The sequence below is a fragment of the Pholcus phalangioides genome, unplaced genomic scaffold, assembly GCF_987345545.1.
Source record: "Pholcus phalangioides strain wild (caught in Gottingen) unplaced genomic scaffold, Ppha-v1.0 ptg000003l_1, whole genome shotgun sequence".
NCBI lineage: Eukaryota > Metazoa > Arthropoda > Arachnida > Araneae > Pholcidae > Pholcus > Pholcus phalangioides.
Window position 1 is genome coordinate 12,247,423 of NW_028301596.1, and position 113,798 is coordinate 12,361,220.

General features: G+C 37.5%; 2 protein-coding genes across 2 annotated transcripts; one reads left to right on the forward strand and one right to left on the reverse strand.

Moving 5' to 3' along the window:
• Positions 1 to 5,391: 5,391 nt before the first annotated feature.
• On the reverse strand, positions 5,392 to 91,792 carry LOC149088093 (inactive tyrosine-protein kinase 7-like). The gene is made up of 13 exons (XM_089244248.1): positions 91,534 to 91,792; positions 71,635 to 71,961; positions 37,917 to 38,204; positions 37,667 to 37,814; positions 35,798 to 35,937; positions 33,573 to 33,869; positions 33,177 to 33,464; positions 31,915 to 32,184; positions 31,511 to 31,783; positions 29,242 to 29,439; positions 27,839 to 28,048; positions 27,314 to 27,546; positions 5,392 to 9,885 (listed from the first exon to the last, which is right to left on the reverse strand). Exons 1-13 carry the CDS (start codon positions 91,583 to 91,585, stop codon positions 9,307 to 9,309), a joined length of 3,303 nt encoding a protein of 1,100 aa, XP_089100374.1. The 5' UTR covers positions 91,586 to 91,792; the 3' UTR covers positions 5,392 to 9,306.
• LOC149088094 (uncharacterized) lies at positions 12,447 to 16,486 on the forward strand. The gene is made up of 2 exons (XM_089244262.1): positions 12,447 to 12,521; positions 12,904 to 16,486. The coding sequence occupies exons 1-2, from the start codon at positions 12,509 to 12,511 to the stop codon at positions 13,299 to 13,301; spliced, it is 411 nt and encodes a 136-aa protein (XP_089100388.1). The 5' UTR covers positions 12,447 to 12,508; the 3' UTR covers positions 13,302 to 16,486.
• Positions 91,793 to 113,798: the final 22,006 nt, after the last annotated feature.

Below are 113,798 nucleotides of genomic sequence, written 5' to 3' on the forward strand. Positions count from 1 at the left end.
TAATTTTTTCTTACTTTATGCAGAAATTTTTTTGATTAAGAAATAATTAATAAGCTATACGTATATATATGTAAATTTTTTACAGGGCGGGCAACGTCGCCGGGTATCAGTTAGTAACGAAATAAAACCCAACACTGAAATTATGAAAAGAAGCACAATCAATAAAAATCATTAATTATTTGGGGTTTGGACTTTTTACCCCGCTAAGATAGTGCATGTTTATCATAAGTTTGGTCCCTGCGCAAACATGAATTTTCGGGGTTCTTTATGTATAGAATTTTTTGAGGCAGGGGCATAGTGGCATGTGTGGAGGGCCCAAGCCCCTTTCCTCCTCAAGAAGATCAAAAATTAAACATATTTGTTAAAATTCTTGTAAAAAGTTGAAATATGGAAAGAAAATGCCAATTTTTTCATCCAATGGGCCCTGAAAATTTGGGGGCTCAGGGCACTTGCCCGTTCACCTTATGCGAGAAACAGGCCCTGCTACTGCAGACAATGTAAAAAGTGCAACATGATAAAGAAGCAAAGTGCACATGATTCTTCCGAAAAAAAGTTTTGTTTGTTAAAACGTTTTTCATGTGAAAATTTACCTTTGAAGGGGGGGGGGCGGCAAGGCAATCAGTTTCGCATGTTATCCATAGTCAACATGAATCATGTGTTTGTTATCAATCGTCGTTTTGATGACATTATTGGCAAAAAATAATGGCATTTTCCTAATTTTTACACTTAAGCACCGACAAAAACATTTTTGACGGGGTGTCAGTCACGGGGTCCCCTCATGTTGCTTTCCCAAGTCCATAGGCGTAAAATAATTTTAACAAATTGAAAGAGCTTGAAATATTGGGGGATGGGGCCCTCAGGCCAAATTTCAGTACATATTAAGTATTAAATATTCGGGAAATAAGAGTGCGTTTGGTGTGGCGGGGGGTCCTTCTCAAAGTCCCTCGAGATGCCCTGCATCTGAGTTACGTGGTTACGTCTTATTGTTCAAAATCATTACCTGGGGGCCTTTTAGAAATTACATCAATACTGTCGAACATTTTAATATAAATACAAGGCTACATCGGGCAAAATGCCCAGAGGTGTTTGAGATACAACTCAAAAATTCCATACAACATATACTGAATATATAAGCAGAAAGTGTTATTATTGTTCATGACCTTGAAAGGGTTATTATTACGCAAAATCAGCGTACATTTTTTGTGGGGAGCCCCCATTCGTCTCGGGGACCTGGGGCAGTGCCCTCGGTTGTCCCAGCCTAGCTACGGGCCTGTCTTGCACCCTCGCTTAAGCCGCTCCTGAAGACACCGCAGCAGAAAACGTAAAAAATACAACATGATGCACATTACTCTTCCAAAAAAATAATTTTGCACGTTAAAACATTTTTCATATACATATGAAAAGGGGAAAATTCATAAAATTTACCTTTGAGGGAGGCGCAATCAGCTTCACATGTTATTTATCCATAATCAACAAGAATCATGTGTCATCAATAGTCGTTTCGATGACGTTATTGGTTTTAATAATTTCATTATCAATGATTAAAGCCTATCTACAGAAACGTACAGGTTTTTCAAGCGAAAAATTTGCATGACATCGTTTTTTAGGACACGAATTTTCGGGCTGTTGGGGGGCTTCATCGAATAATAACCACTGTCGTCTCATGCGAGTCCTATCACGAGAGTCCTATGTGTGTTGATTCTGAGGAGGAAAAAGCTTTTCCTCATCTTTTCGAAATAACAAGAACAACGCCCCTCCATCTTTTGTAGGAAGCCGCAAATGACAAAGGAAGCTTTTTTTCTGGCCCGGCCTCCGAATGAAAGGAAAAACCTCACATTTCCTTCATTTTGTTTCTGTCTGTATGTGGGAGAAGGCCTCTGGCAGGCCACCAGTGATGGCTTAACCCGGTGTTTCCTAAAGTGGGCAATATCGTCTCCTGGGGGTTGCTGGAAGCTATAGGTATAACATAGGATCCTATGTTGGCTTGAGTTGGGGGGGGGAGGGGGATGGGAGAAATAAAATTTTGAAGGGAGCGGCGGATGAAAAAAAAATGGAAAATCATGTCTGAAAGCTTGAAGACCCCCCTGTTGTAGGATTATCAGGCGCAGGTCCGTAGCCAGAAATTTCATTTGGGGACCAAAGTGATAGAACAATAGATTTGGCCATCTATTCCCCTTATTTCGGTTATCTTTTCACATTTCAGGTGGGGCCCCCCCCCTAAGTCCCCCCACTACGGCCTTGATCAGGCGTCATGGAATTAGGTCCTGAGCATGGCTCCCACATACTGCATCAGGGCTCTAGGCTGGGATCTTTGGTGGGCCCGCAGTCAAATTTTTCACGGGGTCCCTTCATATTGAGTTTACAGTGTGAAAAAACAAAAAATGAGAAGAGTCACCCCCGGCCGCCACGCCACCAGGCTGGAGCCCTGTCAGCCTAACCCTTGTGCAGAGTGGGCATGGAGTTTTTATATCATTATTTTGAATGTCATCATACGTTTTCGAAATTTCTATCTTCTGTCCTTAATTTTCAGAGTTTCGGAATTTCTTTTTCCTCTTTCTATGATATATCATAGATTCCTTCAAGTCATTTGCATCCGAATCCCCTGGGTAGTGTGTGCTCGGGTGTGCAATGCATTAACATGGCCAGGTGGTACCTCTTCTTTCTTTTGTTCAAGAGCGAACGCAATGTATTGAACAACATGCATTCCAGAGAACTTGACCCTCCGTTAGAAAGCACCTTTCAAACAAAGATTCTGTGCACATCCATGGTTCCCGACCGGCACTCTGCGGTCTATCCGGGGAAATAAAATAAAAAAAAATCAGTAAATTTCATGAATGGAAAATAAAAAATAGGTGCAGGAGCTCCGGCATAGAAAATTATCCGAAAAGGGACATATCGAGTTGAAAAATTAGGGGAAACCGCGCAGTGGCCGTTTCGACTTTGCTCAATAGAAGTTTTACAAAGATGTGTCTAACTGAAAATTTATATTTTTAGTGTTTGTGGCGCACTGTATTTTCACTCTCAGTATTTTTTGAATTGGAACCACTTCTCTCTACGACGAACGCTTGATGAAATAGAGGCATAGTTAAGACTCGCAAGACACTCTGTATATTGTTGTACCTGCTGGAATCAATAAGTGAAGAAGAATTCATTGAAGCTTTTTCCCAAATTTTCAAAAATGTTAAAAACAGTAACCTTTTTTGAGTTTAATTTTTGCATATATTTAAAAAAAAAAAAGACAAAATTAAATATTAACCCATCAAAGGCGACTTTGATTCTTAGAAAGAGAAAAAACGTTGAGTAAAACCACTCCCACCATTTTATTGGCAAAGAAAAAAGTTAAAATGTCGAATGGCAAATTTTCTCACCAACCGGCGTCAATGGGTTGATTAGCAACCGAAAAGAAAGGAATTAAATAATAGGGAAAAGAGTTTGTAAAAGTTAATTAACATAGGTAGTTAATGTAATTGATTACAGAAAAAAAAATAGCGAATGCAAGACTGATAACTGTATTTTCTACTGCTATACATGGGGGGGGGGGGGGGGGAGTGAGGCAGACAAAAAGATTTCCGGGTGTCCACGACTAAAACGGCTGTTCACTAATATAAATATAATATATATATATTTTTTATATAATTCTATTCCAATTTAAAAGATAGATGGCAGCATCCGTGAGCGCTTTTTTTCCCGCGTGGCCAGAGAGAGAAGTAGTAGTCCAATATATAACAACTCTTCCCCATGTTTCCAACTACCAAGGCTCTCTTGTAGGCGCGTAATGGAATGTGCCGCGGAACCTTGGTAGGCAAAGCCGCTTGAAAGGAACTCTTAATGCAGCTTTGCTTGGTAGGTAGAAACGTATAGGACGACCATATGACCCATATTTTACACGACACCTGTTTTTTTTTAATCAGCACTTAATAAAATATTTCTTTTTTAATTTTACCAAATTCATTTGATTACCATATTTTACCGTTCAGGAACCCGTTTTTGCCAAAAATTGGGTCCCCAAAAATAGGAAGGGTTTCTTATATACGTGGATAGTAGTATTATTGATATATCTTTTCAACCTTTTCCCAAATTTTAAGCCCAAAAAGTCAGGGGGGGGGGGGATTCCATAAAAAATAGGGTTATCAACCATCCTCCTTTAGAAGGGCATGTTCTACTTTTTGATGCCATTGCAAGCGTCCTCTTACGTTTCGGAAAATTGCTTTTTGTCCTCCTTTTCAGATTTCCGAAATTATTTTTCATTTTTTCTGGGGAAATTTTTTTTTTCCTCCGCTTTGAAACACATTTTTTCATTGATACGTGTTTTTCCACACACATTCACCAGTACTTGACTGAACATCCACCTCGTACACATTCTTCTACGTCAGTGTTTCCCAAAGTGGGCAATATCGCGCCCAAGGGGGCGACAGAATCTACTGATTTAACATAGGATCCTATGGGTTTACTTGAGTTGGGGGGCGATGAGAGGAAAAAATTTCTGATGAAAGGGGCGATGGAACAAAAAGTTTGGGAGACTGCTATACGTAGTCCACACGCATTTACCAATAGCCGTCGAAATTCCCAGAATTTTTTCTGTTGCTGCTTTTTTAGCGGTTCTGTTTTATAGAGTTGGGGGAAAATATTGTTGCGGCCGGTTTTATTGGTCGGAATAGTGGCGCTATCTATTGAGGAAATTGGAATAAGTTACGTCAAAAAGAATGCGTACGCAGTATATCCTTCTTTATCGGATCTGGTAACCCTAGTTACATAAGTTGAAATATGGTAATTCAATAGTGTTAAGTTGACATCAAATTCATTTGAAGAATTAAATTAATGGCTTAAAATGTTCTGGAGAGGCACATTATTTCTTCAGCACCCGCCCGATCACATGCTTAACCACTTAACAGTTTTGTTTTTTTGACAAATTGTCTAAAAACAAGCATATTTTTGATAAACAATTTTGTATTCAAATAGATTACATAAATTAAAATCCACTGTCAAAACTGCTACAAGTATTTATTAATTTATGCTAATTTTTAATTACATCAAAAAATGGTGTTTTTACTTAAAGTTGGCTAATTTCTGAACAACTAGCATCAATGACAAGCAGTAAAACCTGACCTTTACACTAGTTTGCTGCTAGTGTAAAACTGCTTTACACTAGTTTTGCAATCCAAACTTTTACTGGACAACTAGAACCATCTATTAGAAACACTGCAAACTAAAGAAAAGAAAAAAAGCAGGGGGAAATCAGAGGATTGGCATAGAAAAATATGCTACCCGAATTGGGCAACTGAACGGTGTTCGGGCAAAACTGTTAAGGGGTTAAAGACATTTTTAATGATACTTTCAAGTTTTAGCTTCAATTAAAAAGAAAAAAAGACTAGAATTTCTCTCAAATGAATTCACAAATGTGAAAAAAGTTTTATTCCTGGTTTTTACAGCCTTCGATGACTAGTGTCCATCTTGATTACAGTCATAACTTAATATCTTACAAAATTCAGTATAAAAAAAGAGGAAAAAACACAATAAATAACGAACCACAAAATTTGACTATATACATTCAAGAAAACTGTAAAAAGAAAAATGATATCTCTGACACGAATTTACGTACAGACACAGATACTCACGTACAAATACAAATAAACATGAGGAACATTATGATTATGCAAAGAAATGGACTTTCCAACAAAATCCCTATATGACTATACAATTGATAAGATGGAAACGAATGACTTGCATGCATTACACATACACTGTGTATATGGGACTTTAAAAACTGGAAGAGGATATACAGGCAAGAAATTTACGCAGCAGAAAATTTAATGGATTTGTGATATGGTTTGAAAAACATAAATTTACATACAAGTGGATATAATATCCACGTATATGAGTTTTACATCATTAAAACCACTTCATAATTATGACTCAAACTCCCGCTACAATTTTCCAAGTGATAACAATTGACTTCCCAGACAAGCATCACAGAATCTCTGCAACTGACAAGTTTTTATGCTTTCATCATTAAAGTGTACTCAAACTAGACAAATGATGCTACTAAGAATAACTGAGGTGGAATCAGCAGAACACCAAATGTCATTGATGTGAGAGGTGAACACTGAAGGGGTGTTCATTGAGGGGGGGGGGAGAGATTGAGAATCAACAGATTTCTTTAAAGTAGAGCTATTCACTACCCAAATGAACCAGGGAGTGTGTCTCATTGGATCACCACTTCCATAGTGTCTAGCTAAAAAATTATTAAATCTCTGTTTATATTGTGTAGGTAACTCTAATAATGTGACTCGACTATGTTCATTGTGTTCAGTTGCCGCTATTTATACAAACTAAATTTTAACCTAGTTTCATGAGTCCACAATAATGAGTCTTGTTTTCTTTATGCAATGAAGCTTTGTTTTTTAATGATTGTGAATTCTTCGATTGTAATGAGATATGCTTAGTTATAGATGTAGAATCATAAGATAGATTATAGCACCCAATGTTTGGATCTGGAGAAACAGAATTTCTTGTGATTGATCTGATATTCAAGAGCTGTTATATACCATTGGTTACCATATTAGATTGACAAATAAGATATATTCAATGGCATCTTGTGCAGATGAAAGCTGAAATGCAGCAGTAATGTATAGAAATCAACTGACTTATAAATCAGATAAAGAAATTTTGGTCAGCTCCAGATGATAATTCTAATTATAGAATGGACAAAACCACAGAGACCTTCTCTGAATATGAAATCCTTGAACCATTACATCTCTAACCACTTATATGACTAAAAAAAAATGTACCTATTATGTCCTTTCCACTTTTTCGATTGCATATATTTGAAAATTCTAAAAGCTTCCTTGAAGAGCATAGGCAATATATGTTTTATATGATAGAATTTTTTCTTTTCTTTTTAGCCAAAATGTCTGAAAACAGTAAGAATATGCACTAATTGCCCAAAACAGTAAAGTCTTCCATATCTGAAATGGGCCAAACTGATTTTGGATTAGATTAATTTTTGACATGAGCAAATACTTCTGTAAAACTGTAAAAAAGATCAAAATAATTGCTTTGAAAGCCAACAGCCAATGACAGCCTTCATTGAATAGTTGCACCAGACTGGTAACATTAAGTGTGAAAAAAACTTCACAAACTTGCAACTCTTTTCCAGTCTTGCAGGAAGCTTTGGTCAACAACATTATTCTGTAGATATTTGATATGACATCCATCAAAGCATTTTCATGATACACGAAAAGGACATTTGGTCAACTCATTAAGTGATGTGGCCACCTCTCTAGGCCCATACGTATCTTTCAATATGTTCATGTAAGAAATTATATTGATTGTTCCAGATGTGGAAGGTTTTTACTATATTGCTAATATTTTCCATTGGAATGGTGATCAATACATTGATCATGTTGTGCCATGAGATCTACAAAAGATTAACGATAATATTTCGAGGATAAAGGTATATTGCAAGTGAAAACCGCGATAGTCATTCCCAACTGATGCTCCACACCTAAAGTTCCTCAAGATCCAGCTGAAGTGCTGCAAGATATTTGAAATTCTAATCTCAATCTGAAGGTGCAGCAATTGTAAAACTTTTGGGATCCTGTCTCTATAGAAACTAATGCTTTTATACAGATTATCAATCAATTATTATGTCCCAATATTTTTTACTCGAAGTGAAAACTTGCTACAGCTTTACTCGATACAACAATAAATCCCTCTACAACAATATTTTTTCAAATCTTATTTAAAATTACCTTTTGTATAATGTTACAGTCCTCTTGATACAGCATCCTTTACTATGATAAAAATCCCTCCATTATAATATTTTTAAAGGTTTTTTCAAACCGCCACAATAATATATTTTTATATTTTGTTCAAATTTGTCTTGAAGAATTTAACTTTAACTTTGTCACTTGTTCTAGTTCTTCCAAGGGCACCTAATAAAATTAGTACCTTGCATCACCTGATCACTGAAAGTGTTAATGAAGTTTTTGGTATTGCCATTTTCTGTGTACGACAAAAAAAAGTGCAATGTGGTACACCACTTTACAGAGACAATGCCTGTGACTGAACTTTATTAACTAACTGATCAACTGAAATTTTTACAGCTAATGAATGATTCAAGATGAATTTTCTGGCGTTACTAATAATAACACCGATTTAGAAAAGTTGTCAATAGTAGCATAAATTTGGTGGTACGTGATGACAATGTTGTCTCTTGATACAACAATAATCCCTCTATAACAATACGTTTTCTTGGGGGAGAGGCAGAGTATCATTATACCGAGGCTTCGTGTATTTTAATAATTAGATTTCTTATTCATTGCTCATGACTGGTATATTGATTATTCAATCAATTGAGACCTCAAATAGTTTCTTTCATCAGAAGCGTCTATTACACTTTCAAAGACGAGTCAAGTCAGCATCAATATAAAAATATTTAAAATGAAATTATAATGCTGTCGTATATTGAGAATTTTTTTAACATTCCCATTCCTGTCAAATCTGAGTGAATGGAAGGAGTCTTGTTTCCAGCATATAGTCTATAATATCAATCAAAGTCTATAATATCGGCAATGATAATGCCTCTCATGTCTCAAAGACAATAATTTAAATTTATCTTTCAACAAAAAAGCTGCATTATGTTTGACTAAATCTCTCAGCTTAACCTTCATGATTTTTCCCATTGAATTTATATAAAAGTAGAAAAATACTAATGAAAAATCTGTGATGAAAGCATTTTTCAAAACAAATCATAGGTTTTATGAGGCTATCTCATTGAGTTTTCAAATTTTTCTGATGGCTGAAAAAATTCCATGCACTCTGACTAAGCAACGACAATTTTATGGGATTTAGAAATCAGTTTTAAAGCTTTTCTCTCTCTCAAAAAAAAGTGAAGCTCAAAAGTCTTTTTTCAAGTGTTACAGCAGTTTTCTATATACTAAAAACATGAATTCGGTACCTAATTCGTTCCAGAAAAGATGATGAATAATTATATCTTTATGATAATTGAACATCTCATAGCCTATAGCAATGGTATTCATGATAGAAAAAGTATTCAGAAAAGTCTTATGATGATCTTGTTTTGATTGTATAAAAAAAGGAAGATGATATATCACATTATTGCACTCTTTTAAGAAAAAAAAAACATTTCTGATTCGACCTGAAACTGCCTTACGCACAAAACTTTTTTTAGCAAATGTTTCCACAACACACACACTTAGAAAAGCGCTTACGTTATCAAATTCCTACACAAGTCTTTCTAAAAAGTTTCATTGATCTTTCTGATGTATATATATATATAATAAATCACAGATGACTGTCCACGGTCACTTCCCCGATTTTGAGCACAACCTCCGAAAATGTAGGCCTGTCCCTGGGGCTGTCTTTCCAGCAGTTCATCAACAGTTCTGACAAGACTAGAGGGCAGCCATCTGGTGGAGACCACCTCAGTTCTTGATGGCGCAACATTTTCAGAAATGCCTCATTTGATTTCTCTGCGAACGGCAGCTCAGCCTGCATAAAGATTTCCCATACAAGTACTGCAAACGACCACACGTCACTCTTGGTAGACCATTCGTCCTCCAGTATAGCCTCGGAGGGAGCCCAGCGGAGAGGTAACTTCTTATTGTGATAATCAAAATACTCTTCAGCATAAGTATCCTTTGAAAGTGACGGGCAGCTTACTTTGATATTCAATCGAGACGTGACAAGGCAGTTACGAGTAGCCAGATCTTTATGAGTAAATCTGTGGTTCGATAGGAATTCCATACCCATTGCTGTTTGATGGATAACTCCCATTATCTGTGGGACTGTTAGTGCTGGTGGTTTTGGGCCTTTTCTGAGACTGTCTTTTCGTGTTGCGAGAAGAAACTGTTTCAAATCCCCCTGCAGAAAAAATAGATGAGATTATTAATTAAAACAAATACAAGAGAACATCTTTATGGGACTTGGGGGGAATCAACAACTGTTCATACTCAATTGAAAAACAAAAAAAAAAACAAGTTTGTTGTTGCAATTACGCTGCCTTTATGTGAAGTGTGAAAACATATTGTAAAAAGTATTTCTCATTTTCATAAAATTCTACTTCTTTATTCAAACTAACAAACAATTATATTCTCTAAAAATATTCCAAACAGTGGAACCTACATCATTGGTCGACACTCACAGAGTGCATAAGTACTCCCCATGAAGAGAAGTTATCCATACTTAGAATAAGACAACCATAAGTATTCTTTATGGGCATTGTATAATATTTTATCATGTGTATATATTGTTTACAATTTTTGTTAATTGCATTTTTAATTGGGTTGCTATATTTTTGAAATATATGACATCCATAGTTTTATGGGCATCTTTTTCTCAGCCACCTCATTGGGCATTTTGCCTGTTGTGGCGTTGTATTTGTATTTGTATTATTAATGAACGTCAACCAAATTCTGTGTTTGCACATGCATTTTTTTTAGGTCTCATCACTTTTTTTTATGGGGGAGGGGGTATAAATTGTTGTATTATATTTGATTTCAATGATAGGTGACTCGATAGCATTAACTTTTTTTTTGTAAATCTGCGGTCAAAGCCGTATGAATATAGTATGATTATGTGAGGAGTGTTGTCATATTGGGGACTTTGAATGTTGAGACAGAAATGCGTTCCCAATAGTTTTGGGTAAGTAGGTCAGTCCATGTTAAAGTTTACCATTGTTTTGTGTGAGTTGTTATAAAATTATTGCGTTCTGTCTCTTCTTCACAGTGCGAAATCAACTTATATTCCTATAGATTTTTTATAATGTTCTCATTATGCTCACATTATTAGATGAATTAATTGATTTTTGATCATTTAACAATTTTTTTTTTGCAAAAAAGGGTTATCAAATTATACACAGTGAACTTCTGTTTAGGAGCATAAGTTGTTCAGTAAACATGTCGTAACCCAGTGTTTCTCTAACTTTTTCATCCATAGCTCCCTGGAATAGCTTAGTAGATATTTTCATTAATAAAAGAACCACTTCAAAGCCCATAAATAGGCACACAAATGAATATCTCTAACTTGTTATGACGCAAGCAAGATTTTTGAGGAAACATTGCCTTATTCCAAAACACTTGTATATTAAATCAAACATCCTCATAAGAAATCATGAAAACTCAAATGATTTGTTCCTCTCACACCAACCGCAATTCATTTTACTTCATTTTCGATTAATTTTGTCTTTCATTAAAATAATAAAAGCAGTCTCGAAGAAAGCTGGGGCCCAGCCACTGAACTTATTATCAAGACAGTTGTAATCATGTGATGCTCATGAGATAATGCAAATATGCAAAGCTCCTTATAGACTAGTCCTCAGCTTAGAGGCTTTGGTATAAACACAGGTTAATTTATTTCATATTACATTGGACCAGTGTTTCTCAAAGGATGCATCACAGCTCCTAAGGGCATCGCCAACTTTTATCATGGGTGTCACGGCCAGGGCCGCAACTAGGGGGGGGGGGGTGCAAGTGGGTCTGGTGCCCCGGGCGCAAAATGGAGTGCTTGCCCTGGCTGACCAAGCATATAATTGGGGCCCTGGTCACGGTGAGCTGAAGATATTCATTTATACATGGGAATATATCTACCAAACTATTCTGGGGAGCTGCAGATGAACCATGAATTGGGCAAGGAAGCTGTGGGTGACAGAAGTTTGAGAACCACTACATTAGACTCTTGCTAATCCAGCATGTATCAGATCAGGGTGTGCCAGATTATCAAAATTGTCGGATAACTGGAAGTCAATTGAAAAAGCCCATTTAAATAATATAAACTCGCGTGCAAAGACATGCAGTGACATGTTTTCTCTTTTCTATGGCTCAAAGAAAACCTGGCTGAAAAATGCCAGATTATTGGATGGGCCGTATGGGATAGTATATACATGATCATATCTGGGCCCGGGGGGCCCAGATATGATCATGTAATAGAGGGGTTTCAGATATGATAATGATCATATTTATGCTCTCGCTTCATAAATTATCTTATTTGGACCTTCATTTGTTCATTATTATCCCTTTTAAATGTACTGAAAGAATGATACATGGAGTCTGTACAAACACAATTATATTTTGATTCTTTAATATTCTCATATTTTTCTTAAGATGTATGTAGGACGTAAGAGAAAATAATTTATTAAAGCTTACAAACTTTTTACTTGAACGAAATTATGAAAGAAAAGGTAACTTTTATGGATTATGAATTCTTTATCCATGCAATGGAACATTCTTAGAGAAAAAAGGCAGGTTGGCAAATAGAGAAAATGGGAATTAAATCGCTATATTTATACGGATGCTTATTTCTCGAAAATCATTAGACGGATTCTTGAAATGTTTTGTGTGCCTTCATGTATTTATTTTTCATTTAGATGGAAAAATATTTCTTATTTTTGCAAAGCAGATAATTGCGAGTGCATGAATATATATAAAGACATTTTTACTAGCGTTTTAGAAGACTGGGAACAAGTAGTTTACAAGATCATATTCCGAGGATGTCTTTTTCGGGTAAGAAATTTTTTTCTTGTAAATACTGTGAAAATCTAATGTAATGATACTATACTCTGGTTCGATGAAATTTTCATAGTGTATCCATCTATAATAATATGGATCTTTCTCTTTTTCTATAATATACCATATATTAATTTTCTTTTTGAGGTTTCAGTAGTAAGTAGTCTTTATTTTTAGTAGATTCATCGGTGTTCTACTTTTTAAGTTTTTCTCAAAAATCCTCATTGTTCGGACTGAATAATTTTTAGTTCAATATATATCACATCAAACTCGCGTTCAACTCCGATATTACTGTACTATACCATTTATTCAAAATTTTATGATTTTTTTAATTGAAAAATATATCTGCGTATAGTTTTTTTCCATTTTTCCAAATCAGACTTAGATTTAGAGTTACGAAAGAAACGTACAGCTAATCTAACTGATGATGACGGTGAAGAACTCATCGCCACAACATCAAAACCGAAAAAAGCCGGAGCTAAAAAGAGAACCTCGAGTGAAGAACCGAAGAAAACCTCAAAAAAGAAACCATCGCCGACATACGATGTGATTTTGGTAGATGATGGATATGATGAACAGAAGTTGATCACGCCTTTTGCTGTGTATTGCGGAAAGGGAATTTCAATTGAAGTAAAAGAATTTCGAGGTACGTGGTATATGTGCTTCTGTCGTGTTACGAGTGATAATGCTGCTTTGAAGCATTTCAATATTGCAATTGATCAAGTCCCCCTGTTAAAAAAGGGAGTAGATACTGTTTACCATCATTTGAAAGATTGATGACATAGCATCTGACTCTTGGTGTGGTGCATAATGGTGGAGTTTGTGGAAAAATCATCAGCATTTAAGGGTTGGAGTAAGACATATACATACAAAATCACTGGCAATAGTATCATCGATCCTTTATTTTCTTTGAATAATGTACGAAGTTCTCTTCATGATCTATTCTCTAAAAATTCATTATCATTAAGACTTCGTTTTATTATTTGCTTATCCATTACTTTTATGAAATACATTGGCGATGAACTAAGACAGCGAGATTTTTATTTTTGCTCTTTCGCAGAACGTTTGACATCTTCTTTCGAAATTGATGAAAAATTAGATTCCGCTTATAACAAAATCATAAACTCAATAGAGAACTTTACAAGGTTTGGAAGTGGGTGGGTTATAAAGACTATCAAACATATTGACATACATACAGGAAAATATAATAGTACTAGTGGTGGATGCTATAAAGTAAAATTGCCAAAAAAACTACAAAATAAAAAATGCATACTCAACATAAAATGTGAAGATGATCTTTGCTTCATTTACTGCATTTTAGCAAAGCTGTTTCCTGTTTCTTCTCATAAAAATGATGTGAATTCGTATAAGAAGTATATCAAACTCTTAAATACAAATAATATAGTTTTTCCTATGGCAATTGACAAAATTCCTTATTTTGAAAATAAAAATAATTTTTCTATAAATGTTTTCGCTTATGATAGTGAGATTTTTCCTATTTATATAAGTAAGAAGGAGACAGCAAATGTAGTTGATTTACTGTATTTTGAAAACCACTACTACTTAATAAAAAATTTTAATCGATTAATGAACACAAAAAATGGTATTCACCATTTTTGCAAAAACTGTCTTATCGGCTTCCAAAGAAAGAAAACGTTGTTTAGCCATAGAGAAATTTGTTTAAACAGAAAGTTTCAAAAACTCTCCATGCCAAGCAAAAACGATTCTAAACTTTTTTTCAAATCAACTGAAAAAATGGTCGAGCACGAGTTTTCCGTATTTGCCGACTTTGAATGTTACACGCAAAAAAGTCTATATGATGATAAAAAACAGGATCTGACTGTGAGCTCTACGCAAGAAATAGAAACCCACTGTCCGATTTCATATGCTCTAGTAGTAGTAAATAACAAAAATAAAATTCTCTATCATGCAGACTATGTAGGAAAGGATGCTGTCCAGCATTTTCTTGTTTTACTCAATAAAATTGCAGAAATCGTTTTAAAAAAGCTTTTAAAAAATGTTCCTATCAATGAATCAACTTTAATGCATACAAATCTGAACGAATGTCACATATGTAAAAATACATTCATTCGTGGAGAAATGAGAGTTAGGGACCATAATCATTTTACAGGGGAGTTTCGTGGGCTCGCCCACCAAACATGCAACCTCCAATTTCGAAATAAATATTTTGTTCCAGTGATAATGCATAACGGATCTGGTTATGATTCACACTTAATACTAAAACATTTGTCTAGGAAAGTAGCAAATGTTATACGAGTTATACCTGTTAATATGGAAAAATTCACAACATTTTCTCTGGATAGAATAAAATTTCTCGATAGTTTCAATTTTCTCAGCGCATCATTATCTACTCTTGTTCATAATTTAAATATAAGTAATTATGAATTCCCTATATTCAATATGTTTTTTGGTGAAAGTGCATATTGCCATCTTTTAAGGCAAAAGGGGATATTTCCATACAGTTACTTTGACTCACAAGAAGTTTTAAATGAAAAACAGTTGCCAGAAAAAAATAAGTTTTATAATATTTTGACTAGAAAATCAGTAACTGATGATGAATATAAACATGCTCATCTAATATGGAAATACTACCAATGTAAAACTTTTGAGGACTATCTACGTCTGTATCAAATGACTGATGTTTTACTGTTAGCTGATGTTTTTAATAGTTTCAGAAAATTGTCATATAAATATTATGAAATCGATCCCATATATTTTCTTACAGCAGCGGATTTGTCATTTAATGCAGGATTAAAAAAAACTGAAGTGAAATTAGAACTTCTAACGGACGTTGATATGTATCTTTTCATTGAATCGGGCATACGTGGAGGAATCAGCTACGTTAACAAACGGTTTGCAAAAGCCAATAATCCATACATTGATGGTTATGATGACAAAAAACCTAACAGTTATATCATGTCCATCGACGCGAATAACTTATACGGAGTAGTTATGACTGATTTTCTTCCAATAGATAATTTTAAATGGCTTTCTAACCGTGAAATTCAAAAACTGGATGTAACGAAGATTTCAGATAACTGTGAAACTGGCTATTTTCTTGAGGTTGATCTTATTTATCCCGATTCTATTCATAAGAAAACTGACGACTTTCCATTAGCTGCAGAACATTTAGTGATAAGTTATGATATGATTTCCCCCTATCAAAAACGAATCATGAAACAGTTGGGTCTTAAATTTAATAAGGGGGTGAAAAAGTTAATACCTAATTTGTTCGACAAACAAAAATACGTTGTTCACTATCGTAATCTAAAGTACTACCTTCAACAGGGGTTGAAAATCAAAAAAATACATAGAGCTTTGTCTTTTAGACAAACTCCATGGTTAAAGGATTACATTTTATTCAATAATGATAAACGTATAGAAGCAAATAACGAATTTGATAGATCTTTTTTCAAACTTCTTAACAATTCTTTTTTTGGTAAATCGTGTGAAAATGTCAGAAAACGTGTTAATGTAAAGACCGCGGTAACCAAAGCTCAGTGTCAGAGATATATGTCAAATCCTGCTTTAGAATATTTTGAAAGCATAAATGACAATTTCGTAGTTTTTAAGTTGAAGAAAACTAATCTTTTGTTAAATAAACCCATATATGTCGGTTTTAGTGTATTAGAACTTAGCAAATTGCATATGTATAAAGCATATTACGACTATTTCAAAAACTTTTATGACGAAAAATGTTCTCTAATTTACACTGACACCGATTCACTTTTATTACACATCCATACGCGTGATCTTTATACTGATTTGAAGAATCATTTCAGTCACTTTATGGATACTAGCAACTATCCTACCAATCATCAATTGTACAGCAAGACTAATACAGGAAAATTAGGATGTTTCAAAGACGAAACAAAATCAGTACCAATTAAAGAAGTGTGCGCTATCAAACCCAAGATGTACTCATACATTTTTGGGAACACAAATAAAAAGACTGCAAAAGGCATAAAAAAAAACGTTGTTGAAAACATTTCGCATCAGATGTACAAAGATGTATTATTCTCAGATTTATTGTTGCATCATTCACAAACTCTTATCAGAAGTCGGAAACATAAACTGTCAACGATAATTCAAAATAAAATTTCCTTAACTCCTTACTATGATAAAAAATTTATCGATGACAATGGAATAACCGTTAAGTCATTTGGTCATTACTTACTACGAGACTCTTAATTCTTGTTTTCTGTATCCATTACCCTCGAGTGAAGAAAGTATTATATTCTTCATGATATGGAGGTGAAAAAATGGAAGATGAACAACGTAGATATTACCCAAAATGTAGTGGTTTGGGTGTATTTGTACCACATTTTGAGTATAACTATGTTGTTAATATCTTTTATTTATTTTATCTTTATATTACAGTCGTTGCTCGTTTCTATTAACTTCGGGGGAAGGGGGGGGGGGGGATGGAATAGAAGATAAAAAATTCGAATATTACTTAAAACGTGATACAATATACCCAACAAAAAAAATCATGGTTTGAGTATACTTATTTTCTATTAATTCATCTTCTTTGCACCAAGTCAATGCTGGAATGAAATTTGAGGTTTATAAAATCGAGCGACGAGTGAATAATGAGAACATTTTGTGCCAAATGTTATTATTACTATTTATAATCTTTTAAAGAAAATGGAGGTGAAACAACGTCTGAACAATGTTTCAGCACATGCAACTGTTTTGTTATTACAGTAGATTCTCAATAGTCTGCCTGTTCCTAATCTGACGTTCTTTTGTTGTTTTTTTTGGGGGTGGGGGGATCCTTCGAGCATAGAAGAGGAAAACATGTCGCTGCTTGTCTTTGCATAGAAGTTTATGCGACACGATAACCTAGGATCCCTTATAATTTCCATCTTTTTCATTAATTGTTAATTTTAGACCCCAGGAAACCACCGGGGATCTCGCGGGAGTACCGACTCAGACCAGTATTGGTTCGATAAGTCTAGCAGTTGGGGTCCTCGGCTGTTGGATGAGAACGGAAACCAGAGGTTGGGTTGACGATGTCCAATCCAAATCCTAGTTTCACCTGTATGGGGATTCTAGAATCTACTGTGTTACATGCATTTCCCTGTGGTAGGGCTCCTCATTTGTGTCAGATTATCGGGAGTCTACTGTAAAATGAAAGCAATATTACATTTTTCATAAAAAAATAATCAGAGAAAAATTAGTCTGGATTATATTTCAAGTTTATCGTATTCATTGTGAGTTATCATATAAATTGCAGAACTGTTGCTCGTATGAATAATTATTTATTATTTGGAAATACTGAAGCAATTTCTGATTGTATTTATTGGGATAAATGGTCTTGTATTTCTACTTGTTCCCGGTCTTCAGAATAAAGAACTTGAATGATTGCAGTTTTTGTTGTGTGTCTATTTTTTTGTTCAGTTGTATGTTTTACTATATTAATACTTACTCTCTCTCCAAGTTAATGAACTTAGAAATCATCTACTTCAGTTTCTCTTCATAAAGAAATGACAAGAAAAAAAAAATATGCGTACAAAATATTTTGTGAAATAACTTTTATTGTTTGAACATTTCAGACATTTTGTACATTTTTTTTTCAACAAATCAGTTTTAAAAAAATCACAGCAATACAAATTACATATGTTTGCGGTTACAATATGTTTTCCCAAAAGTGTTCATTGGGTATTTTTCACAATTTGTAGATACTGTGCCGAACAATTTCAAGTTTTTTTCCTCAAATGTCGATGGATTTCTTCAATAACTTCTTTTTCACTTTTCAGCATTTTAAAATAACCAATCTTACTAGAGTTATTCCCATCTTGGATATTGCATTCAACAGCATCTTTTAAACAATCAAAAAGATTGTTGTAAAATAGACTGCCATATATTTGGGGAACGAAATGGGATTCTTCTTCACGAAGGATGATGAAACCATACTCTTCATTCACTAGTGAACAGTTAGGCAACCATTGATTATGAAGGGAATCTAAAATGCTTTTATTACTTAAAATTTTAAAATAGCGTAGATGGAGAGAACAACATTCCAGATAATCGAGATCCTGTGCTACACCATCTTTGAGAGCATCAATCAAATCAGAATATAAATTTGGAGAGCAAAAAATAGGCTTTGCTTCCGAAGAAACGTAGATGTAACCATATCGCTCCATACTTTTAGAATAGATTTTTTTATCATTACTATATCTTTTTATATAACATCTAAACCAACGTTCATATAACTCCTCCTACAAAATTATGGAATGACGAATAACAAGATCGAATTTTTTTATTAAAAATGAATTAGGACCACTAATTGGTTTAAAGCAAACTCTCACAGTACTGTATGACATCGCTTTGAGGTATATCAGGATAGTTCAGTACTTGTTTCGAAGCAAAAGCATGCATTTTTTTCTCATTTTCTTCTTTATTTCTTGTTAGCTTGTCCAGTCTTTTACCTCGCACAATATGCGCAAGGAAATATAAACAGAAAATACCACATGTTCGTGAGAATGGGGATTGATACACCGTTACATTGTATTCAATTACTCTCGAGTTTTTATGCATGAATCGTAAGATATGTATGTTTTTGCATATTATTCCATAACTATCAAAATAATAACATTTATTATCATCGAAATACATAGCAATCCAATGTGAACCTGGTTTATGTTTTGTATCTAAATTCACAATAAAGGCCTTATGCTTTCTTCGTTTTTGTTGGGGGAGTTGGTCACATGCAAAAACTCCGGCGAACACTGGTGATAGTAAACCATCGCTATGTGCTATTTGAAACAAGTCAATGGAATTCATGTTTAGAAATCTGTGTAAACGTTTCTAGATTTATCAATTTGCACAGTTTTTGGAACTTGAGAATAAACAATCAAAGTCATCGTCTCAGTTAGAGCTTCTGAAAATTTCATTTCAATAGAAAGATTTGAGGTTTCTATAGTGCTGATGTAATCTTGTTTATCTGATGAATAGTCAGGCGTGAGGTCGAAACCAAATAGCATGAATCCCTGAGGATAGTCCTCGTAAAGTATCGGAATATCTGTAGTACTAGCAAATTTATTTAAATCTGTGAAAAGTGACATATAACTTCGAGCGTATGATTTAGCAGAAGGGGTGTAGGGATTTGATGGATATGTGACACCGTCTTTTCTCAAACATATATAATTTATATTCGAATGTCCGAAATTAAACGGATTTTTTCTTTCATCACCGCTGAAATTTTTGTTTGGAACTAAACCAAGAACAATTCTACTAGGAATCTCACTTAAAAATGCATTTGCAATAGAGTGAGTTTGCGTCCCATTTGGAACAGTAAAAGTTTTCAAATCCGATTTTCGTATCGGAATTTGTATATTCCCTATTTCTAATGCTTTGGCATGGCCTAAAAGAACAGAAGGAGCTATTTGTACTTTTCGCACGTACAAACTAGCGTCTGTTATTTGTAATTTAGTGTCTGTTACATCGCTCATCAACACAAACGAATCTTTATTTCTTTCTAGTTTAATTCTGACGTCTACACCATTTATCAGAAGTTTTGGTTGTTGAGCCAAATCGAAATGAAGCAATCCGAAAAGATCCATTTCTTGCGATGCCTTACAACGTTCATGTCTTTTTTTCAATCCCTTATTAAGACTTGTCTGGGGGTCAAAATTGTCCAGTTTTCCAGCAGTATCTTTGATATAGAGGGAACTGGTAAGATAACTGTTTTGAGCAGCTTCTGATGTGAATAATAATGATTCTATGTATGCTTTGTAAGCATAGTTAGCGTAGTTGTTGATGGGCTTATCATTCAAAAATACTTGCAAAGAAGAAAAACAAGTATTTAAAATATAGTTTATTGGTGTAGATTTACTTGTTTCGGGCAAATCGGATCCGTCTTGTTTAACGATCTTAGCTTTCAAGTGAAGATAAATTTGAGACGGATCTATATATTTTTCACTATTTGTGTTATTTATCAAAAATTCAATTGGGCCTTTTTGGGTGATGCTGGCAACTGGCTTCACTTCAACAAATGTTGAACCTTCCACAGCGACTTGAATTAATTGTTTTTCAAAAACATCTAATTCTGACTTGAGACAGATACAACCTTTGTCCTCCATGTTGAAAGAGAAGTGAAAAAAAATACATGAACATATCTTTTTATAATTTTAGGAAAAAATATCTTTCCGTCTTTTTTTAATCTTTTTTTTAGTATTTGCACGTCGCTTTCTGCCCGAACCTGACTGCATCTTGTCAACTACATCACCTGCAATTTTATCTCGCATTTGCATCAATCTAGATTTAGCAGCTGTTTTAAAGTTCTGGCCTTGTATAACATCAGATGCTACCTGGATTCCCGACTTCAAAAATTGTTTACCTAAGTAATGACCTACTTGGGATAATAATGGTACAGCACTACGAAATATATTGGAAAAAAAACCATTTCCCCGCTGAATTAATCTTCCTTGAAAATAGGGCAAACCATTGCCAGTTTGCTGACTGATGTAATAATTGCAACATTGTCGAGCACATAACATTCTTTTGGTGAAATATTATCTATTATGATGAGAAGTAAACATATAATTCTCTTATATACATATGTATATCCATGAAAGTACACCTGCTTCTAAATAATATCTATTATGAGAAGCGCTGGAGAAAAGTTCTCTTTTTACATCTCTATGAAAGAAAGGGTAAGAAATACTTTCCCCTCAGAAAAATTCAAAAGTTCACCAGATGTTGAACAAATTTGAATTTCAATAGACTCGATGAAATTCTTACTTACAGAATAATACAAAGGATTATTATAAGATCTAACTATCTGTTGGTTTTCCCCCTCATTTAGAACAGGTATAATTTTCAACAAGGGGGCCATAACATTTCCTATGATCTGACTAGTTATCACATCTGTATAAATGAATATTTCAGAAATAGCTGTATGCAATTGCAACGGATATTTTGAAAAATATATGCCATGTGGAAATTGCAGCCTCTCAAAACCCAAAAAATCAGCTAATTCCCTTGATAGAGTTAATTTATGGTTTTCTGGTACCATTATTCTCGACATATTTTTTTTTAGCATGTGAAAAGTAATTTTTTCGAAACTGTGCGTCAGTTGCTCACCTCTAGAATATAGCCCTTGAGGCAGGGAAAATTTTTCTGTTTTTTCAATTTCTATTTTACGCCTAAAGGCAACCTCTGCTATTTCAAAGAAATCCGAATTGTTAATTTTAACACTCTCTTTGTTATATACACGAGCAGTCAAGCCATGGGAAAATTTTGTAACTTCTTTATTCAAATTCATTAAGGCAGCAAAAGATGCAGCATCATTCTTGTTGACGATCAATTCAAAGCCATTTGAAACTTTTATTTGCACATATTTTTCAGTTTTATCGAGTGAAAATTCGACTGCATTTCTATTCGTAATCAACTTGATATTTTCATTTAAAGCTTCAAAAAATGATAATTTTGAGAATTCTTCTTTGACGTACTTAACCGGAATCATGAAATTTGGAACCAGAAAACTACGTTTGTCCACTAGGGTGAAATATTGCTCACTAACATCACTCCCCGTAGACCTAAACTTGAACGTTGATGTGGAATTTATGATTGCGTCTTTCACAGGTAAATGCAACATGTATAGCAGTTTATCGGCATGCTCAACAGTAATCTTTATCTCATAGTCTTTTGGAATAGTCACAATTACTTCAGTATCTTTAATTTGAAACGATACCAGATTAGTATTAGCTGTATGCAAAATTCGTTGATTAATAGTGTCCACATCAGGAGAAATGAATATTTGATATTCTCTAACATCAGGTTCATCTATCTCCTCTGTGAACGAAACCTGATATTTTGAATTACTTTCAGTAATATTGTGCCATGATTTTGGAAAAATGGCATCAGTGAGCGCACATTTCCAATCACCTTCTAAATGTAACGGAGTGAACAATTTTGTCACAAAATGACTCTGTGTATTTTGTGGAAACAAATCATCATTAGCATTGCTTGCAAGTGTCACAAAAAATTGATTTTTCATTTTTTCAAAGCCGTTGCTTCAATCCAAGAATTGAACTTAGGTCCGAAACCATGCCACTGGACGAGATACTGTTTGCGTTTACCAACTTCACGTGATTTTAATATTTTTTCAATTTTCCAAAATGCATTTGAAGGTTTTGTCACTCTTTGTAATTCGAACTCATAGAAGCGTCCAATCAATGGTTCACCTTTCAAATCTATTAAATCATACGTCGGTGGTTGAGTTTTATATCGTGATTTGATTAGAAAAATTTCATGTGTCCAATGGGGTAGATAAGATTTATGAAAAACTTTCCGCGTTTTCGATATTCTAACCTGATCGTTTATATTCAACTTAAATTTAGTGTTTGCATTAGAACCATATAATTTCTTAAATATTGTCGAATGATGAATTTTTTTAATTTTTGACGGAGCAAAACCTGTGCTGCGATTTATAGAATCATTGATAGATTTGACTAAGGCGGGTAAAAAGTCAATGTATTTATATTTTGAAGTGTGAGTGAAAATCCGATATATTTTTTCCTTAATTTGGCGGATTTTTCTTTCTGCTAAAGAAGATTTATTCGGAGATTGAGTTCCATAATGATGAACACCATAACTTTTAAAAAAACTTTGCAATTTTCGATTAAAAAATTCCGTTCCGTGATCAGTATGAAGTTTCTGACACTTCTCTCGTTTAAAAAGTGTTTTGAATCCTTCTAAAACCTGTTCTTGTGTTTTATTTTTGAGCGCATGAACAAAAAGTTTTCTTCGAAACACATCAACAACGACTAACAAATATTTTATTCCTTTGTTTTCACGTGAATATTTTTTCATATCCATCAAATCAGCTTGCCATAACTCATTCGGTCCTAGAGCTATAGTTCGTCTTGTGGGAAACCGATATCTCACTGGTTTATGGAGTGTATACACATCCTGACTCATCAACCAATCTTTCGCTTTCCGTTGAGAAATTCTTGCTTGCTCAGCTAATTTTCTTACACCTCCAAATGACGCCGGGCTTTCGAAATTATAGTAGATTTTTTCTAATAGTTTGACCATTGTGCACCAGCAGGTTCGTGACTTCTACTCCGTTCTCTGCGGCTTACCAATTTATGTTCTTTTTTCTTAAATTTACTTTCCCGTGAGGGTGTGAAATAACCTTCAGGAAAATTTACTGAACTTACATGGCCTTCAGGGGAGGTCTTTTTTGATAGTGTCACCAGGCTTTTCCCCTGAATCTGTATAGGAGACGTATGTGCGAAACTTCTTTTTAGTACTTCATTTTGTATCCATTCCAAAGGAATTCCAGTCTTGATCAGTTCTTGAAAAAACAAATTAAAGCCCGGGGGCCAATTTATGTTCTTTCGGTTTCTCAACATAAATGAAAATATATCAATCACATGACTTCCTGGTAGCAAATCTCCATTTATAATCAACTGACCCTGTTTGTTCCAAAATAGATTAGCTTGCTTCATTTTATCTATAAGAGCCGGAACGAATTTTCTGGTTGTTTGTGGAATTGAAAGCAATATTTGTTGTACCATTGGATCTTCATCAACTAATTCGGCAGAATTGCTTATTGGAATAGCTTCTTCCTTCGATTCATCAGATGACTTTTCAATAGAAACTTTAACGGGCTCATACGGCGTGTGAACAAGTCTTTTGTATTTTGATACCATGTTATTAAGTATCTTAACCTTAACATCATCTGCCATGTGATTAGTATTCAAAAGAGATTCGATTTCATCTTCCGTTCGTGATTCTTCAGAAATTTGCATACGTCGAGGTAACAAATATTGTTCTGGGACTAAAGCCATTTTTTGAGCCATTTTTTATCGTTGGAAAAGACTTCCTAATGCGCTGATTACAGTTGGAATCAAATATGGTAAAAATGCACCTCCGGTCTGATTTGTTAGCAACTGTTTCTTGACAGTGTCTGAAACTTTTTTGTCAGCGAGCTTTCTAATCACCGTCTTATATTTCTTAAGCTTTGAGATATTTGCTTTTCCAACATTCCCGTTCAGGGTATTTAAACATATTTCACATATACAATTTAACTGTGATCCAGTGAGCGTTTTCAGTATAGCGCGACGTTGAGATGGATTTGCTTTTTGTAAAAATGCCAACATATGATAATTCTTACGTATTGACTTCATGCTGAAGGAACATACACCCAATAAACACCATCAAAATCGGGAAAGCATGAATCTCTTAAACGAAAGGTTTTGTTGCTTAACGGATGACAATCGATCAACAAATGCCCATATGGATTCTCTGTCGCTTTTTTATAAGCATCAATAAAGTACTTAGATTTACTTGGAAACATTTGTCGCGACAAACATTGAATTTGACTCGAATCTCTGTTGTTTCCGAATAAAATAAGATAATGAGTGTTAAGAGTGATGTTTCTAAATATCTTATTTTTAGGAAACAAATTTTGAGTCAAAAGTATTACACTTTTATTTCCATGATGAGAAGTAACTGTAAATAAGCGAGAGACCTCTTCATTCAGAGATTCTAATAAATCATCAATTACAATTATATCGGCATTATTTTCAAACGCTTGAGGTAGCCCCTGATGGAAATTTATATTTCTTTCTTCCAAAAACCATTGTTGAAATGTTGAATAACACCACATTATACTTTTTATGTCTTTTCCATAAATGTTACACTTCAATAACTTCCTAACTAAAGTAGTTTTTCCACTTAACGTAGGTCCAGAAACCACAGTCGTAGATGGAAATCTAAAATGAAAAAGATCATTCTCTATCACGTCCTGTGTAAAAAAATTTGGAAAATTCATTTTTATTCAAAACTCCACCTCATGCGTGAACACGAGTTAACTTTCTTGAGCTGTGGTTCTTGAATAAGTGTTAGAAGTTAGCTCCTTCTGAGATAAATAGATTTTTGGTAGGTGGAATTAAATAAATCTATTCTAATAAGTTTTACAATCATGATAGAACAGAATATTGCAAAAAATAAAAATAAATATATAAAACTGTTTCTCGCTTATTTTGAACTCTTACATCTCTTTTTCTGATTTTCCTAAAAACTCTACAGCAGTGTAGGTTAATGTTTATGACTATAACCACTACACTACCGCAGAGTTGATAGAATTACTGCTTATAAACTTGAAGTTTGTTTATTATCATTAATAAAACGAGGAGACATGATCATATCTGGGAGACAACCACCTGCTACATGATCATATCTGGGCCCCACCCCTCTATTACATGATCATATCTGGGCCCCCGGGCCCAGATATGATCATGTATATACTACTAGTGCACAGAGGATTATTGAGAGTCTAGTATATTTCATTTCACTTTATATTTTATATCGAAAAGTACATGGATTCTTTTTCTTTTTTTTTTTTTTTTGGAATGATATAAAAGAGCTAATTTAACACACAACAAGAGAGTGAGAAAGTATTTCATAGGTTTGGGCTAAGAACTCCACTCCAGTTGTTAGTGAGGTCAAAATATTGATTCCATTGGGCCTGGGAAGAGGCCTCAAGTCGAATGAGTCCTAAACTATTGAAGGTTTTGATTAATATGCATATGGAAAAAAAAAAAGCAATATCTTTTGTTAATTTGGTCTTTCATTAAAATAATAGAAGCAGTCCCAGAGAATGCTGGGCCCCAGACACTAAACTTGTTAAGATAGTTGTAATCATGTGACTCTCATGTGAGAGACAATGCAAATATGTAAAGCCTCTTATTGACTAGCCCTCAGCTACAAGGCTTTGGTATATTTACTAATTGCATTGCAAAGAATCTCTTGTTTATCAAGTCTTAATCTGTAAAAACTAAAATTTTTCACTTGTTTATTGAGTCAAAATGTGTTTACAATTTTTGTTTCTTAAGAAACTGAGTCTCTTACTCATAAACTGAGATACTTATAATCTAAAATGTTACTGCCCACATATTTTTGATGTAATACTGATAACGTTCATGAGAATTTATAGCTTTATATTCTCTCGTTATTAATACATATGAAATTATAAATTTTGATTTATATTTATTGTTGATTCTCATGAAATTTGAATACATTGTGTCCCTGTCAGTTTATATTATATATACAATCGACAAAAAAAATGTTCAGAGTCTCAGTGCTTGTCTGATAAAATCAATGGAATATGTTCTGATTGTCAAGCTTAAACATCACGATAAGTGCTGAAACAGACAAAATCCCTCCTCAGATTTGCCTATCACTTAACATGGTTAAATTTAAATTTTTTCCCCCACCATGAATTTTTAACAAACTTTTTTGCCAACTATATTTTATTTATTAACATGTAAAGAGGTGTCCCTAAGAATTTTTTTGGATTTTTCGGTTGACATTTTTTTTTGATAATTTTGTCTCATTTTTGTGTCCAATTCATGAGCCCTTATAAGTTAATTTAGAATAAATTTGTACAGATTTTTTTATCTACTTTTCATTCACAGTATCCTACTCATGTTGGTATGAACTTGTATAATTTTGAGTAAAATAGTACTTTTTGGAAGTTTCATCAAATGTAACAAGTTCTACTACAAATGTAAGCTATTAAACAATAATCAGTGTGAATGTCATATTAATTAAGTGATGGTACTAAATATGATCATTTTGGTGAATGAGTCATAAAATGCTTGTTAAATTTACTTACAGATAATGTAGAAAAAATAAATTCAAAAATACAAACAATCCAAACACTTCCTTGTATAATGTTCCTAAACATTGATTCATATTGGTGCTATACCATAAAATATAGTGATATAATGCATAAATCGATTTCTCACCCAATCACTGTATTCCATAATCACAAGAAATGGCTCAGATTCACGGCATATTCCCAGGAGTTTAGCGATATTATCATGATTCAATTTACGGAACATGTCCATCTCTCTTTTAAACTCAAAGTGATGATTCTCATCCCTTGTCTGCAGAGCTTTCACCAAAACGACAGTCTCAGATTCAGGATCAATGATCCCTTTGGCTTTGGCCAAGAAAACCTCTCCATAGTCCCCATGTCCTATGAGAAGAAAATGCAGACTTCAGGGTGAGTTGAAATATTCATATAATTTATACACTTCTTTTTTAAAACCATGGTATTCAATCTAATTTTATTATTAATTTTATTATAATTTTTTTATAACATCTACACGTAACCACACATTCATTTTTCTAGCTTTATGCCTCAATAAAATCTGTGCAAAAACCAAAACCATAAGCAATACAGAGATGCAATGGATTTCTTGTCTGGAGGTCTCTCTCTTCATTCACGAATGGGATGAAAATAACATTCATTAAACATTATCACATACCCAACAGCATCATGGTTTGCAGATCATGACGTGGAAACTGCACTTTATCATAAGATGATCGACTCCTCTTTGAGTGATGAGAACTCGAACTGTGAGAATGAAGTTCACCGTCACTTTTCCCATTGCTTCCTCCATCTCTGAGGGGTTTAGACAAAGCCTGTTCATTCATTTCTGTGTCATGTTGCAGATCTCCATTTTCACTCTTTGCTACTGTTGAATAATAGGATTTGATTATATAAAATCATACATTTAAATCACTAAAAGAGAATCTGCACTGTTAAGATAACATTATATTATTCATAAGCAGAGTAAAAACTTGTGATAAATGTGTTATTGAAATACATCAAAGGAGAAAAACACGAGCAATCATGCAATGCTAGAAATGAAAAATGATCTTGCATAAAGTTTCTAATATTTTGCCTCATATACAGTCAATGCTTGTTTTTAAATATTAGGGTTGACTTGAACAACTGGTTAGTGAAATCGAAAGTTTATAAAAGAGAAAGAGATGGAAAGACATTGAAAGAAATGGCATATTGTTTAGGACCAGAGGAGAATTGGAGATTCATAAAATCGAGCATGACTGAAGGTATCTTATCTACTCGTCACAGTTGTCAAAAACTAAATTCTCTATATGATTTCACTAAGTTGTCTAAAAGCATGTGTAGTCATAGGCGTACACAGAATTTTCTCAAGGGGGTTTTCAGATTTTTTTTCCTTCTGGGGGGGGGGGGGTTACATTTTTCCTGCAAAATAACACTATAATCTTGGATGGGGGGTTTATTATCCCATGGTTAAAGTAATTAAGCATATGTGGACGAACCTTCAGAAATTGATATGCGCAGGGACATGTTGGATGTTAAGAGCATACAAGTTGCTCTAATGTACTTCTGTTGCCAGAGCTATGCTTGTTTTGCGTTATACCGGTGAGACCATCTGTCTTCCATATTTTTAAATACAAATGACAGATGCCTAAATTTTAATATTATGCTAGTATAGTGTTGAAGGCCTACCTGCTGAGAAACTGTTAACCTTACATTTTCAGCTGTTTGACATTAGTGCTTGAGAATTTCCACTTGCTTGAATAACAGCTGCTTCTTCATTGGGCCCAAAAATGTTCATTAGTTAAGAGAGTAAAATACGGGTCGAAATTCACAATCACGATAGTCAAGCAGCCCAAAAAATAAATAAATTATTAATGGAGTAAATAATATTAAAAAATATTAATTACTCCATTAACGATGGGTACAAAAGTTTTACACATTTCATTGTGACAATGCTTTAAATACATTATGGTGCCATAGTATTCCCAAATTTAATTTTGTATGAATCAGCAACAAACAAGAACATGGTTAATAAAAAGCGAAAAGGAAAAAAAAAGATTATACGTGATGATTATTTACCTTCTGCAGTTGCCTCAGCCAAAAGCCTAGCTTTCTTTCGAGCTCTCCTCATGCGGCAATACACCATCAGGCCAATCACCAAAAACATGTACACTGCAGCTGCACTCAAAGTGATTGTCACTGTTTTCACCATTGTGTTCTCTCCTGAATCAGTGTCAAAACCTTTGCCTGCCAGATTAGGACTGTAATACTCAGCACCTAATATAATACATCAGATAGTCATTTGTGTGTCAGCAATAACAAACCAAGTCACTTGTAACTTTTAATACTCATATGAATACTACTACTACTAAACCACACATGCATCTTGTCCAAATTCCTCTGCGGAACCTTCATATGAATACTGGTCACTTTTTGTTATAAATGTATAGGTTGCATGAGAATGTTACAGAAGCATAGCAAGTGAATACTGGGAGAGACTATGGCATGTTTGTAGAAATAAACCACAGTATGAAAAATTTAGTCAAAGAAATGGCTGAATATTGAAATTACATACAATTTAAGTTTCATATATATAATGAGTCTGGCTGAAAAGAAAGAATCTCACTATTTTAGTGTAATTCACAAGGGATTGCCAATGAGCCAATGCTAAAATGAGGGGGAAAAATACATTCATGGCAAGTTGAAAATCAGAAAACTTTTGCTAGAACATCAACAAAACTCAAAATGCTTAGTTTTTCTTTCTCCCTTTTTAAGAAGTGAACCAAGGATCAATTACTATCAATTATCGCACATGCTCCTTATATAAGCACTATTCTAGGGCAGTGTTTCTCAATCTTTCTGAAAACAAGGACCAGTAAAATGTCTAAAACAGTTTGACGGACCACTTGTGTACTGTATTATGGGACATTCTTGTAACTCTCATTGTTTCAATTATTTATAGGCATTCGCCCGGTTTTTTCAACAATACTTATTTGAATTTTTATTATTCACCAAAAGTCATGAATACACACAGCGTTTTGATAACATAAATTATATTATGATAATTATGGCAAAAATTATAAACATTCATCTCACATATTTGTCAGGTTTTATGCTTTGTCCCCCAATTTTTTGGAATTTTAATTATGATTGGTAACTGTGCCTACCTCTGACAATGTTTTTGATGGCATTTGGCGATGTCCAGTATTTTACAGATAATTATCTAAGATCTCAGTTTACCAAATTTTATTTTTCTCACTGAAATATGGCCATTCGATCATTTGAATTTTTTCTTTCTCCTGAAATACTATACATTTTTGTTAACTGCGATTCATAGCAGCCTTTTATTTCCACACCCTTCAACAATTTTAGCAGTAATTAGCAAGTTACATTTAAAGCAATAAATTGCAGTTTTTGGAAAAATTTAGTGATATCCCGTATTTAAGACAGCAATTTCCTGCATTCTCCTTGATGATGTATGATGACCCTAAGTATGAAAGTATATTTTATTTTTGAATCCATATGGATATTATTAATGTCAATTACACAGTGTGAATAATTTTATCAAGTCTGAGGAGGTCAAACAGAGGTAGTCTGCAGACCATTGGTTGAGAAACGCTTTTCTAGGATACTTTAAAAAAAATATGAGCACAGGAAAAGCATGTTTTTTTATCTCTTTCCTTATTTTTCTTAGGTTTTAACAATATAAATATGAGACGTATGACAACTTCATTTGATTCCATTCAACTTTTGTTACTTCTGGTGAATGATCACTGTCATCTTTCACTACCAGGGTTTATCTGACAGGAACTCACAGTTTAAAGTAGTTTCTGTAAAAATCATGCTAAAACAACTTTCACGCCTCAGCAGAAAGATATTAATGAGTCCATAAATGCTATGGAAATGAGTTGTGAGATGATAATCGAGAATTTTAATTGTTCAATCAGTCAGCTAAATCATTTTTGAGAATACCAATTCTACTCAAGTCATTTTAGAGAAATCTATTTCACGATTGAAATCCTCATCATTGGCTAATATCACATTGAAATAATCTAAAAGTTGATTATAATGCAAGTAAAGAATTACAAAGTTGTAGCTGACAGAGAAAAATATTGAAACTTGCTCATAATGAGAAGTCTGTTATAACAAGAATTGTTTCCGTGATTGTCGGCTCTCATTATAACAGACTTTTACTGTACTTAAATTTTAAGTATTGTTGATATGTACGCATGTATGTACTTTCAAATTAATTTTCTACTTATTTTCAAGTTCCCATGAGTTAAGAAGTTATCATTATTTGAATGCAGAACACCAGCATATATTTATTTTATGGGCACTTTCAACTCACTCTTGACAGTCAAGCTCACTTCCGCTCTCCTAAAACCACCACTGTTTCCTGCTGTACAGCCATATGCACCTTCATCATCCAGATGTACTTCCGAGACAAATAGAGTACCATTAGGCATCACATGGAATCTCTTTTGATCGAAGCCATTCAGAACATTATTTTTGTCCCATTGAATTGTGGGCATTGGATCACCGGCAGCTTGGCAATGCAACATTGCCGAGTATCCCTCATAAGCTTCCGTATCAATTGGTTCAACTTGGAATTTCGGCATCACTGGAAGAAAAAAAAGCAGTCTCAGAATGAAAAGAATTCCAAGTTTGTACTAAAACTAAAACCTATTTTTTGTACTAAAAATGTTTCTCAGCCATCGATCAATAATAAAAAATTCTATATAATATGATTACCTATGACGTCTACATTTATAGTAGTATTTATGATTCCTTGTGAGCTTGTGGCAACACACGTATATCTCCCAGCATCATCGTGAGTTACTCCTTTGAATGACAAAGTTCCATTATCATCTTGAATATGAGAAGGCCACTCGAACAGTGGGTGGCCTTCTTTGACCCATCTAACGACTGGTCTGGCAGATCCCCTTGCTTTACAGTAAATCTTTGCTTGGGAACCAAGCTCTAAGCGCTTGCTGACTGGGGGTGGAACAAATTTCAATCTTTCTGAAGTAAAAAAGGAAGCCATTAATTACTTCAATGCAGCCACATTATATATACATAAAAAAAACAAAATTATCTATTTAATTGGATTCGAGAAATATATAACTCACTGCACTATAATTTGAATACTATAAATATACGCTATAAATTTGATAAACTATTGTATGTGTTTAAAATTGATATATTTAACTACAACCAAATTATGTATCCACCAGTTATAATTATTTAATGATTAACCAATGAATTAATTGACCACTATAATTAATTAATTTACTCCAAACAGTAAAAGCCCATTTTTAATGAATTGATACAAGCATGAACTTACTAGTTCCTGACACTTAATAATTAATATTCATTAATAATTAACTGATCGTATATAATCTTGTTTCAATATCAATTCTTTTGTGTTGTTCTTTACAATGCGTGCTATCACACTAACATGGGCTAGCCTCTGCAGCTCTCACCATAGTGATTATTGATATTATTTATTACTATCGATTCACACAAGAAAAAAATTGTAACATGACTACCTAGGCTCCTTCACAAATTCCATATATTTTCATTTAAATTCTAGTTTAGACCCCAGGGACCACTCGGCTACCAGCTCACGATGCAATAATTTTTTATAATAAATCATACCGCTGTCACGATGCAATAATTTTTTCTTCGAAATTTGATAGAAAGACTATATTTGTCCATATTGTTATATAATCAACTAATTGTTACTTAATTAATGATTAATAATAACAATAATTAATTGTTGCAAAAACTCTGTTGATTTAGTATTCTCAAAGTAGAAACTGCCAGTTTTATTATTGGATATGAGATCCAAACACTGAAAAGTGCCGTTAATTTCATCCCTTTAATTAAATTACTCAATCAAATTCTTTGGGAATGTGTTAACTACTAAATAAACAAGCTATTTCACATAAGAGCTGCTTTCAGAAGCTTTGATAATATTTCAGATAACCTGATACAAATCAATAGTAACAAACCTTTGACAAATAGGCCAGCAGTTTGTGATTGTAAGAGTGGGAATCCTGTAGTGTTGACTTCACACGAGTAATCACCAGAATCAGTGAGAGTGACTTTATGAATGATGAGTGTCCCATTGTGTGAGAAAACCATGACTCGTGTGCCACCTTCCTTGACATATTTTCCATCTTTTATCCACCGTACGTTAGTAACAGGATAAGGACTACCCGTGAATTCACAGACAAGTGTAGCATCGTTTCCTTCATCAGCTAGTACGCTTACAGGGTTGAGAGTTATGGCAGGTGGTGCTGTATGACAAGAGTGGAGAAAAAAAGTGTTTTAAATCTAAGAACTACAACTTATATTAAATTATTTTCACAAAATCAGACCATAAAAGGATTGAATCAGCCACTTACAAGCAGCATACAAATACACTGAAGCTCTCTCTTCTCCAGCCATGTTTTCAGCAACACAAGTGTAATTTCCTGTATCACTTTTCTTTGCATTATCTACGATGAGCTGGGAATTCTCAACGTGGATTCTTCCTGCATCACTGATCACAAGTCCGGATGGATCCTCCCAATATAAGTGTGGCTTTGGATGTCCTTCAGGGCCAACACAACTTATTTCAAACTGGCCTCCGACTGGAACAATCTTCAGCTCATTATGTGAAACTGGAGGCTCGAAATTACCTTCACCGAATTCTTCAAGATCTGGAAAATTGAAATAGAAATTTTTTTAATGAACTCAAATTTTGAAACATTCCATATGACAGTAGAGATAGAAGTTTTTTTTCTCAACCTAATAAAACACTATCAAGAAAAGTTACTTTCTAGCTATTAATACAGAGACAAACTTCGAAAAGAAAAATTAGTAGTCTCCATTGGAAATCAGACTGCAGTCTCTTGCGATCCAGCCAAGCTAACAAATATACTATAGAGAGACAAAACTTTTCTTTCCTTATAAAACATATAGTAGCGTGATACACTAAAAACAGACATTACAGCCTCTCTTAACCCGGTAACGCCCCAGCATCCTAGGACAGCTTGATTTTTATCCCCTGCTTATCCAGAACATGCTTATGATTGGTATTTTTTGCATTCCTTGAATTGTCTTTATTTTGTTTTCAACCAGTTTTTATCAGTTCTTTTAAGTCCTGTGTTGGACTGAGAACTTTTTGCCATTTTTCGATTCCTGACAGCTCTAATTGACAGAAGTGACGTAAAATATGACATATTCTATTATATCATTAATCTAAGTATTCAAATTCATTATAAAAACAAATGATTACACACTAGCAAGAATACTATTCTCGACTCCATGCTGAGTCAGTCGGAAAAAAAGCAAAGATACAAAACAAGCTCAACAAGATAAAATTGTGCAAACCGAGTTGAATTTAACATTCATAAAATAGGGATGGGGGGGGGGGTGTTATAAAGATAAGAGAAAATTAACCCAATTTCTCCAGCAGCAAAAAAAAAAAAATTTTGAATGAATTTGATTCTAACTTTCAACCAGCAAATTTATTTAAGAGATATGAATAAATTTAATTAATACATTTTACTTTTGTCTTCAATACTTCTGATTAATTCTAGTTTCCTTTCCCAAAGAGCCTGGTTTGATAACAAGCTGATAATTTTTTTTTAATGAAACAGTCAAGATCCATGTGATAAGCAGCACTCCTTGTATCTTTATGAAAATTTTAGTAGCAAGAATTTCCAAAGAATTCTGAATATTCCTCGCAAATACAATTCTAGTTTTATTAGGATCTTTTCCTTTGATTAAAATTCAGATAGAATTGTCAATGTTATCAAAAGATATTGAAAAATAAGATCTTGTAAATTTTATTTGAGTGTTTGCCCCGCATTTGTCTCTACCAAATCATAAAATCCAACAAATTTTGTTATTCTAACTATGTCATATCTTTAACTTGCAAGCTCATTTTCAGGATTAACATCTAACTTGAGGCCAACCTTTGCAGGTTGAGATTTCTCAAATCAACTTTCCAAAATTTCGTAAAGTTAGACCACATAAAGCAAAGAATGCCTATAGTATGTTAGGGTCACATATACATACACACAAAAAATTCCTATGGTCTCCCCCACTTCATTCAAGTGGTGGAGGTCAGTTACAATCCTTGTAAAACATGTCAATTAAATCTAAGGGTCATGTGCAGGGGACAATATGCATAGTTTAGAGTTTCAAAACAATGACACAATTCAGCCATCATACCTACTGTCTTATGCAATCGACCTATTTCCAATTCAAGTTTTCCTTTATACCCGGAGATTTTAAATGTTTTGTGCTCCATGGATCCTTCATGCAAATAAGATAAATGCTTAAGTCCATGTGGACCCTCTTTTCCAGTAAAATGAAGGCCCTGGACTCTTATACAAAATAATATTCAGTATGTAGCAATTGAAGTATGTAGCAAGGAGCCCAAAGAGTCAGTGGACCACTGGTTAAGAACTTAATGCTTTATGCTGCTAACTTATATATATGTTTGCAGTCACTATATATATATGTTTCACAAGAGATCTCAGGAGCCCAATGACAATGTAAAAGAGCTCAAAGATAATAATGATGTGTTTTTGGGCGGAAAATAAGAAATTTTAATGAAAATGGTTGAGTATATACTTACAGGCAACTTTCAACCTTGCAGCATACACCTGCTGTGGAGCCTCTTTGCTAATAGCACTGATGCCAACACACTTGTATACACCTTCATCGCTATTCATGACACCAGATATGCCAAGGGATCCATTTGGATAGACTGTGAATCTGAAACATCAAACCAAAACTACAAATCTCATATCTGTCTCGAAATGACTACCACAGAAGAACAATTTAGTTAATCAAATTATAATCATTTCACAAACAAATCCATTTGTCATAGGCTTCATGAAGATCGGATTATTATTTTTTACTTGACTTTGCTCTATTGTTTTTGATAAACATCATTATCAAATTTATCTAAATTTTGTATAAAAAAAAGGAAAAATTTCGTCTGAATGAAATTTGCAGTTTACTTTACGCCTGCACAGATTTGTTGTTTCTCTTTGCACCGAATTTCTATATCTATTTGGACTGATAAACTAACATGCTACCTTACACAATATAGGGCATTTTCCTGCACAGCAAAAAAAATCTCAAAAACATTTATTCTCAGGTTCTAACTTGGACTTATTCACCATGAAAAAATGGTGCCTTTCTTAGTTACTTTTGTCTATAACCAATAAATGAATCAAAATAAAATTTTATCAGCAAAAAATATGCCTTCTAGAAAATGGAGACAGACCAGAAAATACAATTCAGTATGCATAGTTTAATTTACATGCATATTTGAGAAACATAATTTAAACTAAAAGCTCTGCTGCCACCTATCAAATAAAAAACACAACTTTTATAATTCATTGGTGACCAATTCGTGATCAATATGCTCCATTAAAAAAAAGCAACATGTGGTATGATATTACTACATAATTTATAAAAAATAATATTTTTGTTAAATCATTATGTTTGCTTCAAAATTTTAACAGTTGTTGTTTGGGTTTTGTAAAATAAAATTGGTAGAAATTTACCAGGTCCACATCCTCCTTGGCTTCCAGTAAGTGTAATCAAAACAGTCGTAAAAGCCAAGGAGAGAAGGAGAGCTTACACTTTGAAAATTTTTAATTAATATTGTATATTAAATTGTATTGTAAAGTATTGTGTATTAAATAATTGTATATTATTTTACTACACCTAAACAACAACTGTTAACTGTTAAAATTTTGAAGCAAGCACAATGATTTAACAAAATATTATTTTTTATAAATCAGTTAATAATATCATACCATATTGTTTTTTATTAGTGCAGCACATTAATCAAGGACCGGTCATCAATTTCAATCCAAGCATTAGTGAGCAATTGTGTTTTTAATTTGATAGGTGGCAGCAGAGATTCCAGTTTTAAACGATGTTTGTTTCTTACATGTAAACTATGTACATAACTATATTACCTGGTCTGTCTCTCTATTTTCTAGAAAACACATTATTGCTGATAAAATTTCATTCTGACCTGTTTAGTAGGTAAGGTATGTTCAGATAGGTTCAGTAAACTTGGTTCAGCATGTGTGTGCGTGAGAGATTTACTGTATATAATGCTGTATAAAATAATTTCTTACTTTAAAATGATCAAATTTACTGCCATTAGTGAGATAAGTTGGAAGTGAAGGCGTTGTCTGTCGGTGGTCACCTTGAGTTCATTAGGGAAAATACCTTATCTATATTCCCCCCTTGGGTTCGAACCCAGGACCCTGACAACAACCTTCACAATGGTAGACAAACATCTTACCACCATGCCACTCGGGCACGGTGGTTGAGGCACTGGGCACAGTAGAAAATATTGGACCCTTTAAATTAAAAAAAAAGTGTAAAGTTTGGGTTTTACAAGGCCTTACAGAAGTTGGGGCCCTGGACATGCACCCGGTGCTTCCGCTGCTAAATCTGCCTCTTGCTAGATACTAACCTAGAAGAATTTGCTATGGGCACGTCTTTAGTAAGTGTATACCACTCGACAACAGCTGCATTTTTGAATACACAATCAAAACGGGCAGAACCATCTTTTCTTGTGGTCACCGGCTGTGGGAGGTCCATAATTTGTGCTGCATCGTCACCTAGATACAATACAATATGATAAAGTATGGATCAAACACGCTCTTGCAGCATGATTTGGACACACTATATGATATAAACTTATACAATGCATAAACACTCACTCGGCAGTTTAAGAGCAAAGTTCTCAGAGCTTTCCACAACCCCAACTTCACTGATTGCTTTGCAGGAGTATATACCATTGTCCAAAGGTGTTATGCCACTCAGATGCAGGCGCTTGTTCCGGAAAGATATGCGCTCATTGCGGAACATCCGCAGCCCATTATGATACCATTCAAATTTCACTTCTGAGCTCCCTTCCACTTTACAACGTAGGGCCATTTCTGAACCTTCGATCAGTTTATCTTGTGATTCTGGACTTTGTAGCTGAACACGAGCCTGATCTCCAATCCCTGAAGGAGAAGAAGAAGAGGGTAAAATATAATTATCTTCAGAAAACAAAGTGTATGATCAAAATTTAAAACATCAGAATCTATAATCGAAATCCATACTCCCATCTAGTGGCCCATGACCTAACAAAGAGGAGGCTGATAGGGCTCTGGTCTACAGGCCCTGAGATCGACCTCATATATGCAGTAACCCCTCATTATAACATGCATGTTGGGAGAGAAAGGAAGAGTGCTGCATAATAAACAACTTCACCTAGAGTCTAACGAAGAGGTCTTCAACCTCTCTCCAGCTGTGAGCATTGCCTGCACCCATGATGAAAAAAGAAGAGCACCCCTTACGATAAGTTTAATATATGGATGAATTAAATCAGGGTGATTTCAACCCTTGAATATAATTTTGCACAAAAACTTCAATTGGAATGTTGATCAAGTGCTCTCAAAAGGATATCGAACACAAGCATCGAGCACTCTGTGTGATTCTGGGGGAAGCACACTGATGCTCGCAAGCAGTGGGTTGAAGATGCCTTGGCTAATGTTTGTTGAGTTTATAACAGAGCTTTAAATAAAAGTCCCAAAGTATACGAATCCATGAAAGCACAGTGTAACAATTTTTTCTACTATAAATTTACTATATAGTGTGCAAATTATATATACAATCAAACTTGGTACAATAAGCTCCGTTGTAATGACACCTCAGCTACAATGTTAACTATTGGATACCCGGCTTGATTCCCATTGAGAATAATGTATAGAAATGAATTTTGCTTTTGCTCAATACATCAATGAAAACGTATCAACCCCTCGAATATAACGACACATTTTTCATCTCTTTTGCTTCAGTTTTTATGGCATTCTCCAACGGAATTCCTACAATTACAGTTCTGCCCATTAAGGCAATGCTTATCTGTTGTTCTACTGATACATGACACTGAAAATAAAATAGGTGTATCACATGCTTGACTGTCTGACTTGCTCATTGACACGGCCTGTATATGTGTGGATGTGCCATATTTTCTTATAACTTAGCTCTTCCTGACTTATTAATCATAAAAATGTCCCCACTTTTCTTTAACAATGCTTACTTCAATTCATAATATTTATTGGAATCGATGAACGAAAGGTATTTGCATAATTTATAAATTTATAAATTTGAAAATAAAATAGTGTTACAATGAATATAACTATACTTCATAAAATGGGGTGAATAGAAATGAAACTTTGTAAACACAGTGTAAAAAGGTACAAGCATATTCCCGCATTATATTCACAGAGAAGAATTTTCGTTCCCAATTTATTTTTCGGTTGGCTAACATGATAATGGAAAATTCTTTTGTGAATATAATATGGTAATATGTTTGCGCTTTACAATGTTTCGTTTCTATTCACTCCGTTTTACGGTAAATATAAATTTCATCTCACGCATTTGCTGTTATTTCAATTTATTTTTTTGCGTGAAATACATTTTAAATTTGCTGTAACAACGTATTTCTCGCGAAGGGTTATTCGTGAGCAATATCTGACGATTTCGCCGGCAAAAATTTTGGTGAGAATCGGTGATATCCCGTATTTTTCTCGATCAAAATCACAATTGGATTATGGTGACCAAAATCACAATTGGATACCTCCATGCTACAGCCGCCTGTTTCTCAGCACCCCTGTACATAAAGGGAAAAATGTATGGCTCTTTGAATCGGCATCCATCCCCGCGTGGGATTTGTGAATATCTTTTTGTATGTATAATAAATAATGTATGAATATGTAAAATATTACTTTTTTTTGAATCGGCATTCACTCCTCTCCCCCGCATACATAAAATCGGGGCTGGGAGGGGGGGGAAAGTCCCCGAAATTATCAAGAACTTATGGCTCCGAGCCCCAAAGCAGAATGTGCCGAAATATTACCGCTACTGCAGAACAATTTGGAAGAATTTTAAGAAAAAATTCAAAACACTTACATGTATGGGGATTTTTACCGTAGAACATTTCCAGTCAGCCGAGGGCTCGTCGCAGAACAGTACTAAACATTCTGCTTTGTTGGCCCCGAGTCTAATAAGAGGCCCTGCTCCATTCACAGTATTTAATTGCACATCCGATATTATTTTTCGCCAAAACAGATCCTGAGAAAATGTCAACCTCGGTTGTAACGACACCTCTCGTTGTCCCTTTCAGACCCAAACATTCTCTTTTTGGAATTTTCTAAATGTTTTTGCATTTTTAATACCCAAAAATGAATTGAAAACCATCAATGACATTAAGTCATTATTTTATTTATTTTTTTCTTCAAATTTTTTCTATATATATACATTTTTTTTTTTTTTTGTGAAGAGAAATATAATTCCCTTCATCCAAATTTTTTCAGCCAAGATGATGCGATGCATATTCGTCTTCAAATACAATTTTTTTCAGAATTTTATCGCTAAATTTTATGTAATAAACCGCAATTTTCCTGCAGACACTTCAACCTGGAAGCCATCTTAAAAACCACTTGAAAAAAAAGAGCTGCCCTCTGATGAAAGCCCACAAAGTTCACACCATATTTCTAACTTAAAACTTACACAATCCTTTTAAGCCAGGGCTTAACTCTCCGACGTTAAAAAAAAAAAAAAGCAATTCTACAGCGAGGAAAAGCAATCCACACATTTGTTCATGCTAAAAGGGTTTTAACGAAAAAAAATTCGCGGAGTGTTCGATGTCGTTATAACCGAGTTTGATTGTGTATCCAAAGAAGGCTGCAAGAAAAATCAAATGATCAGAGCTGAAATAACCAAAATATCCGAAGGTCATATCCACGAGAAAACGCGGATAAAGAGAAAACAATAGCTCCAAGAGACAAATCCGAAAAGATAATTTTCCCAAGCACTTCTTCTATTTTTATTTATCTCTTGAAAAGTTTCCTTCTTTTCTTCTTTATTAACGAGCTAGCGAAATATTTCAAGTTCACCCCTCGGTTTTTTATTTTTGCTTGCTTGTTTCTTCACAAGACATACATTAAGAAGCCGAAAAACTAATAGCCTGGAGGGATATCTTCGAACAAGCTAGAGAAAATGCATGGACATGCAGAAAAAAAAAATCGTAATAGGCAGGTAAGAACAAGAATAAAGAAACAAAAAAATTTCTTAAGGACCGTTGGAAGACGTTTCTCATTATTATTATTTTTTTAATGTTTCACGGGGCCAAAAGAAGCCTACCTACCTGCGCTTGCCTCAAGGGCTAATGTCAGATTGGGCTTCCTTGCCGCCTTGTTATTGTATGGGAGCGGATAGTCGTTAGTTAACGGTTGGCTGTCGTCGAAGGAGAATTCCTCTAGTCTTTTTTAGAATGAATTGCCGACAAGATAGGAGGGAGAAAGAAAAAAATTATCGATGAAACAAAAACGAATCAGAAGAGTCCATCAGAGGCCAACCATAATAGTCTGAGTCAGGTTTTTTTTTTCTTTCAAAGGCAATGAGAAAAAATACATTAGGTCATCAAGTTGGAAAAGTAAGGGGTTGAGGGTGAGTATGGGGGTCAGGTAATTGATGGACTTGGAAATACTCGGCAGATGTTGTAGACTAGAGAAAAAGATGGACCAATCCTTAGAATATTGCCCAACAAGGACGCAACCTTTCATCTGCATAATAACCCCCGTCTTTGGATGCATTAACCAATTACTTGAAGAGTAATAATTCGTCAAAAGAAATAAATAGAATGTTTTCGTGTGTGTTTTTTTTTCATATACTTTCATACATCATGCTGTCGTCCGGATTTCCAATTTACACGTCTGTGGAAGACGTTAAGAAAAATTTCTCGTAAACTAATAGCGTATTTACAAGTTATCTGGTCATTATTCTAATCCATTCAGAGGGAGATTAGGCATATTAAATGATGTGAGAACGGTCGATGTTTCAAGTTAGAAGATACCTGTTACTTTTACGATTTTTTTCTAATTTACGATAACTCTCAGAATTTTTTTTTTTTTTTTGAGAGTTTCTCAATGAATATTTCGTGAATCAGTGATACTGAATAGCATTACTCGCACAAATGTTCGGTTGTTTTTGTGATGATAGGACAAAACCAAGAATCTCCAACCTGTTGATGGCGAGCACAGTGGTACTCACGAGTGCTCAATGCTAATTCCGGATTTCGTAACCGAGAGAAATTGATTGGTTTTCCAATTGAATACCGAATTCAAGGGCCAGCGAGGGCTCTATTTCGGACTTGGGGACACACACAGAAAAGTAACATAGTCCAAAAGGGGGTTTGGGATATGTCAAGTCCTGAATTAGTGAAGAAAGAAGTAAGTTCAAGCTTTAATACAATTCCAGAATTATTGAAAGAAATTCCAGAATTATCGATGCAAATACAACAAAACTTCAAGGGACACAACAAGCAAAATGCCCAATGAGGTGGCTATTGAGAAAATTCCCATAAAAACATAAATGTCATAAACCCAAAATACAAGCGATTTTCAAGAAATATGAGCAGAAAAAAAAATTCAGAATCTTGAAGTAATTTCAGATTAAATTGAAAAAATAATTTTAGAATAAATAAAAGCATTTAACCCTTTATTTGGCAATGTTTCTCTCAAGCAGCATGGTTTTCTTATATTTTTCAGATAAAGACATTGTATATTTTGGGTTTGTTTTGGCATTGATGCTTCTAAGCAACTCCTAAACATTCGATTTTTCTCTTGTAACTGTTCATGAAGTAGCTATAATTACCAGCAGAAGCGCTCAAAGGCGCCAATGTGTCCTATTTCTTGACAAGCCAAGCAAAAACGATTGTTTACCCTTGCATTTCGGAGGAAAATACCATGCATGGAGGAGACATACTACTGAGCATTCTTCATCAACGATAGAAAAGTAAGTTAACTAACAATAAATGGCATTCTTGTATTACTCTAATCTATGTAAATTATATAAATACAGTGTGTTCCCTAATATAGTGCAACAGCATATTATTTTTTTTAATACTGAGACAATAATTCTTTTTTTGTCGTGAAATGACATTCAGGGACTTGAATCGCTCAATATAACACCCCAAAAAAAAATTTTCTCCTGAGTAATTCAATGCTTACCAATTAAAGGGTTGATTATTTTTGAAGGTCCATCATTTAACGCTTAGTGGCATTAACGAATTATCTCGCCTCCTTAAAAGCCTCTTATTTCTCGCATTGAGAAACCCAGATATTACGTAAAGTTCCATTTTTCAATGGAACAATTTCTTTACACCCTTCAGTTTGCACCTGCTAAAAATCGGAATAAATTTAATCGTAATTTCAGGGCATGACAAATCGGGGAAATATTTGAACGCCAGAAAAACTTCTTAGGCGCCAGGCATTTTTCCTCCAATAAAACTGATCCAACATAGTATATTCTTCGACTTCTACGGGACTTACGGACCCTTCTCCCGGTTAGCAGACAGGCTTACATAATGTCAGAAAATTTTGTGGTCCCAAGACTTCATTTCCGTTATCAAACATATAAAAAAAAAATTAGGCGCTAATCTCAATTTTTTAGTCGCCATGGTGACCTGACGCCTGGGATTTGTCCAGCCATGCCCTATTTCATTAAAAAAAATTTAAGGGGAGGGAAAGATTTTGAAAAGGGTTCCGGGATATTTCTCTCCGCTGTACCGCTCAAAAGGTCAAGACGTACATTAATGTACATTACATTAAGTCCTTATGAATATTACAATTCTGAATACCACGGCAGGATTTATGGGCCAGTGGGCTCCATGGAAAGTTTCAATTTGGCCCGAAATGTCTGAAAGATTGAAAAAACCCGGGTTTAACCCGTACTCATTATATATTCCTCTCCTTAAAAATTCAATCATTGCATTGAATCTCGAGACACTATACATAAAATTTCCATTCCACGTAAAGATCCATTTCTTTAAAATCCAGTCATAATATATAATTCCCATTCCCCACGAAGTAACGAGGTATAATCATGCCAAAAGAATGAAACATGCATCCTATTTCCGACCCGCATTTCCACGAGAATTATTACGGACAGAACATGAGAGAAATAAAAATCTATAACGAAAAATATTCTATTTTATTTAGTCGAAACAGATCAGGGGAGAGGAGGAATAAAATCATAAAGCAGTAAATTGCGTCTGGAATTTTCGTTTCCTGGCTCCTACCCCCCTCGTATAATAAATTCAAGAAACTTGTATTTTCCAAGAGGATATAAAATCGTTACACGATTCACCAGAGAAGATGTGTCTGTCCATCCAACATCTACCTTCCAACCAGAAAAAGAAAGCAAACTTCCATTAAAAAGAATAGCTTTAACATCCTCAAAAACAGCATCGAGTACATTTCCGTGTTACCCCCACTATCCCTTCAAACACAAAACAAAACTAAAATTGAATGTATATCGTAGTTTTAAAAAAAAAAGTTGGGGGTGGGGGGACCGCTTTTGTACGCTTTTTGAGGCAGAAATGGACCCTGGGAAATAATTTATGCTGTCTTGTACAGCGTTCTTCTCTTTGCCAAGTTTATTTTATGGATAGCAATTTCGGAGAACTCCGAACAGAAATAATAAAAAAAAAAAAAAAGGGGTTTTTCTTCGGAAATTCCACTTTTTTTTTACTATTTTCTCTGAATGCATAGAATTTTTTTTTTATCTCCAAAATCGTTTTTAAAACATAAGGGGGGGGGGAAATAGCGCATGCGCATTTAGACTTGTTTTTCCAGCAAGCTCGTTATCGTTACACATACTTTCTTCATTTGTATTTATAAATTCTTCCCCAACTACTATTTCAGTATTAATTGTCATTTTCTTAAACTCTTGTATATTCTATTCATGTTTTCCACCTGTCTCGCGGCATTCCTAACCGCTCTCAAGGTAGAAAAGAGTGCCGCGGCACACCGTTTGGGGATCATCAGTGAAAAATTTAGTATTACAAGAAACATTGACCAAAAAGTTTTATTTTTCGGAAAAACTATAAAACTAAAAAACCAGATTATATTATTATTATCATTTTTTTAAAGTTGATTGAAATCGTAGTTTTCGATATCCGGTTTGTATTTGAAGGATAGTTATTATACAATGCGATTTCAGCATGCGCAAGTGAGGCATTTGCCCATGACTCCATAATTTTGGAGGCCCAAAATTTAAACTACACCAACTAGTTAACCAAATATTTTTGACCTCAGTAAACAGGGGCCTCCTTATTCCTCCTTTGCCTAGGGCCCTTCATGTTAAAGTCGGGCCCTGTTATAGTATTTTTTGTCATCAGAGTAATTAGAAGAAAAGTTCCCTTCCTGTACCTTGCCAATATTCAAGATTCAAGACATTGGTTGGGGATATATATTGTTTCAAAGTGATTGTTCAAGGAATATGGCCACAATTTCCTTCTTCTTTGGCAAATGTTGTAAACCATGTTTCCAGTATCTAATTTTAAACAAGTAGGCTACTGATACTCTCATGCAGGGCGTGTTCCCCATAAGTTATAGCCCTTGGAAAATACAAATTTTTGGGGCCCTTTATACGTAGCCTTCTTTGAGACAGAGGAGAACGCAGGGTGTGTGTGTGTGTGTGGCATGTGGGCTGTACCTATAATACAGTATAAAAGGCGGTCATTTGGGGGCCCTGAAATTTTGCGGCCGTTCGCAAATTCGACAAACAGCCCCTTGTCCTCATGCATTATAACAAATATGAGAAAGTTATGCATAAGCAACCAAACAAAAAATGCACCATACATACAGTACTGCACATAAATAGATACGCTTTCATATTTATTCCTATTGCCGAACAGTTCACAAGTCATAACAACCCCCGTATCCACCGCTTTTGTCAAAAAAGCCATCCAGCTGAAAATTGAAATAACAAAAATGTATGTGCTGCAGTGCCTATGGGGGCAAAGGAATAAAAACTGCTTGTGTATCGAATCCAAGAACCCCGGGTAGTTCTCGGAAAATATTTGTAGCTGTGTTTGAAGGGGGAGGAAATAGCAGCGGGCGTGGCTCCGTTTTTCTTGTGTTCGGAAAAACGGGGCTTCACAGTTCGCGGTTCGGTGGCTTTTTCTCTTTTGCCGTGGACCCATGATTAAAAACTCCTCGTGGAAGCGAAAATCAATACGTACAGAAAAGTTCCCTTCCTGTACCCACACACGGGATATACTGCCGTACCCTCTCCTTCCGCCGCCATCATCGTATCCAGTGGAAATGTCGAGACTGAGGGATGATGATTCACTGCTGCTGCTGTTGGAAACAGCAACAGAAGAAAAAAAAAATACAGAAAGGAATGAGACCTGACATATCAGCAGCCCTGAGTAAAAAAAAAACAAAACAGGCTGAACTCTGGGAATGGCATGACTTATTAGTGTTTTTCGTCACAGGATTTATCTCCACGTGGCATAAGAAAATGACTTTTATGCCCAAAAATGACAAAAGTTTGTGGTCATTAACTAAGATTAGCATTGCAGGAAATGCAAATTAAAAATTATGACCACACTTGGTAAGGGCAGTTTATGCTCGCCCTGTACACACTATTGTTGGACAAAGTGAGAGAAAAAGAAAACAAAATACATATTCAAATTATTATTGTGCCTGTAAGCGGGAATAGCAAAACAATTTAAACGTTGTATCCGGGAAAAATTGACATTATCTATACAGGGAAAAAGTTAAATTCGCAAAACTCAGTCGTACTAAGCGGGAGCGTTCTAAATGATGAGAAGCCCTGAAATGATAAAATTGTAAACACCTCACACTCTTCTTGTTAGTAAATTGAGCTTCAAACGTGAAATCTCTTGACTGCTTCACCTGGGATGGGGACGGGGCATAGGTAGCCAAACCCCTAAGATTCAGGGCACTTGATCCCCCCCCCCCAAGAATTTTTGTGAAGAGTGCCCTCACTAATTCATGAAAATTCAAAGCAATGCACATACCCCCCCCCCCCCACGTGTTTTATTGAATAAGTAAAGGTAAGTTTTCCATTGAGAAATCGACTTCACAAAATATCTGGGCTTGTCAATGCTAAGGAGGCGAGATATCTCGTTAATGTCGCTTAAAGGATTAATAAATTTTACCGATGCCCCTGATTTCTTAAAATTTCTTCTTTTTTTTTATCGTCTTGAAAAATCAAATAAAAACGCTAAGTTACTGTTTTCGCTTCAAGTGCAGTTACACTCGGTTGTGACGACACCTGCGCTATAACGTCAATGATATGTGGTCCAGACTGATTCCTATAGTCAACGAATCCTGCTTATAACATCGATGAAAACGCAACCACTTCGAATATAACAACAATTTCTTTTTTTTTTTTTTGTCGCTTTTGCTACCGTTTCTATGGCATTCAAGGAACATTTGTCTGTTATTGTATTGGTTTCAAGGGACAGAGCGGGGGCCATGTTTGGTGTTATGTATGTTATTGTATTGACACCTAGGGGTGAGAGAAAGATTTATTCAATGCTTCACGCCCCGACTTGCTCATTCACATGACCACTACACGAAGCATCTCCCTATTTCACACTTCCCGACTGTTCTTCATATAAACATGCCCCCTCCCCACTTTTTTTTCTACGAAGCTTGCTTCACACACACATGTGTGAACGCACACACACACAATGCCCAATCTTCACTAAAATCAGGAGTAAAGGGTAATTTGCATAATTTATATATTGTGTTATAGCGAATATGACCATAAATATTCATCTCACATATTCGCCAAGTTCATTTTTTTCCCCGTAAAAAAATTTCAGCAGAATTGTAGCATTGTTTTCCTCGCCAAGGGTTACTCATAAAAAATACATACATACATACATACAGGGCGTTTATAATTAAAAGACCCTATTTTAAAGTAGCCTACAGGCGAAACCAGTCATCAAAAAAGTGTGAAATTTTGTGGAGGACTTTTGTTAGATGGCCCTACATAGAACTAGGACAAAAGGTTAGCTCACTTAACTCTAACCCAAGGGGTCTAAAAAATTCTTGTTCTCTATAGATTAACTCAATAATTCAAAAGTAGAAAGGTCCTGGATGAGAATGGGGACCCTGGGTAAGACAGAAGGGGTGTCTTCCTTTTATATTTAAAAGGAAGACATGGGTGGAAAAGGTTAAGAAAGGGAACAAATTAAAGCTCTCAAAGTTGGTATCTTCTTTGATCGCCAAGGACCACATGCTGGATGAGTTCCTGGAACGCGCTGAGAGACTGTCAACAGCACGCACTGTAAGGCCGGATTTTCCTAGGAGCAGATTTTCTGTGCCATGCGCAACGTGAATCACCCAGCGCGACACGCCGTCCACTCACCAATGAGAAAAACGGTATGACGGTTTTTTACAGAGCGCAATACTGTTCACGGCAGCGCTTTACTTTGGGCGTGATGGTGGGGGGACTGCTTCTGAAGGAGTCAAATGCGTCGTGCGCCGCTTGTTTCACCGATCTTCTCTTCATTTTTTGTTATGTTTTCTTGCCTTCCCTTCAAACCGGAGCGTGAAGACGACAGAGTAGCTGATACCAGGGCCATACATTATATAGCCGACTTGAGCTGCTGCGCCATGCTGGAAAACACAAACGCGTGGCGCAATTATGTAACACGTTTGTGCTGGCGCGAAATGATCCAGTTCGGTTCGAACTGTGCAAAAAGCCTTATTCCTAGGAAAACCCGACTCGAGACATTGTAACGTCTGTATCGCGTCATACGAACAAAAATTAGGGATTGTTGCGTTTTGCACGACAATTTTCGTCAAATTCCTCTGGGAAGTACTGGGACCACCCACCTTACAGTCTGTAAGTGTCACCCTCATCCCTCAAAAGGCATCCAAAAGAATGAGCAGAAATTTTCTTTAAGGGGAGGGGGGGGGCTGTGTGAACAGCAAACTTGATCACCATACTCAGTACAGTCAAACCTCGTTAGTGCGTCGCCCGGTTAACACGTCACTCCGCTTACCGGGTCACTTTTTGGAAGTCCCAATTGTCCTCAGGCAGGAATTGGCACAGCTATGGTTCACTCCGTTTAACGAGTCACTCCTCTTACTAAGTCATATTTTTGCTCTCCCAAGAGTGACTCATTAACGAGGTTTGACTGTATTTATTTTTGTCAGTCATTTTCTCACAGTTGAAGGGAGTCTACGCCACAGTTCACCCACCACTCTCATACCTTCCGCTACAACCTTATTCGGAAGACAATTACTGCTGAATGGAACGCGTATTTTATCAACAGAGACTGTCGTTACATTTTTATTTGATCAACCTTGGTGCAATATGGATGTCGAAACAAGAGGAAATAAAATCAACTTAAGGTGCTCCTCAAGTACACTGACATCGTAAAGACGCTCCGCCAAGAGCGAAAAAAATCCGTAGTTCAGAAACACCAACGCTATGCAATATCAAATAATAATAATTTAGGTAATGTCAGCAAATCAACGACATGAATTTCAGAAACGGTATCCATGTATAATAATGGGCAATAATAAAGAAAATGAGGACGCTCAGACACTGTATTACAACGTCATTTTCAGCCATTTTTCGACAAATATCGAGGTTGTGATACGCAAAATATTTCCCGTCGAATATTACAGTATTTACCTTTCAAAACTCTGTAAAAATGCCATTTGAATATCGATACAGAAATTTCAACAAATGACAATCGATCAAAATGTCGTTGCCCCTTTGAGAAATGATTCTCACTACAGTTCACACACCTTTTCTCAAAAACACAACATGCATATTACCGGAACTATCGATAGAGATCGTCCATACATCAAAAGTCTCTCATCAACACTCTTCAAGTTCCAAAAAAAAACAGACTATTTCCGGTCTTATGAATGGCTAAAAGAAACATTTTATCTTTTCCAATGGCTAGAGAAACTGTTTATCATCAAATCTTCTCCATATATCATTAGAACGAAAGGCAAGACATAAAAAAATACATTCATATAAAAAAAAGAAATGCATATGACAGTTCGAGTCCAAAGAAAGGAGACACCTTTCAAAGTCCTGCCGCCATTTCTTAATTGGAAAAACTGCTCATCAGTCACGAGTATAAGAGGCTTTTAGAGCGCGTGTATGTGTGGCTTCGAGACAAGAAAGACATCTAGAATTTCATGATCACTCTTCTCTCTCTCTAGAGTGATCTCTCCATGGCTCTCTCTCTCTCGTGTAAAACGAAGCCGTGGCTCTTGATAGCATCACTTCACGGGCGAGACCCAATTCAAACTGTTTTGCCCCTCATTAAAAAGCTGCTGTTTACTTTTAAGTCTTTTTCGCTCCTCGTCCTTCCCTCCCTCACTTTGAGCATCTGGAGAGCTTCTTGGAGGCCCTATAACGCCAGCCTCCATCAATTATCTTTGTTTCGCCTTTTCTACAGGGGGGATGACAAGTTCAAGGAAAGGACTATGGCAAGGAACTGTTATCTCTTCTCTCTACATTCAATTCATCAACGAGACATTTGTCTGGTTTTTATTTTATTGAATACATTTTGGAACACGCGAACAATCCACACGAATGATCAATGTCTGTTTTGATGTCCATTAGCCGACGTGGGAATGACAACAAAGTGCAATTACGAGGCTCATTCACACTAGCCATGTCTCATACAGCTCTAAGTTCATCGACATATACGTTTTCCCGTCGACTCGCGTATTCCCAATTTCATGTGATTTTTTTTTTGGTCATTTCGATTCAGTGGTTCGTATTTTTTGTCACACTATTCTGGTGCTTCCACGGACATAATACAGGATGAACGAGAAATCCAGTTTTGTTTAGTTTTTGATTAAAAAAAAGTGTGAATTTCACACACTGGCGGTGCTTTTAAGCGAAAAACTCTCCGTAACACATAAAATGCAACACAAAGAGTGCATAATTAATGTTTATGACAATTCGCATTACACATAACTGTCATATTTCGATATGAGAGAACCCAAAGCGGAATGTTTTGCATTGTTGTGCAACGAGAGCACTCGGCTGACTGGAAATGTTCTGCGGTAAAAGTCCCCATAATAGTGTTTTCTCTGTACTTTTTCCTTAAAACTCTTCTACCAGTGCAATAGCACTGATTGTTCTGCAACGTACATCGCAGATTTCGGCATAGTCTGCTGTGGAGGATGAGAGTCCTTTTTTTAGTTTGGGGGCTACGTCTAAATGGATGTAAGGGTGCTCATGTTGAAAGATGGTAGTTTTGTGTAACGCAAAGTGCCAAAAACATTAATTATGCACATTTTGTGCTGCATTTTATGCGTTATGTAAATTTTTCGTTTTTCAGTGCTACCTGTGAGTGAAATTTTAACTTTTTTTTAACTTGTCGAAAAAAAGAAATTCTAGGCCATGATAAGTATTTTAGTACAAGTCGCATTCTTTTTTAGCAGATTTTTTATTAATTTTCAAACTTTCCACCCTGTATATCTTTCCTCAACTTCTCACTTTCAAAATTGCCTTTGAATCAAACGTTGTAAATTGCAAACTAACATTCAGGGTTCGGGAAATTCACTTCGACGTCAGAACAACGCAATTTCATCACATTTTCACACGAGACACAGCCCCCCCCCCACTCAAATTATATTTCCTTTTTTTCAAAATGACCTTCGGGCTTGCATTATTAGAGAAATCTGGGAATTCTTCATAAATTCCGTTAACCAGAGAAGTGTTTGTAGCACGAGGTCATTCCCCCAGAAATTGTGGTCATTCGTGCTGCAGCACGAGACCTAAAGCGGATCATCTCCGGAGTAGTTTATAATACAGATTTAAACCATTTTCACGCATATCTCATCCAATCAACTCGCTTCATTTCGGTTTCCGCTCTCAGTTATTCACACAAAATCCATAAAAAAAAAACAAAAAAAAAACAATTTCGCACAGCAAAGGTGCAAAATCCCCAAAAAATCTAGTTCATTCCTCCTCCTCATCATCACCGCCTAAAAATATGCTAAAACTATGCAGATCATATCTAAACACGATCGAGAAGTAAACTCGAGTAAAGTTTTGGCTTTCCTCATACATATTCGTGCGTAAACGTATCCGAAAATTAAAGCAAGACCCAAGATAAGGCCCAATAGTTCCAGCAGCTGAACAAGCAAAAAAACCCACAGGCTTTGGATTATCATACACGCCTCTTTTTTTCTTTTACGATCCTCACGGTAAAAAGTTCTTTTTCGGGATTATTTATTTTTACTCATTTTTTATTTTCTTGGAAGAAGCGGACTCGATTTTATTGCGGGGCATCAAGTTATAACAAGATTACAAGACGTAAGTTATGGGTCTTTTTTCCAGAGAGAGACGTTGAAAAGAGTCAAGAGAGAGGCCACGTATTCTCTTCTCTCTCTTTCTATCTCTCAGCACACGTAGATAGAAATCACCATGCATTTTTCGGTCGGGCTCTACAGTGTATGTAGTTAAGCCGAGGACTCAACAACGAAAAAGAAAAGCTTTTTTTTTTATTATTATATCACTATTTCCTCACAAAAAAAAAAGGAAAGCCAACAGTCACCGAAAGCAAAAAAAAAAGCATTTCTTTCCGCAGCTGCCTTCATACGATAAGAGTTTATTAACCAGGTTTTAGAGCGTTCCCTTTCTCTTGTTTTTTTTATGAGAATATATGCCATCAGCTCTCGCAGTCATAAAAACGTAGAGACTGGATCAGTCAAGACTGGCAAAAAAAAAAATTCTTATACTATATATATATAAAAAATAAATAAAATACCCTTTCCTTACGTAGACAATTTTTCCTCCACCTTTAGTCTAAGAAAATATCTCAAGAGCGATTTTCTACCCGCTCTGGTGATCTCTCAGAGAGAAAAAGATTTTGATCTTTTTTTTCTCCTAAAGGATCCGGATGGTCATAACCAGAGAAATGTTTCCCTACGTGCCCTGCGATGATAAAGCTCGGAGCCTTACTCTGGAAATGGCCCTGGATCCCTAATAACAATTTTGATCGCCGACGATGAAATTTAATAGCTGGTAGTCGTTTGATAAGAGGAAAAATGAACGGCCGTATGGCGGTTAGTATGGTAATATAGCTTCGAGAGTGATATTGACTTAATTTGATCTCGTATGTTATGAGACGTTCGGGGATACGGTTAAAAAAGGAATAAATTTATATACATCAGAATGTTTCATTAATTTTAGACGCGATCGTTAACAGGGATTTTCAAATGACTGGAGGAAAATCACTGCTTCCTACGTGTTAGCTTTAGAGAGCACTTTTATGAATTACAAAAGAAAATCATGTTTGATTAACAAGTGTCTCCCAAAGTGGACAATGTACCGCCCCTTTCCAGAAGGTGCTGGAACTGATTGGAGGGGGGGGGGGAGATAAAAGCTTTGAATATAATAAAGAATCCTATGCAGGACCGGAACTAAAGGGGGGCAGGGGGGGAACAACTACCACGGGTTGCAAAATTTAGGGGGCGGCAATTTTAGGTGGGAACAAAGAACACCATTATAAAATTATCGAATTTTAAAGTTGTTGGAGCCGTAAAATAATGTTTGCCCCTAAAAATCCTAGTTACGGCCCTGGCTTGTGCGTCTGCAATCTAGCAGCATGTGATAACCACTCGAGTGGTTTTTGATTGAAGGGTTGCTGTATTTTAGAAATTTATGGCATCCATATTTGTATTATGGGCATCTTTTTCTCAGCAAACTCGTTGGACATTTTGCCCATGTATTTGTGTTTGAAAATATTTGAAGTAATATTGCCACAAAGGAAAGGAGAAAAAAAACTCGGTTTTTTTACCTCGCATAAGTTTTGCTTTAAAATTTCTAAGGCCAGCATTACACTATAAAAATTTTGTAAAAGTTCTTTTTGATAAAACTGGAAAAAAAAACCAATTAATAAGCGTATCGATTACTTTCGAGCGAATGCAGCCAATAGGCTTATTGAGTGTTTTTTACTTCCAAGTTTTGTAAACGATTTTTTAATCAAACTTTTATAGTGTAATCCCGGCTTATAAGATGTTTAAACGGGTTTGTTTTCATCCAGTGTAACTCAGAACCACTTTTCTTTTTCTCCAATGTGACCCAAGAAGTCGGACATCCCTGAATAAGTCTTAAATAAGCTTTCAATTTACTGTAAAAGTCTCTTCCAATACTGTGTATGGAATTTCTCTCCCCGTTGTCGAGCGTCATACTTGATTTTATCCGTCATTGTACACAGGAATTCCCTCCATTTTAAAATAGAGTTACCATAGAAAAAACATCCAGAAATTCTTCTCTTTTACCGTGTAAAAAGAACCTACTACTATGCGTTGCATGTTGAGAACCTCCGCATGTTGTAATAAGACTCCCAGGGAGGTGAAAAACGTTTACCCATTTTATCTCCCGCCTAGTTCTAATAGTTCTGGGACCCATAAAAGTTTTTTTTTAATGAAATCTAGTTCCGCTTGCACTGCAGATAGCGTCTCCAGCAACAAAGATGCACCCTTGAAAAGGCACAGCTTTCTCGAATGTGTCAACTAAACCATCTCCATTTCACACCGAAAAAGATTCAGGAAAGCCCCCCCTCCTCTGAAAAGAATTGTTGTTGTTCTTATATATTCCTTAATCTTCTTTTACGGGAGGAATTGTTCTTGGGAATGTGCGAGAAAAATAACACGAAAAGCATTTCATGCGATAAACTGTGTTGGCTTTGTTTCGTGGCCATGATGGCGGCTGGAGGGGGGAAAAAAAGGTAACTAAAATTGTAGTTTTGACAATGTAGAATTACAATCCAAGTCTCTTCAGCACACACACAAAACATTGATTGTTATGTAAGCACAGATGTCTGCAATTTCCTACAATAACTTCTTAGCTTTTTTTATGGATTGTCTATCACTTGATGTGTGAAATAGTTTAATTATAGAAATTATTGTGTCACTGTTCATAATCTTAACACCAGGACGTGCTCAATCTTTTGATGAGAGCTGCCCACTTAGGTTTATTTTAGCCGTTCGCGAGCCGCAATGCAACGAAATGTCTCGGAATTTCGAATTTAACGTACCATAATAGGAATCTTAAATGTGAAAAAAATTTAGGATCATCCTTTCATAAAACCGAAGCTAATTTCTTCGGTAGAAAAATTGTGTTTTTCTTCATTTTTCAACAGAGGAAAAGGAAAAATTCAGCTTCGGTGGAAAAATTGGACTCCCCTCTTTACTGTTCACAGGAAATACAGTCAATCCCGCTTTAACGTTTTTCAAAAAACCGTCATGGGAAAAGCGTTGTACGCAGGAAAACGCTTTAAACGGGAAATTTCAATGAGTATTAGCAATATTTGGAACCACAAAAATCAGTCATACAAATGCCCATTGGCGTTGATTGTTTAGATTTTATTTATTTGTTATATGACTTCAGGGGCTGACGATCAATTTTTATGTAAATTATTTTATTTTGCTGCCTTCGTCTGAGGTGGTCATTTTACGTTGCTTTTAATAAAACTTTCCGGATACACCCATCGTTCGGGAACGCTTCGATATCTCTCTGAGATGGGAAGCGGGATGTGTCCGGTCTTCAAAGATCAAAGTCATACAAACGGGAAAACGTTCTAAGTGGGAACGTTATAAGCAGGATGCACTATAAATGAAAATTTTAAAATTAAACTCTATTTCTCTTTCGTCAAGAGAAAAATTAAAATTTAGGTGAGTATGAAAAATAAACACAAAGAAAATTCAGGCGAAAAAATTGAACTTTTCTTCACATTTCATGTGTAGAAAAAGAAAAATTCAGCTCTTGCGTAAAAATTGGGCTTCACTTTTTAACCAAAGGAAAAGGGAAAATTCAGCTTTGGTGAAAATTGAGCTTTAGCTGCAAAATATGGCTTTTCAACAGCAACTAAGGAGGAAAAGTCAGCTTTGGCGGAAAAGATGGAGGGTTTTTTTTTATTTTATATGAGCTTTTCTTTGAGGGTTTTAGGGAAAATTCACACAGCTCTAGTTTAAAAAAATGAGGATTATCTTCATTCTCAACAGGAGAAAAAGGGAAATCAAGATTTAGTTGAAAAATGAGACTTTCGATCGTTTTCAACAGGGGGGAAAAAAAGAAAGTAGAAAACCAGCTTTGTGGAGAAACTGGGATTTTTACAAATTTTCAACAGAAGCAAAGGGGGAAAATCGGATTCAGCGGCAAAATTGTGGGTTTTTTTTTTTCACTTTTCAACAGGAAAGAATTGAAAAAACTCCGTTTTCAATTTTCGGGGAAAGAGGAAAATTAAGCTTTAGTGAGAAAAATTGAGCTTTTCAATAGGAAAAAGTAAAAATTCACTTTGGTGTAAGTTTGAAAACTTTTTCACTTTTCAACAACAGCAAAGGGAAAAGTCAGTTAGAGGAAAAATTAGATGCTTTCTTTCCCCTTTTTTTTCTACAGGGGAAAAGGGAAAAGCCACACCATAGAAATTAGTTCTAAAAGTGTGTGTCGTGATTCCCAGGATCAAGAAAAAAAAAGCATCTATATATGCAAATGAATGGTTAGGAGTCAGAATAATCGAATTGAATTATTAGAGCATCTCAAATATGTAATTTCCAAGGAACACCCCCCCCCCACCCTCCGGGAGTGTCAAAATCCAGAGAATGAGAACTCTTTCATAAGAAATAACAATCGCCACCACTTTCCTGAAACAAAGCGCACATTTTACCTCGAAATCAAAACAGACTTAGTACTGTACTATATATACACACCGTTATACAGTATAAACCTATGTGTATTATGTTTGCTGGGACTACTTGATAACACCGGAAGGATCGACAAGACCCCAAAAAAACACGAGATTGTCAATACGAGCTAATAAAGTCCAAATCAGTTCGCGTGCGATCCCCTCATTTCCCCTTTTTAAAGAAAGCAATATGGTGCGTACCCATCATAATAAGAGCCCACAAGGAGATAAAACAATTCGTTCTGCTTCTGCTGCTTCCATACGTAGGGCCATCGTGGATTTAAAAAAACTTAACAAAAAATAAAAATCATGCACGAAAAGATAGTGGAAGGGCAATTGGGGCTCTCCTTTCTCTGCGTTTTCTCGCTGGAGGGGGGCCCAGGAATGGGTATATAAGACCATGACTAGGGGCGCATGATTAGGTCTTGGGCTGTTGAGAAACGTGCTCGGGGTAGATGTGAAGGATGGGGTGCCGTCTCCCTCCTAGGCAAGGCAAAAAGTACATACACGTATATCTGCAAGAGCAACGCCCACTCTCAGCTGTTTCCCTTCAATCCAAAGTCACGGAGGCTCATTATCGGAGAGCTTTTCGCCGGATTTTACCACCCTCCCTCTGCCAAGTTCGTCTATAACACGGCTTTGAAGGGGGAAATAAAGAAAAATATACCTAACTCTGCATCATGCCCTCCCCCCCCCTCCCATGTATAACACTATTACCTAACAACCGCATTAAACAAATAAACACGCTGAAGTTCATTTACGGACCCGAGATTCTTTTTGGCAAACCACACCTGCAAAACTTATGAAATCGGATTTAGTGTTCAATGTACCGTACACTTGAATACGCAGTATACAACATGCAGGTTTCATTCAGCATTTGACCAGCGGGCCAAATGTGGTCCTCGGGGTCATTTAATATGGTCCGAGACCTCAAACCTAATTTTGTAAACGTGAACTAAGCGACAGATCAAACAGATCACTCAAGTGACCCTCTGCATATTTACAGATCATTAAGTGACCCGTGACAGTTCCAGAGTTCTTAAGCGTTTCGTCGTACAGTCCCACATCCCTCAAGTGGCCAGCGGCACAATCGATCACCTGAATGACTCGCGACATATTTATAGATCACTTTAGTGGCCCGCGACATATTTAGAGATCGCACAGATGCCCCGCGAAACTTTTTTCAAACCAATGAAGTGGCCCGCGCTCTCCTAAGGGTTGAGCACCCTTGCTCTACAGCAGCGGTTCTCAACCTTTTTTTGACTTGCGGAGCCCTTTCTGGTGTATAAGTTCTATGGCGGAGCCCGATAGACCTGTTTTTTAACCCATTTTATCCCACTGTCCTATTTAGAGGACAGCTAAAAAATAACATGTGTAAATCAGTATTTTTTTGTTGCGAATATTTTTTCAGTTGGAACATGTAGGGGTATGTATAAGCTTCTGCCAGCGTGAGTTATGTGCCTGCTCCCCCCCTCCTTCATCTGGAAACTTTGGTTATCCCCCGCTTTAGGGGGCGCTGTTTGCATCTTCTCTTTGCAGTTGCAGAATTCCTTCTCAGTGTACTTTAGACACGTGACTAGGCATTTTTTATGTAAGATTACTCTTTCCTTATCATCCTGATGGTTAATTGAAGCTTTATTGTTATTAGGTAAGTTGTAGCACATTATTTTATAACTGTCCTCTAAATAGGACAGTGGGACGATGAGCTTGCAATTGTCGCTTATTTCTCCCCTCATAGCTAAGAGTGAAAAAAAAAAATTTTTCTCCCTAGCTTTTTCCCCCCTGCATAGTCATGTCTAGGCAAAGGTTTCTGAAGTTGGAGGAAGCATTGGAACTAATAAATCGTTTAGATTCAGATGAGTGATTTTGAAATTGATGTTGTACCGCCAGATGCCAGTGAACTAACTGACGAAGATGAAGGGGATGACAATGAAGTAAATGCTGGTGAGATTATTGCAAACGACGTTCCTGGAACTCTGGAGGTTAGAATTGGAGACAGTTTTGAGCCCGAAGCTTCCACAAGCTCTGGTATTTCGACAACAAAGCGCAGACGAAAAAGCTAAGAAACATCAGTCTTCTTGGGTAAAGATGAAATCACCACAATATACAAAATGGAAAAGATAGGATGATTCAATTGCAAATCACTTGCTCGAGAAGATGGAAACTACATTGGGAGGAAAAACTCCATCAGAGCTATTTGAACAGTTTATTCCAACGAAGTTTACGATCATATAGTTAAAGAAACTGTGCAATATGCAACAGATGTAAAAAACGAACACGATTTCTTGACCACAGCTGATGAAATACGTGTTTTTCTTGGAATTTTGCTTCTAACTGGTTATCATTCAAATACCTGTGAACGTGACTACTGGTCAGATGCTGAAGACCTTGGCATTACCCTGGTGAAAAATGCCATGCCACGAAACCGTTTCCAAAAGTCGAAATCTTATTTACACTTTGTGGATAATGGAACAGTGAATCAGTATCTCGAGGATAGATCTTTCAAGGTAAAACCTTTGTTTGACATGCTCAATAATAATTTTATGAAGTTTGGACACCTCTCAGCTAATCTAAGCACTGATGAAATGATAATCATGTACTATGGTAGGAATAGTCTGAAACAATTCATCCGACGCAAGCTAATACGTTTCGGCTATAAATTCTGGGCTCTCTGTGGAAGCGAAGGATATTGTTACAACTTTTTCCTCTACTGCGGTAAAGAATCTGGGGCAGGAAAGGATATTCCTCTTGGTACACGTGTTGTGATGAAACTGACAGAGAGCATTGTGAATCCTTCAAGCTACACTTTATATTTTGATAATTTTTTTACCAGCATTGATCTTTTGAAAAGTCTTGGTAAACAAGGTTATCGAGCTACAGGAACCGTACGAGAAAATCGGATAAACCATGAGTGTCCCTTAGAGGGATCTAAGTCTATGCGGAAGAAGGAAAGAGGCACGTATGATTTTGCATTTGACAAGAATTCCGAGATTTTCCCGGTGCGATGGAATGACAATAGTATTGTCACTGTTGCTACAAATTGCAGCACTTTAGAACCATGTATTGATGTGAAAATGCGAGTAAAGGGACACAAAGATAAAGTTAACGTGAAGATGCCTAATTTGATAAATTCTTACAAAAAAAATATGGGTGGGGTGGATCACCACGACTGGTTGGCTGGAATATATGCCGTTAAGATTCGTGGAAAAAAGTGGTACTGGCCACTTTTCATTCGTACACTGGACATGGCAGTGGTAAATGCATGGATAATCCAAAAAGCTCTCAACGAAAGCGACGCCCTAAACTTGAAGGAGTTCCGACGAGCAATAACAATGGTATATCTAGAAAAGACTGTAAGCAGAACAAGAGGTAGACCCAGGATCTCTTCTGTACCTCCAAGTGCAAAAGAAGACATCTACAAAGATGGCGTAGGCCATTTTCTACTGAAGAGGGGAAAAACAGCACCGTTGTCAAAGAGAGGGCTGCAAAGCAAAACCCAAAACATACTGTGGGAAATGCTATAAAACCATTTGTCAGGCTTGCTTTGGGCCTAACCACCAAGTTTGGTGTCATATTCAACTGAAAATTGAACTCTAATGTAAATAATGAAGTATTATTCGGATATTGTGAAAATTTTTAGTCGGAAATTGCTTTTCCCCAGTGAAGAGAGCACTAAAACCTGTAAGTGCAAATTTTATCCCCTTTATCCCAGTGTCCTATTTAGAGGACGGGTCAGATTTCATATATAAAAAAATAAAAAAAATTCAAATTTTGTATATTTAGTCTATTTAGGTTTAATATACCTCAGAAAATACAATTATTCTCAAATTTGAGCAAAATAATTAAATTGGGATAAAACGGGTTAATTGTTCATCAAAGTTATTGATTTATTTTCATTATTTAAAGATATTTATAATTATTTTTTTTTCTAATTTACTGTTTTTCTTTTATTTCCCTTGAGTGCTCGCGGAGCCCCGGGGAGTGCACAGGGAGCCCCAAGGGCTCCGCGGTGCACCGGTTGAGAACCGCTGCTCTACAGTATTCGCAGAAACCGGACATTAAAATTGCGTAATAATAATAAATAACGTGACTCTCACGTGTTCCCAAGAAAAATGCAAGATATGTCCGGGGAATTTATTAGTATTAGTAAACATTCACGGCCCGAATCCACACCTGCACAGTCAGAGGCTAGCTCCCCCTAACCGCCGAACTGTCAGGAGTCTCAATAAAATAAATAGCCAAAATGGGACAAATTCTCAGCCAAAACGTCTCTTTTCCTCTCTCTCCAATGAAAGACCATAAAGGGTCTTTTTCTCTCTCAAATACGCACACAGAAAATTCCACGGTCATTCTTATATCTCTCTCTCCACTAAAATCACAGCAGAATTCCCACAGGAATTTTTCCAAGACACGTCCAAGTGATTAGGCCGAGTCAATGAAATGACAGAGGGGGATAGAGTGGATTTCTATGTCTTTTCACCCACATAGAGAAGCGTCAAAATGTTCAGCCCAAACACACACACAAAAAAACCACTATATTTATGTCACAACAGAAACAAACTGGAGTTTATCTATTATTAAATGACATTTTTTTTTTTTTGTTCTTTTTAAGCTCAGCTAATGCAGGGATTTTAAGGGCCTATCCAATTTTATTACGACGAGACTCGAGAACATTAACTATTTCCTGCACATAAGATGGCAGTGGCGTCTCTCGTCTCTGCAATGGCTTCTCGGTCTCCAATGTCCGTCCGTCTGTCTTCTTTCAATTTTTTTTTTTTTTTAGTTATTTATTATTATTTTTTCTCCGGCCATTCGCCGTCATCTCTTCATTCGATTCCATTGGCAGAAGATGGCCTTCCAGAGGAATTAGATGGCCTCTGGGGGAGATTACCAATCTTATACATCTATATATCCACTATGCTCATTGGGTCTGAAAATACAGCTTCCAGAACGGTTTTAGGGAAGACGTGAGAAGAGAAGATAAATAAATAAAAACTTTTTTCAGATCCTTGATCGACCATTTTCGAGGATATATATGAGCATTTTTACCACTCTCATCCCCGTCTCAGAAGGTTATTATGTCAGCGAAATGGACTGGACGGAATGAGCGCCAATGAGAAATAGAGAGACAAGGACCGAAACTAAAAGCTACGGATCCCGAAGTAAATCCCTGGTACTTTATCTGAATTTCAAAAAGGCCTTTTTTTTTTTCTTTAACGGTATAAAACTGCTACCTTTACTGCGTATTTTGAGCACGGACGACGTCTAAAAGCTCAGCGAGGATTTGGTGTTTATGATGACGTGAAATATATATATATATACAGGATTTTTATTTATTTATTTATTCAATTTTGTGTGTACTGTCAGTGCTCCTTTTTACACATTGGCCCTGAATAACGTAAATGAAAGAATTTCCTAGCAGGCGAAAAAATGCCATTAACATATATGAATACGAAGCCAATCCGTTCGGGATCTCGTATTTATGCATCAGAGAAACGAGATGAAGTGAAATCCTTCTCCCGCCCCCACCTCTTTTTTCGGAAATTTTCAGTCATTTTCTTAGACGGCTTCTGCTTCATTTTAGAGGTGTTACGAGAAGATGCCTTTTGAAGGAAACGATTTGAAATCGAATAGGTTAAAGCCGGGATTACACTATAACAATTTTATAAAAGTTCCTTCATAAAACTTGAAAACTGCAAACCAATAAGAGTATCGGTTACATTCGAACGAATCTCATAGGCTAGTCAATCTAATCATAGGCTTATTAGTTGTTGTTGTTTTTTTCTAGTTTTGTACAAGACCTTTCATCAAACTTTTATAATATAATCACACACACTATAAAAGTTTCACACTTTTTTTAGGCCGGTATTACACTATAAAAGTTTGATAAAAAAAGTCTTAAAACTTGAAAAATTTAGCCAATAAGATTATTGGTCATATTCTAGGAATTACAACCGATGACCTTATTGGTTGCATTTTTCAAATTTTATGAAAGGACTTTTATCAAACTTTTGTAGTGTAATCCCGGCCTTACACTATAAAAGTTTGATAAAAGTCCGTTTATAAAACTTGAAAAATGCAACCAATAGGAGGATTAGTTAAATTGGCTCAAATGTAACAGGTGTGCTTGTTGGTTGCATTTTTCGAGCCCAGTTGACCCGTTCAATATTCGAAATTTGGGCTTTAGCCGGCCCCTGTATAGCGATCCCTACATCCCACATCCCTATATCGATACCTATGATTCAGGGTCATTGCCGCGTTGGCGTATTTTTTTGTGATAATGATGGCAATTAGTCATAGCTAACCATAATTAGTATGGTCAGCTATAGCAACCCTAACGATCAAAGGAATCTGAATATCGATGTCTTAATGATCCATATATATATAGGGATCGGCATACAGGGGCCGGCGAAAGCCAGACAAAAGTCTGAATTTCGGACATTGGCCGGGCCAACTGGGCTGGCCACCTTTGGGCTTTGGCAGTAACATATACAACTTTTAAAATCAACATGGCAATAATGCCAATTTTCGAACGTCCTTACAAACAAAATTAACAAATCGGGCTTACTCGTTATTACTCGTCAACGCCCTCTATAAAGACATTTTTACTCTGTCCCCAGAGGGATGACGTTATATAGAGGTCTGACTGAATCAGCATGTAAGATTTGAAATAACAACTTCAATTGAATGCAATGATCAGAGATCTACGATTTTTAACCTTTTTCCCTCAGTAACGAACATTATCTGTGTCGGTCATCATAAAAGCGCACACAGTGGCGACTGTGGCATACAGGGCTTTGGGAATGTGTTAGACCTGTGGTGCTTCCTCTGTGCTTGCAAGCAAAATGTTGAAGATCTCAAACACAAGGCATTAGGGGCCATTCAAGTATTACGTCAGCAGCTGACAAGGGGGGGGGAGGTGGTCAAAAATGGCTGAAAATCTGCTTACGTAATACTTGAATGGCTCCTTAGTCCTACGGAAGAACATGAAAAGAGACGGATTTCTTTATCTTTAATCGTACGTACAACAGGGTGACACAAATCCCGGACGCCAGGTCACCATGGTGACTAAAAACCAGCTATCGACATCTAAGTTTTCTATTCGCTTGCTAAATTAGAATCTAAGGCAGGGCTTGAGAGACAGAAAAAAAACAAAAACCCTTTTTTAGGCGTTTCTGGACCCTGCTGACCTTTTTCAATGTGGGTAGAAACACAAAAATTTCGGAATTTTCACGTTGTCCTCACACATAAAATTTTAGGCACTAAAGAGCCAACTTTTTAGTAGCCATGGTGACCCGGCGCCTGGGATTTGTAAAGCCCTTGTCTAAGGATGACGCAAAATTTTCCGATTTCATTGCAGTGCGTGTCTTTCAACACAAGAGGGGATCTGAGTCATGAGAAAAGTCGAAAAAATTATTTAGAACTAATTTCATCAGGAAAAATCGTGCTTGACTCCTTGGAAATTTCGCTGGCTCCTAAATATTTTTCAATTTGAAAAGTCTTACGAAGCCCCGCCCCGGTCCTATCACCGCACACAGACGCGATCTACCACCATTTTGCTTTCGAAGAGGTGGCTTTGTAGGAATATTAACTATTGTGGAACGTGACTGTGCATTTCAGGTAAGTTTTGTGCATGCGTCTGTTTAGGCGCTGCGTCATCTATCTTCTAGAGACGAAACTGGTATTATATGAATATTATATTAAATATATTCTAATGATTCCAGTTTTGAACGTTGGGAGGTCTTTTACTCGCTGTAGCGATTTTTCTGAACAAAAAAATCTCAAATACTTCGCCTATGTCTGCCAATTCATGAAGTGATTCATTGTGGGGAGCGGACACCAGATCGATAAGTTACTCGTCTAAAGTACCAAAGGACTTATAGAGGTGTAGCGAGTTCGATACCTGGTTCGTCAGTTTCAGAAACTTTCCGGACGCGAAAGTATGAAAGAAACACCGACAACATTGAGTACAGAAAAAGACTGCTACCGCTATACCGCTTGGTTTAGCGGTAGCAGTCCCCACACACTAAGGGGTTAGCCCACCAACCTCTCGGTAAGTAATAAAGAAGGCTGCCGTTCGAAATCGGCAATAAATTGTAGGTCCCGGTATAATTAGCCCTCGTATGCAGAAAATGACCGTGGTGCGACAAAAATGATTGATCAAAAACTTCACGGAGATCATAACAATACCGCAATACGTCAGAACCGTTTCACATTAACAAACGCGAAAATAGCAGGCTTGTCGCAATTCCTGGTGGTTGCGAGACGATCTCTTGATAAAAGCCCAACGAGAGACAATCTCTTGATTAAAACCCAACGATCACTCGCAATTGAACCATCAACAGAATCGAAATATGAATGCGCCACTCTCCGAAGTACGAGAAGTGCCTAATAATCAGGCACTACATATCTCTTCCGAGAAAAGTGTACGTGCACAAACGCACGATCTAGGTCCCAAATGCCATCAACCTGATACATTTTATGTTTCAAGAGGTATAACGGAAAGAGAGAGAAGAGAGAGAGGAATATAACGTGATAGTAGTGAGTCATCCGACTGTGTATGTAAACCCCAGTATATATGGCAAGGACTCTTCCCCAGGGTTCCAAGTTTTCGTCCTCCTCCTGCTCCGCTATAATAAAAGAGTATGGATATAGAGTGGGAGGGTAAAGATACCACCATCACCAGACCCTTCTGGTATACTTGCGATGCCGTTTTTCCACCCCGCACAGGGAGATTATTACAAGAGCTTGACAGTGATCCTGAAAAATGGCCTGCTTACTCACTCCTGCCGGAGCGAGCGAGTGAGCATGCGAATGCACCATCACCACCACCATCACTTCCCGAAAAGTGGCCGAAACCCACCTCCCGTTGCGAGATTGCCCTCCTCTCCTTCTCATAGGGAACATCTCACAGGACGTTACACATGTTATCTACGATGGGAACGAACTCTTCCATTATGATTCCGTAGTGAGTCACATGATACGTTTCCGGTAAACGAACTTTTCCCCAGGAAAATCGAATTTTTACCAGAAAACTCTTTGGAGAGAGAGCTAAAAATCCAGCCTTTGGCAATGCAACGAAGGAATCGGAGTGTTAAACACTTTGAAGAATTTTCCTCGGTACTTTGCCACATTATACCAATTTCGGTTGGGTCTCACTCCGACCAGTAAATGAGCCATGAATGTTCGCAGCCATCTCGAACTGTAGATACCGGTCCGATTAACAATCGAGTGGAGCCCAGGATAAGGATTGCCCCCTAACAAGAGCCCGATAACATAAGAAAAAAATTTCTGCCCCTTAAAGTACGAGGCATTCCTGCAAACTTACACAATAAATGACTGTTATCGGTTCTATCTATCTACGCCGTACATGCTCGACTCATGGCCAACGAGGCCAAATATGGCCCTCGAAATCATCTGCTGCGACTAGTGATCTCAAACCTAATTTTGTAAAAATGGACCAAACGGCATATTTACAGATCACCTAAGGAACACACAGCATAATTTGTCTTTGAACAAACAGCATTGTCTTTTCTTTGATTTTACGTCAAAGAAATGTACACACGTCACCACCACCTATCGGCTGTTTCTTAGTTATTTTTTCCTGTCAAAAAAATTCCCGTGACTTAGCGATGCTAACCCTGCAAACTGTTTTTTATTTCGGCTATTTTTCCTGTTTTTATGACTTTTTAAGGGGTAGGGGGGACGTAGGTGGAACGCCCCCTCCTACCTCTCTTTTAATATATTAAAAACTTCTTATATAAGAATATTATTAAAAAATATTATATATCCATAAATGAGCACAGTTATAGTATACAGATGTAAATATTAATAATTATATTACTAATGTTTTATAAATAAAATATTATTTATCTCACAGCACCTCAGAAAGTTGCCAGTCAGCTGGGGAAATGGCGAAATAAAAATTAAATTCTGTTTTTTATCCACTGATTTGTTCAAAATTTTAATGCCGCATATATTTGTTATCTTATGTGTGTTGTGGCCATTACAAAATTTTGCATATTTCCAATACTTGATTTTTTACAAATTTTCAAAAAAAAAAAACCCCATTAAAAACAGCTTGCGAACACATAAAAATTGAATGAAATCAATGTAATTGACTAAAAAAGGATTCAAAACAAAGTAAACTGTTCCGTTCATGAAATAATGAAGAAGATTGAGATTTCATATCGACTCAAATCTTTATTCAAATTGTTTTTTCATTTCAATTTTATAACTGAATAAGATTTTTTTTAATTTTATAATCTCACAAGAATTTATGGATGGATCTCAAATCTTTTGCGTCATTTTGAGAACTGAACAGTTTCATTTTGAATCACTTTTTATTCAATTTCATTAATGTCATGTTATTTTATCATGAACGCAAGCTGTTTTTAATGGGGTTTTTTTTGAAAATTTGTAAAAAAATGACGTATTTTGAAGATGTGTAAAATTTTGTACTGGCATAGGATAGGCATACACCAGTGGTTCTCAACCGGGGACCGTATGCCCCACCCCACCCCATAATAATTTCAAGGGGGCCACGGAAGAAAATGAAGTGGAGAGGGGACCATGGCAGGTGATTTGTAGGGCCACGTAGAGCTGAGAAGAAAAATTTAGGTGTGAAAAAATAAAGCTTTTTAGTCAAGGATGCTCAATCTTTTGAAGTGCTTTTCATTCGTTGAAACTACTACTACGTGCCGGGGGACGGCACGTATGCTGAAATGCGCCGGGGGACAATCAAGCGATTTGGAAATGTATCGCAGGTCACTTAAATGATCTGGAAAAATGTATCGTGGGGTCACTCAAGTGAGGTAAGAATGTACCGTGGGATCACTCAAGTGAGGTAAGAATGTACCGTGGGGTCACTTAAGTGAGGTAAGAATGTACCGCAGGCCACTTAAATGATCCATAAATGTGCCACCTAAGTGGTCTTAGAATGTGCCGTAGGTCACTTAAGGAATCTGGTTATGTGCTGCTTCGTTCATTTTTACAAAATTAAGTTTGAGAGGTCACGGGCTACATGAGAATCAGATAACTCCAATGGCCACATATGGCCCGCAAACAATGGGTTGTTTTAAGTGAAATATGATGGCGGAAGCGTGACTATACTTACAGAATCCAGCAAACCCACCCATAAAAACAGGGCCATCTCAAGCCCCCTCCCAGGCCTGACTCCCCTATGTTTTGCAACAAGGCCCCTAGGATGGGTCTTTCACAGGCCTCCTGGCTAGATTTCTCACGGGTGCCTCCATATTAAATTTATATGGTGAAAAAATATGATAAGAATCATATCCCCCACAGACTGCAGCTCTGTCAGCCCCCCCCCCCCACTCTTTTCAAGGGGCCATGCCGGGGGTCTCATGTCCATAAGTGATCACACCTCATGAGGTTTTGTACAGTACAATGACTTTTGAAGAGAAGTGGTAAATATTTAGGCTGTGTTACTTCCAGCTACGTATGAGACTACCAGCACATTATGTTGAGACGGCCCTAAATAGAACTCGGACTGGAGGAGAGCTCAATAAATTCTAGCCCAGTGGTCTGGAGACCAATCTTAATTTACAAAATTTTTGTTCAGTATAAATTCACTGAAAAAAGTAGGAAGAATCTCGCTTCTGGATGAGAGTGGAAGACCCAGGGTAAAACGGGGAGGGGGGGCCCCACGACAAAAAAATATGGTCCGTGGGGGCATGGACAAAAAGAAGGTTAAGAAACACTTGCAGGCCCAATCAAATATAAGTGGTAAAAATTTAAAATAAAAATCAATGGATATAAATATTTTTAACAATATTTCTACATAAGATAGTTTGTTTACCATGTTAAAAGGTAGGAGACTCCTTCAACCTATTTACGAATTTATGGGAAACCCTGTAAATTACAGCCATAATACTATAAAACTGGGCTTTCTAACTTGAGCATATCATGAACTGTGAGCTTATGAACTCATTACTTTGATTAATTTCAAAAATTTTGTCTTGAGTGGATTTCCACGGAACCCCGGTCAGGGATTACGTACCAGCTGGGAAAGATGCCTCAGCAGCTACTGGAATGAACCAGCGGGGGAATGGAAAGCATTCGAAGACTCCTTTCAGGATGTGCCGCTAATTAGTTGGCACTGACGAGGGAGAGAGAGAGAGAGAGAGAGAGAAGGAACCAACAGCAGCACCCAAGAGAAGAGGTTCATCAAATTACAAAATAGTGGTTCCAATTTCAGTAGAAATGCCATTAATAATTTTTCTTTATGACAGGAGCTATGCAGTCAGCCGCTATTGACAAGAACTACGGGGGGGGGGGGGGGGGGGTATTCACTGTCATTTAGGAATTTTTAGAAAATGGCTACTGCATTCGCAAAAGAAACATTTCCGGGCAATTTGCAATTTCGATATACAGTGATAGTTCCAAATCGACTCCTTAAACGGAAAAAAAAAATACAGCAAAAGCCGTGTATGTGTGTGTGGGCTACCGACAATGCGCAATACGACTTTGCAAAACTCGCATCACCGACCTTTCCCATCGATACACAAAGCATTCCAGTCCGGCGGGGGTTCCCGGATGGCCGACGCTCGCTCGCTCTTTGATGATGATGGCACACAGAGGGTCGTAGATTTAATTACCCCTATTAAAAGTGGAAACGAGATAACGTCGGTACCAAACTAATGACAGCAAACGGGAGAGAATCCATCCCCTTCATAAAGCCTCGAGCCCTCTTCCAGATAGAATCCCGCTGCCATCGTCAAACTGCGAAGAGACGTTTACAAACAAATTCGCTGCACAAAGCAATTAAAGAGATGCAATGAACCGTAAAATTATTGATCGATCGGTTTCCGAAATCGTTTCAGTTTCAGAAAAAAAAAAAAAGGAGTGATATTACAGCTGTGTGTGATTCGAACGGGAACTGGACGGTGATTGGAGGAGGTGTGCAGCGCACTGATCCGAAAAGTTTGACCTCAGAACCATGTTTGAGCCCATGTTGTTTCCATGCAGAATGCGTTTTCGTGAAAAGTGCTGTTGTGAGCGCATGTAATCATTGTGTTTCTGTGACGGTTTCACAGATTTCAAGTGTTGTTTAAGCGTAATCACTCGTTTCTCCGGCATGTTGCGGAATGAAGTAGGCATAAACTAGAATGAACCTACTGTGTCAAGGACGTATGTGTTTTTCGTGAGGTATCGGAACTTCTGTTCTTTATGGCATGTAAGATCACGGTACTTTTTGGGGAATGTCTCAAAATTAAGTACTGTTTCCAGGACATAATGAAAAATAACATAACTTCTTCTGACGTGTCTCACAATTAAGTACTTTGACCTTTGAAGACCGTACACACACCCGCTTCCCATCTCGGTGAGATATCGAAGCGTTCCCGAAGGATGGGTGTATCCGAAAAGTTTTATTAAAAACAACGTAACATGACCTCAGACGATGGCAGCAAAAAATAAAATAAATTACATAAAAATTGATCGTCAAGCTGAAGTCATATAACAAATAAATAAAATCTAGACCAGCGGTTCTCAACTTTTTTTGGCTCGCGGAGCCCTTTCTAGTGCATAATGTATATTGCGGAGCCGAGTGGGCATATTTTTTATTTCTCGGATGGCCGAGATGGTGAACTAAGATCAGCACAATTCATCATAGCCATGTATAATATATTCATCAAATATATTAATTATTCATTATAAGTACTGCTTTCCAAAAAATGTATGGGTTTATTTCTGTGACGTATCGTAAAGTTTAAAGACTACTATATACTACTTTGACGTGCCCCATCACGTCAGTGACATGTGTGATGTGGGAATGTCATTTCCGAAATTCATATTCACAGATAATACTTTTTCTGTCATATTTCAGAATTAAATACTGTTTCTGCAACACAAACCCTGTATGTTTGCATAAAAGAAAAGAGAGTTGATTCTGAAACATAAATTACGTTTGTCTCTGCGATGTTGTCATAAGTACCGTTTCTAGTGCGTATCCGCACTAGATTTTTTTTGATTCTGTATAAAAAATTACGTATAAAATCATACTTCTGCATTTTATTTTCGGATGTACATTAGAATCAAACCTATTTTCCCGGGATGTTTTAATCATGTTTATTTCTGTGACGTATCGTTTCAAAGACGTGTAAAATTAATTTTTGTGTTCATGACATCAAAAAGTCAAGATTGTCTTCAGGACAAGTCAAGTATTGTTTCCAGGACGTACGAATCAGTTAGAAAAATTGATGGCAGATGGAAGCACTGAAGACAACAAGCAGTACACAGAAACCAACTTTAAGTAATGTTCGCTACACATACACGCACATTCCAACATATGCCAATCCGTTAGAAGTTCCGCAGAGGAATATGAACGAGTTGCATGTGTGGTTCAGTAAGACGTAACGAATCGTGCCTTTTCAGTGACGTATCACGAAGTACTATTCCTAGAACGTATGAAACTATGTCTTTTGTTATATCCCACAAACAGAGTTAAATTTATTTCCAGGTCATCTGTGACGTATCAAAGAGTTAGGTACTATTTCCTGAGCTTGTCTTGAGTCAAGTATATATGGTATATACCGTGGATCCTGCTTATAACGTTTCTCAAAAAACCGTCACGAAGAAACATTGTAGGCGGAAAAACGCTCTAAACGGGGAATCTTAATGAGAATTAGTGAGGGTTGAGACCACGCAAATAAATCGTTCTAAGTGGGAACGTTATAAGCAGAATCGACTGCAGCAAGAGCTTTGGTTTTGTGACGAATCAGTCGGAAATTCCGATGATATGAGGTTCGACAATTATAGAAAAAAAAATCATATAAAAAACATCTCTGAAAAAAAGTCATACATTTTGTTCTAAAATGTACTTGCTCATTAGATATGTGTAATTCGAAATATGAACTGGATACACTTACATAAGATGTTCAGCTGTGCTTCTTGACTAGCGAGCGATATCCCAGTGGTGACGTTCGTCGCGATGCACTTGAACTCACCAAGGTCTTCGTGCGGATCGGCCCTGGTAATGTAAAGGTTACTGCCGACCTGGTGACGACGGGTAGTGTTCTGAATGACCTGGCCGCTCAACGTCCAGGAGAACGTGACGTGCCTGCTGTTGGAGACCCCGCACTCCAGAGTCACGCTCTGACCCTTGCGTACCGTTTGGTCTTGCGGGTGGGGCTGGAAATAGTAACTGTCCTGCGCCCTGGCAACCATCGAGAGATGACACCACAGGCAACACGAATCTGTGGATAGACAAGAAACATTAAAAATATAGATAGATTTATATATACAAGTAATATACTCATAGGTTCACACATAATTACATCACCATAGGTAACAAATCCCAGAATTAAAAAAATCTGTAGTTTATCACGTGATGGAAATTAATATTATTTGTGATATTAAACTTTTTTTTCCATAGAATTCATTTTAATACATTGCGATTTCCAGTATCGCTTCATTTCCTACCATTAGTAGTTTTCAATGATTTTAGCAATAATTTTTTGACAACTTTGGCATCATATTTGGTGTAACAATTGCCAATTTACCGCACTTGGAAAAACCCTAATTTCCCCCCCCCCCTCTAGAAAACATGGCAAACCTCGAATTCAAGGACTGAAAGAATATTTGTTCAGGGATTTTTCATTCAAGATAAACATAATTTGGGAGATTTCCATGGGTTTTTGTATAAAGAGACACAAAATCGGTAGAATCTGGCTTCCGACCGAAAGATTTTAATAAGACTGACAAATCTGAAGTCTGAAACCACGGGTCACTTAAATATGCCGCGGATCACTCAAGTGATCTGGGAATATGTTACAGACTTCGCAAGTGATACGGAACTGCACCACGAATCACTTAAGTTATCTGTAAATGTGCCGCAGGTCACTCAAATGCTCCGTAAACATGCCGCGGGACATTCACGTTATCTGAGAAGTTGCCGCTCAGTCCATTTTTACAAAATTAGGTTTGAGGTCGCGTTCCTCATCAGATGACTCCGAGGGCCATGAGTTGAGCATGTATGATATAAACCAGTGTTTCCCAAAGTAGCAGCAATATCGCCCTCTGGGAGGGGGACGGGACGGGGTTTAAAAGCTTAGGGGTTTAGTATAGGATCCTATGGGTTGATTTTCTTGAATTTGGAGGAGATAAGAAGAAAAAACATTTGAAGGGGGCGATGGAACGAAAAGTTTGGGGAACTTGATGTACTCACAATTTCCAGTGGAAATTTAGTCACGAGTGCATTTAGAAGGCCGGCAAAAGATTAAATAAGAAAAAAAAAGGAGTTTGATTAACTAACCCTTTGTATCCGAAAAACGGTGAAAATGATTTTGTAACTTTCACAAAATATATTATCTGCTATTTTCAATGTTTATATACATTTTCGGGCAATTTTCAAGTGTACAATTTTCATCTTCGCGAAGATACGAACGTTACTTCAAAAAATTCTATTATACACCACCGCCCGTTTTTGTTGTTGCTGTTGTTTTTTTTTTTTTTTTTTTTGCTTATAATGAGTTTAGTTTTCATGAAAATTGCTCGAAAATATGGCAACGTAAAAATTGCATAATATACTAAAATTTGAGATTCCTGGATTTCTTTGGAATTTCTAGATTTCTTCAAGGATAAGCCACTCACTAATTCAAGCAATTACAAAAGAAAAAGGAAAAGAAATAAATGCCAGGGCAACCGAACCTTTATCTAATTAGACAGAAATTACGATTGACGTTAATTAGGTTTAGGGACGAGGAGAGGGAAAAAAAAAACGTTGGGGCCACACACACACACACACGTCACAAATACAGCGTAATTTCCCAATTGGCACAGAGCCCGGCACTAATTGCTACACAACCAATGATGGTGATGAAATAATAATAATAATAAAATATAATAAAATGCACGACTGAAGAAAAAACAGGAGAGAGAGAGAGAGGATAGTAATAATAATAATAATAAGGAATGGATATCACGAACACCTGGCCCATGAGAGAGAGATGGATATGCTTAATGGATCACTTAAATGATGGCGTTCAACAAGCTCTCGCACGAAACTGACTTCCATTAATTTGTTTACCCAACTGAACGACGTTATATTATTAAAGAAAGAAAAGAAAAATCCATAAAACACAGAAAAAAATTTCTTTGAAGGATTTAATTTTCTTACGTTGCGAGTTTCTGTAATTTAATGGGTAAATTTCATGGACACTAGAACTTTATGCGCTCATATCGGTAGTCCGTAATTTAATTATGATACGAAATTAATTATATTTCCCCGTTTTGCATTAATTTTTTTCCCCCATGAACTAGATTTTGTAGAATTAGTTTTTAAAAGAGCGGTCGAAATTGGGACCGTATTTATGTGATACCTTATTTTTATTTCAGCTGATTTCTCACATATTGATATTATATTTCAGGTGTTTAAAAAATCCAGGCGTCGGGTCGGGTTACCATGGTTTCGGCGCCTAAAATTTTTTCAAGTATGATTACCAAGTTACAGTCTGAGTGCCACAGAATTTTTTGTAAATTATGTCAGTGTGTCCACCAGTTGAGGTGCGGTCGTGTGGTCAGTGACGAAATCACCTCACGAGGACACAGGTTCAAAACCCACCGGCGACACAGTAGTGGTCGGCTGAAGTTGGTTTTTTTTTTTGTGGTTCCCAAGTTTGAGGCGCTAATGCGAGCTAGATCTCCCCAATCAAAAAAAGTCTCACCGTAAAGAGCAAAAGACCTACAACTACAAATACTGTATTTAATCATTACACTTCACTCACAGTTTGAAAAATAAAAAAGGTAGCACTACAAATTCATGAACAACACTGGATATGCAACTGTTCGATATATATGCACACTTCCGAGCAAATCTTTTGGTAGCAAATTGCCCCATGGCGATATACCCGACTACGACCCAACTCTGGCCCCATAAAGGTTATAAGCTGAGAGGATATACCGAGAGGGTTCCTGCCATCATGGTGATACACCGGAGTTGTGCTCGGTTCGAAAGAAATAACAACTATGCATAGAGTCCCGAAAGAGGGAGACTGACCGTGACGGGAATCTATTTAGCCCGGGGTTTCGGAAATCAAGCTATTTTCAAAAACTTTTCTGCACTATAAATTTACTCAACTCAATTTGATAAATAAAAAAGGTCTGGGGGGTGAAGACGGACGGGACATGGATAAAAAAGAAACACTGATCATGCGTAATAAAATATATGGTACACTCTCACCCCCCCCCCGCGCCCCTTTTAAACGGATATCAAACGGTTTTTTGCAGATATTCGATTATGCGAATTCAATTTGCCGTTAGTATACTTCGTGACTAACAGTGTTGTCAAGTTAAAGTTGTCCTATAAAGTTTTATAAAGTTTGCTATGTCTTAAGCATCAAGTTGTTCCTTTGCTGCCATCTGTTCAACCCCCCCCCTTTATATATAGAGCAGAAAAAATTTCCCTTCAGTTTCCAAAATCTTTATCGATTTTCTTTGTTTTATGTCTAGTTATAGTACCGGAGCGTTGAATAACGCATTCTTGGCTCTTTAGACTTGAAACCATTGTAATACATATTTGTATATACATTGTATATACATACATTGTACAGGGTGATCAGCGAATAAGCCCTTATTTCAAAATTAAATATCTCTACAACAAAGATCAATAGAATTATGCGGTAAACGGTACGTTTATTAGCAAAACTGTAAGAATGTTGTACAGAAATTTCGAAAATTTAGTTGTTTTTTTTTAATTTTTTAAAATTTAAAAAAAAAAAAAAACTGGAGATTTTGGGGTTCCGAAAATCCTCATTTGTGTGAAGAGAAACCACTGCATTCGCCTAAAGTTACTGCATGGGCTACGGTATGCGCCAGAGGCATTATCGGGCCCCTTCTTCGTGCGAGAAACGATTACTACTGAACGTTACGTTACAATTTTGGAACAATTTGTCAGCACACATGGCGCATACCGCAGCCCATGCAGTAACTTTAGGCGAATGCAGTGGTTTCTCTTCACACAAATAAGGATTTTCGGAACCCCAGAATCTCCAGTTTTGTTTTTGTTTTTTAAATTTTGAAAAATTAAAAAAAAACTAAATTTTCGAAATTTCTGTACAACATTCTTACAGTTTTGCTAATAAACGTACCGTTTACCGCATAATTCTATTGATCTTTGTTGTAGAGATATTTAATTTTGAAATAAGGGCTTATTCGCTGATCACCCTGTATATACATACATTGTATATACATATTGCCATTGTAATACATCGTTAACACCATCGAAACTATATTTTTCTCTTCTGATCAAGCTTCGTTCTTCTACCAATCTTCAATTCCATCAGAATTTTAATGCTTGACACATAAGCTTGAGAAATTCCATACTCTTTGGCAATTTCAGTATGAGTTTTTTTTAATGCTTCCAAAACTTTTAATCTGTGTGTGTGTGTGTTACGCAAATTCAAATCATTTTTTTTACAAATTTCAAGACATTGCATTGGAGTCATTGCTTTTTTGTGCAAAATTTTTGGATTTTTTTTTACTTTCATCGAAAAAGTTAGCGTCCTCTATTGGCTCAACAGCGAACAAAAATGAAATAATTAAATGTACTGAAGACAGTTTAGATACTTTGAGCCTCTAAGTCTAGGTTTTTTTATAAGTCGTAAATGGCAACATATTTGCCATGATTTTCAAATGTTTTATCTAATAAAAATATTATGTACATGACGATTAATATGTATTTATAGTTATCTTGTATATCATATTATTCGAATTAATTATATTGTTGACAAAATAAAAAAAACATCCTTTTGGAGAATCTATTGAGATTTTGCTACCCAGTACTCAGTTTGAGGAACAAATCATTCGCCTAGTGCTAACATATGGGGAATCTAAGAGCAATATGTGCAAATTACAACGATTCCAGAATCGCGTCCTCAGGCGCTTCACTGGAACACCAGAATTTTTTCCGCCTCACCGATCTGCACAAAGATTTAAAGGTGTTGTCCACGTATTCCCACATCAAGGAACTAATTCCAAAAACAAGAAAGGTGGTGTCATCAACATCTGAGATCTCCAGTTACGATGCTCGTGAGTTTCTGGAACATCTAAGGCCTAAAAACATACTTATGTGTCCGAATTTTGAAAAGTGTGGGTGTTGTGTACGGTTCACGGAACCTTTGCCCCCGATATTTCGCCTCCGACATTTCGTCCCCGACATCTCGCCCCTGGCACGTTTCGTCCCCAGTACATTTGGCCCCCGGAAATTTCGCCCCTGACATCTCACCCCGGTACATTTAGCCCCCGGACATTTCACACCGGGAATTTCGCCCTGACCTTTCGCCTGCCCTGACCATATCAGTGACCCAGTGAGTGACCATATCAGTGACTCAGTGAGTGACCATATGAGTGACTCAGTAAGTAATCAAGTAAATCGGAAATTTATCTCTGATATTTCGCCAGCCCTTATCGTACGCGTGACTGTATGAGTGAACATATGAATGATGGTACAAGTGACCAAGTGAGTGACCACATGAGTGATCAAGTGAGTTGGACATTTACTCGTGACATTTTGCTTCCCCAATCGCATGAGTGACCAAGTGAATGAATACATGAGTGATCGAGTGAATTGAAAATTTATCCCCGGACATTTCACCTGCCCTGACCATATGAGTGACCCAGTGAGTGATCATATGAGTTACTCAGTGAGTAATCAAGTGAATCGGAAATTGACCCCCTGTCATTTTGCCTACCTTGACCGTACGCGTGACCGTATGAGTGAATATATGAATGATAGTGTGAGTGACCACACCGGTGTGAGTCGTAAATTTGGAAAAAATATTTTATGCTTAAACTGAAAATTCAAAATTCTTAGAATCCATTAAAGTGTGAGTCACTTGGTCACTCAGTGCTACGTAACCACCTATAAAAAGGGAGGGGGTGAGGAGGATCATCTTTGCAGACACTCCACCCTCGCACTTTGCCAATCACTCAATCGCTCACTCTGTCAATCGCTCAATTTGTCAATCACTCAGTCGCTCACTGGGTCAATCATACGGTCATTCACTTTATCAATCTTTCGGTCACTCATGCAGTCATTCACTTTATCAATCTTTCGGTCACTCATGCAGTCATTCACTTTATCAATCTTTCGGTCACTCATGCAGTCACTCACTTGGTCACACATTCACTTATGCGTTCCATCACTCAGAACTCCCTTGGTCACTCACGGTCAGTCCCTTGATCACTCACTTGAACACTCGTACCGTCACTCACCTGGTCACATATACAGTCACTCACTTGGTCACTCATGCAGTTAACCACTCGGTCACTCATGCGGTCAGTCACTCGGTCACTCATACGGTTAATCACTCAGTCTCTCCCTTGATCACTCATATGCTCAATCACTCAGTCACTCGCAAATTTATTCAAGCATTCACTCTGTCTTTCATTCCGTCAGCCACTTGGTCACTCATACGGTCACTCTATCATTCACACGGTCACTCATACAGTCAATCACTCATACGGTCACTCGATCACTCATACAGTCAATCACTCATACGGTCACTCGATCACTCATACAGTCAATCACTCATACGGTGAATTTTTCGGGGGCCAAACGCACCAGGGGCGAAATTTCCGGGGGCCAAATGTAACGGGGACGAAACGTTCCAGGGGCGAGATGTCGGGGACGAAATGTCGGGGGCGAAAGTTCCGGATCCCGTTGTGTACATACATATACTGTACATATATTTTGTAAATATTCAAGCATTTATTGGTTCATCCTTGAAGACAATATTTTAGACAGTCTCACGAACGAAAATATCTAATGTGTGACAAACTGGTGGATAAGGCAATTTTCCGCAACCAAATGTCATTTTCTTTTCTATTTTTTTTTAATCTTCAAGTATCATTTTATCCCAATGTGACATTATGTTACTCCAAGATGAAGGAGAATATGGCTCTTTTGAGCTCGGCGTTCTGTACAACGGTCACGGTCTATTTAACTGTGACAAGTTAAAATTATTCCTATTAAGCGAAGAACTATAACATTGTCTTTATAGAGAAGCATTGGGTTCCATAGGATTTATCTGGGCCGACTGTATCTCCAACACCAGCTTTGATAAATTATAATCGTTCCAACGATTGCTGATGTTGATATTACGGGCATTTTCGAAGATTATATGTTATTCGAGCAACAACAAAAAAAAAAGATGGTTCACGTAAATACGGGGTATGTATAATTTTTCGCTGCGAAGAAGAATAACCAAAACAAGGTATCCAAGAAATACTGGAAGAAAAGGCTGGACATCTATTACAAGAGGGTTGGTTGATGATCGAAATTCTCGGGTAGACAGCTTAAGCAGCAAAGGCTCTTTATTACACAGTCGATGAGTTATGCCAATGCTCATTTGGTTGAGAAGAATAGAGGAAAGCAAAAAAAGAGACCTAAATTATTAGTTCATACAAAAAACGTGAACATGGCGCATGCGGCTAAGCAGCAGCGCTCGGTAACCAAGTCAACCAATGAACTCCAGCCTGTAAACAATAGAAAGGAGTGAGGCAGAAATGCCCTTTTATTCTTTTCTCTTGTATATCATTATTTCTCAGAACCGACCAACTTGCAAGGCGCGGCTCCACCGAGTTCGTAATACAGCGACAGCAGTGAGGAAAAAAATTAAGACTATATTGTTTATCTCGTAACGTACCAATTACCATTTATTTTTCCCATGATCGAGCAGCTCATAACCGAATCATGGAATTCTGCTAGGGTAAAATGATTAAAGCTACATACATACACTCGTTCTCCTGGTCGCATGTCAATGACCACTCCCGATATTGGTAACACCGTATAATAGGCATATCTATTTTATATAAACCATACATGCTCAACCCATGGCCCGCAGGCTGTATATGGCTCTCGGAATCATCTGATACAACCCACAACAAACCGCTAAACCACTCGAGTGGACCACGAAAGATTATCAAATCACTCAAGTGGGCCGTTTATCACTCAAGTTGCCCTGTCTCCCCTGAGGCCAACAAAACAACAAATTCCATGTTTCTTAGTGCAATATTCGCAGAGATATTTGAATTCAAAAACCGGATGTAAATGCTGTTCTTTGAGAATCGACAAATTCAAAATAAAGATCAACCTCGCGAGTATTAGTAACAAGAAAGTTTTCTTCTTTGAAAGCTCTCCGGGTTACGGAAATTTTTAAAGGGTTCCGTGTTTGATAACGCGGAACCCCAGGGTTCCACGGAACACTAGTTGGAAACCCATGTTCTAAAGAATTCTCGGTTATCAACCTTCAAAACGCATTTTAAATTAACAGAGATTGATTGAGATGGCATATAAATGTATTTGCTTTCGATGTTTTACTAATTTCACAAAGATATTTAAAAGTTTTTTCAATTTTTGATCGCCTTGGGAAGTATGGACCCACTGCACCCACTACCCTTCCCTGCGTATACCTCTGCTTCCACAGGTAGACGCTCCATCAAGTTGCTCGAGGGGCGAGGTTTGACAAATGTTCATGTTGCATAAACATGCATCAGTTTTTGCTTTTTATTTCTCTTTCACAGAATTTAATATTAATCTGAAGATTCCTACGCAATCAATTGCAGACGTTTCCCCCTCGGGGGGGGGGGGTCCACAGACCAATTTCCACCCACAAAAATTAGTAATAGTGAATTATTTAAATCCCACACGGTCACAACAAGAAAAATTTCTATACTTCTGGGAGCAAGTTATTTTCAATAGAAATTTCCAATTCAATAGGCGTTGACGGATCTTGACTCAAAAAAAGAAAAGCCCTCCGGTGGCTCCGCCTGCTGTAAATATTTCCATTAGCGAAACGTCAATAAGTGGTTAACTTCCTTCAGAGAGAAAATGTCGGCGTCCTTCCACTAAAAATTGATTTGGCAGCAAGTCGAAAATCTTACAATGTTACCGAATATATTATTTATTCCAGGCGGACCACCTGTGGGCTACACCAATTTTTCCACCGTTCTCCCATGCTAGTAAAACTTTACTGACCAGTCATTTTTCAAATTTGCCGTCCCATAGCTCACTTAACCCTTACCCTTGTAAATACAGCTCTAAAAATCACACTTTCTAGATCACTCTTTTGGTCACTCATTTTGACCTTGTCCCCCTTGATATCTAGTTCATTCTTTTACTCACTCACATACTTGCACATTGCTTTGGTCACTCAAAGGCTTGCAAACTTTCTAGGTCAAGGTTTTGGTCACTCACATGCGTACAAACTCTTTTGGTCACTAATATGCTCGCATGAACCCACTACAAGAAAATTTTATTATTAGCATAGGCAGCAAGGTGGGTGTGGAAAATCCGCTATCCCCGTTAAGAGAGCCCGCATCCGCTTCTGCTGGTCCCTCACTTTCTAGGTCACGCTTTTGGTCATTCAGATGCTTGCACACTAGGCCACACGTGCCCAGCCGATGGTCCGTGGGCCAAACGTGACCCTCGGAGTGATCTGATGCGGCCCGTGACAAATAACCGAACCACTCAAGTGGCCGACGAAAAATGATCGAATCACTTGAGTGGCCCTTGGCACATTTCCAGATCACTCAAGTGTCCCGCGACACCTTTCCACAGTGACTAAGTTATGTAGAGCGCCAGATCAATATTAAATATTATTCTTGATCTACATCTCCATCTTTGGGATCAATAATAGCGCGATCACTGTTGCAAACCTTTCCAAACCAATGAAGTGATCCCGCACTCCTCAAATGGTTAAACACCCTTGCTCTAGGCCAATCCTTGTCATTCACACACTTACAGATTGTCTAGATGACCTAGAGTCTAGGTCACACGCTCTCTAGGCAGAGGCAGATGTATGATGGGCTAACAAATTTTACCACCTTTCTCCAATTTTACTAATTTCTTTGACCACTCATTCCTCAAATTCGCCGCACCCCCGCTAAGCACTACCCCCCCCCCACTGCAAATACACCACTGATGGCAAGTCTTGGCAGAAAAATAACTTCCCACACATAAAAGAGAGAAAACATCGGCTTCCTTCCACTATCATTCAAAAAATTGATTTATCCGTGTCGGAAATCTTAGAATACCACATAAATATGTTAATGGTCAGTCAGTTACTTCAGGCTCGACAGATTTTCATGTTGCATAAACATGCATTACATCCCAGTAATATTTTTCGGAATGATTACGTATGTTACATCCGCACACAAAACGGGACAATCCATCCATAATAACCGATCGCACCTCCTCCAAACCAGGTGCTCCGTGGATAGTAGAAAACGGAAATTATTGATGACTATTCCCAGAGGGGTTTTCAGAATGTGTATAAACGATGAGCCGAAAAAAAACTAAGAAAAGAAAATGAGAAGGTCACGGCCGGGGGGGGGGGGGGTTACGACCACGCCTACATCCCATACATCAAATCCAATGAGCGATGACGGCTTCTACATCGGACGTCGTCGCAACAGGTTCTTATGTACATTTTCTTTCCTTCGCCCTTTTATCTTATCACTGGCCGGCATCGCTTTACCAGCGAAGATTGGCATAACGTGGATGGAATGGAAGAGAGAGAGAGAAAAGGAAATATCATATAAAAATCCGCTTCTTCTTTAATAATAACTTACCTCCATGTGTGTAGTTATATGCCCAATAAGTTCTCGCAAGAAAAAAGCAGATTATAAAAAAGTTTCGGGGCGAGTCTTTTTTTTATCTTTTCTTATCCGTCTGTACCGGGTAACAACGTGAGGAGAGAAGAAGTAAAGAAAAATTGTTGATACGAAAAGTGGGCGGATGGAATTCCTTTGATAAGATAGCGATACGATGCCCCCCCCCATCCGGTGGGTCCGATACCGAATGGAATATCCGGCCAATGATGATGACGATGATGATAATCCAATTGTCCTTGTGTTATCGGCATCGAACTAAATTTTCTATTTTTGTGATCAAGAGAAATGTTTCGTTTACGGGCGGTCTGCTAATTATCGTCACCAAGCATTGCTGAATTATCCAAAGGTATCGAAGGGATTATATCCAATAATCCGATTCTTCCGGGCCTGAAAATCGCAATTAGGACATTAAAAAAAGGATTTCTTCCAGGTTTCTTTCATTTCCAATAGCGTTCGCCTTCTGGATTGGTGTTTCCCAACCGCCGGCCCGCGATTGATTAGCCAGTTTCATTTTTCATCGTTCATTTGCCGTTCGTCGTGTGTTTGAAAAATTGGCCTTCAATTCACAAAAATGACTGAAACCGAACCGCGGGCTCGAAAAGGTTGAGAACAACTGTCCTAAATAGACTTTAGTAGCATCAAGGAGGCTCTGCCAAAACGCATCTAGATGTGGGCGATTCACATGCCAAAATTAATTTTTACTCCAAATTTCGTTAAGGGAAAAAAACAGCCTAAATTTTATGAATTTTTTTAAATAGAGTTTTTTCCGACTTCTGAAGTCCCGCCATACAAACACTATAAGTCTTTTTCTTTTGCTTATAGAAGGGGTTTAGGAATCCTAGGCGCCAGGATCACCATGGCGATTAAAAAATTGGCATCGACGCCAGTTTTATTCGTAAGATATAAAAATTTCAGTCTGGAAACAACAAAATTTTACAATCTATCCCCGAGAAGTGGGGGGAAAAAAACATGATTTTGGATCTTTTTTTTCAGGTAAAAAAATATACTAGGGTACATAGGCGTACGCAGAATTTTCTCGAGAGGGGGGGGGGGGTTTCCGATTTTTTCCTTCTGAGGGGGGTTACGTTTTTTCCTGCAAAATAACACTATAATCTTGGCTCGGGGTGGGGGGGGGGGTGGCTGGAGGGGGTTTAGAACCCCAATCCCTCCCCCTTGCGTACGCCAATGCGAGGGTACTACGAAATCTGTCTGGCATGCCCCCAAAAGAACCTACCGCAACTCCCCCTAGGTAGATATCTTTGGCGTTCCCCCCCCCCCCCCCCCTTGCAGTGAATTTATAGCAGGAATCAAAAAATGTCGAGAACCGTCCCGGGTCTCTGGACTGGAGCCCTATCAGCTAGAAGTGTACGCAAGAGTGGGGGGGAGGCAGGGCTGGACAAATCCCAGGAGCCAAGTCGCCATGGCGACTAAATAATTGGGATTGGTGCCTGATATTTTTCTACATGTATTTACTAAACTGGATTCAAGACAACACAAAATTTTTTGGAATTCACATCAGCGTATCTATCAACATGGAAAGGGGCTGCTATGCCACAGAAAAGTTATTTTCTGTGTAATTAACATTTATTTTAATTTGATTGCTGTTGAAGGCTGATTACTCAAAATTTCGCTGGGAGAACATTTTTGTTCCACACCCCCCCCCCCAAAGGTCGATCCTACTTACGTCCAGTACTATTAGCCCCCCTCTTGTAGGGGTCATGCTAGTTGGCACTTGTAAATTTTTCTCCGATTGGTCATGCCCAGTTGTATGATGTATTGCGTGTTGGAATTTCAGGCGCATTCTAATTCAAATGCTCTCACTAGGTAGTAAATTGCCCATGGCGATAGACCTGAGTTGTGCTCGGCTAGAAAAAATAATAATAATTCAAATACAGTGACAATGATACTCTCTCGATATAACGGTACATCCTCTACAAATATATTTTTTCAAGTCTTGTTTGAAAATGTTTCCACTCTAATGTTAAATTGCTGCCTCTCGATACAATGGTAATCACTCTACATCGATATTTTTCCTTGATTCGCATAGTATCGTTACACCGTGGTTTCACTGTATTCCAACACCAAACACACTATGCAGCAAATATGTATTAAGATGCGCAATCCATCAGGGAATCGAACCCGAAATCGTTCCTAAAGGAGACTTATCAGAAGAATAAAAACTAACTTCACGAACATCCATCATCCGCATTATTATAGATGCAGTATACATTAACAACGGACGCGTGGATAAGTTCAACACTTGTCCTAAAGTGACAAGCGCCACGCTGTCTGGCGTACGATATTATGCATGTTTAAAAACCCTTGGTCGACAACACACACACACACAAAAACAACTGATCAAAATCACTAAAAAAAAGGAAAAGATGTTTGACAGAACAAACAGTTAAGAGAAGACGGAGACGATAATGATGATGATAGAGAAACAATGATTTCTTCTTGTGAGCTTAAAGATAATAATAAAAAACCATGACACCAAAGGAAATCACACATACACACGAACAGAGAAGATGGTGATTATTTTCGCGTCTGGACTTGGATACTAAGCGATTGTCAACGAGCAACTTATGCTGGGCTATCAGCCGTGACAAATTGCAGACAGATGAGAGTCCGCAATCGCATGGCTTTCTTCAAGGGAAACAACAGCTGCCGCCGAGTCCGAAACATCCGCTCACGTCTCCATTATCCATCCAGAGGCCTTTTTTTTTATATGTATTAAAAAAAAACTGCTATATATATATTCCTGCATTGATTCTCATACCTGCTGATCTTATTTGGAGGGTTCTTCCGGGTTCTGGAGGCACGATCTCTCGAGGAGGTTGGAGAGGTTAATTCGTCAGAGAACAAGTGCTGCCTCATTAGCCACGGCTGATTCTGCATCTGATTGATGACAACAACAATAAACTGCGGGAGGAATACAGACACGCAAAAAAAAAAAAATACGTCCATTCAGCAATAGAGAAAAACCTCGTTTTCGTGTATGAATGCACGAGCATTATTATTATTATTATTTGTATCGTGCTCGTTGATGCATCTACTGAACAGTAGCTCGTTCCGCCAAACATCAAATGCCTGGTTCGAATCATACTGTACGAAAATGTGTGCCTTGCCAGTCAGACCAACCGATGAAGTACCACGACAGGGAGTGTATAATTTTAGCATCACGTATACTGACTGGAAAACTGACCACGAGGTCGTGAGACATTCACCCACAACAAGCATCCAGTCAAATGTGAACGGAGATGATTCCATTCCTCTCTCTCTCGAGAAGACTTTTGAATGCGTAAATCCTACGAGGAAATAAAGTTATACACTGGTATCCGACACATTTAATGGCAGAAACAGTTCACGGAATTCAAATGATCAGAATCTCGAGAAGAACCATTAACTGTATGGATTAAAACAGAGGGTGGGGGGGGGGGGGTCTTAACCTTTTTTTCAGCCACGGCCCAAAATCAGCTTCGTAACCAATGGGATTGTTTGTTTTTCAAAATTAGTAAAACCAGTGACGCAATAAGTGCATTTATAACAGTATAACAGGACTGTATGTGAATTATTACGACTCATCAAGGAAGCCCCTGTGAATTATGTTTGGGTCGAAACCCATAGATCAAGAACTTTTTACGTGTATGCCTCTAGGTACGGGTCACAAGACATTTATGAGATCAAGAACTTTTGACTGTTAGTGAACTTCTACAAGAAGACACATGAGAATAATGTAGCCTACTCTTCATTTGTTAATACAGAAAACTGACTGTTCATGTAGAGAGATACTGATTTTTGGGAAAATAAACAGCCAGTTTTTTTTTAGTATATCTTGTATTGTACGAGCCATCTTGGAAGTCCCAATGAAGCAAATTTTGGTCGCGACCCATAGGTTAAGACATAAGCGGATACAGGCTCTTCAAATGGGGGATCAATAGTGAAAGAAGGGGTGGATTTTCTATCTCCACACTCAGCACATGCTAATAATACAAATTTTTAGGAACAAGGTGGTTTTTCAGGTGGTACGACAGCCGCCCCTCCCCCCCCCCCATATCCGCCTGTGGGTTAAGAACCATTGGCGGGTCAAAGAAATCCCACCTTAAAAAAAAAGAAGCCCTAGTGAAGAATTTTTGACCCATACAGCTGGAGTTCAGAGAAATCTATACTCCATCTTCACTTCCCACACACGTTGTTTCTTCTCTCAATAAACGGAATTTCGTCTACGATATTAATCAAACGGATTATTGATGCTTTCTTGCGTGGGAACATCCACCTACACGCTAACCACACATCTCCGAGACACCAACGTGAATTATTGTATATCCAGGGCCTAGACAAGTGCGAAAGCTGCAGCCGCACCGGGCCGTAAAATAGGATTAAAATTAGAGATTTCACGAATATTCGGCTGCTATTCTGTCTATTCGGACCTTTTGCCGAATATTCGGTTCGGCCAAATATCTGTGTAAATCTAACCACAACAAACTAATTTAAAAATTGTAGTAATTGGAATTTTTCGCATAAATTAATAATTTACTGATTATATTTTACTGTGTGGTACCTATCCCTTTGTGTGCAAGAGGCTATGTCAGGGAGAATTTCTAGGATTGGGAAAACATGAAACTGAAAATAGAATTCTACCGCAATAATGTGGGCAGTGCCGCCTTAACACGTGGGCACGGCCCGGGGGCCTCAAGAGAAGAGGGGCCTCATAAAAATGAGATCTGGTTGAAATTTTCTAGGATTTACCAAGTAGAGCCTCTGAAAAACCATTTGGCCCAGGGGCCCATGATACTCTTAAGACGGCCCTGAATGTGGAAGTTAGCATGAATTACGCATGTTCCTGAAGGATGTACTTAGACAAGAAACGTATTGAGCTACTGTAAGGGGCAAAGAACATCTAGAAAGGAAAAATAAGTCGTAAATGTTATGATCCATTAGTTGAGAGTAAATAGTGGTTGTAATTTTCTTAATTACAATGTAAAATTGTAACAAGTGTTGAAAAAAAATGATTCTGCATGTACAGTGATACCTCAGCTTACGAATTTTTCAGCTAGCGAAAATATTTTCGTGATTTTTCGGCCTCGGCTAACGAATGAGGATTCAATGAGCGATTCGGCCGGAATGAAAAAAAAGGGAGCCTTGTTTTTCAGAGCATGTGCTCTTTCAGTGCAAGAGTCTTCAGTGCAAGAGAGCATCGAACTGAACAGTCTGGACATATAAGAGCTCATCTTTTCCATCTGTAATGTATGACGCAGAAATGAGATGAACAACTCACAAATAGATGGGGACAACCATATGAACTCGACTGGGTTGTGTCAATACCAACTATAATAGATTTTAAGCTGGCGTTTGGTTATGTGTCCGCGTACATTTGTGTAAAAAATAAACAGATCTTCAGTACCTTCATCTTCCCGTAAATTCTCATTTACCCAATTTTGAAGCTGTTTATTTTAGCTCTTGGTCGGTTTTCGCCTTTTTTATACCGCTCTTTGGTGTTTTAAAAATTTTATCTTCAAATTTTTGGCAGGAATTGGAACAAATCAAACGATTTTTCATAGAAACCTATGGGAAATCATGTTTCAGCTAACGAACATGATTCCGGAACGAACCATCTTCATTAGCCGAGGTATTACTGTAATATCAAAATACAATATGTCATTGTTAAATTTGATTGTCAGTATCGTGGAAATAAAAACCCATCAGTTACCAATTTAATATTTATTTAAACAATAAATTGCATAATTAAAATTCAATATCAATCATTTGAAAAATTACCAATAATTTTATTTTCAATCAAAAACTGCAATTTTATTTATAGTTTTGATGGATTTTAAGAAAATTGATATTCGGCCACCGAATATTCGGTATTCGGCCAAATCACTATTCGTCCCATCCCTAATTAAAATACATGTACATTTACTATGCAATTAATTTTGACTTTAACAGGCTCAAAAAAAAGTCAAGAGCCGTACGAATTTATAAATAAACCATATGAAAAATATGAATCTCACGCTTCATTAACAAACACACACAGTGGGGGTGGGGGTGGGGGGTCACCCTATATTGACTTTTCTGGAAATTTACAAAAAATATATACGTAATCACACTGGGCTCTATTTTATAGCCACAGCCTTTTGAGTTTTGACGTGAATACGTTTTTTTTTGTGCCTTGAATCGTGGAGTGGATACTGACATAATAGAATTATGTCATTATCATCGACTTGGAATAGCTAACAAACGGTAGCAATGTCGTCTATTTTCGTTGTCTAAACCGCTCGAGATATGGCGGAAAAAAATTCTTACGAATCGGGGCCACGTACCTGGTGCCCAGACGGGAAAAGGTATTGAAACCGGAGTGATATCCATTTGAATGCACCTTTGCAATGCGCATCTGACGATACCATTGTTTTTGACTTGCGTTGGCTGAGATATGAGTTTGAAGAATTACGTTACGCAACTTTTTTGCGTACGCTCTCAGTATCGTCAGATGATTTAAAAGACGTATTCGCGTTAAAAAGAAGAGAGAAATTTTCTCCGCAAGAATGGTTATTTTTCAAACAGTACCTGTGTGCTATAGGCCTCAGTGTTTCTCAACCTTTTCAGCCCATGGCACCCCCTTTGGACCATATGGTCATCCTTCCCAAGAGCCGAACTATGTGAGAAAAATAGGTCTGTGTAAATTACGGGACGACCCAACGAATCTGCACAATAAATCAAACGTCTCGACATATCACCCTGGGTCTGCACCTACTCTTGACTAGCATTCAGGGAGCTTCCTCCTTGTGGGAGTTTTATACATGGCTGTCTCAACATGGGTCCTCGGGCAAAAGATGTTCTGGGCCCCGCACAGTAGCGGCTTACATATTCACATTTTAAAATAATAGCATTATCTCATTGTGTAGCCCCCACCTCCATAGATATGCAGTCCCGGGTCCATGCCCACATGTGCCCACGGGTTAAGATCGCTCTGGTTTTATGGACAGCTCTGCTAGATTTTGAAAAAAGAGTAATCCCCCCATCATATTTTACCTGAAAGCTTTATTTCTCCACACCTCTGTGGCCCTTTTTCCCGTGGCTCCCCTTTCATCTGATTTTCACCCGTTAAGCCCTTAGGATATCTCAGCACCACGGGGGGGGGGGGTGGATCCCATATACAGGACCGTCTTAAGGAGCACCATGGGCCCCCGGTAAAGTGATTTTTCAGAGGCCCTACCGGGCACATTTACAAGAATATTCCTACTGAAATTTCAACTACATCTCATTCTCTTGAGGCCCACCGGGCCGTACGTTAAGATGATGACACCGCTCATATAGCCCCGGGTTGAAAAAAATATATTGGTCTGGACTTCATAAAAACACATTATCATCAATATACAAAACTATTTCTATAGAGTAGATATCGATTTTCTACTCGGATAAGTATTTCTTACTCCCAACAGTTAAGTATAAGGTTTTAAAAGGTTGGACGTGACAAATACGGCATTGTGGGGAAGGAAACAATCGATAAAAATAATCGAAATTTAAATAATCGCCTCTCTCTGAGGCTGGCATCCGAAATACATGCATATCGTATTTTTCATACTACGCCACGGCTTCGGAGAAATATCCATGATGATTATTTTAAAAATATTACAATTGTACAGTAGCGTAATCGCTTTCCAAGTCCGGGCTATAGTCCCCACTATAGCGAATTCATTAGTGTCAAAACAAGAAAATTATAATTATTCCGGGCCCCCGGGATAGAGCCATGTCATCCCCACCCTTGTGCGAGCCATGATGTATTTTTCCAGTGTATTTTAATACATTCCAAGAGAGTATGAACCTTTTCCATGCCGGCTTTTTTTTAGTGCAGTTGATCCCGCTTTAACGTTCCCACTTAGAATGTTTTTCCCGCTTAGTACGACTTACTTTCGTGGTCCCAATTCTAAATTCTCATTAAGATTTCCTGTTTGAAGCGTTTTCCCACTTACAACGTATTTTTATGACGGTTTTTTGAAAAACGTTTTCAGCGGGATCCAGTGTACAGTGGGTGTGACGCCCAAACTCATTTAGACTACTCTGAGCAGAGGAGTATTTACAGCGGGGCTAAGCGGGCTATATTTCGGGGCGGCAAAACTTGCATAGTTTACCATAAATCCGCCTCTGACTAAACTGAGCGAGAAACTATTTCAGTGAGTGACCTATAGCGTGTGCAAACAGCATCATGGGCTGTCCGCCTCCCCCCCCCACCCAGCATCAAAAGTAGAGTCGAGTGATCATAGTGTATATACGAATCGACATCACATCATCATCGTGCCCCCTCCACACAGACTTCCAAGTCTATCTCCGTCTATGGCAAGCATGTGAGTGACCAAAATAGACAGAGACGGGGACGTAGCGTGCCTTTTCGGGTTGGGGGGGGGGGCAGGGCAGACTTATTATTATTGGGGGGTCCTCTTGATAGGGTTGTTATTATTATGCAAAATACATTTTTGTGGTGCCCCCTTTCGGCTCGAGGCCCAGGGGCAGTGCTCCGGTTACCCCAGCCTAGTTACGCACCTGCCTAGAGAGGTATATAAGCATGGCAGTGTCCAAAATTACCTAGAGAATGTGGGAGGAAAAGAGTGGCCAAAATAATTGCCTAGGGACCGGGTCAACGAGAAACCAAAAGAATGACTAAAGTGTGCAAACATGTAAGTGTCCAAAGGTGTAACTTAGAGACGTATTTATTTATACTAGGGCGAGGCTAAACGGACTGTGGCCCAGGACAGCAGATTTGAGAAATGAGTGGTCAAGAAGGTTAGGTTAGAATGGGAGAATGGTGGCAAAAAACCATGAAAATATCCACGTCTGACGCTGAGCGTAGTTCTGGGGGCATTTCCCTCCACAGAGAAACACATTGTCATAAATCTACAAAACTCTTCAATCCACGGGAAGATATCGATTTTCTACTTGGATAAGAGAGTATTTCCAACTCCCAACAATTAAATAGGTCTTTAAAAAGGGATGGACGTGACAAACGCGGCATCGGGAGGGTAGAGGAAAAGATCGATGACAACAAACAACAAATCGAAACAATTTAAATAACCTTCTCTCTCTGAAGCCGGCATCCGAAATTCCCGCTATGCTGCTCCAGAATCTTTCTTCAGAGATTGTAGTATTTTCATACTTACATGTGAGGAACAACAGCGACCACCGCCGCCACGGCTTCGGAGAAATATCCATGATGACGATGAGTTTTGAAATATCACAATTATACAGTCACGTTATCGCCGGATTAACATACATGTAAAAAATAATAATTATAATTCCATCACGAAAATTGTTTGCACATTAATCATGTTCGAAGAAGAGAGAGAACCACACTAGCTAAAAAAAAAAAGAGAGAATCCGACCACAGCTTTACTCTCTGTGTCTCTTCTTTCTCTGAATACCGCCGCCAGGAGAGATTCCCCTCAAAGATGCCGCGGACCGAATCACTCTCTCACATCCCTACGCGAGCTAAATAGTGCAGCGTTAAGGTGCTCTTAAAATTGTTTTTTCAAGCTTTATCGCTTACTTTTTTTGATTTATTTCTATAAGTTGATATTTTTTAAGAGTGAAATTGATTTCAATTGTTTTTTTTAGACAGTAGTATTTGTTGTTGTAGTTTTTTTAAGAGAGGTGGTAGGAACTTGAGATTCATCCGCCGTAGTAACAAGTTGCGTTAAGTTACGTGAGGTTACCTAGAATTTATGTTTCTCGCTGGTTTGGCAAACTTAAAAATTATGTTTTGTTTACTTTGGGGGGTGAATATTCATTTATTATTCAAAAGTAGGTTCTTTCCTCCCCCCCCCCTTTTGGCCAATACTTATTGAACCGGACTTTCAGGCCTCTCTTCTTTTTTTCTTTTTGTTTTTTTACATGTGAAGAAGCATTAGCGTACGCAAGGGGGGGATTTGGGGTTCTAAACCCCCACCCCCGCCAAGCCAAGATTATAGTGTTATTTTGCAGGAAAAAACGTAACCCCCCCCACCTGAAAATTGAAACCCTTCCTCCCCCCCCCCCCCCGAGAAAATTCTGCGTACGCCTATGCGAATAAGACAAAAATAAATTGGACCCGTGGACCCTACACTTTGATCTTAGCCAAAAGGACGAGAAGCGATGACCCGTGGACCCTGGGTCAGCTTTTCCTTTTCATAGTTTCCCAACCTTATTCGGCCCATCGCCCCTTTTTCAGAAATTTTTTTTCACCCATCGCCCCCAACGCAATAACCCATAGGATCCTATGTTATACCCGTAGCTTCTACCGCCTCCTAGAGCATTCCATCGCCCCCAAGGGGGCGTTAACGCCCACGTTGGGAATCACGGCTTTATATGAAGGCTATGTTCAAAGGTTGTTTGGGCTTTTTTTTCTCGTATGGACTAATTATGTAAAAGATTTTAAAGTTCGTGTTATTTTGTAGCCATGAGAATTATAGTCAAATTTTCATATGCATATTCACAAAAGTCGTAAATACATTATCGAATTCTCGAAATTATTTAGAAGAGTCTGCCTAAGAGCATTGTTAACGTAATTCAATGATGAAAGTACAGTGAAACATCGCTACAACGATACTCGATATAACGATAAGTCCGTATACAACGATATTTTTTCAAGTCTTATTTGGGAAAGTCTGAACTCTAATGTTAAATTCTTGCCTCTCTCAGGAGCGCAGGCTCCAAAACATTGGGGGGGGGGGCTGGAAGTTGCTGGCCGCCCCGTATTACATTGCTTTTTTCAGAAATTATTAGTGGGTGGGGGGCTCAAATGGCCTCAGCTCCTAGGTTCTGGCGCCTATGGCCTCTCCATATGACGCGACAATCCTTCTACAACGATATTTTTTCTTGGTCCGCAGAGTATCGTTATATCGAGATTTCACTGCAGTAGCTTTTTCTACGAGGGAAAAACCATCTTTACTTAGCAACAGAGCACCCTCTCCACAAGGGTGGAGCTGACGTCTTCAGCCCGGAGTGCTCGGGAGGATTCTTCTCATTTGTTTTTTTTCACAGGTAATTTCACTATAAAGAGCCCTGTGGCTAGGGGGGCCCGTGATCCCGGAGGGGGGTGCATGTCTCTCTTTTTTTCTTAGAGTTAGGTATAAATAATAAAATAGAAAATCACATAATAGAATTTTTCATTGAGTTTTTAAAAAATGAATTAATGTGTGCAGTTTAAAAAAAACAAAAAGATTGATCGTGCAAGATCCCTGTCAGCCTCCTTCATGTTATATCAGACAAATGTTCCCATCAATTTCTGGGGGGGGGGGGGCAATTTAACATATAACATTTTTTTACCTTTTAATGAATATTGTAATTGTCGCAGTATAAGCTAGACAGTCTTATCCTGGAGGAAGGCTCCCAAGTCTGGATTTTTAGTTGGTCAAAAGACATTTCGTGGCCCCTTGAAAATGCCGACTTCACGCATGGCTCCGGGAACGGCCCCGGGGGGGGGGGGGGCTCACAAAAATGAGATCTGGTTGAAATTTCCAAGAATAAACATGTAAATTTAGCAGGTCCTCAGAAAAATCACTTTTCCTATAGTCCTAGGGTCCCATGATGATGTTCTTCAGACGGCCCTCTACACAGGATACCTGTACACTTTGTCGCATGGGTTCATCCGGGCACGGCCTGTGAGCTTCCAAGTTCTAAGTGCATCGGGAGCCTCTGATGATCTTTCATAGAGAATACCATCAATATTATTAGACTTGCAACCCCCCCCCTAAATAATGTTGTAGAAACGTTGGAAATTTCATTATCACGAGGCCGCCGCCCCCCCCCCCTTGTGCACTCGAAAAGCCCATATTGCACTCTTCCCCCTCCCCTGTGCCTCTATCTGTCCCAGCACACATTTACTAGAAAATATAGAAAATAAAACGTGACAAATCTAGCTTGGAGTCCCTGGGGGCCACGGCCGTCTTAAGAGCATCATGGGCACAAGGGGCCAAGTGATTTTTGAGGCATACATGGAAAATTCTCAAAAAAATTCAACTACTTTTCTTTTTTCTGAGCCCCCCTCCCGGGCCGTGCCCTGATGGGCCCATGACGGCACTGCTGGGGGCCCTGCTCTAGAATGTGGGGGGACCATGGTGCAAACAAAGGCCGTAACCAGGGAAGGGAGACCTGGGGATCTAATCGACTTCTAAAAATTTTAGAAAATAAGTGATACATACGGAATCACTTGGTGAAGAGTAGTGTTCTGTCAGTTTGATTTCACCCCTGAAAATACCAAATACCAATTTTTCCCCTTCGAAAGAAATTTCTGGCCACTGCCCAGGGCCGTCTTAAGAGCATCACGGGCCCCCGGGCCAAGTGGTTTTTCTCAGGCCCCGCCTGGTAAATTCTAAAAAATTTCAACAGGATCTCTTTTTTGTGAGGCCCCTCTTCTCTTAAGGACCCCCCGGGCCATGAACGGGCGGGCCCATGAGCTAAGAAAGCACTGCCCTGGCCCAGACAATTATGTATATTTTAAAAACCGCCCATGACATCAGTGTACTGCTGTAATGCAATATTCAAGAGCTGAAAAAAAACCGCCATTTTATGAAAGAAAAGATCCATCAGCAACCCTAAAACGGTGAAAATATCGCCAAAAATAGTTGCTGAAAGCAGGTCTTCAACGTCCCTTGTTAATAAGGTATTCCTTGGAAAAGCCTCCATAGATTATATTGTGTGGTTTCCCCCCATGTAGAGTGGGGTGGATACATGTTCACATGCATACATGTATGACAGCCGAGGCAATTTTGGTTTTTTCTACAAAATCTCGTTGGTCCAGTTTTCAAACGGCGCTCTTTTTTTCTCTTGTATATGAACGTATTTTCATGGTTCCCTTGTTGAACAAAATGAGGCGTTGACCTCACCTTCGGTACCTCTTATTTTTTTTGCACATGTTCTTCCATGTTATAAAATGCAGAAGCAGCCGCATTGTATAAAGAAAAGAAACGGGTTGGCGGTGGGTTTTTCTTTAAAAATCTCAGCGGGGACTTGGAAAATACCCCCCCCGAAGGATCTCCAATGAATAAATACTTGCTGCCTATCCTCCAGAAAGACCTTTGTATGTATGAAAAGATCTTTCTTGTTGATGTGCTTGTAAAAACCTTTTTTTCCAGACGCGGTCACCATTTTATTTGACGGGTTATTCAATGGCATGGAACAACCTACACCTCAATGACCTGTCTCCTGCAGTACATTATTGGAAACGTCTGTCTGACAGGAGAGCCATTGAAAAATGGGGGAGATTGTGAAGAAAAAATAAGTCATCGGGATTGAGAAGATAGGTCCTCAAAAGCATTCGGCGTCCATTGAATATGCAGGTTATTAGCCCAGGGGATACCGATAAAAAAAAAACGGAGAATTATCATCCGTGGCGTCTATGTTATGTGTGAATGAATTCGTTTCTCAAGGTGCCACTTATCAGATGCAAACAGAGAACAGCAACTTGATAATTGATCAGTGAGCATTTTGACGCCACAGTCTCAATTTTTTGGGACCCGCTGACTTTGCTGACAATAATGCTGAAAAATAGGCTACCTACATAAAAATATGCGCACCCAGAGTGCGGCACCCTGAACAGAGATTTATAGTTGAATACCAATTTATGAAAATTTATACTCAATGGAATAATGCACAATAATTTCATGATTGAGAGATAAATTTATATTCCAAAATTAAATATAATTGCAGAACTAGTAAAAACTTATATCTGGTAATAATCTCAGAATTAAAGAAGGAAGATTTTTCCCAATTTCCCAATTTTTCCACTTTCACAATTAAATGAAGGAAGTAATCTCAGAATTTTTTCATTGAAAAAAAAAAAAACAAATTCAAATCCAGTACAGATTGAGAATTAATGAAAGAAATAATTTCAGAATTGATAAAATTCCAAAATATAGTAAAAAGAAAGAATTTCAGAATTATGTACAGTGTATCCCGCTTATATAGTTTTTCAAAAAACTGTCATGAAAAACGTTGTAGGCGGGAAAACGCTTTAAACGGAGAAATCTTAATGAGATTTAGTTAGAATTGAGAGCATATGAAAGTAAGTCATACTAAGCGAGAAAACGTTATAAGCGGGATCAATTGTAAATTAATTAATTTTTGAAAAGAATTGTTTTAAGAAAACAATTTCAGAATAATTTAAGAAAATATTTTCAGAATTAGTTCAAAAAAATAATTTCAGAATTAGTTCAAAAAAATAATTTCAGAACTAGTTTAAGCAAATAATGGAATTAATTTAAAAAATCAAAAAATATAATGAACACTCATAATTATTTTGACAAATAATTTCAGAACGTAATTTCAGGATTAGTGAAAAAAAAATTCTGAATTGATAAAATCGAGGAATAATAAAAATATTCAGAATTATTCTAGCAAATAATTTCAGCATCAAAAAAAAAAACAGAATTAATTAAAATTAAGAAATAATGAAACAAATAACTTCAGAATTAATAAAATTTCACATTTGATAAAAAAAAAAAAATACAGTCGAATCCCGTTATAACGAACTCCAAGGGACCGGAGAAATCACTTCGGTATAACGAAATTTCGTTATAAAGAAATTTCAGGTTTTTTGCATTGTTCCTATATAAACTTATTTGAGGGATTAGAAATGTGTTCGTTAAAACGAGATTTTCGCTATAACGGTATTCGTTAAAACAGGATTCGACTGTAGTAATAATTCCTCAAAACTCTAATGGAGAGTCCTCAATAATTTGTAAGCCCTGCTCGAACCCCGAACCCATTGACTAAAACAATAAAAGACTCTCAAAGATATAGGAGCAGGGCCTGTTCCACAGATGTTCGGGCCCTGGGCAAATACGAATTTCGGGGGCTCTATAAGTAGTCTTCTTTGAGGCAGTGGCATACCTAGGGGAAGGGGAGGGGATGTGGGCTTTGACTATAAAATACAAAAAGAAGCCGATTTTGAGACCCAGAAAATTTGTGGGCCCTGGGCACGTGCTCCATTCGTCAATGAGAGGCAACAGGCCCTGTATAAAAGATGATGATTTCAAGATATCCCAAGACTCGGTATCGCCGGCTATCAAAAAGAATCGAAAGTTATTAATTAGTATTCAGCGCCATTCGCCATCATACAACAGACGGCAACTGACGCTGCACCACACTAATCTCTACATAAAAAAAGAAAGAATCACACGTTTAACTAGCAATACAGCCTCCATTAATCGACACGCGATTCATCCTATAAACACGCAATTAATTAGGTTTTTTTTTAATACAGTGTTTCTCCTGAAACATACATTCATACATGTTTCAATACACCTCCAACAAAAAAGTTATTTATGAGAACTCCACAAAAAAATAGGGATGAAAGACGATATACAAAATGTTAGTTAGGGGGGGGGGGGCTCGTGATCGGAGGACAGGCAGGCCATTTTCTCTGCGTAGTGCAGGCCCAACTCGCCGAAGCAAGACAAAGCCGACGTTGAAATATCCCATGGACCATTAAATCACAAACCTTCCCTCTCCACCATGTCCGTCCACCAAAAAAAAAAAACGAAAACCACACAGAAACCCGAACCATCCATGAACAGCATAAATGAGTGAGTGACGTGCACATCTAGTTATTAGATAAAAATCTCTCCACGAAACATTAGAAGAAGAAAAAAGAGTGAGTTTTCACCACGGCATTAAAATTGCATTTATTATCAGTACCGACAATCAAAGAAAGAGCCCGTGGGCCCCTTTTTTTACTACATCATACACACGCGGGGGCCTTTTTTTTTTGCCTTCACGCCAACGCTTTGCTCACGGACGGATAGCATTTTCGAAACGAAATAATGTACAAATGTTTTTTTTTGGTTTCCTTGTCCATTAGAAAAGTTTTTAAGAGTGAAAACCATTAGCTGCGTTATCTCGTTTATGTTTCGTGTTTGCCACGTATGTATTCCTTTATAATTATGCGTGTTTCTTTGAACGCAAAATAGAGATATTTCAGAACGTAAATGGCGCTGGTAATATTTTCATTCGGTGTGATTTAACCATGGGAGGAGGATCTTGTCGACGCGCATACATGCTATTACGCTCAAGGTAATGACTCTGTTTGGTTTTCTTTTCTGGATGTACAACCAAAGAATAGTTGGAATATAACATTGCTTCTTTCTCTCTCTCTCTCGTGTCGTCGAAGTAGCATCTTCATCGCGGGGACCCCCATTCCATCCAGTTGCGGGACCACCCTTCTCAGACTTAGACATGGGCAAACCCGGGCACGGTTCGGGTGCCTCAAGACAAGAGGGGCCTCAGAAAAATCATTTTGCCCGGGGGGCCCATGGTGCACTTAAGACGGCCCTGGGGGCCCCAGTGTGAGGGCAGCATCCAAAGATTCGTGTATTATCACGGAATATACAGGAATGGTAAAAAATATCCTTTTTTTTTAAAAAGAACCAATTAAATGTAAATTAAGGCAAAAATTAATGAGAGAGAAAAATCTAAGAACTGATGTAAATTCAGAATTAACGAAAGAAAAAAAGTCCTAGGTTTCATCTAAATTCAGAATTAATGAAAGTAAAAGTCCCAGAACTGACGGAAATTCAGAATTAATGAGAGAGAGAGAGAGAAATCCCAGAATTGATCACAATTGAGAATTATAATGAAACGAATAATCTCACAGCGGATGGAGGTTCAGAATTAAAAGAAAAAATCTCAGAACTGATGGGAATTCAAGATTAAAGAATATTCCAGAATCTATATAAAAGAAATAATGTCAGAATTGATGAGTGTTGAGGTAAAAAAGTATAATTACACTCAAAACACGATAAATACCTAGGCTCAACATGTCTCTTTTACAAATACAAGAAATCGTGACCCATACAGGTTAGTACCAACAATCGCCAAAAAGATTGTCAAATGCAAGTAAAATTTGCTAAATTGTTTAGTAAATTGCTAATTACAGCGAAAAATTTTTTTTAACGGTAAGTAGGTCACCAATTACAGCCAGAAAATTTTTAAAGGCAAGTAAGCCAAAAAAAAAAAAAAAAAATTGTCAAAGGTTGCAAATTACCACCAAAAGATAATAAAGAAATAAAAAAGAAAACGGGACACACATTGTAATTAAAAATTTGGAACGACCAAAATTTCGGGAATGTCCCGTAAAATACGTGCGACATTTCATGTACAAGTTCCTGGCCCACCCACAAGCGGCAGAATTACTGCATATCTGGCCCACGTGCTAAAAAGGTTGCATACCTGATTCACTGAAGATTTCCTCCGCACTTTATCTGCAGAAAGTTTTGCCCGTGAGTCCGTTTGTTCCTAATTGGCAATTTCGCAATAACGGTTAGTATATTCTGATGGCATTAACCCCTTAACGATCAGGGACGAGATGTCTCGGACCTGTATGAATGGAAGAAATACATTCGAGCTCTCTCTCTCCCTTCCTTCAGTGCTCATTGGTTATCCTGTAAAAGAAAACTCTTTTTTTCCTTTTCCTTTACCTCAGCGCATTTTATCTTTTCTCTCTCGCTGCGTTTTTAGGATTAAAAACCAGTAGAAAAGCATGCATGGGGAAAGGGTAGCTGGAAGGGGGGGGGGGAAGAAAGAACAGAAACCTGCTCTCCTCTAATTTTCTTCCATTCACTTCCATGTTGTAAACAATGATAACAGTTTTTGACATGCTTTTTGCTAGTTCAATTGTATGTCGTTCATATTTGTTTGCCAAAAGCCAGAATGTAAAGTTGTTAAATAATACCTTGTATTTGCCTAGTACTGCATTTACGGTCACAATTCCTTGTATTTTTCTGGCCACCACTCTAGCGATGGGAGAGAAATGGTTTCGATTACAAGTGCTACGATCTGTTATATTAAATGGGTTTTTGATCCCACTGTCGTAATCTCAAACCAGAAATAAAACCAGGAAACACGTCATAGTTTCAACTTCAACCTCCTGCACCATCATTTGCCCGCAGTAACGTGCTGCAATCAACGAATTCGGACCATCATCCGTCGATGCAATTTAAGTGTGGATTCATGTGTACAAAAAAATAATCATTCATTAACACAGTGGGTCCCGCTTATAACGTTCTTACTTATAACGTAAGTAAGAACGCTTAGTACGAATTATTTTCGAGATACCCCCCAAATCTTACTAATACTCGTCTAGATTTCTAGTTCGAAGCGTTTTCCCGCTTACAAAGTTTTTCATGACGGTTTTTTCAAAACCGTTATAAGCGAGTTCCGCTGTAATTTGCTAGGCTCCTCTGGGACATAGCTAGTGATTATCCACGTGTAACATAGCAGATGGTAATTAATATGCAGGGCCATCTTAAGAAAGCAACAGGCCTAGAACGGCACAATTATTTAATCCTCACACTTCACTCATAGTTCGAAAAATAGACGGCAGATGGCAGCACTATAACAAGCATTACACAGAAACAAACTTCACGTTAGGTTCACAGCACGTACACGTACATTCCAACATGTACCAATTCGTTTGAAGTTCGGTTTAGTAGGGCCGTCTAAAGAGCCTCCTGGGGATCCCGGGCAAAGTGATTTTTCTGAGCCTCTCCTACTTGGCGAGACATGTTTACTTTCGTGAATTTTAACCAGACCTCAATTTCGCGAGAGACCCCGTCTGCACTTGATACCCCTGAGCCGGTTGGACCTATGCGTTAAGATGGCACCGATGGTATGGGCTCCTACTAATAACATAGTGCCATCTTTTACAAAACCCTGGAACTTTCTCCAACAACTTCCCACCCCAGAACAAAAATCGATTAATCGCTACAGTACCCAATGTCCAGAGAAATATATTGTTATACGTTTGTTTGTTCATGCGCGCGTGTGTTTCTTTTCTTTTTTCGACTTAAATAATAAAGTGTTCCAGACTCAGCCACGAAGCTGAACTGGAAGAGATCTCGGCAACAACGAGTCTGGTGGCACAGAGTTCTGGCGTTCATTCATTCAAGCTGGCGTCTGCCTGTTCAGGCTCTTTCTAGACCAGCGTTTCTCAACCTATAGTCCGCGACGATGGCATACGTAGTTTCGCAGGCAGACTTGATAAAAATTATTCATCCGTTGTAATTGATACTAGTAACGTCCATTCGGGTTCAAATAAAACTATACTTTCATACTTATGTTCACCATACATCATCGAGGAGAGTGCAGGAAATTGCTATCTTAAATACGGGATACTCTAAATTTTGCCAAAAATTGCAATTCATTGCTTTAAATACAATTTGCTAATTACTGTTGAAATCCCTGAATGGTGTGGAAATAAAGTTCTGCTACAAATCGCAGTCAACAAAAATGTATAGTATTTCACGAAAAACATATTCAAATGATCAGATGACCATATTTCATTGAGGAAAAAAATAGCGTAAATTTGGATCTTAGATTAATAGGCCTAATCCGTAATATACGAGATATCACCGATTGTAATAAAAAAACATTGCCAAAAATAGGCAGAATCACCGATCGTAATTAAAATTGCTGATAAATTGCGGGAAAAAGTTAAACCTGAAAAATATGTGAGATGACTATTTATAAATTTTGCCATAATTATCGTAATATAATGTATGTTATGAAAACACTGTGTAGTGTATTCACGACTTTAGTATAATTATTAAAATTCAAAAATTCAAATAAGTATCGTTGAAAAAAATGGGACGAATGCGTAAAAAACTTCGGAACAACGGAAATGTCCCGTCACGGAACACAAGTGGCCCGTCAAATTGTTTCAGACATTTTACTGGGTTTTTTTTTTTTCAGAGAGGTTGAGAAACACTTCCAGACTATTCTGTTGAGCCGTGCTAACACCATCCATAGCAGCAGGCCTCCGCGCGAAGCTTGTGACGTCACTGAAGAAGGTCATCTCACCTATAGCCATTGGATATACAGTACTACAAAAAGGGGTGAAGATGGCTCATGCGCCGGTCTTCTATATTCAATGGTTATAGGTGAGATTACCTTCTTCAGTGACGTCATGAGCTTCGCGCGGGGGGCCTTCTGCTCAGTGCCGTCTTAACGCATGGGCCCATCCGGGCACTGCCCGGGGGGCCTCAAGAGAAGGGGGGGGGCCCAGAAAAACCAGAAGTAGTTGAATTTTTCGGGAATTTGCCAGGTAGGGCCTCGGAAAAATCATTTGACCCGGGGGCCCATGGTGATCTTAAGACAACCCTGCTTCTGCTCCGATGGTGTTAGCCGTGCGCTGATAAACGATGACTGGGGTAAGGGAAGCCATCACATAGGTAAAAGTTTTGAGACGCACTGCCATATAAGGCCTTATGACTGAGGTGAACGCACAAAATACATCTTGCATGAATAAGAATCAGAAACAATCTTACGGCCAATTCATGTTCAACCTTATTAAACATTAGTTATAGGTAAAATAATACATAATAAAGATCGGTATGTTCCCTACTCTCTCTTGTTATTTCTACCCCCACTAACATTCCTACATAAATGCTTAAAAAAGAAAAACCGATTCGAACCGGAGCTATTGTTTCGAACCATTGTTTGCAAATAGTCACGCACACTGAACCACTTGATTCTTGGCTCCTTGAAGTTCTTTGGGGAGGAGGGGGGGGGGAGAAAAGAACTCTCTCTCCATTATGCATACAGAATGCACACAAAAGAATAATGCCGATTCGAAGCAAGAACAAGAAGCTGCCAGTGAAAATGCGCAAACATCTTCACCTTGTGAATGGTTGTTGAACCGATTACGATGATGATGGTTCCAACAGGACGACCACGGTGTCAAACACAAACGAGACCGAAAGTCTGGCGACCGGAGTTCCGGCATAATGATTATGTGTACGATACATAACATTATGCGCTTGACTCAGCAGCGCCAAAAAGCCATTTCGAGCATGAAAACACTATCGACTTTTTTGATAATGATGATATAGGATTGCTCTTTGGCAATGCATTATAAAACATTGGTATATTGCATGGGCTCTAATTTTCGTGATACTCTAGTAAAAGGCATTATATAACTAGGATTTTTGCCACCCCCACAACTATTCGATAATTTTATAACTGTTATTTGTTCCCACCTAAAATTGCCACCGCCCCAAATTTCGCCACCCGGGGCAGTTGCGCCACCCCTCCCCCCCCGCTCGCCTCTAGTTTCGGCTCTGTATATAAATACATAACAAGAAATTTTATTTTAGACTATCGTCTTGAAACGTTCGGGTCCCCAGATTTTACTAACGTATGTATAAAATTGCTTTTAGCAAAAAAAGCAGCTGATCGAAATGCCAGCAACAAAATAAAATGAAATCAAAAAATTCCGAATACAGTAACAATTTTCCATTATTCGGGGGGTACCCCTTGTTTGACTCGTGCTACTCGGCCAGTGAAAAGTATCACTGTATGTATTAGAGCAATATATAATTACGCAGGTGCCCCCGATTTCCTCATGAATTTCCCGATTTCATCATGGGGATCTGGGCATTTGCCCAGATCCCCATGTTTCAGGGAGGGCCCCCAAATTTTATAATAGTATATATATTTTACTCAAATTTTTTATAAATTTTGTTTGGTAAAATTTTGGAAAATCAAGGAATTTTCCCTAAATCACACATACTATTTCCAAATCGCCCATTATTAACGCTCTATTAAATATAAATTTTAATGTTATATATATCAGTAATGGACTTCACAAACCATGTACAATGCACACAATATTGCAATAATAGCTCCATGACAAAAATATGTTTGAATGTGTCGCAGTCTTTTGTTCGATTTCTCAGTTTCACATCTTTTGGACAGTAAATTATTATGACAAGAAGTTTTCCCATGATTGATCAACATGAAATTCTCAAATCTTCATGAAGATTACGTATATGTGTTTGCAATGCGAAACTTTTTATGCATCTGATCTTGCAAACACTTTTTCAGACGAACGGCAATAATTTTCATTCTTGGTCCAAGTTGGTGCTACAATACAAATGCTAAATAACGCTAGAGGTTCAGAAAAGACGTTTCTCAAAATGTGTTGAGACAGCATGGAATCACCATTGACGACATCACCAATATCAAACTGTTCATTTTTATTAGAAAGGATGAAATCATCAGTTCGCTCAAGTCTTTTACAGGAAAAACTGTCATCTCTTTAGCTTTATTGGGTATTGAGGCTGAAATAACTAAAAAATTAGATTTTGATGACATAATCAATGATTTTGCTCATATGAGAGTGCGGAAAAAATATCAGTTGTAAGATATTTCATGGATAATATTTTACATTAAATTTCTCATATAAAATGGTGCTTATTATTATTTTTATGTGTTTACAAACAACATGTACTGTATTTGCTGCTGACGTTCGAAACTTCTTCGACCACAGTCGAGGGACACGCCCCCCCCCCCAATACCTCTTTCATCCCTGTCAAATAAAAGTCCGGTCCGGTATTTACGTAAGTTTGTTAATGTTTATTGTGCAGCTTATTCTGGTTCACTTGTCCCGTCGTGGGGGGGGGGGGGGGTGGAAGGGGGGGGGGGCAACTGCTCCGGGCAGCAATTTTAGGTGAGATCAAAGAACACCGTTATAAAATTAACGAATTTTAAAGTGTGGGGGCAGCAAAATAATGTTTGCCCCGGGCAACAAAAATCCTAGTTACGGCCCTGCCCAGGAGTGCGCCTCTTCCATCAGAGATCAACCAAGGGGTCCTCAGGAGAGTGATAACTGAAACAAAAATGTTAGTGTAAAGTGGGGAAAATATTTCGATGCCTCCTGATAGCTAATCTGTCAACTACAATGTTATCTCGGAAACCAAGCCACATTTGAGAAAAGTTCCGATTAAAAGGTATTAAGCCGCCTCTTATGAACGGATTCCTACTCAATATCTATAATTCGGTTGAGTTACTTCTCGTAAAAGTTACGTCAAAAAGATTATTGTTTGTGCACTGCAATTTTACACTTTACATTGCATTCTTAATAAAATAGAAATGAATAATTTTTAAGAAAAAGTAGAAAATAGATATGTGTGTGTGGTAAAATACAGTTTGCGGACTAAAAACCATTATCTTTACTAGATCTGTGCAAAATTAATTCAGAATTAATGAAAGAAATGATTTCAGGATTAATGAAAATCCAGAATTAATGAAAGTTTTAAACCCTTTGGGGGAGATCCCCTGTTTGGCGCGTTCCTAGCCCGTTCAACACATACATATTAACATGCTGAGATGCCGCTAAGGGAACAACCACCGATAATAATTAGAGAAAACGAATAATTCAGAATAATTACTCGAGGAACAATTAATATTACCCATACAGCTCACCGAAAACAAAGCATGAATGAATTCAAAAAAGCTATATAATCCAATCCTACCGGTATCCCGAATTTCTGGATAGGGCGCCTTTTAATTATGCAGGCTTCTCATATCACGTCGATATCGCATCTGGCATTTAGCTCACGTTCCCAACATACAAACGATGGTTCTCGAGCATAAACTGTTGTATTCAATTTATGGAGCGTGGAATATATGCATAACATTCTGCATCTAAACAGTTTGCCAGTTGTATCTCCTCAAGTAGCGTATTGCACAAAGGCTACAAAGATCTGAACGGGGAAGGACTGCGTTCAAATGTATGAGGTTTCGATACCTTCAAGCCGGGCCGGATTAACCATTAAGCAAAATAAGCACGTGCTTAGAGCATCAGGAGAAAAGGGGCACCACAAAAAAATTATCAAATAGTTGGTACATTATTTTTAAATGCACAATTTTTTTCTCAGCACTAACCATCCGGTAAGAAATTCTAAAATTTTAAGAGTACTTGATTGCACAGTTGAAGACCTTTATCGAAAGGTTGACCAGGGCCATAACTAAAAGAGACCAGGGGAGGGTCTGTCTCCCGGGCGCTGGACCAGCAAGGGCGTCGAGTTTATTATTTTTCCGTTAAAAATCACGTGCGTGAACGGGGTGCAAAATACACAAATATAATAAATAATAATATAGGTACAGACCCGCTAGCGACAGTAAATTTTCGTTTCTAGTTACGGCCATAAGGTTGACAGAAAGCAGAGAAACCAAGTTAATTTCCAACAAGAACTCACGTTAATGCTCAGTTTTTGGATTGATAGATTTTGCTCCATTTACATAAAGTAAGCCCAGAGCCGCCTCAACAGCATCACCCCCCCCCCCAGGTAAAACTAATTTTCTGAAGCCCCTACCTAGCTATACAGAGTGTCCTGCAAGTGCTAATGCAGCATTATCTCATCAGCCGTCCATTGGAGAGGTATATTTTCAATTTAAAAAATGCTCAAAAGGCTTTCAAAGATTACCCTGTACCAGTTTTGAAAGTGGAAATAGTGTTTTTTTCCAGATTAGCTGATGCGAAGATGAATTTAGGAAAAAACATTCAACTGTCCTAGCGGGGAATCGAACCCACGGGTGAGCTCCTTAGACTACAATGGCAACGAATATCTACATCTTTCTTTAGAGCTTGTGTGCTCTGAACGGGACCGTACATGGATTGGTGACAGTGTCAGCTTTAACCTGATATATCAGACGGTCCATGTACGGTCCCGTTCAGTACACACAAGTTCTAAGGAAAAATTTAGATATTCGTTGCCTTTGTAGTCTAGTGCGCTCACCCGGCAAGCGCGAGGACATGAGTTCGATTTCCGGCAAAAGCAGTTGAATTTTCTTCCTTTCTTAAATTCAACTTCGCATCAGCCAACCGTTGAAACCTTCGTATGGATAGTAGAGAGTGACATCATCTTCGGAAAATATAGTGTGATACTAAGTAAGAAATCAAAATTTTTCTTCCGTTCCCTTGTCCTCTAACTTCAAATTAGAAAGTTGTTGCCTTGTCTCTCTTGATGGCAACAGAAAAAATTCCATTCCAAACACTCCCTTCCCTCATTTATGCTGTCTTTTCCAACTTTCCTTCAAATTTTCGAATTCGAATGTCTCAACGAATATTGTACTTGTAAACTTGGAATTTTTTTTGCTGACCTCAGCAGAGATAGTGCAGCAATTTTATAATTGGAAGTTAGAGGATGGGAGGCCATATAAAAAATTAGATTTTTTATTTTGTTACACACTGCGTTTGCACTCTCAAAACTGATACAGGGTAATTTTTTAAAGTTTTTTGAGCATTTTATAAACTGAAGTGATCTCTACCATGGATGATTGAGGAGATAAAGGCCGCACTAACTCTTAAAGGACACCCTGTATGCAACTACACTACCACACATACTCTCTTTAAAATTTTAACCGGGTCGAATTCTTATGAGGTCTTTTCGACACTCGACGCTTCCCAACCGTGGCATATAGGCTCTGGTAAAAATGATTATTTTGAACCCCCCAAACTACCTGCTTATCAAAATCAACAAATTCAATTATCCGGGGGAGGGGGGGGGGCTGCGTTAAGGTAAAAAATGGGGGAGGGGGCACCAAAAAAATCCCTTTAGTGCTTAGGGCCTTCATATGGGTTAATCCGACCCTGCCTTCAAACAATCGGTAATTGACAGTTGTGTTAAGCCAGTTAATGAAAATTTACATTCGTGCAATAAAATTGCAATTGCTAGAATTAAATATATAAAAGTTTAATGAAAGTTCTTTTATAAAACTTAAAAAATGCAACCGATAATCGGGGTTACATCCACCATCGGTTACATTCAAGCAAACGTACCCATGTACCCAACAGGCTTATTGGTTGTTTTTCTTCAAGTTTCGTAAAAAATCTTTTATCAAACTTTCATAGGGTAATCCCGGCTCAGATCGGAGGGCTATAAGATTTCATCGGAGGACCTTACTGGTTGTTTTTTTTCCTAGTTTTGCAAAAGATCTTTAATCAATCTTTTACAGTGAATCTCCCGGCCTTAAAAAGATTATCATCTATGTGGGATCCAACTACAAGGTACCGTTTTTTTCTCATGCAGCACACCAATCAAAAAACTGATCACCAATTCCAATCGTAGAATCATGACAGTTGTGTTCTTATTTGATAGGTGTGGCAGAAGGGGTTCTAGTTTAATGATGTTTCTCAATATAATACGTCCTGTTCTGTATAATATTTTCTGAAAGGTATGTTTTGGGGCTGATAAAAAATTTTTTCAACCGTTTGTTAGCTATAAACAAAAGTAACTGAGAAAGACACCATGGGTAATAAGTTTACAAATTACACGTTTAGATTTTGATAATGTTCCCGTGTACATAGGAATTTATTGCTGCGCAGAAAATATTTCCTACGTTGTATAAGATAGTATGTTAAGTATGTAATTTTTTGTCGTTCTGCTGCAAATATTTAAATTCTGTGCGCAGAGAAACAGGTCAGTGCAGGTGAAATAAAGCACAATGTGCCCCTCCCCTCCCATCTGGAAGAAAACAAAGTTAGAGGACGCATTTTTATCTTTAGTGGGTTTTCCTTTACACTTAATTTATAATGTACAAAACCTTTTACCTATAAAAAGTACCTTTTATCATATTTTAACCAATTTCTGTTAATTTTAATGTTTTTTCAAGGGTGGTAACTCAAAATTTCTCGGGAAGATGATTTTTGCATCCCCCCCCCCCAAAGCCTTTTATTCCCCCTCCAAATGTGATCCTGCGTACTCTTCTGTCTACAGACCGCCCCTGATTAAGAAGAGGTGGTGACGAAGCCTTCTTTCATTTTGCCCTGGGAGTACAGCCGCGTCGTGAGCAGAACCTTGGCACCAACCACCATCAGAATTACTTGAGTCTGATTAACTCATTTCCACCTTGGAATTTTTTTCTTGATGTACCAACACTTCCCTTTCTGAAATTCTTTGAACCATTTCATGTAAAATGAAAGACTCAGCTAATAAGGAAATGCATTAAAAAAAGAGCGTATGTTCTCATAGCGCTCTTTTTTTCTTTTTTTTTCAGTGCAAGACCCTTAGCATCAAACCGAACAGTTTTTCTTTCTTTAAAACCGAACCCAACTCAGGGCTATCGCCATGGGCAATTTACTACCGAGTGAGTTGTGCCGGAAGTGTGTACCTAACAGCCTGAGTATATAGTATTGTGTATGATTTTTCAGTGCTGCCAGCTATATTTCAGAAGTGAAGTAAGTGGAGTGTAATGATTGAATATTTGTACCACTGTAGGCCTGTTGCTCTCTGTGTCGAAAATTTTTAACGGAGCGATAGGCTCGCATTCGCGCCTTGAAGTTGGGAACCACAGAAAGCCGACCATCACTGGGGTGCCAGTGGAGTTCGAAGCCGGGACCTCGCGATGGGAGTCGCCACTATGACCGCTCGACCAGCATAGGCAACACCGAACAGTCTGGACATACTAGGAGGAGCTTATCTTTCCCATCTGCATGTATCAGACACGGAAACGAACTAACCAAATCACAAATGCATGGGTGCACTGAGGTGCACCCAACTCGAATGGTTTGTCACCAGTGCCGTCTTAAAGCATAGGCCCACCCGGGGACCTCACAAAAATGAGATCTGGTTGAAAGTTTCGAGAAGTTGTTCGGTAGGACCTCAGAAAAATCAACTGGCTCCTCTTAAGACAACCCTGTTTGTCACTAGCCTTTAGTAGACTAAAGCTGGTGCTGGTTGTACGTGTGTACATTAGTATAAAATAAAAATATCTTTAATATCTCTCTCATCTTCCTGTAGATTCTCATTCATCCACTTTTGAAGCTGTTCATTTTAGCCTTTTTGTCTTTTATAGCGTTCCTTCGGTGTTTTAAAAAACTTATCTTTGCATTTTGATCAGAACCTGGATCGAATCAAACGATTTGGTATAAAACCTATGGGAAATAATGTTCGGCTTACGAAGATTTCGGCTAACGAACGTGATTCTCGAACACATCATCTTCGTTAGCCGAGGTATCTTAAAATCAATATTTTTAGCACGAATTTTTAACACATTTCGCTGTTGACTATGTTCTATTATTTGTGTCGGTAAAGAAATATCAATAAGAATGTTTTGTTGGTAATATTTATTTTTGATATTTCTATTGTTTTTTCCCCGTATTTGGAATGACTCATTTACTATTCTAAAGAACACATCCGACAAGTAAAAAGGATTGGAGCATCCTCCCCATTCAGAACTTAGGACGTCGATGACGCTAAAAATATTCAACCAGGAGTGGACTTTCGCCAATATGCATATGTTGCCGCTACGTTTATTTCCCGGGCTTTAGGAAATAGCCCATTTATAGCGTTGGAAGGAAAAACATTCCCAACAGATGGTGCTTCTGTTTATGCTCTTTCAGAGCCCATATATATACAGATACACGCGCACGGAAACAAGCTATAGTTGTTCTAAAAACGTGCCAAGTAGTACGTCACCCCCCCCCCCCCCGCTCTCTGTACAAAGACTTTCCATGCAACATTTTCCATGTATTTACAACAGACGTGGGGAGAGTTTTCTATGGCGAGAAATATGCGGTACGAATCTATCTTAGCCAAAAAAAAATCCATACAACTCCCACACCCTTATTTCCCAGGGCAAGAGAGAAAGACTGTATTTCCTTCATAAATAAATGCATTCATTTACCTCTACGACAGAATTTACGATCTTTGGGGGAGGGGAGGGGGTATAATGAATAAAAAAAACCCAAAAAAATAACTCCTACCATCACCTCTTTTCACAAATACTGGCAACCAACTTCCAGGCGGCCAGATGTGCATGATAGAGCCTATCCTACTGCAACGTGAGAGCCACCAGCATGTTCATGGAATAATTTTAAAAAAAAGGGAGAGAAGAAACACCTTATATATATATATATATGCATGCATAACCCATAATACAAAAGTGATTTCCAGTCACCAAATTTCACCCTGCTCTTGCATATAAAAAAATGCTGCCTTTGATAGGCAGCCTCTAACGCACTTCCTTTCCACCAAACTGTCAACCTTTCATTTTCCAGTGCAACTGAGGGGGGAGAACCTATTAGGTTGCAGGGCATTTTGGCCCTGTGTATTTATTACCCCTACTAGCAGTGAATACGGGTGGTGTTAGGATGGGGGGGGGGCGGGAGGAATCTAGTGTTATTAAATAGCACGAGCCCAAATTACGTAAACCGTTTCAGGGCGAAATTCGATTACTTTCTTTACAAACACTGCCGCCATTTACCTCATAAAGTCGTTTCAACACATTCTAGTTTGGAGGAGAAATTGATTGCAACTAAAAGTTGCGCTTTTTCTTATTTTATAGCCTCTCCCTACTATATGTATTAAACCAAGGGCATCACTGCTATGGGTTTCATTAGTGAAGTAGAAAAAAATTAACGACATTAAGGGTTTCATTGTTTAATATGGAAACCAAATTATTGGACCCCAATTTATCGGAAAAAAGTACGCGGGAGTAAATAATGGAATTTTAAATAACCTTTTCTAATGTGATATCATAATTCATAGGCGGAGAAAGACTTGAGAGTCTGGGGGAGGGGGCATTGCTCGCCATCAATTATGGTATCTAATATCATTGCCCGTATCTCCGCCCATGCATCAATTTATTTTGCACATTACCCATGAAGTTAATGATATTGTATCAATGTGATTGTTTTACATATAGGACAGAACTAACAGCTAACTGCCAGTTCTGAAAGACAGCCCTAGCTGAAGAATTCAAACTTGAGACCTAAAAGTAAAGGATTCTGAAGTTCATTGAATAGGCGGAGATAGACATGAAAGGCTGCAGGGCATGATGATGGTTTTAATTCATATACCGGCTCTCCGTTATTGACGCTGGGGTGGGTGCTGTACCACCTATGGTTGATTGACAGTTGGGTAGTGAGTGTGCTAATCTAACTAAAAGTTTAAAGTTTTAGTTAGATTCAGGATGCTTTTAGGAACAAAGGTTTAGACATACACAGTAGATTATGGGCTAAAATAGACCATTGAACTCATAAAATATGAGTTGAAATTTAATTGGTGAGCCCTTCTATAGCATGAAAGGAATGAGTGGAGTTAAAATATGGTTGACAAAATCAGTATGCCTGAACTTTACTTGAGATTGTTGAAACAATTTGAGCAGTTTTCAACTGAAACATAACTGAAGAAAAGCTACACTGTAACTATATGAAAGTGTGTGGTTTGATGCAGGCTAAATATAAAGATCACTATTAAAAGGAATGTGATGACATGACCATTGCTCTACAGAATAAAATTGTTTAGGTTTGGTTCCTTGGAACACAGACTTCAATAAATTTACTTCTCAACATAGGAACAAGAGGCCATTAATACTGTAACCGTTTATGAATCAGTAAATCAGTATCAGTAGCTTAATGAACGTATCCCTGAAGAACATAAAAAAAAATTAAAAATTATGTACAGCATTAAAATCTATGGTTTATTGTGACAGCAAATTCAAATGATACCATTTCAATCATTCCTTCAAGAACAAAATACGTACCTCAATATTTAAAGAATGCTTGTTAAATTAGATGAATTGTGCATATTCAGAATTGCAAAATGGAAAATACTCTAGTATAATCTATGGATCACATGTATTCATTATTTGAAGAGGTGTAATAATTTGAATCAAAGTTTTAGGAAGGGGGGGGGTAGGGTGAGCACTAGTGAAAAGATTAAGAATTATCGAATTTTATCAAAAAGCTATTCTGATGGCATTTTCATGCACTGAATTTCAAACAAAGTAAAAATCATTTTACTTCAATTGATATATGACTGCAATAAAAAACAAAACCCCCTCCCCAACACAAATAAAAAAAATGAACCCCCCCCCACTTTAGACAACAGCTACTTTTTTAGATATTTCAAAACATTTGACACCATTAATCATGAAATTCTACGAAGAAAACTAACTTGTTTAAATCATATCTTTTGAATTGTTATCAATATAATAAAATCAATGATATAATAAGCAAGAGTTTACCCATCAGAGGTGGTGTATTTCAGGGCTCAAAATTTTAGGCTTCCTACTCTTCCTTATCAACATAAATGACAGTAATTTTGATATGAAGGGAAAAATAATTAGTTTTCCGGATGACATTGTGCTTCTATATTCATCAAAGAATTTAAACTCTCTAAATACTAATATAAATGAAAACTTAATAAGAATACATAACTAGATTTCTGGCAAACCGATATGAATATAAATGCTAACAAAACTAAGTGTGTGTTTCAAATTAAAAGAGAGAGACATAATCCTTGAGTGGATAGGATTTATCCACACAAATAGTCGGCGCACACTGATGCAGCTAAAGGAAATAACAAATATTCCTATTAAGCACTAACAAAAAAAGTCAGAAGTCCTGTCTATTAAATGTCTTAGAATTTATGTAGACTCTAACCTGGAACTCAAAACCCATACAAAAACTGTTGCAAAAAATTAAGAATTTTTCTGAGCAATTTTTTTAAATCTAAAATTCAAAGTGAACAATAACTTTTAACTTTTTACTAACACTGTTCAATGCCTGGACCCAATCTCAAGGGCATTTTGATTACAAAAACTAATCTTGATTTACGTTGTTAGTCTTGAAATGATTACTGGCGTATGTTCAGGAATCACTAAG

What these genes read in the sequence shown, in the direction of transcription:
- LOC149088093 (XM_089244248.1), bottom strand. Translation starts at nt 91,585, where the DNA reads ATGGATATTTCTCCGAAGCCGTGGCGGCGGTGGTCGCTGTTGTTCCTC. An exon ending in CTTTGCTCTTAAACTGCCGA is followed by an intron (nt 37,815 to 37,916) that starts GTGAGTGTTTAT and finishes TATTGTATCTAG; the next exon opens with GTGACGATGCAGCACAAATT. An exon ending in TGCAAGGTTGAAAGTTGCCT is followed by an intron (nt 33,870 to 35,797) that starts GTAAGTATATAC and finishes TCAATTTTCCAG; the next exon opens with ATCTTGAAGAATTCGGTGAA.